We start from the raw sequence: 131,119 nt of genomic DNA, 5'->3' as shown, positions 1-131,119 counted from the left end.
GAGAGAAAATAGCACTGGGGTCCCGAGCAAGGACTTCAAGCAAAGACACATGCATTTCAACAAAGAGGAAATATAATCAACGAGCCCACACTAGCACTCTTCTGTGTTTAGATTTAGTTCACCGACTCAGTGCAAGAGATCATTTTTTGTACAAAAGCTCCTCCAAGACTGCACTTACAGATTCCCGGGACCGCGCCATGTTTATGAGGTCCTGCTGCCTGTCTTCGAGTCCAGGGGCGAATGCTGCTGGGTCAATGGCCACAAAGCACTGGCCCTGTGGGAGACGTAGACAAGACACAAGATCCAAGCTGAAGCAGAATATACATGCACGGCGGAGGAATTGCTAAATAAGAGAAAGGAAATGAAGGCCGAACAGTGAATAACGCAATTTAATGATGTGCATCGAGGAAGGCAACACGAAGAAAAGGAAGTGGGTACCGAGAAGCCACCCGGATAATCCGGTGTGATCGCTACCGTATAGAACACTAGTAAGGATGAGGGAGCTGACATGATCTGCCGGCTCCGTTGCGTGTTGCCACGACTGTATGTTGCTGCCACAGCGGGCCCCGCTCAGAACTCCGCAAAACAGTTCCACCATTATTGCGAGTCCAAAGCCTTTGTAGCCGCCTGCTATAAGAGAGGTTTACAAATCAGGAGACATATTCAGAATATATGTTTTCTGTTCTTTTACACCTGTTTGAGATTGCTAGTGGCCACAAATGACCTTCATACGCTACTTTGGTATCATTCATGCAAGTATAAAGCAAAAGATTGTGCTTGAGAAAAGATAAGAAAAATGGCAGTGGCTTAGCTCGGCTATGCCAGGATATACGTAGCGAAAGCTAAGGCATAGCTTGGTTAGCCTTGGTTAATCTTGACTGCAAGTTCAGGTTAGACTGGTTCTCTAGCTATGTTGTTGTTGCATTAAAGACGACACATAACGTGCCCGTCTCGCGGTGGCATATTCGCGGCCTTTAGCCCGTCGTTCGGTGCGCTGTTCTTCTGTTTCTAGGGCGATTCGTTTCCTCTTCATCTCGTTCCGATGTCGATTCCAGGCCTCCTTCTGCTTAGCAGACTTGCCGCCGTCCATTCTGCCGCCTCAACTGTGGTTGCGGCGCACGCGAGCTCTCATTTTCAATCCTCAGACGTGCTATCAGGCATGCGACGCAGCTGGCGAAGCGAGCGGAGGCGAGTGCAACGACGATGGATGGATGGAGAAAACTTTATTTGCGACAAATTTAAAGTGTTCTTGACTCTTACGAGTCACTGGGCTCCGTGGTCGATCCTCGGTCCAAGATGCCGCACTTGACAGCTGCCAGCGTGGCTCGGCGTACGAGAAATCATTGCGCTTCGGCGTACTGGCTGGCCAGAAAGTGCTCCCACTGCGTCACACTCGGGTGGCCTATTTTAGGCTCTAAGTCTGCTTTAGTGCTGGTCCATGTGACATGCTCTAGTGTAGGTTTACTCTGGCACCACGGACATTCGTCTGCATATTGTGTAGGGGAAATATTGTGTGGTTTGTGCTGGTGCGGGTAGGTACCAGTTTGTAGTCTGCGCCAGTCTACCGCCTCCTCTTTGGATAGCCTTTTGTGTGGGGCTGGGTAGCGTTTCCGCTGACTCCTGTAATGATCGAATATGTCTGAGTACGTGGGGGTAACATGGTCAAAGGTGCCCGTGGTGCAAAGTGTTGAGTCTGCTCGGTTGGCGTACCCTCGTGCTAACTCGTCTGCTGCCATGTTGCCCCTCATCCCCTCATGTCCCGGAACCCATACTATATTATGCTTAGTGTTTATGTGTCTTCTCGTCGTGTGTCGAATATGGCTAGCGATGCTGTCGATCCTGCCTCTCGTGTAGTTTCTGCATGCTTGTTTTAGAGTCCGTCACTATGGTGAGGTTTTTGTCCTGTTGCGTTGCGGTGCGATATTGCCAGAGCAATGGCGGCCTCTTCAGCTGCCTCTATGCTTGGGTTGTTTATCGTTGCGCTGGTTATTTCTTTCCCTCCTTCGTCTGTTACAACGGCGATCGTTTTGCGTTGGTATCGGTACTTTGCTGCATCTGTGTAGACTACGCTGGTATTGTCGCCGAATTCCCTGCTGAGTGCTCGGACTCTGGCTTGTCGTCCTTCATGGTGTATATAGGGTTCCACGTGTCTCGTACAGCTCTGTTAAAGAAGACACAGGTGACAGTCTGGTGGCCTGTAGTGGATGTTCGATACCAGAGGAAATTAGCGTCATGCACACGCACAAACACGTACGCAAACATGAAACAACATATCACACACAGCACACAATCGACACACTCAAAATCCGCACGCACAGCGCACACGCAACGCAGGCCACGACATACACAATTCGCATGCACACGCTATACATGAAATACCTTTTTGTGTGCGTGTTCTAATTGCAATGCGGCTGGTCCTATGACTATCAAGGACTTGTCTACATCTTAGTGCCAATAAAAAAATGAATTTGAAAGCTTTGATGATTTTCTGAGAATCTGACGAGATTCGAAAATACGAATGTACGAAGCCTCTGCAGGTAAAGCATGCCAAGCATATATGCTCTAGCATATAAAATACTGACATATTTGCCGATTTATGCCGGGCGATATTCAGAATTTTTCTCACTGCGTCTTATAAGTGCGGATTGATTGATTGAACCAACTTTTTTTTTTCCATCAGAAAAAGGCGCCTCCCTCCCCGCCCCCAGCACGCAGGCCTGGGAAGACGGGGAGTCGTGCGCCCATCGATTAGAGGCTGGCAGACAGCCCTTGGCTTGTTGCGGCCTCTTCCGCCAGATGGATGGTGTTACGTTTCGCCTACGACGCGCGGTATAGCCGGCGCGGATGCAACGGACGCCGGGGCTTCGTTCAAAGTGGCGGTCATTTTGGGCCCGTTCAGTGCTGCCGTAACGCCTCCCGCCAAGCGCGTCCAGGCAGGTTTCAATGCCACGTGTCGTCGTGTGTGTGTGTGTGTGTGTGTGTGTGTGTGTGTGTGTGTGTGCATGTTGGTGCCCACGCTTGTCAAAGCGCGGCAGCCGGGGAGAGGAGCTCCCCAACTGGGAGGCGAGGAGGTCTGACCGGCGCCGGCCCGGCGGACGCGTCACTTCACGTCTTAACATGTCCGTGCGTCGCCGTCTCGTGCGACTCATCCCAAGCCGTTCCTTCTTGCCCTCGACTCCGTGGGTATAAAAGCAGCTGCCCCGGACGCCAAAGAGAGACTTCGATTTCTTCCTTCGAGTAACGTGGTCGCCCTGACTGGCTGCTCTTTTGCGATGCCAGAATAAACAAGTTGTTCTGTTGCCAGTCGACTCATCCTTTGCCGGGACCTTCCGATGTTTCCAGCTGTGCCCCAGGCCGCTAGGCCAACGCTACCCTTGGGGCTTGCAACCCATTTGCAACAATGGTGCGTCGCTGGAATGTAGGGTCCGCGCTTCGCAGCAGGGTCTCCCAGGCTTCTCTACTTGCTATATTTTGTCCCACCCCTGGGGATTGTGGGCACGCCCAAATTATGTGGTCGAGGGTCCCTCTCGCCCCACAGAGTTTGCAGTGATCGTTCTCCCTAAGCATAGACTCCTTAAGACGTAGACTGGTACCCCCGCCAGATGTTCGCCTAAATAATAGAGAAGCTGTCGCGTGGAGGCGGCTCCAAACCAATACCTTCATGAACCCGGTATGGGCGTTTCACCTGCTACCAGAGCTTAGGATAAGTGCAGATAAGTTAATAATGACGTCCCTACTGCCGAGATTTCAGATTTCTGCCGCTGCCTTCGTCCACATCGCGGTCCACATCCTGCCCCGCGTCGTCCGATACCGCCACACAACGCTTCATGGGATTTGCCATAGGTGGCGTTGGTTGTCTAGCTTCAAGCAACAGTTTCTTGATTGGATATCAGGGGCGTAGCCAGAAGGGGTGGCTTATGGGGCTTCAACCCCCTTCGAAATTTTTTCGTACTGTCACGCACCGCCGACCAAAACGACCACCGGCGCTGGAAATCATGCTGGATTTTGTCTACAATGTCTTTTCCGCGCCCGAAAAGACATTTCGGCGCGAACATTGCGAACTTGGGCTGGATTTCGTGGCAATTAACGCCCATGCACCTCGAGTCACATAAAGCAAGGAGCCCCATCCGAGCACGAAGTTTCAATGGCGTTTCGATGACGAGCAGGCTCGTCGCGGCATCTCGCGGCGGCCGCGGAATCTGCGGAGCGCATGGGTTTCAATTCCGAAACTTTATGAAGACCCGCCGTGGTGGCTCAGTGGTTAGGGCGCTCGACTACTGATCCGGAGTTCCCGGGTTCGATCCCGACCGCGGCGGCTGCGTTTTTATGGAGGAAAAACGCTAAGGCGCCCGTGTGCTGTGCGATGTCAGTGCACGTTAATGATCCCCAGGTGGTCGAAATTATTCCGGAGCCCTCCACTACGGCACCTATTGTTCCTTTCTTTCACTCCCTCCTTTATCCCTTCCCTTACGGCGCGGTTCAGGTGTCCAAAGATATATGAGACAGATACTGCGCCATTTCCTTTCCCCCAAAACCAATTATTATTAAACTTTATGAATATAAATTTCACATAAACTCTGTCCTTTACATAGCGAAGCAGCATAACCAATGCAAGTAAAAAGCTCTGTTCCTTCAGGTACATAAGCGCGTAATTAGGAAAACGTATGACTATTCATTAGCTTTTAAAAGCAGAAAATTTTGCCTTTATTGTAACAGTTAGCATCGCGATCAGAGTTATCGTGCGAATACGAAAGTTTCGAGGACATCAATAATCAACTTGACCGACCTTGCTCATTGAAAGCGCGGCTCGCATGACGTTTCTCAACAAACACTCTCGGATAATGGGTAGTTCAACTTGCCGCATCATGTGTGGCTTTCATTTGTTTTTCTCTTTCCTTTTTTAGCTAGCTGCTCTTACTCCATTTTTTGATCCAGACCAATACCCTTTCTTTAATTTGGGGTGCAGTATAATTGTTGCCACTTTGCAGGCAGCTAAGATACACATTTTCGTATTGATTTCTGCCATTCTTCCTCTATTGTTGTATCCATATGGTGCTGTCGCGACCACAGCGTGGCCCAAATACAGATCACGATTTCTGCGATTATAGTTTTATTCTTGCAGGATAGTCTGTCTTTCTGTGCGTACTAGGTTACTATCTGCGATTGCGCAACATGTTTATTTGGCTTGTTTGACATATTATATGGAGCAACTTTAACTTAGGTATGTAGATTTATCAGAGAATATACGCACATTTAAATACCTTCTTGCCATGTTTTGTGTATACATGCATTGAACTTTGCTTCCAGCGACGCTTTTTTGCCGTTTATCAAGCTGTATCTTAGCATTTGTGATATTCTATTGTATCTTCGCATTTCTAATGTATATTTTGCAGAACTGCTTTTTATATGTGCTCTCTGTCGCGACTATAATTTCGGTGCAATTACTTTCAATATTCGACCGGTGACAGCTGCGCCCGTGCAATACATTGGAACTATGGACGGCGTCACTGAGATTTTTTCCTGGCCATTGCATACGTACAAAATTGTAAACAAGGTTCTTGAATGACAAAGATTTGTTAAAATATTTGTCCTCAACTTGATCATTCGTATCAGGGTCATGCACTACTTTGCCGGTTTTCAACTGATATAGTTCTAAAATGCATGAGACATTTTCTTTACTAACTAAATAGACAAAAAAGGTACAAGCGTTGATATCAGTTATTTCTGCTACAGTTGTTGGGGCATACGGATATATAATTTTATGAAAAATACATATTTTAATTGCCTTGACAGTGCGTAGCGTTCAAGATTTTGTTTGCATCTAATACGCAATAGCATTGGCAATGACAATGAAAATATGAATAGTGGATTTGATCCGTCTACAAAATCTATAAGGAGGAGGCCGCGCTGCAACACGGGTCCCCCTCGAACAAAATTTCTGGATACGCCACTGTTGGATACGCAGGGCCATCATGTATGACGCCATTAATGCGGCCCCTGTCGGGCACTGTGCGGAGAGGCCTGAACGTCGTCGAGGCTTTATTCGGCGATTATGTCACCATTTCCAAAGCTAGCCCAGAAAGACTTTGCATGCTTTACCAGCAAGTTTCACAAATTCGATCCCTTTAAGCTCGTCGAATTCTGAAACGTACTCAGTTGCCCTTTAAGACTTTATTTCTATAATTGCCGCGTGCGCGAGTTCCTTAGCGCAGTTCCGTACGCAGTAAAGTATCCGAGATGTTCATGTGACGTCACGAGTGCCATTTTTTGGTGCAACGCACAGCTTCGGCAGTGTAAACCGGAGGAAGTGGCGATAAGCCAATTGGATAAGTTTGCAGCCTTCCGCCGTGCTGCATGCGCCACAAAATGGCCGCCACTGTGACGTCAGTGCATACTTCCTATAAGAAATATAGCTTGGATCTATTCAGACATCTCTGACAATACAACACATTCATATTACCTGCGACCAAAATAAAAGAAAGAGCTTGGTGTTGGAGTGCAGGTGTCGCTATCTCGGCCGCTAAGTGTCTTGCTTTTACGGGTGCAAGTTTGCCCAAGTAGCAGGTTTTTGCGCGCAACCGCATGCATTCTTGCATAATCACTGGTACGTGATGTCAATTCATTTGCATAATCAAACAACGTAACCAACTCATTACTGCATCGTGCTGAGTCGAGGCCTCCCATGTACACTGAATTTTGCAAGTAATGACGCAAGTGAACACGGAAAGGCAGCGGAAGGACCTCCTCACGCACATGATCCATTCCATATAACTGTGCTCTCCCCAGTAGTCGGCGGTAACGAGAACGTCGGCCAGTGCCTTCGCGTGCGAAGGATCGGTTCCGACTTAGCGCATGCAGCGGATGATGAACGCCTCTTCCTCTTCCACGGTGACCACGGTTCCTTGTGGAGGCGCTGTCAGCGCCATTTTGTGTCTCAGTCGCTCTACGCGCGCACAAAACGGCAGGACACGTACACGGGCGAGCTTTAGATTTCAGCTGATCGTCGACTGAACAGCGAAGCGAACCGGAGCGAATAATATGCGACAGGCCACGGCATCTGCTTTCGCAGTCGCGGTGTTTTCAGTATAAAGTCACGTCGAGTGCCGGATAGAAAGCATGCGCGTTCGAAGGCCAATGTCAAGGGAAACCAGGTGTTTGAGATCTGGAGCAAGCAAACACAACACGTGCTTTTGTTTTTTGTTTCGCCTTTTTTATCCTCGGTTTAGCTAGTACATTGTGCGCTTCATGAGCTACACCCTACTGCAGTAGGATGTAGCACATGAAGCGCAAAATGGGCTTCATGAAGCCCATTTTCAGTACTATGAGCGATTGCGCTCTTAATAACAACGACTTACCCTTTGTTCCTGACAACGACTGGGATGCAAGTAGTTAAGAAGTGGTGATAATGATCTATAGAATGTGCTCTCCAATAGCAAAAGAAATTGAGAAAATATGGAGTTGTTTTTAATTGTTGGTGTCCTGTTTTCTCACGGGAATGCAGAGCGTTGTACTTGAACTTTTCAGACATACAGACATGGAACGAGTGAATGTAGCCATTATGGAATACGTTACATTAGAGCGTTTTCTGCAAAATTAATAAAAAAAAGAAACGGCCGCCAGCAACTTTGTTTCACTGCGACTAAGGTGCCAGTGCACGGCGACTACATGGTGGGATGGTGAGCTTTAAGTTCAGTGTCACCTTGCCAGTGGTTAGACATAAGAGAAAACAGACATACGCCCACTACGAATATTTTAAAAACATCCGCGTGTAAAAGACAACGCAAATTATTATCTTTCTCTGGTGGAGCTCCGATTGTTACGTACGCAATCCACTTGCAGCTTTTTCATACTTCAATAGCGTTAGCTCTTGGGGCAGTTGGGGCATGTTGAACTTGAAAAAACGGCGTACAAGCGAGTACACAAGGACGCATATACGCATGCACCACGTTTTCTTTGTGTATTCGTCCTTGTGTTTTCACTGGCACGCCGTTTTTTATCACACTGAAAATTTTTCCTGACGTGCGCATTATATGTGAGCCAGTCGACCTAGGTGTGCAGTAAGAACGTATCCGGTTGCATCAACGTTGTAACCACTCTAAACGCCTAAGCTATATCTTCTCACCACTGAAGTACAAGTTTGATTCAGTTTTCATTCCAACTGCAGTTCTTTTACAAAAACAAAAAAAACACGAAAAAAGAGCGAACAGTGACTTCTTTCATATCATTGAATATCGTTGCCGGTGCCCTCATGTGTTTCAGCGCAGCTCTCGTAACCACGTTGCGTTACGAACTAATGATGTTATTGGCTGCAATGCATAATAATTTCATATAGTGTCGCTCAATTTCAGAGTGTAACTCGTATCACGTAGGCCCTTTTCTCCAGCCTAAGCTCTAGCGCACGCCATTAGATTGAATGCTCAATCGACTAGGCCACCGCTGCGGTACTCACATATCATCGACATTGTCGACCTGTTTTAATCGGTAGCTGCAATCGTAACAGCGTGGGAATGGAGATGGCAGCGATATGTGGGGCATAACGTCCCGAAGTGACACATGGCCTAGGAGTGATGCCGTAGTGGAGGGCTCCGCATTAATTAGACCATCTGGGTCTCTTTAACGTGCACTCACATCGCATTGTAGACGATTGTCTTGGCATTTCGCCGGCATCAAAATTCGGCCGGCGCGGTATGGATTCGATCCCGTGAATCTTGGGATAAGCAGTCAAACGCGAAAGTATTTTTTTTTTTGTGTGTGTGAGAAACTTTATTGCGATAAACCAAGAATTATATACAAGCACCGATTAGACCGATAGCTGCAAAAGCTGTAATGGACAGACCGTCAAAAAAGTTTAATCGAAGGTTCAGCCGCATAGGGTGGCGGGTTGAACAAATAATGATGACGTAAACAACAGCACTGGTGCATCAGTACACGCTTACCGATGCGCACAATAAAATGCAAGTAAATTACAGGAGGTTCACAGGATATAGATATGTTGTATCAAAGAAAAATTATTTAAATTCATAGAATGGCACTGTAAAAAAAGATAAACACTAGACGTCAAAGGATAATTCACGAAGCAAAAGTTTCAGACAGAATTTGTTTAAACTTGTGCTACAATTAACAGTTCAATCTAAAACTTCTGGCTTTTTACTTCGATCGGTAATTAATTCTATATTGTGGCTCCACTGAACACTATCAGGCGTTCACTAAATACATTGCTATATTTGGCAAGGTTGAAATTACAATTTAAGTGCTTGCCTAGCGTACACGAATGTAGGGCAAAAGGCTTAATGGAAGGAGAGAATTAGTATTTATTATATAGTTTTATCAAAAAACAAAATTTTGTAGTTCCGCAAGGATAGGAAAGATTATTGCACATGATTAGCACAAAAAATATTGCTGATAGAATGATAAAAATGGAAAGTTATCGCGGTCAATGCCCGTTTTTGGTTGCGAAGTATAGGCGATAAGTAGGTTTTATATGTTTGTCCCCCAGATTGAGAAGAGATAGAGGCAGTAAATTTTAATAAATATTTGCAGGGGAGCCTCGTAAATTTAAGCAACTAGAGTCATACATATCGCGACCTTTGATGTGTAGGCGCTTGCTGCGGTTGCATGGCGGCGTTGTAACTCCTTCTCATTTCTTTTTGCACCACACTGAGCGCACACTTACGATAATACCAGTAGCTCTATAATGCGAGAAGTATGCCAGTGCATCGGTCATAACGGTTTTTCATTTCACATATTGCACAAAAACCTGGAATTCCATACGTTCCTTCTTAATTCTGGTTAATCGTTTGTATTTCCTCAATGCATCCTGATAGTTACGTTCCAACACTGATGGCGAAAATAACACCAGCATAAAGTTTTCTCCCGTCTGTGGTCGGAATCCAACTACTTAAGCGAGCATAGAAACCAAATTTTTCCTTGCGTGCTTGGGACCAAGTGTTTCTGCATTGCGGCTACGATGTCGTCGTAGTGCCTTACATGTGCGCACCTGTTTCTTTGCCCTTTTCCATCTGCGCGCTGTTGAAGTTTCAAGAATGTCTTCACAGGCCTAGCACTTCACTTGCATACGGTACTATCTAATCCTACTAGCAAGTTAAAGACAATACTAGTAGTCTACGGATTTTACGAAGAAAGGGCTAGAACTTCTCACCCATCAAGTCCAGTATTTTTGGACAATAAGTTTGAATATTCTAATATTGTAAGGTACTGTTACGAAAATATTGAAGGTAATAGTCCATTCTTCCGACGAGTACCAAAATCTTTCTTTTAAAGTTTTTCTAACCCTCGCAACGAGTAGTTAAGACTGCCATAGAAAGCCAGTGGGGAATGTTTTTGACGATTGCAAAAACGTTAACAGCAGCAAAATTCAAGCCTGCCGAGGGGAGATCTGCATATATATTGATTGTTATAGTGGAATCTTACGGGATAGGAAAAAAATTGTGCTAAGTATTTCCTGCCGAAAAATGCTTTTTTTTTTCAGAATTTCTGGGTATGAGGATGACAAGCCAGACTGCTTAGCGCCTGTGAGAGGTGCTAAAAGAGTTGGCGATCACCACCGCGAAGCCTTCCGACTTCGAGCGAAATAACTGGCAGGCTGGTCAGAGGTCTGCCGTGAACCTTTACCGACAGCACAATGTGGCGTGCTCTACGAGCATCATTCTGGCAGTGGAAATATTCACGTAGGCCTGTGCAGGGACGTTCCAGATCCCGGCGCCAGATGTCTGCGTGAATGTGCCTCCCAGCTGAGCTGTTTGCCGAGGCGCAGCGCCCCGACCACCAGGACGTCGAGCATTTGGAAGAGCACGAAGAAAGACAGTCCCAGGTACATGCCGCTGATGCCGCCAAGGTTGCTCAACACGCGGATCTCCTGGGAAAATGTGCGCCATGCGCACGAGAGAGAGTAAATTGTGGTGAGGTGTCTTGCGGTACACCTAATGGCGACGCCGTTGTCTTAGCAATCGAAAACTTTGTGAAGTCACTTGATCATCTTATCAAGGGGAGTCACGTGACTAACCACCAGGAAGTGATTTCGCAGAGCGGGCGCTTTACGTTCACAATATCGCGAGAAGACCTGCGAACCAATGGCAAGTGATGTGCTTGGGCCAGCCAGTCAACGTGCGCGAAGGCGTTGGCGTATAACACCCGTATGAAAAATGAATGAATGGGCGCTCCGTCCCGCCGCATAGCCCGCTCTTCGTTTCTACGTAGCAGCTTTCGCACTCATTCCAACATAGTAAACATACTCTAGTTTTTTTCCGTTTCCTTTTTCAAGTTAAGGCTAATTCTAGACGTTGCCATTCTAAGTTCACTAAATCTGAGTTTTCCGAGCACCTCCGCATTCTGCGCGATGCCAAGATGCGCGCACAGTATGAAGCCTATTAATCTCCCAATTACGGCTCTTCCTCGTCCAGTTCCGGTTATCCCGTTAGTGAAGTAAGGTATTCATGATCCGGAAATTCTTTCATTACGGATCATAATACTCGCACCCTCTACTAATAACTCCCCTCTGCTTGTCCAAGAGCCTATGCCATAGTCACCCGCTGCCTGGTCTTCGGCCTGCTGCGTGCCTACTTTGGCACTGAAGTCATACATCAGTACAGTGTACTGTGTGTTTGCTTTGCTCATTGCTGATTCAATGTTTTCAGAGAAGCTTTCAAGAGACTGGTCATCATGACTGGATGTGGGCGTTTAGGCTTGTGCCACATTATGTAGGTACTTCTTGTCAACATTAATTACTACAACTGCCGCCCTCTAGTTAATTTGATAGAATTCCCTAATGTAACCCGCTATACGGTTATTGATCAGGAATTCCACACGTCGTCTGTCGGCTAAACCACGATAGCATAGTACATGCCCGCCCTTTAACACTGTATGTGCTTCAGTTGTCCTCCTAACCTAATTAGGTCCTATAACGTCCAATTTAATACCCTTTAGTTCTTCGGACAGCACTAATAGGCTAGCTTCACTGGATGACGTTCTAGTGTTAAACTTTGCCAGGTTCAGCTTTCAATGGCAGCTTGTCCAGATACAGAGATTGTTAGCGCCCTCCACTGCGACACAGGTCTGACTGCTGCCTTTGTCAGTTGCTCTGCACCCACCCGGGATTCACTACCGGGGGATATTACGGCCTGCAGCGGTTATTACGGACCAGCAAAAACGCTGCGGTGCAACTTATGTCTCATCAGACGGAATTAAAAATTTTGCCAAATTATAAATTTTGTAATATCTGTAATTTTTGTCAGGTCATTAATATATGAAATAAAGAAAAAAGACTCAGTATACTTACCTAATGTAAATCACACTTAATATACTGAAAGAAGGAACAGAAGCCATTAAATCTAACACCTTTTTGGCGTTTACCAAGATGTGATGTCATAAGCTGCAACGTATTTCCTCTGACTCCATACTTATGCAATTTGTCTTGTAGAATGCTATGATGAATGTAGTCAAGGGCTTTACTGAAATCGATAAATATGCCTAAAACTAGTGGTTTAAATTTTCTTCTATATTTTGTAAAACGAGTTCTTTTTGTGACAGTAGAGCAGATTCAGCTGATAGGGTCGGTCGGAAATCAAACGGAGAATCATCTATAAGGAAGTGTTGATTAGAGAAACGTTCTGAGCGCCTAAGCAAAATCTTTTCCAGTGGCTTTGAAAACATTTGCAAATTCGACAATGGGCGGCAGTTGCTCGTGTCATGCTTTGAACTACCTTCGTGCAGAATAATAACTCTCGCCTGCTACATTTCGTTTCGGAATATACTGGACGAAATGGATAAGTTCAAAATGTGCGATAGACATGGCGCAAGAAGGTCGGCAACGAACTTAATTGGTTTAATAATGCCGGAGCTAGAGCTGTTGTGCCATAAAATTAGAAAATTCTTCAGGGGGAAGAAAAAAATTGGCGGTGGTTTAGTTTTGGTTAAACCTGGATTGACGCGATAGCTACAGCTGGCTGAGTGGAACTTGGCCACGTGACCAACCACGTGATCAGCCACGACGCCGCGCCATCGGCAGCTGTTCCGCACCACGTGACCAACCACGTGACAGCGTGGCGGCGCCGCCACGCTGACGGCTCGAAATGCTACCGTAATGTAGCTATCGCTACAAAAGTCCGAAGAAATATGGAATTTTTTTACCTGCTTCAAAATAGAGCAAGCCGCATCTTTATTAAAAGCAGTGTTTGGCAGGTTAATGAAGTACTCATTGAAGCGGTCCGGTGACGCAGTAACCGTTACTGGCGACCCATCAATTAAAGGTTCACCGATGCTCTCATTGGTGCTTGGGCTATTGATTACTTCGTTCACGGCCCACCACATTAGTTTCGGATTGTCGAGTCCATTTTTTGGAACAGTTAATTCCTGCTTCCTGCCCTACATAGTTCTCTATTCAGAGTTCTTAAACTCTTAAAAACTAAATAAATCATTTTTGTTCTAGCCTATTGCAAATATTCGATACAGTTTGTCCTTTGTTTTAATCTGCTGCTAAAGTTCAAGGGTGATCGAAGGTTTCCTTAATGTTTTGTGTTTTCGCTTTGTCATGCAAGGAAAATGATAACCGTTGAGTTAAACTTTAAAATCATTAAATTGTAAGCATCATTAAAGCAAGCGCAATTATAGATGTCTGACAAATCTATGCTCTGTATTGCTTGCTTGTAGGCGATTAAGTTTTCATTACTGAGTGAGTTGAACTTTATAAAAGGATCTGCATTACTCGCACAGCAGCGCTTCTTAACGGATAAAAAACTGGACAATGGTCGCAACATCACATGACACAGTGCCAGCACAGTGAACAGTTCTGTCAACATTAACTATGAAAATATCAATGGAGCTCAAGCTGGACGGCGTAATTCTTGTTCGAGAAGACATCACATGAGTAAATCCATTCGATTCGATTATGCTAGGGCATGTTAATGGTTTTGGGTTCTACTTTGGGTTCTAGCATTGAAATAACCACCAATAAATAAGCTATATCGGTTTAAAGAACGGAACCCTAGAAGTTGGTTCTGATTGTTGTAAAAAGATCGTAGTTTCCGTTTGGAGGTAGGTAGACAATTGACATATTTATTATGGCGTAATGTTAGAATTTCGTGGCTGTCTGTCGAAGGTGAAAATTCCTCAATTATCTCACACATATAGGAAGATTTTACATATACGGCCACGCCCCCCTCCTCCTCCTCCTTCTCCTCCTCCTCCTCCTTGTGACAGCCTGTTTGAGCAGTAAAGTAAGAAAAGTCCGAATGGATAAGGTCTCTTTCTTGACGACACTGCGTTTGACTGACCGTATAGCAATCATAACATTCCGGGAGGTTATTCAGGAGGATATCAATCATTTCATGTCTGGGCTTCATTGAACGAATGTTCAGGTGTAACACTGTGAAAGAATCCTTTTCGACTACACAGGTTCCTAACTTATTAAAAATGTGACTTTCTACCTCTGGGCGCCTCAAGTACGCAGCAGGACTCGGCTTAACGTTTTTAGGACGTTCAGTACAATTCTCCGTACTCACATCGTATTTCGGTACTGATGTTATCTGCTCGTAGGTGAGAGAGTTGAAATACAGGACCAGGCGAGCCGGTGGCCTATGTTAGAAAAAGAAGAAACCGAGAATGAGAGGGAGTTAGGAAAATCCAAAGCACTTCATCTGCTGAACAATCAGATTCTTGCCACCTACATTCTAACACGCACAATACTGTATTTGTTTATTCACAATAATTTGTTTATAAAGAAAATAAATAATATTGACTTCTGTTATGTCCTTACACAAGAAAAGCTCTGCGGCAAAATTTTGCGAATAAATTTTCTTTCGCTGGTAATAAAGACAAAAAATCGAAGGCGTAGTGTCGCTTCATGTTTTCTGTTCCGTACAGACTGCAACATTTTAGCAGAGATGTCCGAGCACGCGGTGTAAGCTCGTCCAGAGTGTGCTTAAGGTTCCGTGGGATGCTCTGTACTCTTACGTGTAAGCGAACCTTACACGCAACACATAAATACCCACGAAAGCAGCAGATTGGACAGCCGTCGCCGTAGCTCAGTTTGAGAGCACCGGACGCGATATTCGGAGGTCGTGGGTTCGGTTCCCACCGGCGGCATGGTTGTTTTTCTGCTGCTTTATACGTAATTTTATTTAAACCGATTGATTGGAACAATAAATTAAAAAAAATAGAAACGTTCCCCTATGTGAACGAGCCCCTCATTTTCATATGCCTTGTCTGCTAATATATATATATATATATATATATATATATATATATATATATATATATATATATATATATATATATATATATATATATATATATATATATATATATATATATATATATATATATATATATATATATATATATATAGATATATATATATATCCTTTCGTACCTAAGTTTTCCTTTCGTACCTTATATATATATATATATATATATATATATATATATATATATATATATTAGGTACGAAAGGAAAACTTCCTCTGAAGCTTTCTGTTCTACTTCTGGTTGAAAGGGGGAAGCGAGAGCTTACAAAGGGTAGAACAAGAACTTGGCGAGGGTCTCACCCGTGCTCCTTGGGCTGTCCCGAGATGCCCTGCAATGAGAATTGAAATCGGTAAGGCTGTCTGATGCACCTACCGCGCTGTGTATACTCCCGAAAGAAGCCGAGCTGCACAAGGATTCTTTCTTAACAGTTATATCTCTTTACTCCCATCTCAACCTAGCGATGTTCACGCGCCGCAGACACGCTTGGGTGCTGAGCTTTTACGCCCACTGAGATTTTTTAACATATCACGACGCTTGTGCGGTATGTTGTGTGGCTGATTGAGGGGTCAACGGTCATCCTAGCGACCTTAACGGCGCCTTGTTTTTCGGCACTTCCTTTCATCCACCTCCAATCTACAGGCTGACGACGTCTTTTTTAATGTGCTGCTGCTAAACGCTGTAAACAACTGTCCTTTATTTTAATGATTACCGGCCTGTTTACTTTGCTCACTCACGAACCTCTTATTCATCCCATCAATTATTGGTCGGCGGTAAAATGTTTATGAACGCAATTTCTTGATATATTGTAAGATTTCACTCTAACGATTAATATATCGGCAGATCTCCCCTGAGGAGGCTTGCAGTTTTTTTTTGCAGTTTTTGCCACCCTCAAAACCGTTCCCCATTAGTTTATTATGGCAGTCTTAACTGCTCGATGCGAGGGAGGGAAAAAACTTTAAAAGAAAGATTTTGCTAGGAATCGGAAGAATGTACCGTTACCTTCAGTATTTCTATAACAGTACCTTACTATATTCCAATACTCAAAATTTTTGCCCAGGAATGTTGGACATGGACTCAGTTCCCCTTAGTCCACTGACTGCGCAAACAGGGAGTCCGATGGCTCCTTTATGCATTACAACCTTTAGTAGAATGCTAAGGATACTTTGTTTTTTTTCTTTTTTTTCTCAGTAACGCAGCACAGGTAGACAATTTTTATGGCCCTCCTTATCGGCAAGACATGTGCGCTTCACTTTGTGGACGCTATTTTTTAAGGACAAGGGGATGACACGCAATGTTTCGTCTCTCTGGCAAATAACAAGTGATGTCGAAACTAAATATTTTGGAGAACAGGCGAGATGCGTCAAAAAGATACAAAATAATGAGTAAATATAAGAAAGTTCTGGATCTTTTACCTAGTGCACTGCGATGGAAGGTTCTAGTTAAATTTGGCGGAGAATTGATGTAGCCGTTTAATGCCATAAATATGTTTGCGTGTCTTAAATGAATTTGAACTTGCTTTGGAATCCAGTTTTAAGTTTGTTCGCTACCTTCAGTATTTCTTGTTGACAGCGCGTTTAAAGCACAGGGACAGAAGAAACACAGAGGACGACGTCACAGGCGCTTGTGACGTCGTCCTCTGTGTTTCTTCTGTCCCTGTGCTTTAAACGCGCTGTCAACAAGAATGGATCATTACCAACTAGCCCGGCAATTTGTCCTTTTCAGTATTTGCCCGTCTTGCTCTACTTGTCTATTCGGCGCTGGTGCTTACCTCTCTCAGTGCAGTAATTGTCACATCGCGCTTGTATGAGATGTCCCTGCAAGAAAGGATGACACTGTGCATGCGCTGTATTGACTTCAGAGCCAAGTCACTCTTGGCACTGTCTTGGCAGGAGGAAATAAAATGCGGAACAAAATTGAAAAATCAAAAGATATAAACATACGACGCTCTAGATCCCAGTTCTTACCGGCAGGAGCGATGGCAGCCACATTCTTTCTCAAGTTTCACGTTGGTCTCAATTGCGGAAACTTCGGACGCGCACTCAAGCTCTGCACGAGAATGGAGTATTGTTAAAATCACACAGAAAATATTTATGATGCCATTCGTGAGCTGAACGGAGAAGTGATGCCATGAGCGCCATTGTGCTGTATATCGTGCACTGCCAGAATAATAATAATAATAATAATAATAATAATAATAATAATAATAATAATAATAATAATGATAATAATAATAATAATAATAATAATAATAATAATAATAATAATAATAATAATAATAATAATAATAATAATTGGTTTTTGGGTGGGAAAGGAAATGGCGCAGTATCTGTCTCATATATCGTTGGACACCTGAACCGCGCCGTAAGGGAAGGGTAAAGGAGGGAGTGAAAGAAGAAAGGAAGAGAGAGGTGCCGTAGTGGAGGGCTCCGGAATAATTTCGACCACCCGGGGATCTTTAACGTGCACTGACATCGCACAGCACACGGGCGCCTTAGCGTTTTTCCTCCATAAAGACGCAGCCGCCGCGGTCGGGTTCGAGCCCGGGAACTCCGGATCAGTAGTCGAGCGCCCTAACCACTGAGCCACCGCGGCGGGGCCCAGAATGCTGACAAGAGAAATTTCGAGACAAGCTAGAACTCTCTGTTCCCGACCTCCAAAATGTCGCCACGACTAGTCTTTATAGATGTCACTCTTGAGCATGAACCTCAGCTCTCTTTAGGGGCTGATAGCCAGGTAGGTCATGTAGACCTAACAGCGAACTTTGGATCAGTTTTGGTTTCCACGTTTCGAGAATTTTTCAAACTTGTCGCATGCGGACTGTTATATTTTAAGATGACTATAATTACTAATTATACTAATTATTAATTTTACTTTAGTTATTCTAGAAAGCAATTTCTTAAGACAGCTCCTTCACAGAAGCGCCTGCAATTGTGTCACGGTGTCTGCAAAAACCGCTGCGCACAATGCACAGGAACATGGTTAAGGGTGGCGAGCAATAGCTTTAATCAACGCGAGTGGTAAGTTACCAACGCGATTAGCAATTCTTGGTTCTCGGCGCGGTGTGGTTCACTACGCATCCTCAATGTTGGGAACATATTCATCGCAAATAATACAAATAAAACGAGGGCATTGGTGCTCATTTCCCTCAGAGTAGATACTGAAGCCCATTGGTACTGATTCTGATGTCCTTTGATGGTCCTGTACGTTCCCATTCGGCTTGTCCAAAATGACGCCCCTTTAACATCGCGTCATGCCTAAACATGGCTGGAGGACGAGTGGTTACGGGCCATTGGTAAAGAGCCAAGAATGCGCGACATTGTGAAGAGTGTCTATCCTCCGGAGCGGGTGTCCATCATAACCAAGACTCTCCTGAACGATATCCTCTTCGACTAACTGGATAACATCGGGTGATACGACGACTTACTACGACGTCGACAGCTATGCCAACGGAGAAAGCGCCTCGAACAGGCGTCACTCTAATATGATTAACTGGAGAATGTGGGAAATCTAGACGACGATATACTACAACGTCAACGGCTATGACAATGGAGAAAGCGCCTTGAAAAGATATCGCTCTAATATACAGGCATATGCAAAAAGATGAAACCCTCTGCCTTTTAGACTTTTGTTCCAGATGCGTTCAAAATGCTTAGCGTGTTTAATTCTCCGGCAACTGCGCTTGTGAGGAAGAATTTGCGATGGTTATAAGTTGTACTGCAGGAGTGTTTTGCGCCTGCATCAGCCTGACGTCGGTCGTGCATTGAACAAGAGACAGTGACCTGAAATGCCTCAACTGGGGAGGAACAGCGATGCGCACACATTATTTTACCTCCTCGCCCACGACTCTCTTCCCCTTTCCCGAGATCAGCATTCTCTGCTCTTCATGTGCTCCTGCGCTTTCACTATATCGCCTCACACCCCTACCCGAATGGTCGCCTCCTCTCGTGTCTACTATTAGCTTCACCCTTGCGCCTCCCTTCTCCATCGAGAAGGATCGCTCTTCCACCCCCTTACAAGAATGGTCTGTAGACAGTCTATATTCTTCTTATCAAGTGCTTTCCTTTAGATATTTATTTTTGTCTATTCATAGTCTATAGACTATCTATAGACGAAATCTACTAAAAATGTATGGCCATAAATCTATAGGTTCTCTATAGGTATAGGATTTGTATTGCCTATCGACTGTTATCTAGAGATTGTCTATAGAGAGTATATAGACTTTATAGACATAAGTCTATGGACAGTCTATAGACTGTCTAAAGAAATTTTTGTGAGGAAGGTCTCTTCGCTGCTGATGCTACAGTGGACGTAAGTTAGGGAAGTGCCGAGGGTGAAGCCTATAAACCCTTAGCATTTGAAACACCTCAAGGAACTTCTCATGCCCTTCGTTTCACATGTGTGAGCACGTCTGCGTAACTTTCGCATCGTCAAGGTGATGTGGGGCACTCGGAGTGACTCACTCTGGCTGGTGCAGGTCCCATGCTTCTTCGTCAGAATACGGATGTGCGGCAGTTGAGCCGAGAGACATTTGCATTTGTCCACAATTTTCACCTGAAGGCACATGTTCAGGCAGTCCTGCTCGCGCCCAGAGTATGGGAGGAAATGAGGCGAACAGGTTATGTTCAGTAGCATTTTACGGAGACGTAACGAGACAGGTAGTCTCTCGTTACTTCCGAATGTTCATGCTGGCCCCATAAATGGAATCGCACCAACTAGCCCGGAAGAATGCCATTTTGCAGGTTATGTTCATGGGCTTGGAAAATAAATGCAAATGAAGCCAGCTGTACAGCAGCGAAGGCATGTTATTCGTGCGTACAGGAGACAAGGATTGGGTCTCCGAGCAGTGCTGCACAGTCATGTCGCGCCCAGTGTGCATGAAAAAAGGTTTTAGTCTTATGTATAACATCCGTTTGGAAATTGAGCTTGTCAAACCATATTATAACTACGACGTCTACGGAGTTGAAGTAAAATTCTCCCCTCGAGTTTCACGATATAGTTTGCTTGTCTTCCCAGTCATGACAGATATGTGTCGCAAACTCTTTGTCATGTCATGTAACTAACATAAGAAGCGCATCGCAGAAAATACGAGTACATAGCAATTTCTGTACTAAATACGCATATAAATAAATAAAAATAGAGAGAAAGAAAATAAACGAGCCAACTAACAGCATGGCGTCACTGATTCGTTTACGCTGCTAACGTCTTGTGCTTTCAATTTCACGTAATCGTCAAGAGTCAGGTGGTCGAAGATTTATATGCGTGTTGCTAATTTTGTGGTTTAAATTTTTTATGGGCTATTACTCGTCGAACTTCACCTGACATTTGTGATTGGAATAACTTTCGTGTCGCATGAAATGGTACTTTTATTTATTTGTCTCTTTAATTTATATTTGTTTATTTATCAATTTATTCATTTGTTGTAATACACAACAAAGATCTTTCGTGCAGGATATAAATGTGGGTTTGCGTTAATGCTTAAGGAAGTCATTTTTTTGTGGCTATTTGGAAATTTTGCACAGAGGAGGAAGAATTCAATCAGTAGACCTGCCTTTGTTTTCTCGGAAATTAGTTAAATTCGCGAGTAGGCGAACGTCCCAATCTCATACAAGTATGTTATAGAAATTGGTCTTTTTCTTGAATCTTCCTTGAGACCTCTATCCAAGCATTCTTGCCTCAGGATGGTGAAGAAAATTTTATTATCAGCATTTTATAGGACCAGCAATAAAATTTTCTTCGGGAATAGAATTTTGCTTTCATCAAAGCTACTTTTTAACTTTTTGCCAGTTTCTCATGCTGCATACGTAAAAATTTAATTGTCTCGACAGTAGTGCGCAGCCCACATATGACTTTTTCGTTTTGGTGATAAAACCATTCCGATTAAACCTGAAGACACAGTCACTGTTATCAACGAACCTTACTGTCCTTTTGGGGGTTGGCATACGCTATTGGACGTCAAGGATAAGGAAAACAGGTATAAGTAGAGAAAGTAGCAAAACAATGTCACAATGATTGCAGTCCTGAATGCAGAGTTTTTTGCTCATGAACAAATGAATGCTTGTCCACACCGTTTAGGTTCTTGAAATGTGTAGGAACAAGATGGAACAGTAACGTCTCGAGATCTTTATAAATGTGTTCGTAACGTTAGAGGCTATTTGAGCCCAGTTCCCCAAGAAAGTAGTCAACTTCAGCCAATTTCGAACCAGTCCACGATTGCACGATGGGCATTGTATAATTTGTGAATGGCACTTTCAGTGTAGTTCATATTTAGATATCTGCTTAGTTCGGCGGGAAAAAAATTGGAGGACGCTCAAGCCTCGCCTTTAAGAGTGGAACGCGTCAGCGCGTTGCCGCACTGCCAGGGAGTCCACGGAACGCCATCGCCCGTTCGGCGCGACGCGTTGCCCGTTAGACAAATCGGTCCGCTACGTACGGTGAAACGGACGCGCGGAGCGGCAAACCACGTAGAAGCGCTGCCAGGCGTCTTGCCGAAACGCCCGGGACTCAAGTTGAAGTCGTAGTTCGTCGGCACATCGTTCTCGACAAGCCCGATGCGAAGAACGCCAGCATAGATTCCACGCCAAACGAACGGGCAGCAAGCCGCAAGCTTCGTAGTGAACGCGCTTTGGATGTGCGCTGCGTAGTTCGCCGCTCACCGCGTGATTCCTGCGTGTCCGCACGGCCCCACTGCGCCCGAACGAGACGAGCGGGAGGCGCTGCCGTCGCGCGCCATCTGTTGGGGCAGTGGCGTACGTTGCGAAGAGGAGGAGGAGGGATTTTTCGCTCACGGCCGACGCCGACGACACCGGCTTTTCTGCGACACGAGCTCCTTCACGCTGTCGCGTTAAAAAGCAGTTCAGCTGGGCATCGTCAGACAAAGTCTCTGTTTGCTAAGAAAGCAATAATCATGCCAAGTAACACAAGTGCACTCTGCTGTCTTACTTGGTTCTGACGTTTATTACTACAATGCTGCTGAACACCTGACTTCGCGTACCTACCAATGGGAGAGGGTAAACACAAGATCACCTCTCTGGTGTAAGCGCCGTACATGTTGTCCATGTAGCCGAGCAGAGGAGGAGGCCACGAGTTCCGACACGGGTTCGCGTACGGCGCCGGCAGCCCCGTCTGCGCCAACTGCATCAAAGATTCAGATAAGATACTGCTTATAACACAGGCAGTACACGTAACATGTTTCCATGTATCGACACCGACGAGACAGCGGGGAATATTTGTCGTGTACGACTATCAACAACAGAAACAATGCTCTTCCGCCACGTCTGCATCGATGGGGTTTCTTTTAATAAGCCCAGGATCGAATAACTTCTTGGTCGATCTGCATTAAAGAGAGGTCATCAATCAAAACATACCGAATTGTCGTTGTCGTCAGCAATCCGCATACATAAAGTCTGGATGTCAAAATAAAAATAAAAATTTGTTACGGAAACCGAAAGAACCTGCACTAGCTATTTCTCGAGGTTTAAATGTAGCACATACCTGCGTTGTCAGACATCGGGAAACATGCGTTATGTAATAATACCTGCGTTGGCAGACATCAGGAAACATGTAAATAATGTTAACTACTTAGCCGCCTAACTAATTCGTTATAATTAACTTTTTAACTGTAAGAGTTAGGCTACTGGTCGCAATTAGAGACTTGTAGCCGGTCGCTAGTAATAGGCCTATCAGTTTTTAGAATTTTGAAAACGCGATTACCCTCGCCGCTGTGGCTCGACAAAATTTCGCTATGTCATGCGAAATTACATGCGCTTTCGAACTCACGCAGGCAAAGCAACCCCCCCCCCCCCCCCCCCCCCCCAGTGCACGTAACTTGTCGAAAAAGCCAAATTTGGTAGAGCTGCAGCGGCGAGGGTAATCGCGTTTTCGAAATTCTAAAAACTGATATGGCTATTACTAGCGATCGGCTACAAGTCTCTAATTGCGACGAGTAGCCTAACTCTTATACTTAAAAGGTTAATTTTAACAAATTAGTTAAGCGCCTAAGTAAACATTATTCACATGTTTTCTGATGTCTGCCAACGCAGGCAGTATTGTGCCGCAGAAGCCGCCTTCATACCTGAAAAAGCCTATTTTAAAAACCTTTGGCTCACTTAAGATGAAACACCCGGTATATGCCTGCCTTGATGCGAAGTGACCAACATACGCGGCGCGCCATATAAGGGGCATTTAGAGTCGGCGGCTAGGCAGTCCAATAGTTAGTTTTCAAAGAACCGGTGCGCTACAGTGCGAGTTCTGGCAGTCAACATTACTGGCGTTCAATAAGCCAACCCGCGAGAAAACGCACGCCAATCTCCGGGACGGCCGCATCATGATCTTACGGTAATCAGACTGTCTCAGTGCCCAATGAATTAGTGTTGTTTTGTTTGCCTCTGTCGTGCATTAGTGCACTATTGTTGTAAGATTTCTACCTCCATCTTAGTTTTATCAGTATGTTTTATCAGTTACTTGTAATTCTTGTGTATCGTCTTTATGGTGCACAAAAGTTTGTTGTTTAGTGAACCTTTGACTCTTACCCAACCTCTCGCTTGCGACCATCAAGCTGGGCACCAAACGACCGCCCCTATTTATCACTTGGTAGTTGGATTCCGGCTATGCTTGTCACGCTAAGTAGAGAGCATATCCTGAGAGACAGGAACTGCCCCACATGCTCTAAGGGTGTCTGGGTAAGTACACCACCGGTGTGAATGCCAGAAATTGTCACATATATACACGCTGGTGGTGTGTGTACCCAGACTCCCAACATTCACCCATTAGTTTTACCTTACCACATCGAGGCCGACGTAGGTTGTGTAGCCCGGTGTAAGGTAGACGCCATCACTGCACACAGAAAACCTGCGCGAAAAAAAGCGAAGTGTATGCATTTTTTTCGAGTTCAGTTGCCTTTAAAAAAAAGAAAGCCAGATTGTCATTATGGTTAGTATTATGCATGCACACGAACTAGAAGATTCACTTCCTTCTTTTCAGCTTCAATTCGAGTGTCATTGCCATGGTACTTTTGAGATATATGGCAATTCACCTTACAAATTTTAACTGCTTGTATACTTTCAGGCCTGGATATGGTCATTCCTTTCCTGATCGTTCTTTAGGAAACGTGCTAAAGGAAACACTAACGTTAGCAGGAGGTTTTTGTTTTGCTTAATCTAAGGGCGAATTTGCGGTGGGCGGTGCGGATGCCTTTCTCTCTATGCCTATGCTGGGCCCCATATTTAGGCGAAAGAGGTCCAAGAAATAAATGGATCAAATGGGACCCTCCCCTATATGAACCATGTGTGACAAAAAAATATGCTTCTGGCTCAATCAATGAATCCGTAGGATTGGTTAATGACCCTTTCTCAGCTAGTTGAAGAAGACGACTGGCATTTATCGCGAAAAAAAAAGGAAAAAATACAGAGAGGGGTAGAAAGCTGGGTTATATTTGATCCCGTCCTGCTTCTTACTGTGCATAACCTCATTCCCGTAGCTTCTTGTCTGGATCCCACGATGAGCCATGGCACATTATTAAGAGCGCCGCTTTCCTGTGTACGTGTTTCTTAGGCTTAGGCCCACCTGGGCAGCAGTGTTTTCGAGCCGGAAGTTAACGCAGGATCTTCCTCTCACGACACTCTACGACGACAGTGGCGAAACTGAAAACTGGTGCCATAAACCTCGCGCGAAGGACCTCGTGCGGATATCGCTTTAAAACTCCTAGACCTCCACTTACTTCGACAGTGTGGGCTAGGATCATCTCACAGACTGCATTCTCAGTAAACACCCGGAAAGCTATCGTTGTCGCACCAGAGGTACAGCCTTTGCCAAAAGTAACCAGGCTGCATGGTTTGCTGCTCATTCGAATAGTAGAGCCCTAACGGCTTCACTGAAGACCAATAAGAATTAATGTGGATTAGCCCAGCTAATCCAGGATATACCAAGCGAAAGCGAGATTGAGGTCTCCAGTGGCCCACGGTGCCGGTTGTGCGCCTTTCCTTTCCTGAAAATGAACGGTCTTTGAAAACTTGTCAACGCCAATGAACTCTATGAACGCCGATGGCTCACTTGTTTTGTTTGGCTTTCGAGGAAAGGAAATGACACAGTAACCGTCTCACATATCTCGGTGGATATCCGAACCGCACCGTAAAGGAAGGGATAAAGGAGGGAAAGAGGAAAGATTAATAATTGGTTTTTTGGGGGAAAGGAAATGGCGCAGTATCTGTCTCATATATCGTTGGACACCTGAACCGCGCCGCAAGGGAAGGGATAAAGGAGGGAGTGAAAGAAGAAAGGAAGAAGAGGTGCCGTAGTGGAGGGCTCCGGAATACTTTCGACCACCTGGGGATCTTTAACGTGCACTGACATCGCACAGCACACGGGCGCCTTAAAAGAGGAAAGAGAGAACTGAAAATCGAAAGTTGGATTTTGAGGAAAGGCGCGGCGCTGCGCAGTGGCGGAACACCTGTGGCTCGGTGCTACTAGTGGCGCATGCGCACTAGTGACTAGGGAGCGCGAGAGAGAAACTGCGCCATGTGTGATGTCACTCGTGCTCCGACATACGCCGGCTCGCGCGAAGCGCGGTGTTGAATAGCGCAGTGAAGCTTTTCGCTTCAAAAGTTCCCGGAAGGTGAGGACAAGGGTTCTCCTTACCATACAGAGGTTTAGAGCTTGATGGTTGACACAGTAGCTTCAATATATGACTGAGAAGCAAACAGTCTAGCCTGGTTGCTTTTTGGCAAAGACTGTACAGCCCGGTCCATTGTGTTCTGAGTGGCTTAGTGGCGATATTGGCTCACCGAGTACCATGTGCGTGGATCATGACGATGAAGCCCGCCTGGTAGGACGTGGGCAAGTACTCGTGTAACTCCAGGTTCAGCGTCATCACCAGGCCTGTCGTGCAAGGAAGGAAGTTCGGCACGAGAAACGCGGAACTAGCGACCCTCTCCTACTGGACTGTAAGCACGTTCGCGAACAAGGCGATCAGGGGCAACTCAACACCAAGGGAGCTGTCTCACACTGACTTCTACGTTATGTTCGTACTGTTCACTGTCTCGTGGTCAAGTTTCAATAAGGAGTCAAGACTCAGCCTCAAGGCTTCACTAGCTATTTAGGCTTCTCAGTGTGTGCCCTGTGTACCCTGCAAGTAATGGCCAACGGACATGTGGAAAAGTGATCATCTCCCTTTCTTCTCTCTCCTTTCTATCTCTCCCTCCGTTCCCCTTCCCACGTGTAGGGTAGCATACCGGGCGCTGCCTAGTTAACCTCCCTGCCTTTCCGTTTGTCTCTCTCTCTCTCTCTCTAGGCTTCTCCAGGGAAGAAATGTTCTTCGATCACATATTCCTTGCAACAAATGCCCCACGAATGAGCACTTAGTCTGCTGCAAAGGAGCTAGAAATGTTTTGCTTTGGCAATTTCGCGCTGCCTTCCACAGTATACCCCTCTGTTCTCTGTTGTACGTATATACCAGTACGGCTAGCACACACTATAAGACCTCAATCAATGAGCTGTAAAAACTTTAATATAGAGAAAAAAGCGCCTCTAGATTCTAAATTTCATACTTAGCGCAATTGCTGCGTATTGGGAAGATTTTACCGTCGTAAGGAGAGGACAGGGCGTTGTACTCGAACCGCTCTTTTTTATCACAGTGGAAGCAGAAGCAGTTGCCGAACAAGGCGCTGGCGATCCAGCGATACTGCCTGCAAATGAACAGAAGTACACTTTAGTGCTACAATAGGGTAATGCAGCGCGGGAAGACTTGTCGCGTTTACCGCATCAATGTGAACAACGGTAACCTATCGCCTCTCAGCGCCTACAACCTTCAACAAAACGGCGGAATCAGCGAGTGGGTGCACACTATACGATCAAGCGCAAGCGGCACTGCATAGGAACTATAGGTGACCTCTAGACAATGAAGCGTGGCTTAAGAAGATAATTACCAGTATATATGGTTCCAAGAACTAATGAGACTCTACTGACGTGATTTCGCACATTTTCTCAAGAGCAAGCTTACTATGCAAATGACGTACTCGCGCCGGTTTCGCGCGTTGACGGAGCAGCTGTGCAAGGCCTCCGCCACCGGCTCTCTGTCAAAGGTCAAAGGTTGAGGCTTCGCACTTAGCTGAGGTTTTTCAGCTTTGCTAGCAAATTAGTGCTCTCACACTTAGTGGATTATTTGGTCTCATGTGGCTATATGTTCATGCGTGTTTCAATAACCTTCAGTTGCTAGTCTAGAAGTCGTCTGCCCTTTTTGTCTCTCTTGTGGCTTGAGCTAACTGTTCATGTTTGATTCACCAATTGCTGCAGGGAACAAGCTGGCTGTGACAGCGTGCATACACAGATTGTGTACAGGATTGAATCGCCAGCGTAAGCACGAAGGCCTTGCATCGTCATGCATTTTAGCCATGGCTGGAGAAAGGTAAAAAGACAGAAAAGGGTCTGACGTTCCTTTTTTTTTTAAGCCAGAAGAGAAACCATCCTACCACTGCAACCGCGACGCTGTTTCTTTGCTAAGGGCTCCAGACAAGGTAGCCGCCAGAAGCACGGCCCTACAAGCCAATTCTCGTCCGGGCAAGTTCTCTATTTTTTAGTGCGGAAGCACTACTTCATGAGGTCTAACCGCCTTACTGAGTTTGTGTGCAGCTCAACCTTGAGGGAGACACTGGCCAAAGCATAAAAAAATATAACAAATATTTCCGTGTCTGGAATTCGGACCGACGGCGGCGCGAACAGATCAGCTTCGCTGACCACTACTCGAGAGCGCTATGCTATGGGCGCAGCCGATCACGCCTCGTGTTACATGATGATGATGATGGCCTCTGGTTGAATCGTCGTCTTCACCAAATAATACTACTACCGAACTAATATCGTCGCCAAACGTGCCGACGATCCAGCAAAGGAAAACCATGAGCCAACTAGGCTAAACACGTGCTCTCGCACGTCCACTCGGTTAACTACGTTAAAACCCTATCGATTTTTTACATGCCCTTTGTTATTTACCTCCCACCGGATCTTCCACTGGAAGGTGCTACAGCCGCTCCTGCCGTAGCAATCACAACGCAGTAGGGTAGCATACGTAAGTTCGTTATGTCCGTGGTTAAGACAAGAACGTTGGTTATATCCAAGGTGGAATACTTATAGTTTCACTATATCCGAGGTTAACACACTAAAGTTCGTTATATCCGAGGTGGCAAACTAAGGTTCGTTGTATCCGAGGTAGCATACAAAGTTCCTATAAACAGCCTAATAAGTTTGGTCGCAGCTCGGTCGGCAGGTTGCCACCTGCCCACCGTGGCAGGTGCACCACCTGCCACTGGCTACTGACAAACGGCGGTCGCCTTTTCCGCTCGCATAGATTCCTATAATGCTAACGCATTAAAATATCCTTACTGCAAAGCACTAAATAATGCAAGCTTGCAAATGCCGCAGCAGTACTGCCAATCATGATTGTAGGTTCTTCCAGAGACTGACCCTCTGCTCGTATATCGCGCTCAACCACCTTTAAATGTCACTCTTCTTTGACCTTCGGTGATAAGAAATTATTATGTAAAGCTCTGAGCGACCTCTGTGAGGAATCCCGTGCACAGGTTCTGCATTTCCTGTCAGGAAAATGGGTAAGGTAATCAGGATGCTGTCGTGTGAGCACTGAATTTGCGTGGGTGTGTTCTCTGGCCTGATGCAAATAGTCTCTCACGCCTCGTCACTGCAGTTCCGTTCATTGTAGGCGCAGTCGAGGACAAGGTCGTTGAACTGATGGCCAAGCGTCTTGAGCCAATCCCTATTGCTCGCCTTCCGCTGGGCGATCCAGTCCGAGAGACGCTGCTGAAGCTTCAGGTCGTCCGTGTTGGCCTGCGCACAACGTTTGCTTTGTAAGACGGGACGGTTGAGATTCTTTGTGCAAAGGGAGTAGTACCCTTGTCACACGGGCATTTGTAAAGCCTTAGGAATTAAGGTCCTTTGCCCCAAAGGCGCATGGCGCGCACCTACACAGCAAAGCGTCGAGACCTTTGCGAAAAATGTCTGCAGCCGGAAAGGCGGCCGTCAGCGGCCTTAAAGTTGCTTAAAAGAGCACCCCAGACGGCAGCGCCAGCTAGCGAGCTCAAAGAATAAAAAATTGACGCAATTTTAGTTTTGAAAACATAAAAGAATATATAATTTATTTTATTTAAAGGTTAATTTTGCGTTACAGTGCACTTAACCGTAGAGGAGGCTATGACTTAAGACATATACTATACTGCTAAGAAAGGACTTGAACGTTTTTCAGCAGCCGCATCGACACACACGTGCTTGCACTTCTCGCTTTGCTGTTTTTTCTTCGTTTGCTCGTCATGGCAATTACACACTTCGTTCTAACGTCTTGCGATTCGTCGCTCATGATTATGGCAGCACGCTAAGCAGGCACAACCTAATTTCTTTGAAATACGCACAAGGGCATAAGAAACAAAGCACGCTTCTCACACACAACGAGGAGCTGAACGGAAAAGTGCGCCTACCGTGGTCGGACCGGGAACGATGAAAAAAAAAAAGAAACTTTTGTTTCAAAATATCCGTTTCTCACCGTCAGAACGCTCGTTTATTATCGTGATAGCTACTTTTTCAAACATATACGAAAGCACTTTTATCCACTTAGCTGAAGTGCTACCGTCTGCTTTAATCTCATAATGTTACTAGCGCCGCTTCACACACAGCGGTGACTTTTGGTATTCACGGAGGCCGCATTATAGCTCCTTTGGATTTGCCGTGTAGCAGCGCCGCTGCTCCTTTTCGGTTTTCTTCCTTTAGTGAAATAAGTCAACTTTACGGCAAATGCCGTGAAGAAGTCCCGTGTGGCAGGGGTATTAGGCTGTTTGCTCGAATCATCGGGTGCACAGGGTTGTCCAGACTAGTGCATGGTTTTTAATTGCACTTGGGAGCGGAACTTCGGCGTTTTGGAATGCCATCTTGGTGCAGTGTTGCTTGGAAACCATTGAAATATACAGATGAAACCAGCGCATTTAAACGAAGGCGTGGAAAACGCGCAAAAGACAGGACAGCGCCCTTCATGTCTTATCTGTGTCTTCTATGTCCTGGTTAGTTGCGCTGGTTTCATCACCTGTGCCTTGCAGTGAACCAACTAGCTCCACCTTCACCATTAGTCTTGGATCCAAACAAGCCCAACATTTCACTTTAGGGAGTGCGAATTGGTGCGCCTGCGACCATGAGCAGTAGCCTTACAAACATGTGTTTTAGATCTCTTTTATCCGGCTGTTTGCCACCTGTTGAATTGACAGAATTACGATGGATATTCAGTACCAGCTGAGCTGAATCAACAGGGGGCCAATAGAATTGTCATTTTTTTCTACTCAACTTAGCTGCAGCTACCTTGTTTCATTTACTTTGTTGTTGTAAATTTTCAATGGTTACGAGGAAATTGGTTGTGAGCGAAAAACCATGAGGATTACTCTAGCAGGCGGTGCTCTAGGAGGCAGGTCGGTCGCCTAGGTGGCGTGACCTTCATCAAAAACTGCCCACCGTTGCAGGTGCCAGTTAGATTAATGATTGGTCTCTCGGGAGGAGCAATCTGGGCCGCACAAGACCAACCGCCAGGAGCACCTGCCATCGCAGGGAATGTGGAGCATCGCTTAACTGCTGCACCACTGCGCCATGAGGTGTGTATGAGGAATCCCAGGGATATATGAATGTAAAGTAGAGACATGACCTTCCGCATATGAGCGAATTAACCCAGTACGTACGCTACTGCGTCATAACCTTAAGGCGGAGCTTAGGTGTCCCTTCTAATTTTTTTATGCTCTTGCATCTCATTTGTTATTTCGCCTGATATTCATAACGGTCACGCTCGGAATTCCATTCAATACGCGAAAACAGTTTCTCCTGATATTCATTTTTGATTCCATTAAACATTTCCCTTTTCTCGCCTCCGACAATTCTTTTTGCTTCTTGTTACTGCGTCGACACGCCAAAACGAGGCCCCGTCTATATATAGAGCCCAGAGTCTGTCTCTCTGTTTCGTCATCTTGCTTTCTGCTAGGGATATATATTCGAGCGCATATACCTACTTCTCTGAATGTCTGCTCCTTGCCGCAGAGTCGCTCCTCCAGCTCCGGGTCCATGGCCCTCTCTGTCGGATCGAGGGCGCACAGTGCGGACCTTCGCAGCGAGTTCACGTTGCACACGGTGAGGTCGGGCAGCTCGAAGGACTCGTTGGTGTTGTACTCGAAGGCGACGGTCACGCTGTACGTGAGGTACTCGCTCAAGATGGCGGCCGTCTCGCTGATGCTGTAGTAGACCAGTGTGACCATCGCAGCACCCCAGAGGAGGCGGCGAACCTTGCCGCCCTCGACCAGGACGTCGGCGCCCGGAAGGCCGGAGTCCCGCGCCAGCTGGCCGTAGACTCGGCCGCACGCGCTCCAAAAGCTGTCTTCACTGCTCGAATCGCCTGTCATTGCTGGCTCAAGGAGCTGAAAAGTTACCGTTGTAGTAATCCGGTAAGCTTGCTTTACTGTACCTCCTTGCAATGCTGTAATCTGTATTCCTCAGTGCTTTTGGAGCGAAAGCTCTACTTCACGGCGAAAGCTGCTAAAGCTGGGCCATGGCTGAAGCCTTGACCTAGCCCTTCAATAAATAAATTAATATAATAAATATTGCCGCGACTGGGACTTGTAACCGCGATTGTGCGAACAGATCAGCTTTGATGGCCACTGCGCGAGAGCTTTATGCTATCGCCGCTGCCGGTCACGCCTCGTGTTGTTGTTGTTGTTGTTGCCTTGGTCACATGGCACATACCCACGACGGGGGATTGGCCAGGGTTCAGTGGGGAGACCCCATAGAATAGGAAAAACTGGAGTCAAGCTAAAGATTGTGCCTTGGGTGAAATTTCAGAGTAATTTAAAAGAAAAAGAAGAAACAAAATATCGGGAGAGAATATCTGAGGATTAGATAACTAAAGATATGAAAATACCCAAACGCTGTTTTGAATGCGAAAATTTTTGAAACAGTTAGCAAGGGAATCTGCCGGTAGCTGTTATATTATTGTGGAGGTATTCGCAAACTTGATGCAATGCAGTACCCCTGGCGCTCGCGCCACACACATACTCTTTCGGTGCGCGCTGGACATCGACGTCTTCATCAATTTCCGCCTGCGGCGCGAATAGATAAGACCAGCTTAACTTGGATCACAGCTTAACCTGCGCCTAATATCGTCGCCAGACGGGTCGACGATCCAGCAGAGCAAAACCATGAGCCACTGGAGGAACCCATGCTTTTGCATGTCTACTCGGTTTAATGACGTTAAAACCCTACCGTTTTTTTTCAACATTATGTCGTTACTTGACTATCTTACGAGACTTTTTGTTCTGTTATTAATATTATGATTTTTCCTTCCATATGTATGTAAGACTGTTGAACATACTCGATATCCCACACCCCTTATGTAATGTTCCTAGCCGGACCCTTAAGCGTTAATAAATGCTGATTATAATGATGACTCATCACCGCGGTGTGTTTATATGGGCTAGTCAGATTTTTATTTATTTATTTATTTAGAGATACTGTCAATCCGTTGAGAATTTTAACAGGAAGGGCGCTTGGAACAAAGCGTATCGTAGTAAAAACCACAACAACGTTAATGAATTATTGACACAAAAAGTGATCAAGAAAAAGGATAACATGGTCCAATGAATAAACTACAGGAAATATTGTCGTTTTATTTTTGTATTCGCAATCGTGTTCCAGCGTCAAGGAGCGGATGTGTACTGTCACGAGTCACAAACGGTCACAATTGTGACAGATGAGCCATTCCGGACTGCCGCATAGTCTCGTAGTATTTCGCTACTAGATGTAGTTGCTAAGTTGGAAAGATTTTTTTTGCGACTTCCTTCACCCATGCTCAAAGTGCCTGGCTTCATACATCGGCGAAACAAAAACCTCCACCAAAGAATAAGGCAAGACAAAAATGACATCCGGGTAATGAACTCAGAATCCAACCCCCTCGCCGAACACTGGGAGCGCGCCGACCACTACATAGCCTTCGAGGAAGTGAGCGTCTTGTGCGTGGAGCCAAACCTGTTCAAGAGGCGACATGTGGAGTCATGGCACATCCGGCTCACAAAGGAGGTGATGGATAGGACACCAGGAACGTTCCCCTCCGCGTACGTTAGCGGACTGCGCCACGTGCTAACAACGGGAGAGCGAAGGCAGCAAACCGCTGCTGGCACACTTCGGTCACCCCTGAAGAAAGGACCGAGTTGGTCCCGAAACGTTGGGTAAATTAAAAATACTGGTTGGCGTCAGTTTTCTCTCAACTGTCTCGAGAACCCAACCAGACGGATTCCGTCGGAGATGTTTTCATTCAAATCTACATTCGCGTTGCACTGAACTTTTTGTGTGCCCATCTGCAAGACAATGAAATTCTCAATTTATGCAGGTTCACTCGAATTCATTTACCGCTTATTTTTATTATTTTACTTTATTCTTTCCTGCGACTTTCTCTTTCTGCCTTTCCTTCCAAAAACCACTCCCCCATGCAGAGTAGCATGTCGGTGGTTTCAACACTGGCTAAAATCTCCGTCTTTCAGTAAAACTTTTTCTCTCTCTAGCATCTGCTAACATGTAATTTTTTAGACTATCCGTGTATGATTATATTAGCAGCCAATTGACACATCTAACTGAACGGGAGAGAACGTTTAAAGCTACTAGAGACCAATAAAAGGACGGTTTCTGCGTTTCCTTCCATTTACACCTACTGCAAGCGAGCAGAAGTTGCGTCTAGGATTGCCTCGGAAAAGTGTGAGGTTGAGGTTGTTGCAGGTTGAAGTTGTTGAGGTGGGGTTAGCCTTGCGTACTTTGCCGGAAATTGCTCCACCGTAGAGATAATAAATGTTAAATGAGGTCCACAAATCAGGCACATACGTGACATCTGACTGATCTACATCGCTATACACACGATCACTCATAATAATCAGCAGTCAGCTCCGGCTGTAACCATATAGAGTCTAGATCCGAGTCCTGGAGGAACTTTAAAAGAAGCTTCCTTTCTACACGACTGTTTTCCGCGCGGGTATGCAATGTTATAATGGGAACTGTGAGCTGCTCCTGTCTTCATGAGGGAAGCGAACAACACACACCTTTCCGCGTTGTACACCGGACAGCACATAAGACAATGTTCTATATCACCACACACATCACATGTGAAACGCAGCAGAGACGATGCTAAGCCCATCTTAGAAGTGTGATCGGCCTCGGCAGAATTCTTTTCTTAAAATACGGAAGAAGAATAAATTACGATGCTTACCTGCCCCCATCAGCAGGAGACGGCAGAAGAAGAAGCACCAGTGGGGGCTTAAGTTTCACTAGCAGAAGCACATTGGTTGCGGGCGCACCATAACGAGTGGACAAAAATATTACAGCGCGCGAGTAACGGCGTACTTTAGCGACGGACTCCGCAGCGTGCGAAGGCAGTTAAGTGAGCTTCACAGAGAGTGAAGCTCACTTCGGACTGTATCGGCTTTTAAGCTAAACCATGCGCACGCTTTTATATTTTTTTCATCATTACTGTCACGTTAAGTTATACTGAAAGGAACCATTACTAATTGTTGGTTCCTGTTAACCACCGCAGTCGTGGCCATGTATATTCACACCACAACATCGATTTCATCTCTTTTTTATAGATAAACAACGCTTGAGTAACGGTACTGACCTAGCACCCTCTACAGTGGTTGGCACACCCACGTAGCTGAATTCATAAAGTGGCCGGTTTTCCCGCCGGAAGTCTCGAGCGGGCGTGGACCGGAAGCGGTTCAAAGGCCTGCGTGCGATAATGAACCACGAATCTGTTGGCGGTTTTCGCTGAAAGATTTCTTTGCAGGGTGCAAGGCTTGCTCCAGGCACTCTTTTCTATACTCGCAGACGCCTGCTTTTCGTGCTCTTTGAATGTACCTCATCGATCACAAAAGAAACTGGCATTAGTGTTGCGCCAGTAAGTGATTCGGCGAAGCCCACGCGCCCGTCACGCCGGCAGTATACCGGCTGGAACAACTCTGAGATTGATGGAAGGGATCGTGGCTCTAATACTAGCTGTGAGCACTGCCTGCTCTGTCAACGCTTTTAGCGACCTGGGTGCAGGGTATTCCGAAGGAAATTTGTTTTGTTTGCTAAATAGTTAGGAAGCGTCGATCAAGGTTGGTAAAGAAAGCAGACGGACACTGAAGCTTTCTTTGCGGGACAGTTTTTATGTTTTCGCCTTTCTTTTGTTGCGCGCATTGTCTTGTAGCAGTACGGCAAAAAAAAAATGCCTATTAGCCCAGGCAAGGCTAAACCACGGGCTTTCAAATATACCACGCTAAACTGCTTTTTATCTCGCAGAAACTGCCCTGCATTTTTTTTGCATCACAAAATGCGTCGTATCGTTGCAAAGTCAAACCAAATCGCCGTAATTAAGCGAGCATACAGCCTATACCCCAATCCCACATCCGACATGTCCAGTCACGTCACTCTGATGATGGGTGGTAGAATTCTAGGAGACTTTATTCCAGCCGTGACCTTAGCGCGTGATGAGGGCGGTGATCACATGTAGCGTGTTTGAAGCTAATCGAATGGTGCAGTGCCCGGGTCGTGCAACGTGTTGCCAAACCGTATCCCGTAGGCGCACTCGAGCAGACGAGCGTTAGAAGAGCGATCACGTGACCTGACGTGACTTCTAGCTCTATACTAGCTGCGCGAAGAGGGTAGACATGCGCGGGCGCAGTTTTGAGAGACCGTTGTCAGCGTGTGACTTCAAGGATCAGTGCAAGCACGCACGGAAATTGCGTAGAAAAATTTCAGCAGCGTCATCTACAGGAAGATAGGATTTCTCTAAGAACGGGGAAACACAGTCAAAGGCGCTCGTTTCCACCTTGTTCGCCACTAGCTGGCTAGAGCGGAAAGATAGGTGAGCTGGTTTAGGTGCTTGGGGGGAAAAGATCTATTTATGAAGCCCTAGTGACAATACAAATAGCCTCTGTATATAGCCTGTTCTTGCACATAAACCCCTGAAATGAATCCCTTGTTAAAGAAAAAGAAGTCCAAACAGCGTAAAGCAGCAGTTAGAGTCGCCGTTCTTGAAGTTATTTTTTCTTCTCTTGTTTATTTTAAAACCAAGAATTAACAGTAAGAAATTCATTTATAAATTGTTCTGGACATGTGTTGCCTTCTAGTGTGCATTCTCCGACGCCTTGGAGCGAAAATATGCGTTTAAACGTCTCGCTATAAATTTATTTCTCTCTTTAAAGAAAAAAATACTGCATTCTGAGATTATTTTCAGCCAAAATCATGGCGTAGTCTGCTCGAGTGCTCCTATAGATATGGAATCGCAATCCGCGCTCGTGGGAGGTAGAAATCAGTTTTTTACTATTAAAACGAGGGTAAAAGCGGGCGGTGCTGCACCTCAGCCACCATGGGCGCTCAAAACATCATGGGGTGATGAGCTACTTGGTGCGGGACAGTCGGTTTTTTTTTAGGGAACACAGAGTGGCGTTACTGAGATGTCCCATTCCGTCCACGGCGCGCCCCGCGCGCTGTCGACTTCGGCGTAAAAGTAGTGTGCAAAAGCCATAGTAGCGAAAATGCAACAGCACACGACGCAAATTAAAGGTTTTTGGTTTCCGAAGTGCCATTAAAAAAACCTCTTAAAGTGTTCAAACAACAAAATTTTGTAAACATATTTCTTTTTAAAAAGACATATTTTTTTGTGGTGTGCAATAATTGGCCAATAGGAGAGCAAGCCATTGCTTATTTTGGGTAAACTTTACATTTAAATGGTTTTCTCTTCGTTTGTTACGATTTATAGACAGGATATTGAATGTTAGGACATTCTTGATTATCGAACAACGTTTGTTTTTTAATTATTTTTGGCCAAAAGTTGTAGTTCTGCAGTCGGTAGCTCTCCGCCCCATGATGCTTAGAGCGCCCATGGTGGTACAGATGGCCTCGAGGAAGCTCCATGAAAACTCCCATAGGCGGGGCGCCAGCTTTCCCTCCAGGTAATAGTAAGAAACTCTGTGGTAGAAATGGTGCCGCTTCCCACTGTTGCCAGTGGACACATGGCGGCGCTGAGACAAAGGATGTTTTGCACTGCCGACGGTCGCTCAGGTTTGGCGCAAGGCGAGGTGACAGGGCTGGGAAAATACCAGAAGGGCCAGCTGCTGCCTGCTAACTTAGATTAAAAGGACGTACGGAGTAGAGAGATGCGAATAGCGTAGAGTGAAAAGAGCTCAACAAACGATTATTAGAAGAACAGAAAGGAAAGCACTTAATGGGAGGCCAGAACATCTGGACGGGGATTTGCAGCCGACGAGAACAACGTTACACCACCACTGCCCACAGACTCTTAACAAACGCTCTCGTCCTTGAATACTACAGACACCAGATCAGCACACTTCATCCCACACCAAAATCCGTCACCAGCGCGGGCGCCATAGCCTGGCGCCAGCTTCAGACGCACACTTTCCCAAACCTCTATACCACGAACCCCTCTTCTTCCCTACCCAGTATCCTGGATGTGTCTAACATGTAGCACCCTACATCCACACTCTTCCACTCCTTATGGAAATGCTCTGACACATCGGGGCGTCAACCACCAATCCTACACCCAGCTTTTTCATCTTGGGAGGCTGCTTTGTCAAGCACACACCCACAAGTCCAGCAACGGCTGATCGTGCGGGAGCGCAGAATAGCGACAGCCAACGGAGTCCTGGACTAAGGTCACCGCCCGAAGAGGATGGCAGTTCATGTTTTACGGAACAGCGTAGAAATTGATACAGACGCAGAAAAGAACGCGACGACACGAGCGATTCCGTCGTGTTTTCTGCGTCCGTGTCAATTTCCGCGCTGTTCCGTAAAGAAAATGAATTACCGACAAGCCTGGTCTTCAGCGTTATTAAAGTTTTAGCCGCACAGTACGGTAAACACGCTAATTACGGCAACTGCTATCCGTACGGCAAATGTGGCTAGGCAATCCTGGCAGCGGTAGTGACGGCAAAGCGTTGCCGTATTTGCCGTACGGCAGTCGGACTACGCTAAAACTGTCTACTGACTCTCAAGCCGCTCTCCGTACGTCTCTGAAGCGAAACCTACCCGCGGATATACAAATCAAGATATGGTGCTTCTAGATCTGAAGCCTCGTACGTCATACTAAGGTGGATCCCTTGGTATTCGGAAATCGCTGGAAATGAGTGTGTAATCAACTTGCCTGCAAGACTTGACCGGGCTCCAACGATGTACTGGACCAGCCCGCCATCGTGTGACGAGGGCTTTCTAACCAGCAAAGATATCTTCCAGTCCTACATCCAATTCAGGCAGAAGCTCGCCACTCTTCCTACCCCATACCCACGTCTTTCTTATTTCTTAGGCCCACACCCTTCGTCCAATTTAAGACAAACACAGTCAATCAGCACACCAACAAGACTGTCACTTCCGCTCTGACACCTCCTGCCTTGAACCCAACTTCTCTTTTCTGCCCGTCTTCCTTATCCTCAATCCTCTTCTAGCACACCTGACTGGCTTTTTCTCGTGAAGAGGATCAGCTCCACGTTGTCTGGCGGGGGAAGCGCATTTTGAACACTTGATTTGTGTTCTAAAATGAAATGTTTTAATACTACTACTGCTATCCTGTGCAAAGGTAGTCGCAGAAGATTCACCCGCAGGCGGGCGCACACCTACGTATCACACGCAGGAGGAGCAGTTGGGTCCCTGCTTCAGCAATCAGATCGCGAATCGCGCTTCTAAAATTTTCTAGTGACTGCACAGCGAATCGACGAATTCTAAGCAGTTGAAATCTTGACGCGGAGGGGAATGCGCCTGGGCATAGTCACACGACTACGGAGGGAAGCTATACGGGCTTACAAAATATTCGTAGCTAAAAAAAGCTTTGTTGTCAGTCAGTCAGTTTTTATTTGCAGAATAATCACATCATGCTGCGGGTGGCAGAGACTAAAGGCATGGTTGCCTGACGGGGTCTCTGCCCCCGTAACAAAAGGAGCAGCCTACAGCAGTACAGCAGAGAGCTGGTACAAAAAAGTGAAGCTGCATTTCAGATAGTACACGCATACATCCTATACAACATGGCTCTACATAAGCACTATGGACAGTTTTTTTTTTTAAAATCACGTTGCAGATTCGCTCAAACATCACAAAAACACGTAAAAAGAAGTCAACAATTGAAAAGAAAATTTACATTTATAGTTGTTACTTAATTAACAATCTCAACGGAAAACAAAATTGCCCGCAGGTCACGTTTGAACGTTTTTCTGGGTAGGCAGAAATCTAAAATAGAAGCAGAGTTATTTAACATATCTGTTACCTGGTATTCCAGATATTTGTATATGTGAAGGCCTGTTTTTAACGTACACGTTAGCAGTTTAGCGACCGTCCTGTTTAGCTCTAGTCTTGGGTTGTAAACCTGAGTCAGGCAGAACTTTTTTTTTTCATGAAATATGACAATGCGAAAAATTTTCTAGCTTCCAGTGTAGCTCATATAGCATCGCTCAGTCGGCATTCTAATGTGCCATAAACGACCATTAACTGCACTCCGTTTAAAAACAGTGCGAAGGGTCTGCGTGATTAAAGAGATAATTGTACCGAAGGCATCAATTTTCGTGAGGACATTGCGTTTCACACAACACGCATATGCTTAGTACGTACTGTGACATACATGACACATACAAACGTGTAACAACAGCTACGTGTTACAGACCGCAGTATATTTCCCCCTTGTTGTTTTATGCAACATCAGCGCCAACTCAAAACGTGAACAAGAATTTTACCGCCAGTACAAGATTAGCTGCAGGAAAATAAATACATGCAGGGCCTTCCGTGCAGTGGTCTTTGCGCCATCAGACTGAAAACCAAAACCATTAGTAGTCAGTTTGCTAGTAGTAAAATATTCCTGTACTGCTGTTCTCTTTTTTAAGTGCCTTGTTCGCGTGCCATACGACACCGATAGTGGCACAAATGCGGCTCATAAGGAGCACAAAATAAGAAGACGTACAAGTTGCTCAGGACCATAAATGTACGCAACATTTTAGTTATTAGGCATAATATAGGTCCGATATGGCGCCTATAGAGGAATCGATGGTTGTGCACGTGACAATGATGTCCCGAAGAGCATTCTTCTCTTCACACTCGGAAATTCAGAGCCATGGAGGGATTCGTCGTCAAATTTTTCCAAGATTTTCTGGAAGAAATAGAAAAAAGAATGGCGTGTTTTCTCTTTTTGCATGACATGGTAGAAGTAAACTAACCCACGGGAGAGCGTATTTAAACAAGGAAGCTGCAGTGAACTAGCGCGTCGTCTGGCAAAATACGCAACGTGCTTCAAGCGCTCCATCCACATTGAAAATCCCGCCTTCTGATCTAGTAAACCACTACGTTTCCATATCACAACAAACTATATATATATATATATATATATATATATATATATATATATATATATATATATATATATATATATATATATATATATATATATAGATATATATATATATATATAATCTGTATCTCCCGGCCCGTATTAATTATCAGTACTCTTGTTCACTGAAATCAGCACTGAATTACTTCGGGTTACACGGCCGTTATCACGTTCCGAAAATGCTTTAGGGGCAGAAATTTTTTTTTCCCGTTTTGTTTTTAGAGTGTTGCGTATGAATCACTCGATCGTCGCGAACTGTACAGTGCTTATTCTCCGAGTCGGGAAGCATTTATAATAAGATTCTTTTGCAACGTGAACTCAGGTTCTAAACTTGTTGAATCTAGCTCTACCAAAAGTAGCGTTAAGAGATGACAGTGCAGAACAATAGAGGCAGCGCCCATGAGCATGGAAATTTAAACCTGCCGAGCATAACCACGCCCTTAACAGCGCTCAGCAGTACACATGAACGCAACGAGTCGCGTGAAAGTGTCCTAGCCTAGCTCCGTGTTCGCCGCAGCGGTGGCCTTGGGGGCTTCAACGACCGCCTCGCATGTGGGAGTTACGGGGTTCGATCCCCAGTGCTGTCGGGTGTACAGCTTCACCCAGTCCGGTGCTCGCTTTCCCTGGGGTGAAATACTTGGTAAAATTGGAGTTTGACCTTACACTGTCCAGATCAAACAAGTTAGCCGCAGCTCTTTGGGCGAGCTACCTTTTGCCCATTACAATTACGTCATCATCATCAACAACAACTCTTAGTTTTGGGGCTATAAGAAGGTGGGGTTTTCTCATCTGGAAGTTTCGCCTCTGGAATGGCAAATGACCCTGCGCGCGCAAAAAAGAGAACCCCCTTGGAAGATGTCACTCTTAGCAATTATAAGACAAATGCTTTCCTTTCTGCCAGAGCACCTCAGCATCTTGCTTAATGGCTTGATATGGTTGTTGAACTTCTCTCTTCGAATGATTACACGCGGTGTCAGAGGAGCAGATAAGGGAAATGCACTTGCCATTCTTGATCTTTCCCAGGATGGGGTAGAGCACCATGGAGAGGACGACGCAGGAGAATATGCACACCACCACGACCGCGCAGGCGACGGACGTGAACGTCTTGTTGGCCCCCACGCCATTCAGCCTGCGCCGCGCGTCAGTTTACTCTATGGCAGAAATAAGTAGGTGCTGTTCAACCAGCTCACTGCATTAGCAGAAAAGCTTCTAGAATGAAACTCTCTGTGCGCCAGGCGTTAAGGGTATAGCTTGATCCGCGCGGTACCAGCGGCGCAACAGCGCTTGTGGCATCTGAAAGTTCTTCACGATCCGGGAAGCTTCCACTTTTCATGCGTAGTGGACCGAAGTTTGATCAGGCACATCAAACCGATCTGCCCGAAGGATCAAATTTTCTGTGTGTAGCTGAAAACGGAACTAAATAGTTCTCATGGAATTGGAGCGCCAACTGGAGTGAAAGGAATTTTATGCTGGTCACTATAAGATTAGTAAAAAAGCGCTACGTGATGACCCATCCGGTGCAAAACGTTTAAGTAAAACGGTTATAATGAAAAATTGTCAGCGCTGCCCAAACCGTCTTTTTAACTGTCGTTTGGTCTTCTGCGTACAGCAGACATACTTTTTTTTTCTCACCATAGGTGTGTATAGGCACCTGTAATGCACAAATCTACTGTTTTAGGAAAATCAGAAAGTGCCAGTAATTACATTGCCATTCACTCAGTGTGCTGCGCCACATCTAGCTGTGCACTTCAATGCAATGGTGCAAAACAGTTCAGGCGTCTGCCGAGAACCGACGAACCATGTCACGGCGAACCACGCATGGTTCACATAGAGCTTATCTGGCGACACTCACTCACCCACCTCACTTACTCACCTGAATCACTCACTCACCCACCTCACTTACTCACCTGAAACACTCACTCACCCACCTAACTCACTCATTTCAATCACTCATTCATTCACAAGCCCACCTCACTCACTTCACTCACTAAGCCACCTCACTCACTAATTCACACACCTGACTTACTCACTAATTAACTCACCCACCCCACTAATTCATTGATTCACTCACCTGACTCATTCACTCGTTCACTTACTCATTCATTCACTCATTCACTCACCCATGCATTCACTCACTCACCTCATTCATTCATTCACTCACTCACCCACCTCACTCACTCGCTCACTCACTCACTCACTCACTCACTTCACTGACCCACCTCACTCATCTGACATACACACGCGCACGCACGCACACACCTAAAAAGGGTCTACCAGACTTTTCAACCCCTCCTTCCGATAACGGCGCTGCGCCCACCTGCCCACCACCCAAGAGCGAAAAGCGCCCTCTCTAGGTTCATTAAGGCGACACCTACCCAGATATACCGAATACCCAGACCGGGCCCACTCTCGTTAGCGTCCGAATCCTTGGTCCTGTCTGGAAAAAGATTGTCATTACCTAGCAGGATAGGGCGGGAGTTCGAGGTTCCGACATACCACTCCGATTGCCTTTAGGTAACCATTATCCGGGGCCAGTCACCAGTCAGTGCGTCCTACATGACTTTCTAATTCCCCGGTGCACGACGCCTCAGTGACGGGTGAAACACGCCGGACGTTAGAAAAAATCTCGGGCGATTCGTACTGAGAGATTCTTATAATAAACTGCAATCTCCAACCAAAAATTTTAACTTTAACCCATCCCAACGTTTCTGAACGTCTGTTAAATACTGACAACAGTCGCCGACGCGGCCCTGGCGTAGCCCTGGCGTAGCTCAATGATCCGCTTGTTGATGATGAACCATAAAAAGAGCTATCGATTTTCATTTCGAAAATAACTTTATCATGATTGTCTCTCCTTGATACTATCTTCTGCGTGTCCGAAGAGAATTCAGTGCTTCGAATTGATTCCGGGAGTTTTTGTTTTATAAAGTTGATTTGTATGGAAGCACATTGAATATCTGATTATATCCTAGTATATTGCTGATTGGTTTCTGCAAAAGACGAATGATTCCAGTAACACGGAAATTTGAGCTAGTTGGTTAATGTTCGAAACTTGTATACCAGCGCTGCGACATGGGACAGGGGACAACAGGGACAGGGAACAACCGAGACAGGGTCCTTCCGCCTCTTCTTGTTCTCTGTCCCCTGTCGCAGCGCTGGTACAAGTCTCTAATTACACAATGATTCATTTTCATTAGTAACCTGAAATTTTAGAAGTCTTTTCTGTCAGCTGATGAAAAGAACATGAACCAATGAATTACCCATACGCGTGTTCTGCAATCCGGAAGAGTTAGTTTCCATATGTTTACAAGCTTCGTCGCTTTTACTATTCGACAATATTTCTTCGGGGAACCACCTAACAGTTTTGTTGTCATAGTTTACATGGAACACTCGGAAAACGAAAAGCGCGGTAACTGTCTACAGCTGTACAGTTGAGCCTCAGTGACTGTGCTGAACCGTGCCAGGAAGAACGGATGAAGGCGATGGAAGAAGACAAGGAGAAAGAGCAGGCAAAGACGACACATGATTTACGGCTTGCGCGGGTGTATCCAACCCCTGCATGCTCGCGTCACTTGTTTCAACCTACAGGTGCGGGCAACATAACGAAGGCAGGACAGGTGCGCACGCAGTCTGCCAAAAACCACAGTAGTAACTTGCGAGTATGTTTTTGCAGGCTAGTTGGGGCCTAAGCATTCTGGGTTTTTTGCGCAAAAGACACGACACAAAAGAAACGAGGTAGACAGGACAAGCGCTTGTCCTGTCTACCTCGTTTCTTTTGTGTCGTGTCTTTTGCGCAAAAAACCCAGAATGCGTAGTAACTTGGGTCAGTCCATTGATTGAACGGCTATTCTACCCTCATTAGTCTTAAGATTGTTCTTGCGGATATGCTGGAACCATGTATGGTGTGTTCACCGTATACACCAACAAAAAGTTCACAACGAGTTTGTGAACATTTTTGGTACACGCGGGCATGTGGGCTAATGCACACCGGCCGATTTTCCGACTACGCGCCGGACCAGTACAATAAAGTTCCCACCTGTGGTCACAGCACAAGCGCCTTATGATTCATGCAGTGGCTCACCTCGGGTCGAACTCCGGGTCGAAAGGCACGGGAGGCTCCACGTCGTCAATGCGCTCCGTCCATACAGGACCCTCCTCCATTGTGGCACGCTTCTTCTTCGTCTTCCCCTCCGCAGCGAGGTGTTGCCAGTTCTTGGCGGATCCCCCAGTGTGGGTATGCGCATTAGTTGCTTGGACTACAACAACAACAACTGTCCCCCAGTGACACCTCTAGGACTAGTTGGTTCAATGCTGCGCGAAGTCGAAACTGCGCGAGAACGAACGAGGATCAAGGAAAAAAAATAAAAATAGACGCTATAGACAGGCCAATGCATCGATGTTGGCCCACTCAAAAGAGTATGTAGTACAACAAATATATTTCTCTGTGTGAACCAACAAGACCAGATGAAGCAGTCAGCCTCGATTTTCGCCGATTTTTGTGTGCGTGTTGTCACCTTGGTCATCGTTCCTTTTCGTGCAGTTTGAACTCTTTGCCTGTTGTACCCCACCTGTCCTTGTTAAAGGTGTTTCAAACGGTGCAACACGCGCGACAAAATACGGCCCAGTCGCACTGTCGTTGCGACGCCAACTGCAGCCGCTATTTAAACTGCTAACGACATCAGTCGGTGCGGCGACAGCACCTGACATTTGCCAAAGCGCGACCTTGCTTTCTGGGCGTGCGCAACGGAGCAGTGCAACAATTTCCGGTTTCGCCTTCTGGCTGATGTGGAAGCTTTTGAAACAACAACTTTTTATTCAAAACAAATAAAAATGGAACCTAAAAGGCAACGCGCTTTCGCAGAGGATTAATTGGTTTGCGCGCAAATAACTCTAGGGGGCTAAAAAAAGAAAGGTGGAAAATTTATTTTGAGAGATTAGATTAAAGCTGAGTTCGATTCAAAAGCACCTCAGTATGCTACCTAAAAGTTAACTTATCCACATGTGTAAATGGCGAATAATTTTCATGCTGTGAACTCATGGTAAAAAGAAACAGTGTTGGGCAAAAAACCAGACTCAAACCACTGTCCTACGCGCTCGAAAACGGGGTACAAATCCATCGCGCCTCATGAACAACGGGAATGGCAGTTTTTAACAGTTGTCTTACCCGTATATTCGCGCATGCGAAGAACAGCAGATAACGGGTTGGTAAATGTCTGTGACGTCATCGGCTTTTCACTGCCAAGAGGTGCTGTGGTGTGGACGGAGTGGATTCCAAGAGAAGGCAAGCGTAGCAGCGGTTGGCAGAAAACTAGGTGGGCGGATGAGATTAAGAAGTTTGCGGGGATACGCTGAGGAGCTGACGCAGCAAATTCTTGCATTGCTATCCGCCCGCGAAACATAGCAAGGGTAATAAAAATTAAGGGGGGAAATCGTTCACCTAAAGTGCGGTGTTGCTGCTTGTGTCGCTGATGTGTGGATGAAGATCTTGATTAAAGACTACACAATTGTTTGTACCTTCAAAATTCTTTATTCGACATGTACATTATGTGGTGATTTAGCCACTTATGATCACCTATTGTGGAATTGTAAAGAGGAGCCGCCCCCGAAATCTCTAATACAGGTTCCTACTCTCGAGCAGTGGGAGGCCGTGTTGGTCAGCTCAGACTTGGGAGTTCAAACCCGAGTCATTGAATGGGCTACCCAGGTCGCTGTCAGCCGTGGACTGATAGCCACCTAGCACGGATCGTCTGCATTCTGCCTTTTCTGACGAATTAAATGTTTTCCAATCCAATCGATCGAAATCAGCTGGGTCAAGGTCAGATTTTTATTTTCTATTTTTTCTTCTACTTCTCTTTTTTGTTTTCAATTTCTAAATTATTTTATTGTTTAATGTTTAATTTAATTTTGTTTATTTTATTTTTGTTTTTGTTCATATTAAATGTTACTTATTCGATGACGTCATCAGTTTGATTGGCAGCTATAGTGTGACACTTTTCTGCGAACATCCCCGCTGTCGAGTCATGAGCCTGTAAAGCCTTTCGCCTTAATATATGCGCAGGTTGGTAGGATAGAAACGGAAGGGCGGTTGCGCTCCGGTGCGAAGCTCTGCATCGCGAACCAGACGCCGTTTAAATGGACGCACGGGCGTTGTTGTTGTTGGCCCCGTTGTAATGGAATAGCGTCACAACGTGGCTGCAGCCGTCGACCTCTTTCTCGCCGGTGGCGGCTAAAGAGAGAAGAAAGCAGCCTTGGCCAACAGCTCGAGGCAGTTATCATCATCAATGAACGGGCTAAATGCAAACAACAACAACTGGCCAAACCTGGCAGCCGCATATCTGCGTGGTCGCAACCTTGGCAACCGCGTCGAACGCGTCTGCATTTGTGCGTTGTTGAAAGGCGCTGCCTCCTTGTCGGCCCCGCCTCCTAGCTCCCTCGCCACACGGCCTTGTCCATGCGGGCGCTGGCGGGGATCAAGCAGACGCTTCGGCGGTTGCAGCTGCGACGTGGAAGCCGCTGCTGCGCAGGCTGCTTCCTCACTTTCGGCGTTGCTCGATCGCGACTGTGGACCATGGAGCCGAGCGCAGGCAGCACCAGTAGCAGCGACCCCAACCGCAGTCTTCCGGGCTCCTGGCATCCGATGCCCAACAGCGGCCACTACGTCAAGACGGATCACCTGGCGCCAGGAGTCGCCGAATATGCGGCCAGTCACAGCGCTCCGCTGCACCCGGTGCTCGCTAAGCTTTGCACGGTGAGTTTGGCGGGTTTTTAACAGAACATGCGGCAAACCTGAGCTAGTTGCTCTGTTACTCTGTCGTGTCGCGCGGGGTGTAAATACTCTGAACTTCTCGCTGGGCGACTTGTTTGCGTTAGTGGCGACGTCTGCAATGTATACTGCCGCGCTCTAGATGTTCATGGCGTTTAAACATTCATACGATGAACGTAAAGGAAAACCGACTAGTAGGTTTAATATATGCGCAACATGTGTTTTGACCTGCTGCTGATGGTCATATGCTGCAGTTCCTCACGCTAATCAACGGGCGTGCCGTGTGTATTGGCACGTATTCGCTTGAACTATACATTGTTTCTGACGGGTGCGTTATTGAAAAAAAAAACGAAAACGTATCATTGCAGTTAATGTGCCTGTGCGTAAAACGGTCCCTTGAAACATGATCATGCACTGCACTCGAGCAATGGCCGTGGACGTTCAGTAGCGCATGTTTCTGCACTGCGCACGCTAATGCTTATCGTAAGCTTAACATCGTAAACAAAAGAGTGGAATCGAGCAGCAGCTTTCGGTCGGCCTTATCCAGCACCGTATGTGCCTGAACAAATATAGTAGACCTGCCTTTACACAGCTTTCCGATACAAGTACCCAAGCAGTCTAATCTTAAAAGGTAAAAGTGCTTCAGAAGGCTCTTGTTTTGGCACGAGACCCCATGTGTTTACAGAGATTGTTATTGCTGCCGAGATAAGACGGTCAGTGGTCGAAGCGCTTACCACATTCACCGGTGATAAAGACGATGCTATCTTCTACGCCACAGTCATAATCGCACTCTATATTAGTCGAAAAGAGCTTAGGCCACCAATAGCCTTTGTGGGTCAGAGGCTCGATATCTCGACGCCTGGTGCCTGCCCATAAAATCTTGCTTAACCTACGCATCTAAAGTATGTCCCACGAAGAGTTACCTTTAAAATAAAATCGCTTAGTTTTGTGGGGAGGAGAACTTTTCAGGCAGCGAAACTTTCTCCTAATCACAAAGCAAAAAATGAAGGCCGTCTTTGGAAAACAAAATTGGATTACTTTGTTCGTTCATGTATTGAAACACGCGCTTCAAGCTGAACAGCTATTTTTCGTACTACACAAAGCATACGCAGCCACTTCGTAGTTGCTGTTTCTGTTTCCGTCAAAAGCAAGAAATACATGCGTGCTTCTCTTCAAGAAAAAAACGTGACGGTGCACAACCCGCACAAGGTAGTGCGTTTTTCTGCGGGTGAAGATTCATGTCGGCGATGACATATGAAAGCACAGAAACGTTTGGAGATAGTTGACGTTAAATCTACTATTCTAAAAGATAAAGTTCCGGCTTGAAATTATTCAGTGTTTTATACTCATCATTTTTGCACAAATCATTCAGACCACGAACAAACAAAGGCTGTGTCAGTGCAGGTTACGGTACAAGGAACGAACATTACTCTGAAATTCTGGGTCATGAATTTCCGGTCAATGCACACCAGCCACTATCAACGGGTCCAACATTGTAACGTTAACACGAGTCGCTGTGCTCAAATGTCAGTCGCTAAAAGAAACAGCCGTTCTGTTTAATTAACGAGACGTGCTCGAGCATCTAATCATTACTGGCGAACAGGTCGACATCTCGCCCAACAACAAGCAAAAAGAAAAGAATCCAATTGAGCCAGTTTTGAGTTGATCTTAGTTAAGTTGTTGCAACAGCGAGGTTTCCGCGCTAGGCTACGCGAAAAAACTTCACCTTACTATAGCATGTATATTTCAGTGACGATGACCGTACCACAAAACTCAGTCATTCGGGCATAGTAAACGCCACGAAAGCCCGAGCACCGTGTCTCGAACCATAATATGCTTTCCACATAACATGCTGACACCCTCTTTGCATCAAAAATAGGGTCGTCTGCACAAATTTCTGGTAACAGTTCATATTTTCCTACGCATTGTCACTGAGTGGTTATTTGTTGCCGTCAACACTTCCGGCTGCATTTTATTCACTGGTGCTTTGCGCAGTTTTTGGACTCACATCGTCTGGACCACCATCTTTTTTGTTTTCCTTAACTGTGCGGCTGTGCTTCATCCATGCCATTCAAACACACACAACACACATAATACACTTGCTATACCGTTTTAATTACATAGAAATATCATTAATAACAATACATAACCCTGATAAACAATGCTAAACAATGGCCACACAGTGCTAGTGCACCAAATTCTCATTTAGCGTAGCTGCGCAAATCGGCCGTCATTCTTTCATTCTGTATTCACCTCTTTCTCATCGTAGTTGAAATGCTGGTGGCTAAAACAGTGCTCCAGCTATTGCTCAAATGGACATTTTCTTGCCCCATAATGTCCATTCTAAACAGACTATGCATGGTCTGCCACCGTGATGACGCAGTGGTTATGGCGCTCAGCTGCTGGCCCGAGTACCATCCCGGCCGCGGCGGTCGAACTTCGATGGAGGCGAAATTCTAGAGGCCCGTGTACTGTGCGATGTCAGTGCACGTTAAAGAACCCCAGGTGGTCGAAATTCCCGGAGCCCTTCACTACGGCGTCTCTCATAGCCTGAGTCGCTCTGGGATGGTAAACCGCCATAAACTAAACTAAACTAAACTAAATACATGGTCCAATGATTCCTTTTCTTAGCCGCATGGCTGTGCTTTCCTTCTTAGTGTGATGGGCTTGGGTGGATGATAAAGAGCAATTACTCCTTTATTATAGAGACAATTTTCGCTTATTAGCACTCGCAGTGACATCCGTTTACAGTGTACGGAGTCAGAATGAAACTATTACGGTTTTCAGGCCACGGAACATGCTTGCGGCTCAGAATAATTTTCAGCAATGGTATGCAATCGTTTGTGTGGTTTAATCTCCCGAAGCTGCATATGGGCTGTGATAGACGCCATAGCGGAGGGCTCGAGAATAAATTTCCACAACCTGAGATTCTTTAACGTACGTGCACTGACGTACACAACACAATGCCGCGTTTCGCATTTCACCTGCACTGCATTTTGCCTTCACTGCAGGGATTCGATCCAGCTACCATAGGCTCTGGAACCGAACGTCATAGGTGCAATGCCATCGTGGCGGGCCAATTTTAAACAAAAACGAAGCTTTAACAGTGAAATAGTTACTCTGAAAAAACTAGGCTTTCTATATATGCCGTCACTGAAATCCCAGTTAAGTTGTCGAATATAGAAACAAAGAAAGCCTACTCTGTTCAGCATGGTTACTCCATGTACTTTACTTATGTTGGTCTGGAACGCTTTTATTTAAGCTATGATATGTCGTGAAGTTGTGACTGATCTTGTGTTTTTTTGTTTTCTACTCCCCCCCCCCCCCCTCTGTGCAATCCTAAATAAAAGGCAACAAATAAGCATCGCCTCGCCGGCTTGATGTGCGACACGCTCGAGCTTCGGCAATTCCAGGTGCTCCTCAGGGCCACGGGAGCCAGGAACTACCTGGAAATCGGCGAGTCCTTTGACACCCTCTCCTTTATTATGAAGTGGGGAGGGGGAGTGGACTTGGCAGGTGCTCCTCTGAGGTGATGAACAGAGCCTTGCCGATATATCGCAAGAGGAAAGTATGTAGTGGTCGTACGTTGCCAGCAGACACCTATGGGCGGAACTTGGAGGATGAGGAAAAGGTTTGGAATTAAATGAAGGAAAATGGTGGGGATGACTTCAAGAGATAGGAAGAGAGCAGAGTGGTTTTTGGAAATTATGGCAAGTTGATGATGCCCTAGCTGAAATTAAAGAACGAGAAAATTGGCATGGGCAGGGCATATAATGCGAATGCAAGATAACCGATGGTCCTTAAGGGTAGCCAGCGGATTCTAAAAGAAGGTAAGCGTAGCAGGGGTGGCAGAAAATCAGGTGGGCGGATGAGATTAGGAATTTTGCAGGGATATACTACATTTAAAATGTTGTATTCATTACTCATCGACTTTTATTATGATATCGAGTGTCTTCATTTTACGGGTTACCTCCACGTGCTTTGTAGACTGTCCACTTCTTTGCGCCAGCACGATGCTAACGGCCCGTTATTTCCAGAAAACATACAATAAAAATTAAAAGATGGCGGTTTAGCATTGCTGAGCACGTAATATTTTGTGAAAGCAGTTTTCTGCATGTGGCCGCCACGTACCAGAAATCGCGAGTGAGGTGTCCACTTACTCCGGTAGCCAGCTATGCGTATTTCCTTTCCTCATAATCAGCGGAACATACAACGTTGCCAGCACCAACGTCAATAAACCCATAGAACGCACGGCGACCTATTGCTCTATTGCCTTGTTTCTCTCAAACGCCATCAGCGCGAATCTCTGTCACTAACGCCACGTAGCTCAAAGCACAGATGAAAGTTGATGGCGACGAAGACGACGTGAAATGCACGGCGCGATAGTGTGTTGCAGTTTAACGCGAGGCGTGATTGGCTGCGGCGATAGCATGGTGCCCTCTCGCGGTGGCCAACGAAGCTGATCTGTTCGCGCCGCCGCGGGTTAGAGACCCATTTGCGGTAATATTTGTTTTATTTTTCGCGCGCCTCAGAGAGGCTTCGGACAGACATCGCCTTTTTCGGGATTTCCAGTGAAGTAGTGCTTTCGCACTAAAAGCCATGACCCAGTGCATGGTGCGTAGCCGCCAGCAAGCCAACCCTCACAGAAGAATGTTTGAAACATTTTCCATATCTACAGGCTCACAACCACGCATGTACTCGGCTAGGAACATCAAACATACCATAGACAAGGTTTGGTTTATGAGGGTTTAACGTCCCAAAGCGACTCAGGCTATGAGGGACGCCGTAGTGAAGGGCTCCGGAAATTTCGACCACCTGGGGTTCTTTAACGTGCACTGACATTGCAAAGTACACGGGCCTCTAGAATTTCGCCTCCATCGAAATTCGACCGCCGCGGCCGGGATCGAACCCACGTCTTCCGGGCTAGCAGCCGAGCGCCATAACCACTAAGCCACCGCGGCGGCCCCATAGACAAGGACTCGAAAGGAGAAACGCTCTGCACATATTCGTGGATCACTGTTTTTGCGTTTGAGGTTCGAGCAAAAAAAAAAGTCGCAAAAATGTTCATGCAGTTACTTGTTCCAAGAAGGGCGCATTTCTGGGCGACGATAGGACAAAATGGAGCAAGAACTGCGGGTAAAAAACTTTTGTTAAGTATTCATCTCTCCTTTCTACAACCGGCAGGCAAAAATTCGTGCTTCTAGACAGTTAACTTTTTTTTAGCGGCGTGTTCAAAATTCCTTACAGTCAAAAATTGCTTGAAAGGTAAACTTTGTATCAGATTTTAAAAAATACCATCGCTGATTTTCTTTTAAATGTGCGTGAAATACATTTAGCACTTGGTTATTCTTGAGCAACCATGAAGTTGCTCTAGAACTGATTACAAAAAACGCAGTATCTGAAAGAAGATTCAGATTCTAAATGAATATTTGTTTCATTCTCCGAGGATCCACACTTGCGATTTGGAGAAATCACAAAATCGACTTTTTCCACCTATTGTGATGTACGATTATTTTTTCCCACGAAAACTACAGCATTTCTTACCAAACAAAGTTTCATTCCTTTGTTTCGACACAGCTTCCCGTCACATGTTAAGATTTCATGGAACTCCGATTGCCGTAAATATCTGAAACCGCCCATAACGCAAGCAGAAAAAACAAGTCACAGACGATCAATGCGATTTACGGCGCGTAGTATGGATTGGCATTAGGGTTCCTCCTGACGGTTACAGGTAGTGTGATTCAGTCCTTCAACCAGCGTGTGAGACGTACCACCTCGCCACTCTATACCCATCTGTAGATTCTTTCGACGCAGGCGAAATTCTAGAGGCCTGTGTACTGTGCGATGTCAGTGCACATTAAAGAACGCCAGGTGGTCGAAATTTCCGGAGCCCTTCACTGCGTCGTCCCTCATAGCTTGAGTCGCTTTAGGACGTTAAATCCCCATAAACCAAATCAAACCAAACCATCCGTAGATTCTCTCTGGCGACCAGGGTTTCCCTCTGGCTCCCACCAGCCCACCCTCTCTCCTTCTCTCCACTTCTCCCTGCCATCTCTCTCTCATTATTTCTCTTTACACTTTTCCTCCTCTGTGCCGAGAGTTCACACGCCGGTGCCAACGTCGGACACTTGTTACGCTAATGGAGGTTCTAATGCCAACGCATAAAAAATAATCTGCTTTCTTTTGAAATAAATCACATTCGTTTCAAGGTAACAATTAGCTACATTTTTGATCCACCTAAGATACGCAAGCTGACGTCCCTTTTTGAATGACACTGTGTATGGTGCATGCGCACTTGGCAGCAGTGTTTCCGGGGTGCGAGCATGCGGGGAAAAATATCTCGGCGAAATCATGCAAGTCAATTGCTTGAAATACCAGCAGGTTCGAGGGGACTTGCATGCTTCATCCGCTCGTATCGATGCCACGCGATTTGGTCTCGATGCAGTGCCACAGTAAATTATTTTCCGAGAACAGGCGCCTCGTGAACTTCTGCAAGAAACTGTATGGAGGCCTTCTACGCATTTCGGTGGTGATTGCGATTGTGCGATCCACTGTCCTATATCTGTACGCGTGTTGTGTGGTAGGCTAATATTTCTCACGTCCATTTCTCGCGAAGGTGTGTTCACTGGCGTCAGCGCATTGGCAGCCGCGCTGGCCCTTCCATCGGATGGTCACGTCGTCGGCTTGGAAATCAACGAAGAAAACGTCAACCTTGGGAGGCCATTCTGGAAGGAGGTGCTTATTAATTTATTTGTTTTCTGTTTATACCTCAAATGCACTACATGAGCGGTTTGTCGTTAGAGTGCATGGCCGATTATAGATCCTCCCCCCCCTGATGTGGCTTCCTCGTATGTATATTTCTTACATGCCACCAGAAAAATTTACAAAACGCTCTTTGTGTAGACTGTGAAAGGTTAATTCCTTCCGGCCGCAAAACACTGTTTTCTTCTTCAACAGGCTATGCCAATAACTTAGACGCACCTGAGAATAAGTCGACGTGCGTGCTATAGCAGATCATCTGTTTTCGAAGGCCAGCTAGCCTGTTACGTTACATGGGGGCTGTCACAACGTGCGATTGATATATATCGGCGGAGTTTCGCTTAGAAGAGGAATGCTGCTCATGTCTTGCTTGCGACCCGTCAGCCAAGGAAATTCGGCACGCTCATACTGTACTGTACCACCCATCGACGTCTGACTTGGAAAGTCTCACTAAACTACATAATGGCCAAATGGGCGAGTTGGTGAAACATTTCATAAGGGCTAACAGCATGTCCTGTGCTTCCTCTGCCTTCCGTCTACGTATTTCGCGCTGTTTACTCTTAGTAAATCTCTCACTATAGAAGGGAAAATGTATTCATTCGTCTGTCCACTTCATTTGCAGCGTGGCAGCATTGAAATTTTAGCTTAATACCGTCACCACCTCCGCAAACGAGAACGATACTGCGTAGAGCACAGGGAGGCTTAGTATTAATTTCCAAGCATTTTATTCGCATGCTTTTTGCAAGAGTCAAAATTCGTCTGTTCGGATTCATTTGTTTTTTGTAGCGATAGCTACATTACGGTAGCATTTCGAGCCTTCAGCGTGGCGGCGCTACCACCCTGTGGCGGCGCCGCCACGCTGTCACGTGGTTGGTCACGTGGTGCGGAGCAGCTGCCGGTGGCGCCGCGCCGCGGCTTATCACGTGGTTCGTCACGTGGTTGGTCACGTGACCAAGTTCTACTCGGCCAGCTGTAGCTATCGCCTGACTCCAGGTTTAACCAGAGCTAACCCCCGCCAATTTTTTGTTGTTGCTGTAGTACACCTGGATGCACACCCAGCTTCACTATGAACTGGTCTGCTCAAATTTCTGACGGGGAAAGAGACCATAGTAGTAAAGAAAAAAAAAAAGGCGCGGGTGGCAAAAGACTTGGCAAAAGCTGGCGCCGAAAACCGGTCGCCGAGCGCCTCTGCTTTGAACGTTAGTCTGTCACAGACGGCTGTCGATCGCGATAGAGGCCCTCTTATTACAACGCAGGCTTCCGCGTCCGTTCCTTATAGCTGATCTCCGTGGACGTAAATCTGCTGAAAGCCTCTTGTATCTCAACCTTCAATCACTTGTGCGTGTAATGACGCGCCAGCACGCGTCTACGCGCTGTTGCGCCTGCTGCAAGCGGGGCCGACATTTCAGGTATCAGTACATGTCCCTGATAGCGCTTCCTGGCACTGGCCAATCATAGCTCCCGAACCGACTGCTCGCGCACATGTTCCCGCACCTCACTGCGCTGCCACGGAGAAAGTAGCATTTGTACCCACTTGTCCCCATGATTGGTGTGTGAGTGGTGTGAGGCGGGGCAAAAACTGAGCATTTCATTAATGCGAAAGCGTTATATGCCGTCACCGCAAGTTGTACTCAAAATGTGTCCACAGGAAGTAGTACCTCTCACGTTTCATCATTCGAAAAAACAAATTCGCCGGCATTGGGCTTCGAACCCAGGCCCTCTGTGTGCACGGTAAACACGCAACGCATGTGCCATGAAGGGTGTTTTTTTTCTTTATTGCATGGAAGTACACCCACCCTGACAGGCTTCAAGCCCGAATTAACAAGGTTGCATCCAGCAACCCATCATACACAATCACACCAGCATCCAGCTCTCACTTTGCCCGCACATGAAAATTTCGGGAGACACACGCATGCATCAAGGAAAGGGAGCCAGGCAGGAGGTCGATCCTGCGCAGCATATACCTCCCGCACCATAGCACTCTGCTGTCTGAACACAGACTTCGATGAATGTGGCTGTTCTGCGTGGCGATCTGTCATGCGGCTCTTCCAAAGGCTAAACAGTCCCATGAGCAGTAAAAGCTCGCACGGAACCTAAGAAACTTCTACTGTAGGTAAACATAATATAGGGCGTAATCTCAATGTCCTTATTGACAGCCCGTTGAAGAATGTCCTAAAAAAACACGGCATCATGATAAAACACAAAGCAATGATCAGTAGTCTCTGGCTGCTAACACAAGCGACAGTTCACGAACCATGGCACAAAAGTCACTTTTTCACGAAGCCACGTTTTGGCAGGTAAGGTTGACGTGTGAAGTTTAAAAAAGAAAGTCCTTGCGGCCGCTTGAACACAATCCGTTGCACATGCTTCAATACACTGTTGTCTAGAATGCAGAGGTAAGGCGGGTACAGGAAACAAAGTCTCAGTCAGAACCTTTTTCATCTGTCTTCTGCATAGACTGCATAGGAATTCTTAGGAAAGCCATAAGGGTCGTTGGTTCAAGCGTGTTAGAGGGGCACGAAGTGAACGCGTTGTGCTTTGTATGACGGTAAACTGTGTTGGGGATGTGTACTGATGTTAGACAATGATGACGTTTAAGCGCAAATGCTTTCGCATTTCTTCAATGCAGCAGACTGCAGTGCACTCCAGGTTTTCTTTCGATTAAAATACATTCTAAGTGCGTTCCTCTTCATGACGGCATTTTAACTGGTCGATTTCAGTCTGCGGGGCTGATATGTTTGAGTGCCAACCAAAAGATTTGAACTGCTGTCGACTGAGATAAATTATGAGCTCTACATTCGAACAGTTTTGGAAGCGGTGGTTTTTGTACACATGCGCGTCACTCGTATGCGCCTTGCAGCGCGTGCCTGATGAAGTTGAATGTGATGCTTTTTCACCAACCGCGGCATTTCTTAGAGGCGCGGAGGCACATGCTTGCATGAAGATACAGCTTTACCGACGCATCGCAAATATAAAAAAAATCTTAGTCAACCTCCGTCCATATTGAAACCGCTAAACTAGCACTGTCAATATTTTCCCGCAAGAATTCTCTCCGGGGGCTGATTAGCAAGGCACTTTATATAGGTTAGCTTGCTTCGCGCTGCTAATGGCGACAGTTCACCAAGCGTTGTGTCCGAAAACCATTGTTAATTTCTCACTGATTATTTTGTTTTGTTTCTTTTCAGCCTTAGGACAATGAAAAAAATTTCTTCTTGCAGTTCGGAAGCTCTCCGCTTGCGTTTTGTAGAAGCGTTGGTTTGGAGTTGATTCGGGGGGCACATGCATGAAGAGAAATATTTATCGAGATATAACACAAAGGTTGATTATATAAAAAGAGCTCTGCCACTCAACCACCAAGTCGTAATTTGTGATTATCTCGTCAGGAAAAAAAAAACGTGTGTTTGAGCTGCTACGTGAGTAAGAAAGCTGTGACCAGCTTGGTTGCGCCCACGCTGTAACATCGTACTGAATCCTCGCTGTTTAGCGAAACGTTGGAAACGAACGTCATGCTTTATTGCTGTTGATAAGAGCTCAGTGCCGTCATCAGCTCACATTCAACTCGCTTTCTTGAAAAAACTGTTTGCAGGCTGGCGTTGAGGGAAAGATTGAAATCGTGTTTGGTGACGCCAAAAAATCTTTAGGTAAGTGGCGGCGTACCTTTCTTTTGATCTGTGTTTTTTTTTTGTGCCATAAGAGAGGCGGTCCTATTTGCACAATGCACTTCTTGAGCTCTCTTAGTAAAAAAAAATGGCGCCCCATACGGGTTTTTCTTAAAACTATCGCGCTTCACAGTCACCTTTAGCTTCATCAGGATCAATGCTTGTGAGCCTCTTATTACCCGCGTGAGCGCAAGCTTCAACCGTGGCTGCTCGGTCTTGCAAGTACTGGCGACACTGCTGGTACGGAGCGATGTCAGCGGAAAGCAGTGTAGAACACCTCCGTGTGCTTGTTTATTCGGGCCCATCTTTTCATCCGGTCCACGATATTAAAATAACTAGGAGAATAAAAATTGCAGTTGAGTGTATTTGGCACGTCATGGATTACAACTCATCCCTCAGGAGCAGTGATAGAACAGTTGTGTCTTTCTAGTATTCACGTATAAAGCAAAAACTTGGATTGGAGGCTACAGAAAAGGCTTGCAAGTATGTTGATGACAGCACGGCGCCTATCTTAAAGAAAGTGATAGTTGTAGCAATAAATGACAGATAGAGGGTAGCATGGGTCAGGGACACCGGCAACCGAATTCTAGGACTGTGTGGATCAGGGCTTTGTATGTAACTTGGTGTCCAGTGAAACAACACGCAAGCAGCAGCGTAATTATCCGAGCCTTCGGAGAGCTTTGTTAGAAATCAGATCCGTGTGTTAGGCTATGGCATACCCTGCGCGAACGTTAAAGCTGGGGTATGCGTATCCCATAACTTTTTTTGCGTTATTTTTTGAACGAATATGTGAACAAGGAATTAGATCAGCGCTTGGAGAGCAGCATGAAATGTTTTGGAGAAATCGGTGTTTGTTTGCCATGAAGCGCATAACTTAGACTAGTTTTAGACGTCAGTGGAATGTTTAAGAAAAACTCTGCGTGGCTGTTCGTGGGGATATGCAAAGATATAATTACTCCTTTATTAGACATTTCAGAAATATTTATCAAGAATATCCAGATCAAGGGGCCATTTAATTTTATAAAACCAACAATAATCAGTGTACAGCGTGTATAACGAAGATGGGGGCCCCAGAAGGGAACTCTGTGGGATGCCTGATGAAACATCAGCGACCGATGATATATAGTGAAACTGAAATGTGCAGCCTTTGCCAGAAGTTTAGAGCCCAGGAGGGTTTCCTTCTAAGCCATCTAGTGGGGTCTTGTCCATGGCTGTACAGACCTTTAGAGCGAGGAGGAACACAGTTCCTCTTACCTCCAAGAGATTTGAACGCTGGGCATACAAGCCACACAGACTGGTCAAGGAGCAAACCCCACTTGGCTCTAATCCCATATCATGAGAACAAGAGATGTCATGACATAATCCACCTAACGGTGTGATGGGCTGAATCCACGGCGTAAGCCACGCTGGAGGTAACTCATGACAAAGTTGTACCCGAGAGAAACTCGGATAAGCTTGAAAATGACATGTTCTGGTAAGTTACATGAGCTGGTTGTCAGGAAAAAAAGTCTCTACTTGGACAGTATGAGCATGCTAGCGGATTTGTACACAGGAAGAATTTTCGCTAGCTTCCATGAAAAGGGACTGTTGCGGTTGAGATTGATGTCAAAAAAAAAGCGGTGAGGTATTTATTACTCCTAATACCACATAGTGCTAGAAATGAGTTTGGTATCTCATTGTGCTCACGGCTTTTTTCATTGTCCAAATCGAAGGCCTAATAAAGAGCACATTCATTAGAAAAGTAAACAGCTTCAATTGAAGAATATGAATTACAAGTGAATAGGGAGTTTTAGGTTGTCTGTAAAAACTGCTGATTGAAAGTAGGCATCGAATGTACATACATGCAATAGACATAGCGTCACAGTTGGGCAAATAGGAGAAGTATCTTTTACAACTACATCAGCCTCTTCACTATTTTTGGCTCTTCGCGCCACATCTTCGTGGACACCTGTCGCCTTTCTCGACCTCGCAGGCGATCTTATATCTCGCGGAAGTTGCGGTCATTTCGACTTCATTTTCATCGACGCCGACAAGGAGTCCATCGACGACTACTACGAGAGAAGCCTGCAGCTCGTCAGACGCAACGGTGTCATCGCTGTCGACAATGTGAGTTTTCAACTGCCCTTATCTGAACCGCGATCAACCTGCATTCAGTGAGCAATGATTCTGTGTCTGTGGTGGTTTCGGCTTCTGTGTCCTTCAGTAGTCTCGCAGACCTTCACTCTGCAGTCTTCTTCGGTTTTCTCTTGCCTGCATTCCTCGCTCCCATCCCATCTCCCTTCCCGTGAACAACTTATCCCTTCACTACTGAGGCTACGAAGTTATTTCGGTGTTTTTTTTTGTGAGTCTACTTTAAAAACTTAGCGATTCATTAAACAAGCGAACTTCTCTGCTTCACAGTTTGTCGCCTCTATAGAGTGGTGGTGGTGGTGAAAAGCCTTTATTTAATGAAAGAGGTGAGGCTCTTTAAAGAGCCCCGCAATGGGTGGAGTCCTTATTCCGGGACCCCATTGGTCGAAGCCGCCAGCTTAGCCCTCTTGACCAAAGCCTTTTGGGACTGAAGGTCCGAACAGCCAAGCAGGGCCAAGCAGGGCAGAGTGGAAGCAACCGCTGCCTCCAGTCAATCATGAGTGCTACCATGACAACGCTCTACATAGATGGCTTGCATAACTTCCACAGGTGCACACCGAAGCAGGTAGCGGTAGGCTGATTAGAGAAGCACGCGGACATTTGGCACGCGTCTGGTGTCCAGCATGGCGGCCACCATGACGAAAGTGGAAGTCGGCCTACGTGCAGTGTCCCTGTACGACTGCGTGCTATCGGTGTAAGAAATTTGAGCAGCTTGGTTTATAGACGGTAGCAATATTAAATGCGTTTGAATTAGTGGCTGAAGAATAGAAGAACACGAAAGAGCGTTCATAATCTGCTCTGCTTTTCGCATGAGCCAGACCCTGACCCTGACAGAGTGCGCCTTGGAGCTCCCACTCTAGTACCAACAAGTTGTAGGACAGGGTGCGGTGGCTAGCGTTTGTTTACACGCTTGCGCTGCTATCGCGTTGACACAAATACGCAGGTGTTGTGGCATACGAGGACGTACGACCCCGCCGTCAACGACCCCGACACGGAGGCCATTCGCCGCCTTAACCGCAAGCTGGCCGCGGATGACCGGGTCGAGATGTGCATGCTCACCATGGGTGACGGTGTCACTCTCGCCGTCAAGAAATGAGAGCGGGAAGCTCCTTTCTCTCTCGCTCACGTGACCTTCCGACGACAATCGATATCATCCGACTATATGCGTGACATCTGCCTCAGAACTACGTTAAAACATGCACCTGGTGGTCTTACAGGCACATCAGGTGGGGACTGTTGTGGAAGCCACGCTGTTGACTGTTTCAAGAGGATTTGTTGGTGTTTATTCGAAATAAATATAACTTTTCGGTCGTTTTGCTTGTTTTCTTGTTCACTTTTGTTGTAAATAAATGACGTTGCCTTGGTTTCTGGAGAGTGCAGGCCTTTCCAATAAGCGCTCAAGGGGCGTAGACACATTGCTCGCTGGGCTGTTGTGCACATATGACGTCACCACCGTAGAAGCGGCAGCGGAACCGGTTTGCAACAGCCCGGCAAGGAGGTGGTTCAGCATCCAACTCTCCCGATGGAGAGATCTATACTAACTTTCCCTGGCGCTTACGTGCTGTCGCCGTCATGACTGAGCAGATGTCCAGTAGGGTGTGGTTTGCCTCAGCGCTTATGACTTTGAAATGAAAAACGTTGAAAAATAAATGCCGTAAGATGTGGTCCTTTTTCTTTCACGGCCACTAAATACAGGGTTTCTTTCAACCAATAAGTCTATGCTTTGAGTCGGAGTTGCTAGATTCCTCACTTTTAAGCGAAATTCTTAACTTAAAGTAGGTTACTATGTTCTTCACTGAAAATGGCCAGTGAGGTAAAACACGACGGGAAGCATTGATCACAATGGCGACAAAACGAAGTTCGGTGAATAATAGCGCAGTAAACTTATTGAAATATTCCTTCCTGACCATAAACCGCTGCGGGGGCCACGTGTTGACTTTTTCAGAAAAAAAAAACATTTGTTAACAGGGAAAAAACTCACAAGATGGTTACGAGTCTGCAGCGCGAATGTTTAAGCGTAAGCTTTGATTATGAAAGCGAAAAATTCTCCAGAAACATGTCGTGCCACTATTGGGGCCACAGCGTACTGGTACACTGCAAAGTCCGCCGTCGGGCAATCCCGGCAGGCGCGCTCAGCAAAAAAATAAATGCGCACATGTAGCCTGTTGTAACAGGCTGTTGTAGCAGCTAAACGCTGCAGTAACACCTGCAATCATTCCATTTTATCTGCGTGTCTCTCAAACTTGGCGGATGTGCGGTTGTTGGGTAGCCGTCACTGTGCGCTCTTAATAGAATGCAATTTGGTACAGTCTCATTTTATAGCTATTTTGCATCAAACCCAACGCTGTCACGACAGTTTTGAAAATAGTCATATTAACAGGCTAAAGCAGTCTCAGTAATTCAAAAAAGCGACCCATTCTTGATATATCGGTCGGGAATGTTTTGCCTGCACTACCTCTATCATCACCGCTGCTTTTACCACTCAAAACAAAAAACCTAACCGCGTTGTCTGGGTACCACACGCTGACAAAAGAGATGAAGGTTCATCGTCCAATCTTGACTTCTCGCTCAACGTTGCAAAAGGACCAGTATTTAGAAAGTTCAAAAGTTATTGACAGAGAATCGGGACCAGTGTCCCGGATGCGAGACAAGCCAACAACTGGCCAACGGTAGACCACGAAGTCTGAAGAATCACTTAAGAAATTGGCAAAAGCTCAGGAGGTTTGATGCATCGAACTGCGTAAAGAAATTGCCCGTTTAGGGTTTTTCATTTGTTGCTTTTCCTCTTTGCAGCATTCCATTGCCTTAAAGTTGCGTCAATTAATTTTGCTGTGAGCAGTGTCACAGCACAAGTCGAACGTTTGTATAGCGCAGATTACACTCCAGACCTGGTGCGTAGCGTTTCGGAAACTCGGTTTCAGAAGGTCAAGGCCAAAGGCAAGAAGGGCGACAGGCAAGAGGTAACAAGGAGGACGCCGTTGGCTGCTATTCCGTACCTTCCTGAGCTTTCACACAACTTAAATAAGGTAGCGAAGCGTAGCGGCGATAAACTTGTCTTTACAGGCCCTTGCAAACTTGTTAAGGCCTGTACATTGCTGGCCAAACCAAAGAATAAGGCATGTGCAAAAAGACTCGTCGATTCTTTCACGGAATATACCACGGGTGTTATCTATGTGATACCTTTGATGAAAGGTTGTGTGTACATCGGCAAAATCGGCAGGTGTCTAAATTAAAGGTTACTAGAACACCGCCGCCTTGTAAGAAACAAGACCGGTGGCCATCTGGATCACCACTGCAAGACGTGCAATAAGTGTGAGCCACTGCACACACGTACGCGAATCAAAGCATGTGCTCAGACAGGAATGGAAAAAAAAGATCACTGAAGCGCTGCTGATTGCCAAAGCCGGGTACCAGTGTGTAAACCCTTTCAGTTTTACTGACTGACAAGGAATATGGTTTCCTAGAACGATGCTAATTTTGACACAACTTTTGCGTTTATGTGATGATTTTGCATAGGCGTTATTCCTTTTTGCTCGTTCTGGTTGAAACTCTCCTGTGTTCGTTGTTTCAATTTAAAAGAACTTGGAGACGGGCTAGATGATTTCCAGATTCATACGGCATTTTGAGCGCTAGCAAAACACGTACACGAAAGAAAATGTAGGACACGGGTTGTTTTAACTGTGCAGTTCTGACTCAGCTTTCGCTCCGTTCTGCTATCCCTGTAAGAAATGTTTTTGCTTGTGTTATTTTTACCTCTGGTTTTATGGTACATTTGACTTTACGCTTTGTTTTTGACACTGCTCTCGATTGCGCTTTTAATTTTTCCCGTTTTCAGTTTTCTGTTTTCTACTGGTCTTAGTTACGACTCACCGGTCCTGCTATGTGTTGAATTCTTCCTGTGCATGCATGTGCCAAACGTTAGATAAGGCTATTGAGGGATGGTGTCTTTATATGAAGATTTCTTCGCTTCGGTTGCTTTTTCTAGTGTTACGTGGGTCCTGGCTGGCATTTAAACAGCGGCTCGTTTCTCTCAATAAATTGTAGGTATAGTTCGGCGCCTGTCCTGTCAGCCTCTGTGTTCGTCCTCTATTTTCGCGCTGCTTCCCCTAGTCTAGATAAGACAGCGAGAATGCGGGCTTCAAGGTACAGCGCATTTAGCAAGTTGGAAGTCCAGAGGTGTATCATCCTGCACACCATAAGGGTAAATAAACATCCACTAACGAAAAAAGAGAGCACCCAGGAAGAACAAAGTCAGATGCCAATATCTCAAAGTCTGAAATCGTTAGCTGAAAAGATACGTTAGCCCTGTGGCAAAACTTGGAAGAAACTAAACTTAGCAAACCCTCTCATCTTGACTGGCGGTCTAGACGAAATAAACGATAATTTTTTTTAATGATAACGCTTGTTTGCTGAAAACTACGTTTCTTGTTTAAGTATGACAACCGGATTAGATTTACAAGATACCCCTTCGACTTTTTCATCAGGTAGCATTTTTTTTTGCAACTGATTTTGCAGTGGTGTGCTTGCGTTCGCGAGCACTGTCTGTCAACGCCATTTCACTTGAAAATTTGCTACCTCCCGTCTTGCAAATTTCAGCAGTTTTAGTCGTTTCGTGAAATGCATGCTTCAATTACCCGCTGAGGCGTTGCGAGATCGTGTGGTGCGCTCAGGGCGCGTGCACAGCCCAAGAAGACGCAGAAGCAGCAGGGGCGCACTGCGAGGACACCGCGATCGCTCCGTCGAAGCCGCGACTCCGGGGCTCCTGCCGCCGCCGGCGCGCCGCCTTCGGTGCTTAGGGCAGCCGCCGTCAGACACTGCTAAAGGGAGCCCCAGCGCGGACACGCGAATTCCAACGCAGGCGGGTTGGTAGAAGCGGGGGCCCGAGGCACCCAGCACGAGGATGGCTTCTTCGTCGAACGAATCCACTGAAAAGGAGGAGGACCCGAGCCCTCCGGCCAAGAGAGCCCGCACCGGTGATGCAGGCTCCGAGAACACGGATGTGAGTATCACTACTGATGCGACTTCTTTGCACCAGCGAAGGAACACCGAGTACTCAAAAACGGGCCGTGATCTGGTTGTTAAAGTTCTATTATACGCCTACCGGCATAATAAGTAATGGACATATGGCTGCACCTCAGCCATGCTGATCTTATTCCTGGACTCAGCGTTCTAGTGTTATGAGTCAGCAATAGCAGCAAACACGCATGGAAGCGGCTCTATCCCATGCAGCCGACAGAATCGCCCGAAAAAAAGAGAAATCCCGGCTGGGTAGTCTTACTGGCTCGTTGCAACCACGTGACGTGCACAGCCCCCCTTAAGAAGGAATTTTTGTTTTTGTTTGTATAAATAGAAAAAGGAATCAGGACAAATTATTTCTGTCGCCTTTTAGTGTCTCGCATTAGGGTAGCACTGTGAGATTCTAGGTTAAATTTCATTGCCGGCTGCCGACAGCTTTTTGTGCAGGGTATTCGGAAAGGTGCGTTGTAGAGACCAAAGGACAATAAGATCTCGAATTATATAGCCTGGACTTGGATAGGGAACGGAAGAAACTGGTGAAGCGGAATCCCATTAACGATTCAGCGGTTAGGGGGAAAGAAGAATTCTGGATATCGTTGCAGTACGGATATTCGAATTTAACTGAGGACAACGACCTTTTCAAGCAATTAACAATATTCTCACAGCTATGATTACGGAACGTGCCATAGAAGTAGGCGGTAGGCTGGTTCGACAGGATACCGGCAGGCTATCTTACGAGACGAAAGATCTGATTAAGAAACGCCAAAGCATAAAGGCGCCTAACACCACAGGCAGAATAGAACTGGCAGAGCAATCTAAGTTAATCTACAAGCGCAAGGTAGGCGACATAAGGAAGTCTAATAAGAGAGAATCGAGCATGCTCTAAAGAACGGAGGTAGACTTAAAGCTGTGAAGAGGAAACTAAGCATAGGATAAAACAAGATGTACTCGTTAAGAGACACAGGGCAATGTCCTTAGCAATATGATCAGATAGTTAAAATAGTTGAAGAGTTCTAAACGAATCTATACAATAGTCAATGTAATCAAGAGATTAATGAGACGCAATAGTGGACAGCACTATAACATCCAGCTATTGGCGATAAAGTAAAGTAAGCTTTAGGAGCAATGCAAAGGGGGGAAGCAGCTGGTGAGGATTAGGTATCCGCAGATCTGTTGAAGGACGGAGGGGAGGTTTTGCTTGAAAACTAGCCATCCTGTATACGCAGTGCCTTATGACCTCGAGCGTACCAGAAGCTGGAAATAACGCTAACATAATCTTAATCCACAAGAAAGGAGACGTCAAGGACTTGAAAAACTAGAGCTGTCAGCTTACTGTTCGTCGGCTATAAGGTATATATACAAGGTAATCTATAATAGAGTCCGGACAACCTCACACTTCAATGAACCAAATGATCAGGCAGGCTTCTGTGAGTAGACTCGACAGTAGACTATATCGCACTATAAATCTGGTTATAGAGAAATGTGCAGAGTATAATCAACCCCTATTTATAGGCTTTATATATTACGAGAAGGCGTTTCAATTATGCAGGCATTGCGGTATCACCGTGTATTAGAGCCTTATGAAAAAAAAATACTGTAAGATATATATAGCGCATAGGTACCTACCATAGTCATCCATAAAGTCAGCAATGTGATTACAATAAGAAAAGGTGTCAGGCAGGGAGATACGATCTCGCCAATACCATTCACCGTCTGTTTACAGTAGGTATTCAGGGGCCTGGATTGTGAACGGTTGGAAATAAGAGTTAATGGAAAATACCTTCATAATCTGCGATTCACCGATGACATTACCTTGCTAAGCCACTCAGAAGGTAAACTGCAAAACATGATTAATGAATTAGACAGGCAGAGCAGAAAGCTGGATCTGAAATTAAAATGCAGGAAACCAAAGTAATGTTTATTAGACACAGAACAGCAGTTCACAATTGGCAGCGAGATGCTGCAAGTTGAAAGAGAATGCGTCTAATTAGGTCAAGCAGTGACCGCTGATCAGGATCACGAGAGTGAAATAACTAGAAGAAAAAGATTGAGGTGGAGCACATTTGGAAGGTTCCCTCAAATCATGAATGGCAGTTTACCCGTACCCCTTAAGATAAAAATATAACAGCTGTATCTTACCGGTACTCACCTATGGCGCAGAAACGTGGAAGGTAAACGAAATGGTTCAGCTTCAAAATTTTTGCTCCAGAAAGCTGGACATGGTCGCCGTATACGACATGAGCTACGCAGAGTCGTGTTGCAATATTAGAGCGGCAAAAAAGTGAGTTGGATCAAGGGAAGCCGAAAGAGCACGTGGATATTCGTTTCAGCGTGGGCGATTCACATTTCGGATGTGCAGGGTGTGATTACCAGTGCTGGCTGATACTGGCCGAATTTCTAATGGGTATACAAGCTTTCTTCCGGCCTGTTGATCGGCTTCTTTGGGGTGATATCCTTGGGAAAAGTTGGCCTTCGACCCTGCTTCGAGCATGACAAACTACTTTAGACATGTAGCCAATTGGCCCAGTTGCGCTTACACTGTTATTGTCCATTCATCACGATCGTTTCAGCACCGAAATGTCTGACTGGAAAACTCCCAAACTTATAGCCTTGCCTTCGGGCGAAGTATTTAGCACAGTTAAAACCACCCCATCAAGCTCGTGGCACAGGCTCAGGGGTATTGAGCAATACACGCCTCAGGTCCACTCAGGCAGCATTGCCAAGACAGCAGTTGTCCGCTGAAGTTTTCGCTTAAAACAAGACGGCAACGTTAACAGAGCTAGACGCCGATCTCGGTGGTTGTGCCTGGTGAATCTGTACAATACATGTTCCCCCGCGAGTTAACTGCACAGCGAAGAGACATGAGTGGTTTTCAATACGCTCCGTCGTTCGTGCGCCAGGATGACACAATATCAGATTGACCTTGTGTCCCATTTGTGCGCAGGGACCAAAGATCCAGACTGGATCTTTAACGCGTGGCCAGCCGGAGATCGACGAGAGCCTTTACTCCAGGCAGCTGTAAGTTATTTGAAGCTGCTGAAGTGCTCTCATCAGATTTTTGTTGCGGCGTTCTTGGCTACTTTCGACAATGACTCAGTGGAAGAAACCAAGTTTTTAAAACTTGGCACTGCATCTCAGAATTCTTGTAAAGCGACTTTATTAATTATTTAGACAGTAGATAATTTGAGTGAAAGTAGAGCGGATTACACGCCTCAGGCGGTCACCGGACCCGAGATTTCAGCACGTTTTATGGGGTGTTTTTACCAATTGAGCTCGGGCGGCGACTGTCCTGTCCTCTGTATTTAGCGCGCTTTATATGCATATATACAACCTTGCCATGATTGTGTTCACCGGTGTCAACGCAGTCGTTTAAGGAGCCATGCAATTTTTCAGAAGCCATCTTATTCCTCGCTAATGACATCAAGACTGCCGAAATCTGGCCGCTCTAATGACCTCACAGGAAGGGAGGAAAGAGGGTTAGACAAAGTAATACACTAGGGGACTTGAGAAATGCTTACGTGGCAGCTAGTTTCTCGTCTACAGCTCTCGAAAAGCTCCAAACGGAGGACAAAACGACTGGACATGCAAACAGAAGAGCAGACGAGCTCATTGTCTGCTCGTTTCTTTTGCTGCGTGCAATTGTTCAGTCCTCCAACACAGCACTTTTCGTACTTGACATAATCGAATATAGCGAAGCAGACAACAGTCCGCGACCAAGAGAAGAAGACCAGAGTTTTCTTAATTATATCAGGAAAGTTATTTACGTGGTTCAATGTTCCTCCTCTATTCTGAGCGCGAAACCTGAGCTGCGCTATGTTTGTCAGCGGCCACTGATCAAGGGAGCGCATGTTATATACAGCACGTTGCGCGATCAGTTTGGACTGCCAATCACCACTGAACAGCCGTAAGAAAACTGGATGCCTGTAATCGTGGTAAAACGGCCCCGGAAAAGACAGAGATTGTGCTCGCGGACATGCCAGACAATCAATTGGACGAGTTAACTAAGCCTCGCCTCCCCGTTCACGATGTACAGGAGGGTGCCGACTGCACAAGAAACAAACCGCGTGCTGCACTTCCGTGGCCATGAAACACGCCATCGAGGTTAGACCGTGGCGGGCTGTGCAGTTCCTGAAAGTCTGAGAATCGTGGATGCACGTTTAACGTATGAGTTTAGCCTGCAGAATTTTAATCGGTGTATTGAACGCGACTAAAAAAAATATGGGACTCCCGATATGATGCATAGGATACTGTAGAGCGATAGTTGTGGCAACTGCTTTTTGAAACAAAGCGAACGAGACGGTACAAGGACAGAAGAAACTGGCACGGACACAGCACCGTGTCAGTTTCTTCAGTCCTTATACCGCTTCGTGCGTTTTGTTTGACGAATTCATGTACCAACTCGCCAGCGTGTCGATTCTTTATTCCGGTGAAGTGCTTTCACGGCCCGCTTTTCTGCTAAGGGCTCGTGTCATACGTATACCCTCACCGTAATGTTGGCCACCAACTGCTTCGTTTCAGTCCCGGGATTTTAACGCGGAGGTGAATGTTACGAAAGAACGAAAGGCGCGTATAGTAACGCATGAAGCTCAAACAAGGCACTCGGGTACTAGCTCTTCTAGTATGTGGAGGTTACCAGGAAAGGAAAAGGTGACATTACTGTGACGCGATGTCACCCGCCTCTTCTGACCCACTTGTTCGTGAGCGTGAGCGACCACTAGATGCATTGCGTTCGCCTCTTCTCGCTGCTGCATCGGGGTCCGGTCCCCGCCTCCTCTCCGTAAACCCATGCAGGGTTGCCGTTTGGCACACTTCAATAGGAGCCAGAACTCTAGCTGAAAGTAGCCAAAGTAGGCATTTGGTTCAATCTTAGCGCCGGATTTGTAGCCAAATCGAACAGAAGCGATATTATGAATGCAGCTGCCATTAAAGAACAATAAATAGTACCATTTTTTAATCAAGGCAAGAAACAATAAAAAACAAAAAATGTTGGTCCTTTTCGTTGATATTCAAGCCACAGGTACACTGCGAATAAATAAATGGTTAATTGAAAGTCTGTGCACGTCGATGCTGATACTGCGAGAGTAATTTTGCCATATTCTAGCCAACAACCCAGCAGGATGTTAAAGTGGTTCTGCCTTGAAGCCGTAGACATAACTTAATTCGTCGAATAGCCATTAGGCTGTCCAGCTTCATTTTATTGTACATCTGTTTTCTGACAAATTAACACAGGAGAACCCGCGCACGGCATCAGCGTCAGAAACTGGAAATGACAAAACTTTCAATGTGCCTTGCGCCAGGTGTGCAAAGCACATACGATCCAGCTGCGTACCTTAAACTGAAACATATGCGACCAAGGTCACGTACGCCAATTGTTTGCAGTTGCCGTATTTATGACTACAGTTCGGTACGTCTAAAAGAATGCAGCGCCAGCTTCAGTATGCCTTGACTGCTCTTCGCGCTTTCTATCATCAGGATTAATGGCATGCAGCCTCCGAAGTGCAGACTACGCATTTGCAATCCGCTGCAGCAGTTGTATCGCCATTTGCCTCAAGAACAAGTAAGAGCGCCCTCTCAGAGAACTTTGATGAGCCTTTGTGCATTCCTCGAACACACGGGCTTGACGTCCCGTCTGTTCTCAGTCAGGTAGTTACACGCAGTAACCGAACGCTCCGCGAGTTCTACCTTGAACGATTAATAACTGGAAACCCCACTCCAGTTGTAGCCAACACAGTGCTGTGCGCATGTGTTTTAATTCCTCCAACATGAACTAATCACGCGCACAACCTGGACACATTTCTTATTGTGTAAATAGTTTGTACATATTACTTCTCCCCCTGTCCTCTATTCCTGTCCCCTCACCTCTTTCATTTCATTTCTCCATTCTGCCTGCTGTCCTTTATTTCCGCTGCCCCAGCTCAGGTGCTTCAGTATCGATGGCAGATGACGGGGCTAGCAAAAATATTTTCCTTCCTTTTTACTATTATTTTTTTAATAAAACCACTGCCACCACCACCTCTCAAAACCTCTTTATTGTCATGTCGCGCTGCGCGCATGCGGGCTCTAGAGGTACCCTAACCGCGCGTAATGGTGCCACGATGTGAATCCCCCCCCCCCCGGCTGGTGTGGTGCGATTAAAAAAATTGCCGAGTAAATGCGCCACAGTGGATAATCAAAGAATTCAGAAAGTAGGTGGGGCGCCAACCTAAAATTTTCACCGGCACACATGGTCGTAAAGTAGCCAGTTTGGCAAAAACTATTCACCAAAGGCAGCCCTGCACCCATGGTGCCTTTTTCCGCAGCTACGTTCTCGGCCGTGACGCCATGGTCCGGATGGCTCAGTCCGACGTGCTCGTCTGTGGCATGGGGGGACTGGGAGTCGAGATCGCCAAGAACATCATTCTGGGCGGCGTCAAGTCCGTCACCCTCTACGACCAGGCCTCGTGCACTCTGGACGACCTCTCTTCTCAGGTGCAGCCTTTTTCTCATTGTTGTCCGCCTGAACACTTCATGCAGATGTTTACAGCACAGTGATATACAAGAGGTTACGATGTACAAAAGCAGCCGACGAAAACTATTAGAAAAGGAAACCAAAGCGCTTTATCTGTGTCGTTCTTTCGTCCCTTTCTACGTAACCATGGCAGCGCGATAAGTACATTGAGCAAAAAAAAAAAAAAAGAACCAGGTCCATTTGCGGGTTTATCTATCATTTCAACTCGCAATAATATTACGCATAACGCTTGAGAGACTTACGTGCTTTGAAGGCGAAACGTTAATATTTAATGTATATTTTTTCCTTCCTTTCTAATGATGCACCCCTACCCACTAGCATACAGTGGTAAGGCAACTCATATACTAGATTCACATTTATTCGTCAAGAAGTGGAGTGGTTTTGTGGCCCCTGGGTTGCGTGCTCGCCTCCCTCGCAATATGAAGCATCTTGGCTCAACTGCTGCACTTTCGGAATGAATTATTTCTTTTGCGGATGACGTCATGGGGAGGGGGGGGTTGTCGACCACTTTTCCTGGACGCCGACGACGACGCCGGATTTCATTGCTAACAAAAATGAAAATGAAAGTTGGCTTTGAGGAAAGGAAATGACGCAGCATCTGCTTCACTTATCTCGGTGGACGCCTGAACCGCGCCGTAAGGGAAGGGACAAAGGTGGGAGTGAAAGAAGAAAGGAAGAGAGAGGTGCCGTAGTGGAGGGCTCCGGAATAATTTCGACCACCTGGGGATCTTTAACGTGCACTGACATCGCACAGCACACGGGCGCCTTTTTGCGTTTCGCCTGTGCACGTTAAAGATCCCCAGGTGGTCGAAATTATTCCGGAGCCCTCCCACTACGGCACGTCTTTCTTCCTTTCTTCTTTCACTCCCTCCTTTATTCCTTCCCTTACGGCGCGGTTCACGTGTCCTACGATACATGAGACAGATACTGCGCCATTTACTTTCCCCCAAAACCAATTATTATTATTATTATTATTATTATTATTATTATTATTATTATTATTATTATTATTATTATTATTATTATTATTATTATTATTATTATTATTATTATTATTATTATTATTATTATTATTATTATTTCGCCTCCATCGAAACGTGGCCGCCGCGGTTGGCTTGGAACCCAGGGTACTCCATCTCAGTAGGCAAGCGCACTAACCACTGAGACACCGCGGTGGGTTTGCTAACAGGCCATACAGTGTTTTCACCTTAAAAAAAAAACGCTCTACGAAGCATCAGTGCACATCGATGAGTAAATAAAAAAAAATTCGCAGAAAAAACGGGTGAGAGCAAATGCGTATGAAAGAGCCCTCTTGAACACAAACCAGGAAAGAAAGGACGCTAAAGAGAAATTACTGCAAGTTATGGCTGTGACACAAAGACGGCTTCGCCAAAATTGTTTTGATTCTTCTGCATGCCATTTCTCGAATTAGTGATCCTTTAAGCTGGTCTGTTCAATTCAGTGAAGTATCCAGTTTAAATGCATTAGAAAAGCTTGCGTTCTTAGATTATGGGCCGCGCTATTCGCTATATAGATGCTGAACTTATGAAACCAACCATGCATATTGAATTACGCATCATGGACATGCGGTATTTCTTTTCGCTGACGTGTACTAGCAGTTGCTTTTTATTTAACGATTTTAATCAAGGGTGGAGTGCCATGATCCGGTACTTTCGCTACACTATATTGTGGTGAGCGCGAGCCAAGCATAAGCCTTTTGCTTGTCTAAAACATTCAAACTTATTCCTTGTCGAAACGTCTGCTTCCTGATACGATTAAATTAAGGCAGACAACGTAGTGCACCCAGATGATGACAAAGTTGCGCGTTAATACCGACTCCTTTGCCTTGAGTTCTCCGGCAGCATCGCGCACTTGGACCCTCATCGGTGGGAAATGCCATCGTGTTCATGTTGCTCAATTTATTATTCTTTTTCAGTACTACCTGGACGAAGAATCCGTGGGCGACAACAGAGCAGAGGCTTCAGTGGCGCCCCTGGCGGAGCTCAACGAATACGTGAGAGTGTCGGCGTACACGGAGCCGCTGACGGAGGAATTCGTCAAGCAGTTCAGTGTGAGCGAATATCCTTTTTTCACTCACACCTGAAAGAGCTCCTTCAGCACGAATACGCCTCAGATAATTGAACTTTAGCAGTCAGATCAATATCAAGACCTGACGCTGCGTGTGGGCTTCGCCCTTTGGCGCTGGAGCTCACATTTTCAGCGTGGAACACGGGAGAGTTTTGTAACCTCCGCCTCAAGGCACTGGACCATGGACTGCGCCTTCGTCTCCCACGTAACTTAGCACGTCGCGACGCAACATTGTTATGCCGTTTATGGATCGGCGTTGCTTTTACCAACCACTATGCTTTCCGGATGGGGATGGCCGACAGTCCTGCCTGTGAAAGCTGCGGTTGTGAGGAGGCCATCGCTCATCTTCTCTGTGAGTGCCCTGCATTTGCGAGTGCAAGACGTGCACTGTGTTGTGCCCTGGACCGCCTCGATCCTCGCCCATTAACAGAGCAAAAGATACTCGGTCCGTGGCGACAGCAGTCGACTGCCCTCAAGGCATACAAGGCACTCTTTGCCTACTTGAGAGCGACTGGATTGAGTGACAGATTGTGACAGCGTTGTGCGTGTGTGTGTGTGTTATGCCATTTTCCCGTTCTCTCTTCCTCCTTTTAGTCCCCTAATTCCTCTTCCCCAGTGCAGGGTAGCCAACCGGAACCCCTTTCTGGTTAACATCCCTACCTTCTCCTCTTTATCTATCTATCTGTCTAGCAATCGGATCTTTGCTTTTAGGGTTTGAAGATAATATCCCATCAACTGTATATACCGGGCGCACCACCTGGTACAAGCAGACACCGCCTGACCGCTGCCCCCTTGGTAAAACATCCCCAAGTAGGCGATTACACTCAGACGCATTTTCGTAAGAAAATAACCCCACAGAAACGCATCAGAAAACAACATCTTGCGCCGGAAGAAAAAAGAGAAAAACACGGCATTTTGCACAGATAGCTTAGAAACAACACTCCATGTCCGAAGGGTCGTTATTGAACACGAAAACTGGAATAAAATATTACGACTGTACCGCAGAGCGCGTCAATTTTTACATCCAAATGCTACCCACCGAGAGTGAAAATGGTAAAATTTTTGCACGAGGACACTAAAAACAGTACGACATATCGTTTCTCGCTAAGCGTATACAGAAAGCGCTACACTTCAGAGGCGCAGTGCAGCCATTAATAGGAGGCATCATATACAACATAACAGCAGCAACAATATCAAGGCAAATAGTAAGATTAGGTTGGATTCCGAGCCACGTCGGCGTAAGCAGTAATAAAGAGCTGATGCGCTACATGAGGTTCACAAAGCGAAGCTACATATATACCGAAAGTAAATATTCCGTCCATGAATGAGGCAGGTAGAGAGTAAACTGAGAAGTAAATGGCTCACGATGTTGGATAATGAGATACCAAACTTACCTTCTATAGAGCCGATTTCTCTGTTAGATTTACCGATTGGCCTTGCACAGCCGCCCATTGCGGGCGAATGGAAGTATGCAAACATCAAGACAGTTTTGTTTAAGGGGCTTTATGCATCCTACACATTGGACATACACGCATTACACACAAATTCATACTCGTGAAATAAAGAAATCGTCTGAGAGAAGTGGTCAGAATAAACGGTGGTTTATTTTACGCGTACAATTAAAAGCATTTCGTAGCATTTTATGAAGAGCACAGTCCTTTCCGTGCCAGATTGCATTTATTAAAACATATATATACAGATTTCTCTCTGCTCCTTAGATTCCTAAAAAATTAAGTGTTATGAACTGCCTCACTTCTTAAGTGCTTTCAGTCCCTGAGCACAAAAGCCACATTTTCTAACTATGTATTTAGCGCGTGGTAGCGTTGGTCCCTTATGCGTCATGAAATTGAAAACAATAAAACTATTGAGCTCTAGAAATTACCCGTTATCTGTCACACAGGCCGACGCAGTAGCATCAGGAACTGGTAAAAATAACGTTAAGTTTAGAATTCTGTACAGGTCGACCAACGAAAGCTATAGAGCAGCCAACTTGTACCGATGACCGGCACAGCGAACGACATATCGCTGATACAGCGGTGCTGTGCGAAGCGGGCGATCTTTATCTCTTGCCAACAATATCCTCGACCACATCATTTGTATTCTGAGTCTTTATATTTCCTCAAAACTCGTAAAGATTCTCTTGTCTCTTTACGCTCAATTTTAGGGCGAAAATTCTCTGGAAAAAGAAGCATTCTCCAGTAGGGGACATCACCGGCCCACATCATACATATAATATACCATACCATGAGCGCCGCCACCATAAACAGTTGAGACTGAAGCATATATCAGTGTTGTCCTCAAGAGCACGGCAGCCAGTCTGTGGAACGAAGTTCACGGGAAGTGTTTGCCCAACCAAATGCAGTAACAAGAAAAATCTCTGTTCGAATATCAGTTGCACATAAAACACCGCTCTTGGCCCGCCCCTGAGTTCCTTCCAATCGCTCGCTGTCCTTATAAGCCACGCACGACAGCAATGAGGGCGCTGCGTCCTTTATGGAATCACTGAAGCAAAACGCCTGTTATTGAGAAAGGTGGGGGGTGGGGAGTGCTGCCGAAGTGGAGAATTCTCGATAAATTTTGAACATTTGGTTTTCTCTAACATGCTCTGACATAGCATAGCACACTGGCCTTTCTGCATTTCACCTCAGTCGACATGCGGTCAACACGCCGCGGCGGCTCAGTGGTTAGGGCGGTCGGCTACTGATCCGGAGTTCCCGGATTCGAACCCAACCGCGGCGGCTGCGTTTTTATGGAGGAAAAACGCTAAGGCGCCCGTGTGCTGTGCGATGTCAGTGCACGTTAAAGATCCCCAGGTGGTCGAAATTATTCCGGAGCCTTCCACTACGGCACCTCTTTCTTCCTTTATTCTTTCACTCTCTCCTTTATCCCTTCCCTTACGGCGCGGTTCAGGTGTCTGCCGATATATGAGACAGATACTGCGCCATTTCCTTTCCCCAAAAACCAACTATTATTATTACATGCGGTCAACGCAGTAGGGATTCAATCCCACGACCTTGTTTTCACTAGCCGAACACCATATCAAGTGAGGCATTGTTGCGGATGGTGGAATGGTTGGGGAGGAAAACAGATTCCTGAGCGTGTCTTTGAAAAACACAGAAGACACACAGCTGGATCTCTATGGCTAGAGGAGTGTCCATCGGCCCACAAACTAACAGTCCACAGCGTGTGCTGAGCAACACACGGGGTCTGCTCCTTTTCCTTGCAGGTGCTGGTGCTGACGGAGACTCCGCTCGAATTCCAAGAGGACCTCGCGGAATTTGCCCACAACAACAACATTGCCGTCGTCGTGGCCGACACTCGAGGTCTTGCCGGGTGCGTCAGGCAGACTTCGTTCTACCGACATTTGGGGCAAATCGAACGCGGCCTTGACTGATTAATTGCCGTTTTCAAATATCATAGACGCTGCTTTGAGAAAATTTTAGTTTTCAAAAACTAGAAAAGAGCGCAAAATGAAAGGCTTGTGTCGTCCCTTGCAGTCGTTCTTACAATAACGCCGTGGTGACGTTATGTGTTTTTTCTTAATGAAAAAGAAAATCGGGTATTAAGCGCAGGAGAGTTTGCACAGCACTCCAACCTCCTAACACAAGCGCCCTTGTTTCCCGATAAAAAGATAAAAATAACAGTTTGACATGGAAAAATAAACTTACACGCATTATATCCGGCACCGTTACGTCGGACGTCACAGTTGCTCGCAACAAGAACCGAATGCAGTTGTCCTCAGTGATACCTTCAAGCGTCACTTTGTGGTGTGGGCTCTGCACACGATTGCGACTACCACGTGGTCATTACATTCCTTGCACTGCAGGCAGATATTCTGCGACTTCGGGGACAACTTCCGGGTGCTGGACACGAACGGAGAGCCGCCGCAGTCTGCCATGATCGCCTCCATCACCAAGGTCTGTTCCAGTCGACCACATCTCTTGCTGCGCAACTCTTATTCTCGCTCCTCTTCACTACGGAGGAATAGAAACATTTTTTTTTATTCTACGCGATAGCACAAGGATCTCGTTCTGATGAAATTCCGGCGTCGTTTTCCGTCGTCCTGCGTTAGTTTAGAAGTATATAATAATTGATTTTTGGGGAAAGGAAATGGCGCAGTATCTGTCTCATATATCTTTGGACACCTAAACCACGCCCTAAGGGAAGGGATAAATATATAATTATACTTGATTTTGGGGGGAAAGGAAATGGCGCAGTATCTGTCTCATATACCGTTGGACACCTGAACCGCGCCGTAAGGGAAGGGATAAATATATAATTATAATTGGTTTTGGGGGAAAGGAAATGGCGCAGTATCTGTCTCATATACCGTTGGACACCTGAACCGCGCCGTAAGGGAAGGGATAAAGGAGGGAGTGAAAGAAGAAAGGAAGAAAGAGGTGCCGTAGTGGAGGGCTCCGGAATAATTTCGACCACCTGGTGATCTTTAACGTGCACTGACATCGCATAGCACACGGGCGCCTTAGCGTTTTTCCTCCATAAAAACGCAGCCGCCGCGGTCGGCTTCGAACCCGGGAACTCCGGATCAGTAGCCGAGCGCTCTAACCACTGAGCCACCGCGGCGGGGCAGAGAAGTATTCTGGAATAAGTTTGAAACGAAGCTAACGAATTGGGAGAGGCTCCAAAGGAAGCCAAAATTGGCGAGGAGGTTTCTGTAATGGGGGCATTTCAGAATATAGAAATAATTCATTAAAAGAAATCAGCTGGCACTGGAGGTCGAACCGAGGCCCTCTGAGTTCCAGGCAGGCACGCAACATGTAGTCCACAAAGGGTCGTTGTATCAAGTGTGTTAGAGGGGCACATAGTGAATGCGTTGGGGTATGTATGACTTAATAACGTGTGTCCGGGATGTGTACTGGTGTTATAGGATTTAAAACCGAATGTTGTTATGCTTATTAGGCATCATAAATTGCGAGGAAAGAAAAGGCGCTTTTGTTTCATTGTACTGAAACGAATTGCGTGTATATGTATGAGTAAAAATGAGAGAAAATAAATAAATGAGAAAAGAGAGGAGAAGGCACTATCGTGTCCACTCATGAGGCGAAGCTTAAACGTGCTCCCAACTTTTTTCTTACTGATTTATTCAGCCTATAAAAAATCTTCTCTCCGAGTCTACGAAGAGAAATAGCTTATACCGCTCTGATCGAAATATACTGATGCTCAGATTGTACTAGTCTTATTGTCAGCCAACGTACGCTGCGTATAATATCATTCCCTAAATACAGAACGGCTCCGTAACAAGTAGCGTTGTAGCCATCTCCTTAAATTATGGTCATGTGAACAGTAAATGTTCGAAGCAAATCCAACACGCTCCAAGCACAGCATAGCCTAATACAACTGCAGTTAGCCAATATTAATTGCGCGATAATAGGGGAATGGCACTGCGGTTTTGAGCACTGTGATATAACGAAAGGCTTGTAAAATGCATAGATAATAAATCTTGATTTATTGTGCGCTGTTGAAGTAAGAAAACTTGCTGTTTCCGAGTGACAGAGGAAGCTAGTTGGAACTCCGCAAAGCTGACATACCACCTTGATTACGCATGCAGACATGGAGAGTTCCTTCAATACAAAATAACTGTACTTCTGGAGTAAGATTTGAACTTCGCTGAAGCATTTGGATAGTGCCGAATGTTGTGATGTATCGAATATTTCGCCGTGTAATAGAGTACGAGTCAAATATGGTGAAAACATCAATCGCTATCTATGTAATAAACATTCGCACATTTCCATTGGAAGCTCGAGGTCCAGCTTCTATCTTGAATACGCTTTTTGAGAGTCACTGACCTCTTAGAATTCTTGCAGAATAACGAATGCACCTATTTTTGTGACGTCGTATTTTTCACGCAGGATGCTGTGTTACGGCACACCAGAAAATTTTATATTTACCTCCAGCTGATAATTCTCCACAATTGGTGATCCTTTTGCGATGTGTCTTCTTTTTCCCCCCAAAAAATTATTTTTTCATTATGTTATTCATCGCTCAAATTACTGCCAGAAAATGTTCTTCCTTGACAAAATTATTATTCTTTCAATCTCTACCTGACCGCTTTCGCTGCGGGCACTCTGGGTTCGGGCTTTGCATGTTTGTTATCTGCATGTAGTTTATTCCTGCTTGTTGCCATTAATTCATTTTTTTTTTGCGCACTACACGAGTTGTGCGATTTCCCTTTGTGCTTACGAAAAGTTGTTGCTTGACGAAACTGCCCAAAAGGCAAAGTTCTGTGTCTCCCAACAGCCCTTCAAGGATATAAGAAATGAAGATAATACTGATCTCTGCCATTTCTGCAGGAAGAAAGAGGCATAGTGACCTGCCTTGACGAGATGATGCACGATTTCGAAGACGGCGACCTCGTGACCTTTTCTGAGGTCAAAGGCATGAAGGAAATCAACGAGAGCCCGCCTATGAAGATCAAGGTGTTGAGTGAGTGTCTGTACCGTTGGCTCCGGTACTTTATCATTGAGTCAAGAGGGCCACTTCTCGGTGCCGGATATCACTGACACTAATGAATTTCACACGAAAGTCCTGTTGTGCTGATTTAGTCTTGTACGGTTTTCTTTTCTGTTCACTAATCAGGTCCGCACTCATTCTCCGTGGGAGACACGACTCAGTTCAGCGACTATGCGATGGGCGGCGTGGCGACGCAAGTTAAGGTGCCAAAGGAGATATCTTTCGTGAGTACCTTGTTCGCTTCTGACAAGGCAGCTAAAGATAAGCAGAGATAAACGAGGAATTGTGGGTGCCCTGCAACAATTTTTCTACCTGATCAAATCCTCTTTTTCTTATCATTGCTTCAGAAGCTGCCGTGATGCCGACAGGTACTAATCCAATCTTTGCTCGTCATTTGAAACAAATGGCACCAGTGAGAGCTTTTCTTTCGCTATAGAAGACGAAGGAAGAAATATGAGCGTATCACTGAATAAGCATAGAAAGCGGATGCAGCCGTGAAACTCCAGTATTCTTGCAGCTGCAGAGCAGAGTTGCCACCAGTTCGTCTTTTCCACGAGGCTTTTTTGCGCATGTGCGCCTTTCCTCTGCCCTCTCCCGCGATCCGCTGACTCAAATGAAACTGCTAACCTGCACCGCGCATGCGCAGCTCGTTTTGGCAACAGGTGCAAGCAAGCGCACAGCTGCCAGTGCGCACGTATAGATGGCGCCTTGCGGCAGCGGATCCCACTTGCGAGGGCTGAGCTACAGTGCGTTTTCAATCAGTATTCAGTAGAGCAGACGAAATTTCGTGAACTCGTGGGCTTCCCAGACGACGCCACATCTTGTGAAAAAGGCGAAAAACCCTCTACTTACCGGAGCTCCCACAGGGGCCCATGTATTTTATTGAGGCTATCTTTTTCTCCATCCACTACTTCTGCTGCCTTAACCGTGGATTATCGGGATAACCTATACCCTACTTCTCATACGTAGCCATGTGCACAAAGTACGCTATAGTATACGTGCGACCCTGCAGTGTAGGCTTATAAGCAGATGGCGGCTATTTATCGCTATCCGGCCTCCTTGGACCTGGATTGTTACCTAGGTGAGCTTTAATTTCAGCCGTGTGAAATTGGTGCCGTGAAAAACTTGTTGAATTACGCATTGTTCGTCGGCTCTCTCTGCGTGCGCAGAAGTGGTGCCGCGATAATGTTTTTTTAAAATTCAATCGGAAAATGACCTTGGCGCAAAAAAATTCACATACAGAAAAGAGACGAGGAGATGACGAACAGGCGCAATGGCACCAGTCCGTGTTTTTCAAAGTATCAAGATGCTGAACCAACTAGCCCGGAAACATGCTTTACTAAGCTAAAATGCATTTGCATTCAACAGTGATGCGTAGCTGCCTAAGGAAGAGCTGCGTGAATTGCCAGCTGTCCATCTCGCCCGGGCTTAGTTTCTTTTTTTTTTTCGGAGCGCTAATAAGATGATGAAAACATGAAACTCCCGCAGCCACAGCAACCACATCACCAACTGAGGTTGTTGCAGGGCTTCTTTAGCATGGTCGGGATGAAACGACATTTTGGGGGACAAAATTCACAAAACATGGAGGGAATGGAGTCCCTGTTGCGCGGACAACATACCACAGTCCATTGTTGCTCTTTGAATTTCGTCATAGAATCCCGCGACAATGATGCTCTTTCGCTGGTACCATTCATCCTTGCGGTACGAGCGTGAGCCACGTGGCACAACCTTTAAGACCGGTGGTTTTCTTTCGCTTTTCAGAAACCTTTGAAGAAATCAATTACGCAACCCGAGTTTGTCATCTCTGACTTCGCTAAGATTGATCGACCAGCGCAGCTGCATTTGGGCTTCCTGGCTCTGCACGCTTTCCACCAGTGCCATTCCAGGCCGCCGTATCCTTGGAACAAGGTATGACGTTGCAATACCGCCATGAACAGAACATGATAGCTCAAATGCGAAGCGAAACTAAGCGTCGTATCCCTCTTTGCTCTCTTCCAAAGCGTCTGCGGAGCAAATGAGGGTCGGGTCGCTTCTGTATAGGGGGAATTCAGCAGAATGCGATGAACAACTACTCATCTCTGCATGGTGTGTCCCTATATTAGCAATCACCGTGCTCTTAGGATTTTGTTCCATCGATAAACATTTAATTTAAATATTCACTCGCTGCCTACCCTGACTGGTCACACTACGGGGATATGACGCTGGCTAGGAAATATCCTTTTCCCTAGTTTCTCGCTGCCGTCACTCAAAGGCTAGTTTTTGGAAGACATGTATCACTCGGGCTTTCACAATTGGCAGCCGCCGTCACGGGCCGCCTCAAGTCCTCGGATGCCTCAGGCAGGAAAAGGAATAGGTCCGACTGATTTATTGTCCTCAGGTGTCATTTTGAGAGAAAGCACACAATGCGCCTCGTTCATTGGAGCGGCTGGCGCCAGGGGAGTCGGAGTTGGCACAGTTGTTCCTCGGGTCTGCTGGTGGCTCGGTGACCAGCCGTACACAATGCTAGACAATGCTGGCTTACACAAGACATTGACCCTCCGAGTCGTGACAGTGCACCTGTACACCCTAAACTCGAATACGCCTACATGAGTGAGTAAGCAGTTATATGGCGCACACGTTGGGCGCTAGAGGGCAGTTTACACCCTTCTTACACCTTTCTGTTTAGAGTGTAGAGAGATGGCGTATTCCGGTGATGGCTGCTTTGGGGCGGCGGTGTCCCTTTTGCATGGTATACCCTACTTGAACTGTTCTGAGATGAAACCCCTTGCGATCAGTCCAAACGTAATGGCATGTGCATAAGGAGATAGGCCTAGGCACTCTTAGCGGCGTCCTCTCTCCCCCAGGCCCCCCCAGTAAATTGGCTGAATAGGACTGAGGACAGAATGTGCGCCCCTAGCCTTCCCTGTGTGTTACGTTTCTGGCGTTCGCGAAGACAGAGTTTCCAGAAAATATGTCATCCAGTCGAACCGCCTCTCTTACACAGCTACCCCCGAGTGCTCTTCCTCAATCGGTCTCCCATTTAACTGCGGATGAAACCGAAGCCTATCCGTTATTGTGCATGAAGCTGACGCTACGGGTGCTCTGGGTGTATCGCAGGACGACGCGGCAGAGGTCATTGTCCTGGCCAAGCAGAAGAACGCGACCATGGCGACACCCGTGCAGGAGGTGGACGAGAAGCTGATCAGACTGCTGTCGTACGTGTCCGCCGGCTCCTTGTGTCCCATGCAGGCGGTGATCGGAAGCATTGCCGCCCAGGAGGTCATGAAGGTGGGTCTTCAAAACTATAGCAACATTACATAGCGTGCATTCTTCGAGCCGTATTGGTCAACTGCCCACAGTGAACTTTATTGAAACGAACGCAGAAAAGCTCGCCACAAAAATGCCTAGTCCTCCAACTATATTTTTCACTGTCTCTCGTGTGTCTGCGACATCTTATCTAGCACGAATTAGCCCTGACTCTTCAAATGTTGGCGAAAGTCATTGTGTGCAAATCTATATATAGTTTGCTTTTCTGGGAGAAAACGCCGCCATCCGCGTTATCGTAGTATATTTTAGCCTAGAACTCCCGCCTTCGGCTTGTTATCAGTGGAAGTGTTGGCCCATTGAGTCCTGTGATTATCCTGGAATGTGCAGTCGATAACTTTCGGCCTGGCATATATGCCCACATCACCCAGCTTAGCCTAACACGTCACTTTCATACCATCATTAGTGTGGAAAGTCTGGGACGTAAGTGCAGCACGACACTGAAAACTCTAACCGTCCGCCGAACCTGTGCTGTAAAGGAAACTTGCTGATTGTGCGCGAATTGGCTTTTGTCACTATGCAGGTGATTAGAAACGTGTAGTTAGCGAATTGTTTTTCAGAGTGTTTTCATGCAGCCCACGTCCTGGCGCTGTCCGTTCAGATGTTATGAAAATAAGAAAAATATACACTTCAAATCTTCAAAAAAAAGCTTAGAATTTTGATTACACGACTTGAGGAAGTCCTGAGAATCTTGCAATCCTCGCATGCAATTTCAAACTCCTCTTCTGATCGGCTTCAGTACGCTTTCTATTTTGGCTTATTGAACAGATGTTTGAAATTTCCGGGAGCTTTATTTTTAACTGACCATCGAATCGACATCGCCCAATATAGCTGTGAGCATTGGTGGCGCACATATTTGTTGACCATTTAACTCCATTCTGGACCAATCTGAACCATGGTAATTTATGACTGCAGCACTGGGTGGAACCAATAACTACTGCTGGTGGCGCCTGCGGATCGCGCTTTAAGTCGCCTGTAGAAAATGTACGCCTTGGGTAAAAATATTCGGGGCCATAGGCTTTTCTGAGTATCCGTTCAGTGGGAAATCTACGGCGCCGCCGGAAGCTCCAACGCGCAAGAGAAGCAATGTTATATTCTTAAGATACTATCTGTAGGTTCAGTAGTTCCCTAAATGCCTTAATACGCATCTCAAAAGCAAGCTCTGACTACCGAGGATTTTTGCCCGAGGCTGCACGTCATAATCTGTGGAGTAAACGCACTCCTAGAACAAACCACTTTATGTGCTGCTATGCACTTTTTCTTCGGTGGCGCAGTGCTCCATACGGTTGTCTACATTGCCCGAACCACGCAGTAGGGAAAGCGCTGACTTCATCTTTGTAGAGCTGTAAAAGTTTACAGAAACTTTAAATTCCTGAAAAAAAGATAAAAAAACATTTTTCTCTTGAGTATTGGAAATACTAGGAAGGGACTCAAAACAAGAATATGGAGATAATTTAAATCTAGGTACGCCCGAAGTCTGACACCGAAAAGACATTTCATGATATCTGTGCCACTTCCTGGCGAGTGGTATGGATGAAGGATACTTTTCTCTGCACTCAGACTAGCGGTTTAACCTTTTCAATCCCGTAATTCCTTTTCCCCAGTGCAGGGTAGCCATCCGGAACGCTCCCCTGGTTAACATCCCTGCCATCCCTCTGCTTCCTTATCTTACCTTACCTTATCTTCAGGGCTGTGGTGAGGGAAAGGAGGCCGGTGCGGAGAAACAGCGGAAGGCGGAAGTACAGGGACAATCGGAGGGTCACCGGTTTTTCCTGTATACGACGGTGTTTCAGGGGTCCTGTCCGTGGTTAGTCTTTCCAGAAGCCAATCTAAAGCAGTTGTGAGATCCCTGAAGTTTTCAGCCAAATACTGACTCACCACAGAAAAGAAGGAAGCTGATAGACAATCTAATCAGTGCACTTTTTAACAAATTGCACAAAAGCGTCAGATAATACTAATGAGGCACTGACACAACCGATATGCGCCTGTGGAACAGCTTTACTGCTAAGAACCATACTGGATTGAAGCCTTGTGGTTTCGAAGCCTCGCATTCGAGCTGCCATCAATTGCGCTCGCTAAGCGAGCGACTCTTGGCGGCTGCATATGACAGTGATGAAGCCAAACAGAAGAAAAACTTCGCAGAAAATACAAACTCTGACGTAGTGTCTGCGCACGCTGCAATGCATGAGAGCATTGTGATGCTATCGCAGTTTTTTCTCAATCATCACCACGCTTGGCTGACATGAATCTTTTTTTTTCATAAATGAAAAATTACAAGTTCTGTAATGTTGCCTAGGCAACAAAGGGCTGCAACGTCTTGTTTTTCCTCGAGAAAGCAGATTTTTTTTAGGCGTAGATAAGTAGTAGCGAGGAAATAGCAGCTGTTTTAAGACTCCTGTTTAAAGATTTTCATCACAGGTACCGCATTATTAGGTTGAAGAGAACCCCACATATTGGTCGTTTAGGCCAATATGTGAGGGAAACATGATGTAATGGCTTAACCCAAAACTTTTACGAACTGAAACATAATAATAAATAAAGATTACTTTCTCCTGTTTCTGTTTCTTTAGGCGGCCGTCACGCAGTTTAAACGTTCAATAAAATAATAGCTCAGTACTTCATATTAAAGCTGGGCCATGTCAGTTGTTTTTTTTCCTGTTTTTCCACCCTTCAGGAACAAAACAAATGTTTTTTTCCTGTCAATTTTCGGTGTTTATTTTTTTTTTTGCACCTCCCGTCAATACATCGCTGAAAATGAAAGGCCCGGGATGCGGAACAATATCCTGGACACTGTACAAGAGCAACCTCGCGGCCTTCGATCTGCTACCTGAACGTGCTTCCTCTCTGGAACTTTTGATTTTATATCGTCAGCTATACAAGGCTTGCTGCGCGCCGTTCTCACAAAGGGACGTCATCGCACATCGGTCATGTTACCCACCATAATCGCTCACAACTCTTTATGCGACCCAAAGCGGCCGTTATTTTGTTGGTCACTTTAATGGGTGATGTGGCTTTCATGCGATCCATTAGAACCCTTTCACACGAACATGACTACCCCGACCACCTCACGCAGCATTACCTCTGAGCCATTGACAATGAAATTCATTTAAGCTACGTGAATAATAATAATTGGTTTTTTTGGGTAAAGGAAATGGCGCAGTATCTGTCTCATATATCGTTGGACACCTGAACCGCGCCGTAAGGGAAGGAATAAAGGAGGGAGTGAAAGAAGAAAGGAAGAGATAGGTGCCGTAGTGGAGGGCTCCGGAATAATTTCGACCACCTGGGGATTTTTAACGTGCACTGACATCGTACAGCACACGGGCGCCTTAGCGTTTTTCCTTCATAAAAACGCAGCCGCCGCGGCCGGGTTCGAGCCCGGGAACTCCGGATCTGTAGTCGAGGATTCTTCAATTCTGAGTCCCTTCTCCCTCCGCAGGCATGCAGCGGAAAGTTCACCCCGATCCAGCAGTGGTTCTACTTCGACGCCTTCGAGTGCCTTCCGCAATCGGGGGAGGTCTCGCAAGCTGCCGCCACGGATATGGTGAGCACCTCTAGGCCGCAGCATCTTCGAAAGAAACGTGTGCATGCTCCACGTACGTGTGATTTTCAACTTTACCCTTCTTTTTTTTCCTCCAGACGCAAGTACTTTGTAACGCCGGAGCTTTCTTTTGTTTAATTTTTCTTTGCACCTGCAGGATCGAACCAGGTATGCTGCCCAGGCCCGCGTCTTCGGTTCTGGAGTGCAGGAGAAGCTGGGGTCGCAGAAATATTTTGTTGTAAGATATATTACGTTGCTGAGACTTTTATGTCGACAGGTCGGAGAAGTCATTGACAGCTAACCTATAAAGTAGCTTTGACAGGATACTTTAGTCTCTGTCACATCTTGTGAGGCCTCCGGGGCTCACTTTGAGGCGCCACTGCCATTGAACGTCAACCATTTAGAGTAACGTGAAATATATTTCTCCTAGTATCTCCACATGCTGCGTAGTGTCAACAAACTAAATTGCCGAATAACTTCACGTGCCTGATTATATAACACAAGGTTTCAGTGCTTACTTAACTTTCACTGACGTAAACAGCGAACTAAAGAATTTCGTAGTAAGCGCACCTGTATTGAAAAGCTGTCGAACAAGTCATTCCACGTCCTGCATTTCGATATAAGTGGGTTTCAATGTATGTAACCCAGTAAACAGGTTCTCGTTAATGATAAAGCAGAAGCAACGAGAAACATCAATATTGCGGTCTGTCATCATCGTCACCATCATCATCACGTCTGATTACGCCCTCTGCTGGAAAAAGGTCTCCTATTAACCCCCAACTACCATTTTCATGCGCCATCCATTCCCATCCTATTCCAGAAAATCTGGAAAATTTTAATCTTCTTACCTGGCTTTCTGCCCCTCCCCCTCCTCCACCACCAAAATTTAATTTCAGTAGCCTTGTTTACATGAGCCCGACAGCGGCGGGTCGAGTAGGGACGCGCCAGATGTCGGGCTGACCAGCCCGACGCGACCGCGTTTATATGAACCGGTTTTCTGTCGGGCAGTGATCGCCGCTACCCCTAGCGTCGAGCAAGCAAACCACGCGCGGATGCTAGAAGAGTAGGAGGAGCGCCCAGGCTTGCGCAGCGCCGCCGAGTCAACCCACCCCCTGCAGTCGGGCTGGCCCAGCTCGACTCGACGGTCACTTAGCTCGACCTCCTAGCGTTTACATGAGCCCGAAAACCGGTTTTCTGCCCGACAGCCTACTTAACCCGACTTTTGTCGGGCTCATGTAAACCTCCGGGGTAAGACGATGTTGTGCTAGTCGGTTCATAGATTCAGCGATCATAAAACTGCGCGAAGACAAAGCGAGAAGAGACAAGAGGCGTCTGCGCTTTGTGTGTGCGTCTTTGTGTCTCTTCTAGTTATGTCTTCTTACTGCAGTTTTATAATGGCTGTATTTAATTTAACTTGATAATGATTTGATACCCCAGCACAGCACCGGTTTTCGGTTTTCTGCATTGCGTCTTTAGGCGACGGTAATTAGATAAGACTTTTCGGTAATACACTCGGCTGAGTCATGCCGGAAGTAGTTGAAAAAGGCTGTGGGGGTCTTCCTCCTGCCGTCATACCTTCTCAAACTTAGCTGGAGGGAAAAAAGGCCCCACCATGTATGCGAATTTCCCGTATATACCCGCGTAAGGGGCGGAATTTTTTTTAAATTCGGGTGTGAATTTTGAAGGTGCGGAATATGCCTAAGGGTAGACGCTTGGGCTTGTTGCTTCATTTCAAGGGTAAAAAATGTAGCGCGAGAAAACACACACACAGCGCTAATTTCTAACAAAGATTTATTTCGCAAACGAAGGGTGGTTTATATACCGACTTATCATACGCCATCAAACCATGCGCTAGCAAAGCGTATCAGCCAGCTATGCGAGGTTCTTTGACAATAGAGATACGAAACGGCTACTCACAAGTCATGTTACAACAGGGAAATCCATTCAGCTACAATGATTTCTCGTGTTAAATGTTTTTTTTTTGCACTTTTAAGAGCACAAATTTTTTGAGGAGCGGTATGCAATGACACACATTGTTACGACTGAATCCACGTTTTCTCCCCAAATAATAATAATAATTGGTTTTGGGTGGAAAGGAAATGGCGCAGTATCTGTCTCATATATCGTTGGACACCTGAACAGCGCCGTAAGGGAAGGGATAAAGGAGGGAGTGAAAGAAGAGAGGAACAAATAGGTCCGTAGTGGAGGGCTCCGGGATAATTTCGACCACCTGGGGATCTTTAACGTGCACTGACATCGCAGAGCACACGGGCGCCTTCGCGTTTTTCCTCCATAAAAACGCAGCCGCCGCGGTCGGGTTCGAACCCGGGAACTCCGGATCAGTAGTCGAGCGCCCTAACCACTGAGCCACCGCGGCGGGGCTTCTCCCCAAACGCGAAGCCAAAAACGTAACCACATATTCCCGGCGTTCCTGCTTCCCTCCAAGGGGACTGAACGATCGCAGTGCCACCTTTCCTTCTAAGAAATTTTGAGGAACTCTATGCCTGTCATTTACATGATGATGATGAAGATGGTGGCGGCGCTGGTGGATTTTCACCTCACTGCGAATATTCTGGATCGCTCAGGTGGGTGCTGGCGCAATAGGCTGCGAACTTCTCAAGAACTTCGCCATGATGGGCGTGGGTACGGACAATGGCTGTGTCCACGTCACGGACATGGACGTCATCGAGAGATCCAATCTCAACAGGCAGTTCCTGTTCCGACCTAGAGACGTTGGCGTGAGTAACTTCTCTCTGCCAGGACCTTTCGGTTGTCGGCTAGTTGATGCGCGATTGTTTTCGAAGACAAGGCACGTTCAATTTGCATCCCGTTCCCAGACCACGTCCTCTCACTACACTATTTCTCGCCATGTACCAAAACAGAAACGTCGGCGTTTATATAAAACAATGCACCATTGTATTCTGTGCTTGCTGTAATTACAAATCCATGTTATTGTGTGAAGTGAAGGTGTGCCGAGCTAATCTTCTGATGCGGGATCAAAGCAAAATAAAACCGACTTCCAAACTACTGGAGACGAGAAAGTTTTTAATTTGAAATCAGGACTCTAAAGGAACTAAAAAAATATGAAAGGTTGGTCTCGTAATCTGTTCTATTCATTCTTTTCACTCTGAGTGGCACTTCCGCTATCCACAGGCACGAAATTATGTAACAGCACACGCATAGTTACGATTACCGAAACTCCCACCAGACTCGCGCGCTATGGGAACAGCCAGTAAGCGCTCGCTGCCAGGCGCAGGATCTTAAAAAGAAAGTTTGGGCACAAAGCACACAAAGCAATGTACTGACTTTATCTGTATATAGTGAAATTAACTTAATGCGGTTACGTATATGTATTAAAACTTTTCGTTAAAGATGCAAAACATGTAACCAGTTACTCTCAATTCAATGTCTAGTTTGTCGTCCCTACAACGCACGGCGTTCCGCAAGAACAAGAGAAAAGAGAGACGATGGCTGTTGTTGGTGGTGGTAGTGGTTTTATAAAAAAATAATAGTAAAAAGGAAGGAAAATATTTTTGCTAGCCCCGGCATCTGCCATCGATACTGAAGCACCTGAGCTGGGGCAGCGGAAATAAAGGATAGCAGGCAGAATGGAGAAATGAAATGAAAGAGGTGAGGGTACAGGAAGAGAGGATATGGGGAGAGTGACAGAGTTCCGCCGATTCAGAACTGCGGACAGAGCCCGATGGCTGTTGAAGAGGCATGCTCCCGGATGTCATGCATCATGCACACAACACCCATTAAAGATTGTGAATGTTGGCCCTGTTTTTATGGTCTGTGTGAGAGAGGAATAGGCAACCATTTAACGGGCAGACTTCGCTGAAGACACCGCTACAGAATGTTTTTAGCGCCTGGTTTTTAGATTAGTTGGTCGTGTTGTGAGTAGTTAACTTGGTTTGCCCACAATTATTTGTCAGTAGACGCGCATGTGCGCGAACACAAGGGCTATATTTAGTTCGAAACCTATTTTAGAATTCCAAGTATGCTATGCACTCGCTTATTCGCACATCTTGCTCGCGCACTAGAGTACGAGCCATTTACCGCTTGTCGCTCGCTCGACATTGACGATGTCCGGCTCAATCTCACGTCGACACGCACGCACTTTGAAGAGTGTCACACAAACACAGAAAACACACGGACTCGCATGGAAACCCGCACAAGTGCTGGAACTTTTCCAGGGCTCTTCAGGAAAGATGGGTCCCGGGACGCCTTGACTAGTCCACTGGAATCGGACACTTAGCTGCAAGGGCAAACGCGCCCTCCACCGAAAAGTAGCCCTCCCGAGTTCCGAATGAAAGGCGCCTGCTACTTTCGGCCGTTAAAAATTCCTCAGGCCAATGAAAACGAACGAATGATAACAAAGCTCGCGCTTACTCAAGGGGCAAGAAGAGAATGGTGGTGCTCAGCCGGCGCCCAGATTTCACCCGGGGCGAAGAATGAGACAGAGTCGCAAGTTTAACAGAATAAAAATTTATCCAGCGTGAAAATGGCCATTCACATAATTACTCTTCCTTCCTAAATACGCATGCAGGGAGTTGAAGATGGAAGTACTATCACAAGGTAGAGATCTTCAACGCTGTAAGCTATATAATATAATAGAGGTTTCAGCCGTCGCTAACGTTTTCCTCCTGCGTGTTGTTCGAAAGGGCGTCCTGGAGACCTCTTTTATGCATTAGGATTGCGCCCTTTCTTGTGATTTTGTTTTCTTCGTACTTGATACCAGCTACCTTAATAGTGCTGCTACGGCAACTGGAAGCATAATGGCCTATAGCTCGTAGCGCAGGTAGCATTCCAGGAGCGTCACAGCTTCCTGTGTCGCGAATATTGGGGACACCCAGATCATACGGACTCGCCAACATACCCAGCAATTCTTGACAAAACCATTTTTCCGCGGGAAGCATTTTATGACCGCAATTTCACTAAACAATTTTATCTACAGATCACCCTACGGCAGTCTTGAATTTTTTTCTATTGACGTTTTTGCTATCGTTCAAAAACGTTCATCATTCGTTTTCTATGGAAGTCGCAACTGTTAGATGTGACCGATGGATTTTGGTGCATATCAGAAAAATGGACCATTACCTTCAATATTACCGTAAATGTACCTTAAAAGTTTGCAATTTTCAATATTTTTGTCCGAAATTGCTGGACGTGAGCTTGTTCCTTCATGAACCTCCAGAGTCGAGTGAGGGAATGCCATCAATTCATTTGTGGTCATGTGTGGCAGAGTGAATGGCAATACGCAGTACCACCTCAGAGAAAATACACATACAGCAAGCTACTTGTAGAAAAGCAGCTTACAACAGCAGTAGGCTTACAAAGTACAGATGTGCACAGGAAATATTCGCTGATCACTGTGGCAGACCGTCTACGGGTTGCCACTGCAGTGTTCCTCCAGGAGACAGTGGCTTTCAGATGAGGGCGCGCTTCCCGCTGGTTCGACAATCTGAACGGAAGGCTTGGCCAATGTGTGGCGCGGCTGTTGTACGTTCCCTAGAGTCACTGAAAAATTTTCTAGTGACTCTAACGCTCCCGATCACGACGGTGCGCCGAACGTGGATCACCTTTTTGTTGCGATCATTCGTCCAGACATGCCGCAGCAGCCGCTCCCAGAGTAGACTCGCCCCATAAATCTGTGCGCCTCACTCGAGCTGCGTAGTGTTTGAGCACGGACCAGCTACAATACAGTTCAGGACATCGTCTACCCGAGTGGAAACCAGACATGCAGAAGGGAGGCGGCACGTCTTCTTTTAACATTCCTGCAGGACACTGATCTTGTTTCTAAAGGGTGACAACAGGAACGGACTATGGCCTACTGTGATTGAATGAGTGCGTAGTGTGTCTTCTGGAGTGGACTACGTTACACTGTGAGTGAATGTGCGTATGGATTGTAGCACTGCAATGGCCTATGTTCTACTGTGACTGAATATGTGCATATATGGTGACTTCTGGAGTGAACTGTGATGTGGACTGTGTGGATTGATTGTGTGCACAGATGGTGACTGCGGGAGAGAATGTGTGCTATTATAAGAGACTGTGCGCATAGCGGGGTATATGCGACAGGCTTTAGGACATTATTAATGTAGAAGGGACGCTACGGTGGAGCAATTGACGGCAGATAAAGCAAGGCTGACCCCACCTGTAGCATTCAACACCTCAACTCAACTCAACAACTCAACTCACGGACCAGCTAGCGGCGACGTAACGACCAATGAACGGCAAGAGAACAAAGCTGCTTTTTAACTGCTGTGTCGACTACGCAGAGCTACGCATTCTTGTCGGTAAATCGGAACAGCTCGCGAGACACACCCAGGACGTTCAATAGCACCGGCAGCACGCTTCCATTTCAAGGCCCCCTGTCGCTTTCACGTGCTCGGATTTGTCGATTCTACGCATTGCCATACTTGTTTTGGTTTTCTTTCATCCAGGGTGTCCAACTCTTTCCTTTCAACACAGCAGCAGTCTACATAATCCTGAGTGCTTCACCACCCGTCTGGTTCTTCTGGTAGTCCAAGAAACACACTCTCTCTGCGGGCCTTTCGGTTCTCGCGCAATTTGCTCAGACCGTAGAAGAAAATACTTCCGCGATAGAGATGCCGTAACTACTACTTCGCCAATAAAGCTATCTCTCTGTCCCAGTAAATTTTGAATAAATTATTTACTGAATAAGTTACAGCTCAATGTTTGTCCTGAACACCATTGGAAGTTATATTGATCGATTGGTCTCCTCTGCAGCTCATGAAGTCCTTCACAGCTGCCAACGCAGTGGTGGAAATGAACTCCCAAATAAACATCGAGGCGTACGAAGACCGAGTAGGGCCCGAAACAGAGAGCGTATACACGGACGACTTCTTCGAGTCGCTGGATGGGGTGGCCAACGGTCTGGACAACGTCGATTCACGTGAGTGCAGTTTACTGCAACTATAGCTTGAAAGCCTCGAAACGTCGCACGAAGTCCACTAGATAACGGCGCGTACGATTAGCCTAGGTTTTGTTCATATCATCACTGCTGTCAACGTGCGTTTTTCCATGAAATGTCCTTGCACTCTTATTAGTATATACTTCGTTGTGTTGTCATGTTATATTCCTACGTATTCAAGTTTGTGGTCAGCAAGTTAGCATTCTATGTAATATGTTTTTATTTACTTACACGTAATCTGTATTGGTTAACGTGCTGCGCTTTAGTTTACTGTTTCTCCCGTTACATGTTGCGCAAGAAACAGATATATGCAAGATCAAGTTTCCCGCTCTATCAAAGGAGCAGTGAAGACAACTCCATTCAAACTTTTTTTAGAGCGGACGCTGTTATGAGGAGCCCTCCCCGTCCAATATTGGCGGTCTACGCGCCAACGTCTGGTCTCGCGCCTAACGAGTGACCGGACACGTATTCAAGGTCATGTGCCGTCACATGACTGTCGGAGTTTTCTGGACGTATGACGGGTCCCCTCCCTCTAACGGCTGCGAACAAAAAGCCCGCAAGATGGTCTGTAAGGCGAATTTCAGCGGCAGCTTCACTGGCACACACTCAAACTTAGCGCCTAAGTCGCGTTACCTCGATGTTGGCGGCCTTTACCGTCGTTCGCAATGCTCTAGCGCCTGGCATGGTTTGGCGTTAACGGCACGGAGCGTTGGTCTCTAGCTCCGGGACCATGTTAGTGGGGCTGCTGGTTAATCTTCAGCCGCCGCAATCACACGGCGCATCATGGTCTTGGACCGTTAACGTCATTCTAACCCACGGGTTAAACCATTCGTGCAAGTTCGAGAGAGGCGGTACATCTGAATCTTGTGTTCGCACTCTTTTGCTTGCAGCCTCGGATGCAAGTACTGCTGGATGTTAGCGGGATCGGCGCTTCCGCTCACGGTGTCGTGCCAGTCGCAAAGCTTCAGCGTCAGCAGTGTGCGGTATATCCATAGCATCTGAGGCACTGAGCGTCACTCTCTGGGATTAGTATTGCTCAAAGGGCTTAATCTTTCTACTCACACTGAAAGACTTGCCGGAGACCAACCGCTTGCTTCAAAGTGAAACACAGAGAAGATCTCGTGCTCGCAGGCGGCGACCAATGGCCAGCGCCTTTCCTCCGCAGAGCAGTGTCGAAAACGTTCGCGCTTGCAGGCTTCCCGCTGCTATCAATGAACAGTGGCTTCCTCGCTTCACTTCTCGCTCTCTCTCCCTTCTCCTTCCCTCTTCTTACCCGCGTGCTGTGCGATGACAGTGCACGTTAAAGATCCCCAGGTGGTTGAAAAATGGTGAAGCGGAGTGAAATAAACGTTATTGAGGAGGAAGGGCGGGGGGTACTTCGGGGACCGCTGGCTGTTGCTCAGATGCCATGTAGACTTCTGGCTCGGCCGGCCCACTCGATGACCTTGACTTGCGTGCCCCAGTCCTTGGTGGACCTTAGCAGATACCAGGCTTCCTGTGAGGGATTTCAAAGGATGTCCTCGGGAGGTTATGGTGTCTACAGGCTCGTATTATATGGCTTAAGTTCTTTACCTCCCCCCCCCCCCCCGAAAAGCGGCAGAGAAGATTTATTCCGTCAATAAATTCAACAAAATAGTTCGGATTAGGGTAAGTGTCTGTATTTGCCTCCAGGGTATACCTGTTGGTACTTGTCTCCAGGGTATACCGTTCAGTAATTTATGTGATGGTAAAGCCCTCCACTATGGCACCTTCTCCTGTCTTAGTTCTTTCATTCCCGCCTTGGTCTCTTCCTTCACGACGGCGTTGAGGTGCGCACCAAGAATTGAGACAGTTCCTGCCCCTTTCACTTCCTAAAAAAATCAATTTTAATGTCAGTGTGCTTTGCAGTAGCGCAGGTGGATAAAATTATTTCGGATATCTCCACAACGTCGCCTCTTTGTCTCCTTTCTTTCACTTCCTCCTTCACCTTTTCCTTCACGGCGTGGTTGAAGTGTCCACACACAAGTGAGATTTGCTGCGCCCTTTCCTTTTCCTCATAATCAGTTTTTTAAGTGAGCTGAGTCATATATGCAGACTAATGACGTGGCGTAGATAGACAATATGTTAATCCCCCTCTCTTTAAACGATTTCAGTTCAGCAATTTACGGGATTAGCATGTCCTGTTTCTTCGCGGAGCTAGGGAGTCTTAAACTGGTTCAAAAGCTTGAGCAAAAACCCCGATTTGCGGGTAATCAGTGGCGAAATTGTAAAATTAAAGTGCGTGAATCAAAAGCATGTTTCCAATGGTACCTAAGTTCGAACGTATTTCTTTAAACTCCAAGGAATATACTGAAATCTATGCAGCGATTTCCTAACTGAAGGAGTAGTAATAAATGCATATGTAAATGTCCAGCTTCAATCACCTGAGTGTAAAGATAGCTGTTGGAGAATCTTCCCTCAGCGCTCGTACGGCGAGTACCGCTGCCGCCTGAAGCATGCGGCGCCGCCACGTGCGCAGGTCAGTACGTCGACCGCAAGTGTGTGTACTTCCGCAAGCCGCTCCTGGAGTGCGGCACGACGGGCACCAAGGGAAACGTGCAGGTTGTGGTGCCGCACTTGACCGAGTCGTACTCTTCATCCCAGGACCCACCCGAGAAGTCCATACCCGTGTGCACCATCAGGCACTTCCCCAACAGGATCGAGCACACCCTCGAGGTGAGTGGGCGCGCAGCTGCGACGCTCGTGGCTTACCATCGCGAAGTGCAAGGTCAAGGAGACGATGACGAGGATGGATTTTTATGGCGCAAGGGCATCTGTGGCCAAAGAGCTCCATGACACAAGGTTTTTTCTTCTACTCAAGGTGGGGTCAAAGACCCATTTCCAAAGCATTTCACCATAAATAAGCCGAGCACCAGACCAGGGACAGCTTGTACCCATTGTATCACCGGTGGGTACCCGGCGGCACTGGGGATCGAACCCCGCTCCTCGCGCGCATGCGAAAGTTCAAGAAGAAACGAGATTGGGCTTTGACCCTGCAAACCTTCCTCTTGCACTTCTCATGCGCCTCTAGCCACCCATCTTGAGCTCGCCGTGCGATCACAAGTACTAGTTCACAAGCCAGGAATTGCGGGCAAGCTAATCGGCTGAGGTCAGTGATGTTCTTGAGGTTACAAAGTTTTAGGACAGCGTTGCGCAAACATTGCATCCTCTAGACCAAGACGACATTTTGGCGTTCCTAGCGATGTAGGACACCGCTTTCTTGCGTAGTAGCTCTAAAAGTTTAATGTGCAAAAGCTTGCGCCCTCTAGTGTAGATTCAAGAGGTCGCAAACTTTTCCTGTGCAAGGAATGTTTTGTGTACGCTGACTTTCGTGCGTTGTGCGTTGTGCGTTGTGTGCATTCAGAATAACCCGCAAGTTTTGTCTGGACGGCATTTTTCAGATTGGACCCCATCGACTACATTGCGATCGATTCTGTGCGAAAAACACATCTTTGCGCATAATTTCGACCACCTGGGGATCTTTAACGTGCACTGACATCGCACAGCACACGGGCGCCTTAGCGTTTTTCCCGACCGCGGCGGCTGCGTTTTTATGAAGGAAAAACGCTAAGGCGCCCGTGTGCTGTGCGATGTCAGTGCACGTTAAAGATCCCCAGGTGGTCGAAATTATTCCGGAGCCCTCCACTACGGCACCTCTTCTTCCTTTCTTCTTTCACTCCCTTTTTATCCCTTCTCTTACGGCGCGGTTCAGGTGTCCAACGATATATGAGACAGATACTGCGCCATTTCCTTTCCCCAAGAACCAATTATATTATTATATATTGTCTAAAAACACTGCGCATGATGAGATGTCATTTTGAAGTTGATGTCAAATGTTTTTGAAGCTTTAGCGACGCCTATCAGGTAGAGAATTTCCCGAGTATACTACGTTGTAAGACAGCTCAAAAGTATATCTGTAGAAAAAATATTTCTACCAATAAAAGTATGACTCTGAATCCTGAAGTAAAGTAAACATTACACATCAAAAATATTTCAATGTTGTTTTAGTCAGAGTTCTGAAGTTTCGGCATATATGCGTTAAGGAAAGAAGCGGCGCTAAAAATGAGGACGTGACAAGGCTACCCAGCCCCATGTAATCTTGCCATGTTCGTTTTAAGCGCTGTCTCTCTCCCTTGACAGCCCCCCCCCCCCCGACTGCACGGTGACGGTCACCTGCCCTTGGTGTATACCGAACGGGTCAAGGCGCTCCTTTTAGCACACTGGTTGCATGCAGTTTGCCTACGCGTAACGTTGCAAAAACTTCATCAGTCTATTACTTTAGTTTTTCAGGTCCATTAAAAAAAATGTTTTCGCGAATTTTAACAGGATATAATAACGTACGCCAATGTATATTGTAAGGCTAGCACTTTCTCGCAATATCACAACAAAGTGGCACGCGAAGTATACATATTGTCACGAGGTGGTGACGGGAACTCCGCCGGGGTCACGTAGCACCGACTGGGGTCCGGTCATGAGGAAGGCACAGAGCAGGTCGTAAGAGAATACTTCAATAGGCTGGCTTACGCCCACTAAGAACAGCTCTGAAAACTCAGCGGCGGCGACAGCAGCGAACGTGCTCGGCGGTCGTCGACTAACAGAATGCCCGCCGCTCTTAGCCGTGCTCGATTTTAAAGGCGGCAAGGAAAGTTCCAGAACATAGTAGGCACACTTGCGCGAGGCTAGGAAAAATCGAGATAACTCTGGTCGCGTCTCGCGTCCCAGAAAATTGATAATGCGGCGTGCCTGCCGCGATAAGAAGATCAGATAAAAAGCAAGCTTCGCGGCAATATAAAAAAGGCTTCTATTTTTCCCTGCACAGGGTGTGGTTAACACGAAATAAATTCACCACGAAAGATGGGGTTCCTCCGTTACGTGCACGGGACGTCAGAGTCGAAATATAACACGTGGTACAGAGTAGCGGTTTATGCGAGAGATAACGGTGATGATGAATTTTAATGGTGCAAGGGCAGCTTTGGCCAAAGTACTCCATGGCACAAGGTGTTTTTCGATTACACCCCCCACCCCAAGGTGGGATCAAATATTTACTTTCAAAAATTTCACATCAGAGAAGCCCAGCACCAGGAGAGGGGAAAGCTTGCGTCTATTAAAGGCCTACGGGTACCCGGCGGCATTGGGGATCAAACTCGGCACTTTTCACATATCAGGCGGAGGCTCAAATCACTAGGCCAACTCTGCGTCATGATGGAAGAGATTACGAGACGTAACCGTTAGCATTCGTAACGTAACCGTAACGCAACTGCTCTAGCAACAAAACCATAGTTTAATTTCAACAAAAATTAATCTTTTTTTGTTGGCTGGTGAGAAAATATTCTATGCAGCTGGGATCTTATCAAAGCTGAATTTCTGGCGCCCTAAGCACTGTATCATCGGTCAAAAAGAAAAAAAAAGCATACAGTACCAGGCTTTGGGAATAAAGAGGGAGTGGTACGTGTGATCCCGAACTACCCCGCAGTTTTTTCACGGGAGCGTTTGCCTTGCGGGAAAGCTAACAGAGACGCTTCTAGACAAAAAACCGGCCGCCTGTGGCAGATAGAGCATTCTCACGAATTCTCATGAAGTGAATCTCTTTACAGTGGGCCCGCGACGAGTTTGAAGGTCTGTTCAAGCAAAGTGCCGAGAACTCTGTCCACTATCTCACGTGAGTACACTGCTGTTGGTCTTCAGCCCTACCACAGCGGCCCTTTCCTGATAAAAAAACTTAAATAAATACAACCCCCTTGATCCAGCTTCATGGTGTACATGGTAATAACTGCTCTTATAGTCGCACACAAGCGGTATTGTAAGCCTAGATTTGTATTTGCAGGTGTTTTCCGCGAATACCTTAAGGAGCGCGCTCTTTCTCGTGATATAGAAAGGACCTTCTCTTCGTGTAGCTCTACAGAGTTTTTACTAAAGCCGCCGCGATGGCTCAGTGGTTATGGCGCTCAGCTGCTGACCCGAAAGACCGGGTGCGATCCTGGCCGCGGCGGTCGAATTTCGATGGAGGCGAAAGTCTAGGGGCCCGTCTACCGTGCGATGTCAGTGCGCGTTGAAGAACCCCAGGCGGTCGAAATTTCCGGAGCTCTCCACTACGGTGTCCCTCACAGCCTGAGTCGCTTTGGGACGTTAAACGCCCATCAATCAAACCAAACTTGCTTTTACTTGCGTGTTTGTGTTGTGTTAGTCTGTATGTGTTCTCCTTTCTGCAGTGAGTAAATACCCCCTTCGCTTCTCTTCTCTAACCTCTCTCCTCTTTCTCCGTCTTTTCCTTCTCACTGCTTACTCTGCGTAGTATTTTTCTGCGTTATATTTCCGCATTTCCGTATATTGAGTTCTTTTACCCGCCCAATGCTGTCTCGTGTATGAAGGGGCCACTCTGCAGCGCTCCTGAGGTCAATGACCTTTCATGGTTGCTCCCACAGAGCTGCGGGCCATAGAGTGACTCAATAGAGAAGTGATGGTGGCGTGACACGTTTATTAAGACAGCCTTTATGTTAGGCACAGGTCCTGGGCCATTGGGACGAGGGCGGGTTGCAGGGACAAGTCCCAGGAGGCGAGCCAGATGAGAGTGCGTGGAAAGAACTATGTAAGGCAGTGTTCTAATCTGCGTATGTTTGTGAATATTTCCAGCACTAGGGTGTGGAAGTGTACCTGCAAAATAAAATTTTGATGGTGCAAGAGAGAAGAGGCAGTAAAAAATTGAACGCACATTATAAACCGCAACAATATAAATTTAGTTTTGTATCAACACTGTTAAACGCAGTAAAGTTTAACATAAATTTAAAACCTACCATTATGAAGAAAAAAAATTCACCACATGCACAAAGTGGAGTGAAAAAGGCCGGTTTTAACGGCTGTTTTAAATGGCGGCCTTTAAGACAGCGGAAAATGGATTTAATTTCTGTGATAAAACTTCATAGCTCTTTTCATCGGCTTGTGAATCACGTGATGTGAGGAATGTCGAATGAACGGGGGCACTGTCTGTGTAATTGTAAACCAGGCGCTTAACGAACTGGCGCCCTCTATCGCTGGCCTTTCGCAGAGATCCCAAATACCGCGACGTGATGCTCTCACAGCCAAAGAACCAAGCAGTAAGCACGCTTGCATTTCTTTACTCATGCTCATTCACTGACCGTTTAAGTTACTTTATTGAGCTCCAATAATGGCCAAGTGCGGTACCGCTGCAAAAGCGGAAAGTTTTGTGCTTACCGTAACTGACTGCCATATCTGCCGTGCCTTCCGTTCCGCACTGAGAAAACATAGTGTTGTGAATGCAACATAGAAGAAGCAAGAAGCAAGCATAACGTCACGAATACTAGGCGATAGAAGCGATCAGATTTCTTGCGGCGCACGATGACCCAATATTTAAAATAGCCGGCACCTCACATCCTACTACACATTCGTACAATGTCATGAAAATTTGTGAGCATCGAATCCTAGAATTACACCCGCAAGATTGCGATGCTGTGTGCAGCATCTATATATTCACGTTGTACGAGCGAAGTAGAAAACAGCAAATAAGGCCGCGTATTGACGGCGATAAAGAAAGACCGCGCAGAAACCACTGAGTTCCAGCATGCGTCCTAAAGCAAACACTGACGAGTACAAGTCTTTAAAATAAATGAGCGCACCGAGGAACCTATTGCACTTACTCGGTGACTTCTTTGATAAGACTCCAAGTAGCTCAGGAACTTGAAAATAGTGTCGCGCGTTGTATGCATGTCGCAATTGCTAAATTGGAAAAACGTAAAGCAAGCGTAAGCGAGGAGCTATTTGTTGCACTCGCGTTCGACAAGAAAACCTCGGCGCATTCCTAGCACGTGTGAGGCCGTTGAACCGGCGTGGCTGCCATGCTCAATTCTGGACAAAAGCATTTTTGAGCGGGAAGCCGCTTATGAACACAATTTTTTTCATATAATGTAAGCTTTCACTATAACAACCAACATATCCGCAGATCAACTGGCAGCAGCCTTGCAGTTTTTTTTATATTAACGTTCTCACTATCGTAAAAAGCGTTTCCTATTGGTTTTCCACGGAAGTCTTAACGGTTTGATGCGATCGATGGAAACACTTTTAAAAGAAAGATTTTGCTAAATACCAGAAGAACGGACTATTACTTTCAATATTTGCATAACACTGTCTTACAATTTTCAAATTTGTAAAATTTTCGTCCCAGAATGTTGGACATGAAGGGTTTGTTGTGCGGAGATTGTCACTCTCGCGAAATGACACCATCGCGTGATATGTCACATGAACACATCACGTGATGACAAAACCAAGTATTTAAACCATATTACCTACCAAAATTAACAGTTCACATGTGACCGATTATTTGTCACTGCATCCAACAACCTACTAATCCCTTTACACATGATGTGCTCTTTCTTACACACATATGACCTTACTGAAACTAAAATTACGCAAACTGACCTCCACAACTTAGATAGCCGCGCGGTCTTCAGGCTCGGCTCTCGGCACCTCTCGCAGGTTGTCGCACTGGAAGAGGTGCGAAAGATTCTGGTAACGGAAAGGTGCATCGTGTTCGACGATTGCGTCGATTGGGCTCGTCTGCGCTTCGAAGATCAATTCAACACCCAGATACAGCAGTTGCTCCGCACCTATCCCGAGAACCACGTGAGTCACTTTTCGAGGTCACTGACCTGTCACCGCTTAATGCGAAAATCTAGGCACTGCAAAAAGAACCGCTGAAAGCAAGCATTCCGGCTAAAAAAAAAAGTGCACAAAACCTAGAAATGTGCATCGCGAATCATGCTATTTTACAGTTTAGACGAAGTGAAGATATTGTCAACCAAGAACTCAATAAAGGTGATATCTTGATATTGCTAGTATAGAAGGCGTGCTTTGTCAGATTCATTTTAGCGTGATTTTAGCACCTGCCACTGCAGGGCAGTGACGCATCACTTAAGCGCTGCACCACTGCGCCAGCAGTCGTATGAGTACTACCAGGAATCAATGAAAGTAAAGTTGAGAATGACCAATTCCGCATATATGCGCATTAACCCGTTAACGCTGTGGCGTCATACCTTTAGGCGGAGCTTCGGCGTCTCCTCCAGTTTTCTCCTCTCCTCGGGAGGATATTGTGATATGGCCATATACTGTACTATGCTGTACTATACTATACTATACTATACTATACTATACTATACTATACTATACTATACTATACTATACTATACTATACTGCACTGTACTGTACTATGTATATACTATACTGTACTGTACTATACTATACTGCACTATATTATACTATACTGTGCTATACTATACTATACTGTGCTATGCTATACTGCACTGTACTGTACTGTACTGTACTATACTACACTACACTATATTATACTATGCTACACTATATTGTACTGTACTATACTATACTATACTATACTATTCTACACTATACTATACTATATATAATATACTATACACTATACTGTACTGTACTATACTATACTATACTACACTATACTATACTATACTATACTATACTGTACTGTACTATACTATACTGTACTGTACTATACTATACTATACTACGCTATACTATACTGTACTATAAGCCACCGCGGTGGCTCAGCGGTATGGTGCTCGGCTGCTGACCCCGTAAGAGGCGGGTTCGATCCCGGCCGTAGATCGAATCGAATCGCAAATATATTTTATTCTTATTCACAATTCCAAATATTCGCACTCAGTTCAGTAGATCGTAAAATGATTGTCGATTGACAATTACTGCTGTTTAGCATTAAAATGTTTGTCGCATGCTAGCAGTCTTTTGATTAAACCTCAATTGCTTAGTAGAACAGATTCGTTTAGCAGCTATTTGGGTTTGTTCGACACGATGACAAATTTCACATACTCGACTCATATTCGCTTGCATTACGGGGCAATTCGGAAAAAAAACTCCCTTACTTTCAACTGCCTTGTTTGCAGGTCACCTCTTCTGGCGCCCCATTTTGGTCTGGCCACAAGCGGTGCCCACACCCTATCCTGTTTGACCCGAATAGCGTAAGAAATCTACCCAGTGTGAAAGAGTTCTTGCACATCCGAGAAGCCACAGGTTTCCAGGGCCTGTGGCTTGGCGGACAGCTGGCTTGTGTGAGATTTGCCATGACCGGTGTTTTATATCTGAAACTTGGCTTCATGCCGACATTCCTGATAGCTGCGCCGTACCGCCTTCATACAAATGCTACAGGAGCATGCGTTTGATAGGTTTCTTCACTCTAAATTAATAACCAAAATGAAAGAAATAGGTATCCCTTCCCATATCGTCGATTGGGTTATGTCATATTTGCAAAATAGAAAACTATGTGGAAATTGATGGCAACTGCTCCCTTTTCCAAGATGTTCTTGGGGCCTGTTTTCTTTAATATTTATATTAACGACCTGTTAGGTGTTCTCGAACTAAGCACGTCGGCCAGGTTATTCGCCGACGACTGCATTATTTTCATAAGCATTCATTATGTATCCGATCAACTTGTCCTAAATTCGAACTTGCAGCTTCTTGCAGACTGGTGTCACAAGTGGGATATGACAATTAATTATGACAAAACCGTTTATTTTTGTGCTTCGAATAAGATCAACAAAATGAAATTTACATATGACATTGAGGACAACATAATTAGTGAAGTGGAAAATTACAGATACCTGGGAGTGATTTAACATCTGATCTTAAATGATCATCCCATATCTCCAACATCTGCTCCTCTGCAAGGAAAAAGCTAGGCTTCTTAAAACATAAATTAGGCAATTCTTCAAGCGTACTTAGGCTTCAAGCGTGCAAATCAATTGTTAGACCTACTCTTGAATACGCCAGCATAGTATGGGACCCACACGCCACAATCAACGTAGAAAAATTATAAAAAAAAAACATATATCAGCAGTAAGGTTCATATATAATCGGTATAAGCGAAGGGACTCTCCGTCCGCCATTCTACATCAGGCAGCCATTTAACCACCGGCTGGTTGTAGAAAGGCTGCCCGGCTGCGTTTTTTTCCCGCCTTGTAGTTTCAAAAACTAGCCACTCAGCCACAGGAGTACTTGGAAAGGGACACAACCAGACCTTCACGACATAAACATAGTAATATTGGCATCAAGCCAATATTTGCTTGCACGAATTTCTACAAATATTCATTTTTCCCGAAAACAATATCCGGCTAGAATTCCTTGCTTCATGATTCACCTCTCCTTTCTTCAACCTTTTGAGAACCTATATATCTGACTGTATGGATAGAAATGATGATTATCTATTAACAGTGCATAGTGCGCTTCTTTGTCTTTACGTGCCTGTGTTTGGGGTATGTACTCTCACAAAGTGTATTTCCATTGTAACCTTGTTTATTTTTGTTATTATATTTTCTTGTTGTAAATTGTAACTTCACCATTGTTGCTGATCCCAAGGCATAGTGCTTACTAACAAATCTATGTACGCTCTCCTGCTTGGACAGGTTTCGTCTGCAGTATTCTGTAAATAAATAAATAAATAAATAAATAAATAAATAAATAAATAATTTTTTTCACCATTTTTTTATTATTCGCTGCTGTCTCGGCCTAGCCGCTGCACATGGACTACATAGTGGCGGCGGCGAACCTCAGGGCCACCATGTACGCCATTCCGCCTTGCGTCGACCGTGCTGCCATTGCCACCATGTTGGAAGAGGTCCATGTTCCGTCGCCTGACCTGCAACCCAATGCTACAGAACCAACAGACGGTGCTGAAACCGCTTCACTTTCAAACTGCTTCTTTTCGGGCACTGGATCGCGCTTGCCGAGTCGGTATTGACAGCGTGCCTCCAGCAACGCATTTTAAAAGTACATAAGCTCGTGGCTAATTGGATTGTATATTTTATGTAAACACGTGGCGTTACATATACAGGTAAAAAAAAAAAACCTTGAACCCAGCAGCACGTAGATGTTTTGATGCAATGAGTTTAGAGGAAAATAGTGTCTGCTGTCTGCTGTCCGAGACAAGTATATATAATACTGGCATATCCTTGTAGATACTTCCCAATAATGATTGCAACGAGGGCAGGATTCGCAGTTTTGGCAGAAATTCTAATTTTCAATTGGCAAAGAAAATTCAGCCAGAAGCAACTATGGCCTTGTGTTCTGTTCAGACTTCGTTGCTTTGTATGCAGTCTGGCTACACAGCCTTGAATGGGCATACTAGTTATGAAAAGGACTGTGTGATATAGCTAATTATTTTTTTCGATAAGGGACTGCAGACGGTTAATTTTTTTACATAGTACTGTTTAACTCACCCGTCGGCAAAAAATAAATGACTGCAGGTATCCGTGACAGTTATCGCCAGTGTTATCTAGCCGAGAATTTAGTGTCCTAATTTACAGTTTCAGTAAAACCTATGCAACTCAGCTATTGCTACACTCGTTACTGACACTTCCCGCCGTCTAGGCTGTACTTAAGCGGCAGGCAATAGTCGCGTCTGTAATGACAGGGTTTGCTGACCCCTACCACAACCGGAAAACGACATTCCAATTTTGAAAAAACTGCATTTTAAATTCTTGTGCCGTCTTCCTCAGCCCCGCATCCAGTTAATGTGTTTATTTTCGACTTCCGCAAAAAAAAATATAGTACACTGTCCTTTTAGCGTGTAACACGTACGATTTGTCATCAGAACTAATGACTTGCGATGTGAGTCACCGCAGCCAGTTAATGTGTTCATTCAAGCAAAGAAATTTTCGACTTCCGCAAAGAAGATATAGTAGACTGGGCCTTTAGCGTGTAACACGTACGCTTTGTCATCATAACTAATGACTTGCGATGTGAGTCATGAGAGCTTTATTCAAGTTGGAGCCACTGCAGCAGCGCCACAAAGCTTTCTGCAAGTACTAGCAAACTATAAGCAGGTGCTGAATTTTGAGCATCTCTTTGAAGGGGCGGTCGTGTGTGCTGCCTCAAGGGCCTTGACAGCCTGCGCGTACCATCTTAACAAGTGCTTCACGCGTGTCTCGTTTCGCAGATGCAAGGCGGCTGAGCGAGCTGCTGGAGGAACTGCCGAGAGCTGAGAATCTGCAGGACGTGGAGCTGAGGACCCTCGAGTTTGACAAAGACGACGACAACAACTTCCACATGGATTTCATCACGGCGGCTTCCAACCTGCGAGCAGCTAACTACGAAATCGCCCCGGCAGACAGGCTGAAGAGTAAGCTCATAGCGGGAAAGATCATCCCTGCAATCGCCACAACCACATCACTCGTCGCCGGCCTGGCCTGCCTCGAGCTGTACAAGGTGCGTTGCTTTCAGTTCTACACCTTCTGACACCGAGCGAGGGAACTACGACTAAATATTGAAATTTTTATACGTCTCGCGTGATCCGAAACCTACTTCTAACGTCAAAGGCATTGATCACTTGCTAAAACGCGAGAAAGGTGCCTAAATTGCAAATTATTTACCTCGCCTGAGTGGAGCCCTGGACTAGGGTTGGTTGGTTTTTTTTTGTGGGGGGGGGGGGGGAGGAAATGGCGCAGTATCTGTCTCATACATCGTTGGACACCTGAACCGCGCCGTAAGGGAAGTGATATAGGAGGGAGTGAAAGAAGAAAGGAAGAAGAGGTGCCGTAGTGGGGGGCTCCGGAATAATTTCGACCACCTGGGGATCTTTAACGTGCACTGACATCGCACAGCACACGGGCGCCTTAGCGTTTTGGCTCCATAAAAACGCAGCCGCCGCGGTCGGGTTCGAACCCGGGAACTCCGGATCAGTTGCCGAGCGCCCTAACCACTGAGCCACCGCGGCGGGGCAGGACTAGGGGCCCAACCCTGCTTTGAAGGTCGAGTCAACAGCGATGAACACGAAGACCGAACGCTAAACCCTTAATGGACCAAATTGTTTTTCTCTCTCTCTCTCTCTACCTCGCCTACGCGAGCTGCACGTGGTATTCAGGTTCACTATTATACGAATCATTCCGATGGAAAGAGAACACACCGCAGAAAATTTGGTCTATTGACGTCTTTAAATGACGCCGCGACTTGCCATGAGGCGTACGTCACCGGTTGCGATAGCAACACAAAAAAGGACTGCGTCTGTGAAGGCAGGGGCAGACCGCCTTTATTACCCCAAGAGAAAAATCTGTAGAGAACCATTCTGACCCTCACGTTTTACTGAAATTAAAAGCCTCTCCCAAGAGCTGTCTACAAAGGCGCCTCAGCATAAAAGCCCGTTTTTTCTATAAAGGGTAGTCAGAGTAACCCACAGCTACACCAGTACCTGAGGTTGCACGTGATCGCCGTTTTGTCTCGTGATGAGTGACTACATCGATGTGCGTCTGTACTTCCGACAATACGTGCGGCACTTTGCAATGTTGACTGCCTTAAATTATGCGCGCAGCTGGTTCAAGGCCACGACAAAGCGGAGCTGTTCAAGAACGGCTTCGTCAACCTCGCGTTGCCATTCTTCGGCTTCTCGGAACCCATTGCGCCTGTCAAGAAAAAGGTGAGGGGCCACATTACTCGTGTGACGACGCATTTGTTTTCTCCGCTATCGTGTTCGCTGCATGCGCTGTCATCTTCCTGGCCATTGAGGTTCTCGTATGTGTAGATGTGTCCCTTCGCGCTCTAGGCATGCAGCAGATTTGTTCTGTTCTTCTACGCATGGTGACAATGGAACAAAGCTAACTGCAGACGGCTGCGTGGATGCGATATAATACTTGATCTTACGCTGTTTTTTTTTCTTCTTTGTGCTACAGTACCGCGGCGCTGCGTTCACCTTGTGGGATTACATTGAAGTTCAAGGGGAGATGACCCTTAGAGAGTTTCTCGACCACTTCAAGGTGAGTGCTCTTTTAGAGAGCTAGCTTCACGGCCCATGCTTTTAGGCGGGGCTGTCTACGTAAAGTTTTGGAAAGCGAAAACTGGTTTTAGAGCGAGAGACTCGCCGTGGGGGCTGTGGTTATGGCGCTCGGCTGCTCACAGTTCATATTGTCTCACATTCTAGTTGTCTCATATCTCGGCGGACACCCGAACCGCACTGTAAGGGAAGGGAGGAAAGTGAAGTGAAACAAGAAAGAGAGAAAGAGGTGCCGTAGTGGAGGGCTCCGGAATAATTTCGACCACCTGGGGATCTTTAACGCGCACTGACATCGCACAGCACACTGGAACCTTTTGCGTCTCGCCTCCATCGAAACGCGGCCGCCGCGGCCGGGTTCAAACCCGGGAACTCCGGCTCAGTACCGAGCGCCCTAACCACTGAGCCACCGCGGTGCGTTTTCAGTTTTAAATTTCACCGCTTTAGGCGATCGGAGGCAGCCTTAGGGCGCTCGTGCCACGAGCTGTGCGCGGTGGCAGCGCAACACCCCTCTGTGGCCGCCTCAGAGTTGCTTCCTTCGGTCGCTAGGCTATGTGTTAGGGCGCTGCCGTCGGCTGCGGTAGTTCATTGCAGGTTGTCTATTAAGGGGTAGAGTTCCAGAGCTGCTACGCGCGTATAAAGCTCGCGTCGGTCGCATGAAGGAGCAACGTCGTGCAGCCTCGGGAGAAGGGCTCGGTGAACAGGGATTGCAAGCGGAGGCCATAGGGACGTAGCGTACACCTACGCTCTCACGACGCGAACAGTGTCGCCGATATCGCCGCTGTTTGGAGTCGAAATGGTCTGCTTGCAACGCCAGTGGGTGATGCTATCCACGGGAACATGCTGCACGTTAGACTCCTGCGCGGTGACATTGCAGACTGGAATGAACATCCTCTGCCTATAGAGTCAACAATGGTGGCGTCAGCGTCAATTGAAACCATAAAATCATAACTGTAACGTGAAAATATAGAAGAATAATAGCTGCCGGAAATAAAACAGTCTGCATCCATTAACATTTTCGCGTGCTGTCTAAGCTTCGCAACATAGAAGTGAATAAAGTTTCCTCTTTTTTCTTCCCATCGTTACTGCCTTGCTGGCGTTTCATTTGACGCTGTCGGTACACCTCGCCAAACGTTTCCCGAACTAGTATCTTAAGGCTCCCCACGCAAACGTCCCGAAGTGCTAAACGAAGGTTGCGAAACTTGTTCGTCGGTGGCTTCAATGCGGACGTTAAGGAGCGCCTTACATCCCGGCCGCGGCGGTCGAAGATGATCGAATTTATTCGGAACCCTCCAATACAGCGTCTTGTCGAGCGAGTCGTCGATACGGGGCAGCGGGTAGACGTCTTTTTTTAGTGATGTTGTTAAATTTCCTATAATCAACGCCGAAGCGGAGGGTCCCATCTTTTTTTTTTTTTGCCGACACGACAGGTGACGACCACGGGCTGTTGTAAGGTTGAATGATTCCATCAGAAAGCATCTCCTTCTCCTGCGTTTGGATCGCCTCACGTTTCGTCGATGAGGTTCGGTATACGGCTGCTGGCGGATAGGGCGGGAGTCGTCGGGCGTAATGATGCGGTGCTCCAGAAGAGCTGTTTGCCGTAGTTACGGCGAATATGCGAAACAGGTAGTGTATTCGAGTTGAAGGGCACGGAGTTCTCGCTGTTGAATCACTGTGAGGTCCAGACTGATATCAAGACCGTCAAGAGGTGGGCGTAGAGGTACAACAACTTCGAACGCGAAACATTCAGAAATCTCCGCTATAAGAGGTCGGCGAATGCGATGGCAGTAGCACGACAAAGGTGCCGGTGTTCGTTAGTGAAGTTAGTCACCAGGAGCTCAGACCAGCCGTCGCGGAGATGGATGAGGCTTCGCGCTGAGAAGATGTCGTGGGTGAGCAAAAGGGACAGGTTGCCTTCTGCGACAGCTGTGCCGTCACGTTGTCCGTCGCAGTGAACACTCACAAAAACACTGGCGCGTGGCGGATTCCAAATCGGCAGAAATTCGAAATTCGGCGCGGTGTTGACGGTCCTCCGTGTAAACATCAGCTTTGTCGGCCGAGAATGTGACAGTGCGCATTCGGAGGTCGATAATAGTTCCATACTCCCGGAGAAAATCAACGCCAAGGATACAGTCTCGGGAGCAGTCAGGTAGAACAAGGCAGCTGACAAGAAATGTGGAGCTGCGAATTCGGACCCTTGCCGTGCACAGGCCAAGCGGAATTACGACATGTCCGCCAGCCGTGCGAATATGCGTGCCAGACCACGGCGTCATTACCTTCTTAAGAAGCGCCGCTAGCTTTCCGCTTAAAATCGAGAAATCAGCGCCCGTGTCCACCAAAGCGCTAATCTAATAGCCATCGAGGAGCACGGATATATCCAGCGAGATCTTCGAGTTCAGGAACTGCCGTCGGTGCCTTTGTCACGGTCGGCCGCTGTTCGAGTTGTCGGGGGGTCTTGTTCGCATCGACTGCCAGCGGCCTCTCCCCCGAAGGTCGCTGTCTTTAGTTTTCCCGGTGGGGGCTTGGCGACCGTCGCTACGCCATCCAGGAGGAGCTTTGGGGCTGTCCGTCCCTCAAAGCCTGAGTCGCTTTGGGACGTTCAATCCCCATAAAACATTTGGGGCTGCGACGAAGGTCGGCGTGGAGACGGAGATTGTGACTGCCGCTGGGAAATTGTCGCCGTGCGCTGCTGGGCCACGTAGTCCTCAATCTCCCGGGGTCGTTGACCTAATGGAGGGCGGACATGACGCATAATCTTAACGCATGGCTTCTATCATAAGTCCTTCATTGTGAATATCGACAACCGATGGCCTTGTGACCTATAATAAAGAAAAATAAAAACAGCGTGTCCTTGTTCTTGTTATTGTTGTGACTGACGGAAGAATGAAAAGGAAATTGCAAGGGCCTGCCCCCTCCTATAACACATACTCTACAACCAACTTCCCGTTCCTCAAAACCGATCCTTATCCGTTACGTCCGAGCGGAAATCAGGAGAGTCTCTAAGGGCCAGCTCTCCTGGATGTAGGCCGCTGTAGTTCATCCCTACTGATTTCTTTCCACTTCAGAGTGGCACAATGCAAACTGCCTTCGGGCCTCATCTTTTATGTTACAACTGGGAATAAACCCGCGATGCATCAGGGATGCAGGCGAAGCTCCTTCTTCTTATTCATTTAAAATGCCTCAAATACACTTTGGTATACCAAACAATTGCCTCTTCCTTCCCGCAGGAGAACCACGGGGTTGAAATTTTCATGTTGTCCGAAGGAGTCTGTCTGCTGTACGCTGGTTACATGCCTCCGTCCTACTACCAGGACCGCTTCAAAATGCCGTGAGTGTCCTCCGTCCCGCTTTGGTTCCCATAGTTGCCTCAGTCTTAGGTGTGATTGGGTGAGCACCGCGCTGCAGCATTAGCGAGTACACATTCCCAATACTGCAGTTGTGGGTGGCTCCAAGTATTCTCCTTTTTTTTTTATTCCGAGAGCGGTTATTGGGAAGCCAGCCCGAACCGTCGATGAAGCCGAATTCGTAACACGGAGGGGCGCTTTCGCTATTTGCTTTGTCGAATTTAAAGAATTTAAATTGGATTAAAATATCAATATTGATTGTCTCGGAAATACTAAATTTAGAACTTAAAAAAGGCGTTATCTTCTCCTTATTGTAAGAAAATTCAATGGATGATAATGTCATATCTCTCGTCGAGCTGACCCCTTTTGTGGGCAAAGCAAGGAGTGCAAACGAGACTGTGAACGATATAGTAGGAAGAAAAATCTAAGCCTAATCTTGACAGAATTTTGCAAGTTGTCAGTTATTTTTGATGTGTTAACGCAGCTAATTGTTTTGTGTCTGCTGTATGAAAGGTCAGAACTCTAAAGCCTCACATCTCCAATCACCAGAGTGGGAAGGTAACTACACTCTGAACACGAATACGCCTATATGGGAGCAGAAAGGGAGTAAGAGTGCGATAGAAGACAGCTTACTTTACTCCCTTCTGTTTAGAGTGTAAGGTCGCCTGGGAAAAGATCTTTTCCTACACGGACGACACCGGCTTGCTCACAAGCAGGAAATGCAGAAATCCTCCACCGCACACTAACAAGGTTTATCATCACTGTCAGCAGTCACTGTTACAAAACTCATCATTGTACTGTTCGCGTCTCGCATTGCGTTGAGGACGCACTGCCACCCAAGCGATGAAACCTGTAGGATTATTGTTTGATACTGAGGGCTTAAAAACATAGCAACGCCAAACTTTTTGCCCGCCTTTTCTTTGTTTAAAATGCCGCGCATTGCTCCTGAATGTCTGATACACGCTTTGGGAGTCATGTATGCGCAGTAAATTATTTATTGCTTTCTTTTTTGTACCGAGCGATTCAGGTTTGGGTTTTTGAACGCCGGGATAGGCTTTGACGTCATAACCATGAATGATCAACAACCACACTCACATGATCCCAGAAGGCTGTGGCGCAGAGCTGCTGCACACGTTGTCTGCTCTCGTATACATGCTGTACGTATCAGTGGCTTTCGAAATTGCGGGAAAGCTGATCGGCAAAGCGATATTGTAAGAGCCAATCGAGCGAGGGACGGAACCAAGCTCTCAACTCAAGCCGCTCTGTTGGGCTGATCTCTGTCTGCAAACCGCGAATCCAATTCGGTTTTTGCTTTGTATTTAGTCAGGCTGCAGTCGGCCTGCCGCTTTCTCACATTACAACAGCGTGATGCCCCATTGTCCGTACAGATCGGTCGCCATCTTCACTTCAGGACACCCCACCACAAGTTCTGCTCCGGTTACCGTGTCTGCTGATTTCGATATCTGCTGCTCGCGTTTTTCTGCTGCTTGTTTAACAAACAGTCCATGTATTAGCTAAATGAATGCTTCAAGATAATACTACACGTTTTGGCATCTACCGCACGTTCTCCAAATTCCCCAGGAATGCGGCGACGGTGATGACCGCACCTCAGCACTAATTTTGTTTACATAGCTATATAGACCGATACAACTCAAGAACGAAGCGGCTTTTCCCCATCAAAGGACCCCCTTCCAGCCAGTGGCGTCGGCAGATGCTCATGAGCCTGCTTGCGTGACAATGCGGGGAGGGGACTACTGACGGGGAAAATCCTCTTTGTGCTTGAGCTTATCCGACTATAGTTGCATGTGTTTACAGGCAGCAACTGCCTGTTCGTTCGGAAATGAAAACGCGATCCGCGTTCTACTTATGTTAAATAATCTCTTCCCTTTTGCACGAGATGTATGTTTACTAGTTTACAGAGAGCGATAGCTGCTTAAAATGAATGCGACCGCCAGACTGCGAAACGCTTGATATCCGCGTTGTCGACTACGCTTACGATCGGTGTTTGTCGCTCATTGCATCTACTTTCTCTGATGTAATCAATACCTGATTTTAAATTTATTTACCTAGAAGTATGTTCGGCACCCATTTGCAATAATGAAATGGAATAATTAGTTGCCCACAAGCGCGGCAGTTGCAGAGTGTTGTAAAATGTGAGACTACAATCGTGCGACGGTGAATATTGAAGAAACAGTGAAGACACAGAGACGCATTCTTTAACAAACAATCAAGGAGAACTTTATGGATAAACAAAGAGTGGTCTGGCGTAACACACGACACAATCGTCTCTCTTTGCCATCGAAGAGGTCACTGTCTTGCCAAGGGGGCCCGGCCGTTTCTTTTTTTTTATGCTGCACCCGGCCGTTTCGCTGCCCAACTCGACTCCCGGGAGCCGACGACCAAACCCGATCCCGGGTGAGCCACCAGCACTCCAAAAACAGGACTGTCCCCCCGCACTGTTCCGGTCCCCTTTGGCACCCCGTCGTGGGCACGAACGTAAGACACACACACATACACACTCAGAGGAGGGTACACGGGCGATTACTCGAAACACAGGCACGAGCAAACGATCCTGTTCGTCGAAGACGCACTTTCCCTACCGCAATGCACGACACAGGGCATGCAGTAGCACGACCTGAACGCCCCTCATATTTCCGGCGCATCGCTACACCGCTCCATCATATCCTCACATGGGCACTGCGGGAAAGTGAGCACGAACCAGATTTCCAGCTCAAAAGCATACCCCTCGCATTTTGTAAAAAGAGAAAAATCCGAAAAACGAAGGATCCTATACGTATGCTGTGTGCGTCGGGAATAACGTGTGTGTATACAGGGGACGGTGAAGACTTCCTTCCTCAACTTTTTATTCTTGGTGAAGAAAAGATTCCCTGGCTCTCGCTCTAGCTACGTTGATGTTTTCCGGCCGCAAAAAAAGCGTTTATTACCAGGAAAATTTGATCTAATAATTTTCATACTGTCGCGTGACGTCAACACCGCGAAGGACTCCGTGACTGCCGCTTGGAAGTGAATGGCGGTGCAGTCTAGTCTCATGGATTGGCGTCTTGAAAGCTGCCTGAACGTCAAGTCAAGTCAATTTTATTTACATCATTATGATGTTGGAAGGCTCAGGCAAAAAGCGAACGATTTTCGCTTGAGGGAGCCCGAGCCCCCGTATACATGGCGTACAGCAAAGACGAAAGTTTAAAAAGTAAGTAATCCACAGACTACATAACAGAATATAATACAAGAAATTCAGAACAAGCGATATAAACTCTTGGTACATGCTCAATAATACGCAATACATAGGTGTTAACAGAGATGCAAAAGTCATTGTTGTCTCACTTTTAACGCAACAGAATACATAACATTACAGAGATTGATAACAGGGATGCAAAAGTCATTCATGTCACATTTTTAATGCAAAGAGAATACAGCGGCTTACAAAAAATGATTTCTTAGTGTTTGTGTACTAGATATCTCAAGAGAAAAACGTTCAAATATTAATTTATTTAGCAACCTTGGAACTGCATGACGCATCATCTGTAGACCATGTTCTGTAGGGCAAAAGGGAATGATCCAACGTTCGTGTTCTCGAAACGAGTATTGCGTTGAGTTTGATTCGAGGGATGACAATTGTATCAAGAAGTTGTCACTGTGTGAAATAGATTTTTTTATATCTTGTGGCTAAGAAAATTTCGTATAGCTTGTGAACGGGCATGATTTTGAATCGCTTGAACAGTTCTTCGGTATGTGCGAGGTAGTCAACATTTGTTATGTAACGTACTGCTTTCTTTTGCAGCATGTGTACCTTGTGCAGGTTAGTTTGAGTAGTAGTGCCCCAGACAAGGAAACAGTAGTTAACATACGACTTGAATAATGTGTTGTATATTATTAATTTAATCGATGCCGGTAGATAGGAGCGAAATTTCGCGAGCATTCGTCAGTGCAGTTTTCTTGTGGAAACGACAGGATATGGCGACATCAGTATGTGATTTTTTTATATATATTTTCTAGCTCACAAATAATAATAATAATAATAATAATAATAATAATAATAATAATAATAATAATAATAATAATAATAATAATAATAATAATAATTGGTTTTAGGGGAAAACCACTTGGCGCCCAGTAAGGACGCATGTGTGCTGTGCTCCCGTCCGTTTTTTGGTAAGCAGCAGTTTTTTCGTTGTGCCGACTGCAACAAACGTGTACACGCGAAGTGTGTCACTTGGAGTGACGACGAGCTGCAGCTTTTGAAGTCCGGCTCGCGACCATTCATGTGCAATCTGTGTTTGTCGTCTTGTGGCGGTGCTAAGCCTAGCGACGGTGGCGAGTCAGCGGCTGCATTCCTTTCTTCCACGGCCCACCAGCCCCATCACCCGACCGACCCGACCGGTTCCCTCGCTTCCTCCCCGACGGGCGAACCTGACGGTGCGCTTGCCTCGCTTCGGGCTCTCCTCCTCGACGCACTTGAGGGAATCTCGTTTCTGAGCGACGAGGTCACCCAGCTGCGGGAGGAGAATGAGCGCCTTCGTGGTGACAACTCGCGGGCGCTCGCTCTCCAGGCCGAGGTCGTTGCCTCTCTGCGGGCTGACGTTCGCAGCCTACGCGAGGAGCTTGCGAGGCGCCCTGCTTCATCGCAGCGTGATCCGCCTTTCGTCGAGCCCCTGTCCGCGAGCAGTCCTTCCCGTATGCTCCAGCCATCCAAGAGCTACTCTGCTGCCCTTCACAGTGGGATGGCACCCGTTGATTTGGCCACCTTCCCGACATCTGTATCTGTTCCCCCACTTATAGTTAATTCGCCTGAGGCGCAGAAGAAGCACCGAAGCCCAGCCATCACTGGCTCGTCGAGCTCATCCAGTCTGAACGTCGCCAGACCTCAGAAGCGCCCGAAGGCTATTTTCGTCTCCAAGCTGTGCCCTGAGACGACGTCGGCTGATCTGACGAATCATCTGAAGTCCGTGAACGTCACCCCCCTTTCCTGCCGGCAGCTGAAAACGAAATATGACTCTTACTCGTCCTTCTACCTCACAGTCGGCGCGGAATTTTACGATCAGCTTGTCGACCCTTCTATGTGGCCTACGGGCTGCATCTTCAAGGCTTTTCGTGGAAAGCTCCTGGATGGTATGTTGCATCCTTCCGAGCTGACGGTAGATCGCAGTCAACCCTAACTTGGATATATATTACCAAAATGCCCGAAGTCTTCGGACTAAGGGACCTGTATTTTTTTCTAATGTATTAGCCTCTTGTTATTCGGCTGTGGTAATTACTGAGACTTGGCTGTCTAGCGAAGTTAGCTCAGGTGACTTCTTTCCTAATAACTATTCTGTTTTTCGAAGTGACCGCCCTGAATCAGCTTCTAAACAAAAGGGAGGGGGGGTGCTCATTGCTATTGACAGTTCCGTGCAGTGCGTTCGGCGTTCCGACCTGGAAACCATCCAGGAATCCGTCTGGTTAGAGCTCACTTTAACTCGACATCAAAAACTTTTATTGGCAGCTTTCTACATTTCCCCTAATCTGCCTCCTCCTGCCTACGACGATGTACTACATTCTATCGAATATGTTATCACTTCTCATAGCAAGCACAAACTGCTCATTTTAGGGGATTTTAATACTCCAGGTATTAACTGGAATACCTTTACATATTCTCACAACAATCATTATGTAGTTAGTAAGTGCAACCGGCTTCTAGATTTCACAGCTTTTAACACCTTGCAGCAACACAATTTAATTGAAAACTGTTGTGGTAATGTTCTTGACATTTGTTTATCTAATTTTGAAAATGTTCGTGTCTCGACATCTGACATCTCCCTTACTCGCTGTGACAAATTTCATCCTCCAATTCTAATAACGGCTTCGGTTTCTGTCCCACCTTCTGCTAATTCAAATCGTGCGGGGAATTCCCCCCGTTTCGCTTACGCACTTGGCGACTATGTTGGTCTCTTCGCTTTTTTCTCTTCTGTCGACTGGTCCATTTTAAACGAAATCAGCGATGTTGACGAGCAAGTCAGCCGCTTCACTGAAATAGTTCTCAATGGTATGCGCCAGTACATACCTCTGCATACTCATGCTCGCAGCAAGTTTCCGTTCTGGTTTTCCAAGGAACTTAGAGCAGCGCTGAAACTTAAGGAGCGGGCCCACCATAAAGCGAAATGCCCTGGGCTGGATACATGGGCAGAAGAATTTCGCCGCTTGCGTTCCCTTTGCAAACGCCTGTACAAGCGGGATCATGAGTCCTATCTTGAATATTTAGAGAATAGTGCCTTTAACCGTCCTATTGAATTCTGGCGATACGTTCGCAAGCGTTCGAATAAATCTGATAGTCATATTCACTTAGTTGACTCTCATGGAAATGAAATTCGGAATGTCGCTGACGGCTTTGCTCAACACTTTTCCTCCGTGTACAAATCTCCACGTTGCGATTCTGTATGCCTTCCAGCTGGCGCACCTAATTCCGTTCTTCTTGACGAGAAGTTAGTGAGTGAGAGTCTTAAGTGTTTGAAACCATCTTTGTCCCCTGGACCTGATGGCATTCCAGCCGCCATAATAAAAGCCTTCAGTAGTACCTTCGTCCCTGTTTTAACCGCGATATTTAATAACTGTTTGAAAAATTCTGCCTTTCCCCGCGTGTGGAAAACGACGCGTGTTTTCCCTGTGTTCAAATCAGGAAACAAATCTGATGTTTCGAACTACCGCCCCATTTCTCTTCTTTGTGCAACCTCTAAGCTTTTTGAACTAGCTTTGCACAAAGTACTTTCCTTCCACCTCAAACATTTAATCATACGTAATCAGCATGGTTTCATAAAAGGTCGTTCTACTACAACTAACCTTGTGACTTTTATGACGTATACATCAGCTGAAGTCCTTCAGAGGAGTCAGGTAGACGCTGTGTACTGTGATTTGAGCAAAGCTTTCGACGTTGTTACTCACTCATTACTTCTTCAAAAGCTTCTGCTGTTTGAGATCGACGTTTCAATTGTAGCCCTCCTACGCAACTATCTTCTTGATCGGTCCTGCTTTGTCAGTGTAAATGGACAGACCTCATTTGTTTACACTCCAACCAGCGGAGTTCCTCAGGGCTCGGTATTAGGCCCGCTTCTGTTCTTTGTTTTTATCAATGACGTTTCCTCCGTTGTCAAAAACTCCTCGTTTCTCCTTTATGCGGACGATATAAAAATGTTCAAGGCAATACATACTCTTCATGATTGCTTGTCATTGCAATCGGACATATCCGCCTTCTCTGATTGGTGCTTGAAGAATGGGCTCACTCTCAATTCATCTAAAACCAAGGTTGTCTCATTTACGCGTAAAACGCGCAGTCTTCTCTACTCTTATTCTGTGAATGGTAGGCCGCTGCCCAGGGTTGATGAAATTAATGACCTCGGCGTACTTTTCGACCGTAGCCTCAGCTTCTCCTCTCATACAAAACGCATTGCTCTACGGGCTATGCGTACACTCGGCTTCATCTGCAGGCTTTCGAGAGAGTTTCGATCCCCACTTCCTTTCTTAAAGCTCTACCTCTCCATATGCTTGCCGCTTTTGGAATATGCGTCTGTTGTTTGGAACGGCACTTGCCAGTCGAACTGTGAAAAAATCGACAGAGTTCAGCTAAAGTTTTTACGCATATTTCAACATCGGTTTTCTTGCAAAACTTCCAGCTCTCGTCCCAGGCGGAGTAACTCACTGCAGCTTCCTTCTCTTAGCTGCCGTCGCGTGAGGGCAGATATAATTTTCTTGTATAAACTTCTTCATGGTCACATTCTATGCCCTCAGCTCCTAGCGCGTATCCTTTTGCGTGTACCGCGAAAGAGCATAAGGGAATTCAGACCATTCCAAGTTTCTGCGCTCCTGCACTACCTCTCCCCTCTGGACAGAATGCAAAAGTTGTTTAATTCTCTTTGTCCTCACCTTGATATATTCGAAAATTCTCTCCCTTCTTTTATATTGGATGTCCGTGACGTTCCACTTTGAGCACTCTTTTTCTCATACATAACTTCCCCTTTCATGCATTTTGACTTTACTACACTTGTGCATTTGCACTGGTATTATATTGTTTTTTTTCTCCGTAATTGTTCATCACGTCTACTTGTTTTCATTAATGTTATTTCTTTAATACTGTGTACTCACGCCTGATTGTCTGTAACGCGTTCACTAATTACATTTCTTATTGTGTATGATTGTATTTCTAGCTTGTATTTCAGAGGTTTCTTATTCGTTCATATTAGTATTGGCTTTATTCTTGTTTGTGTTTTGCTATATGCTGTACTTGGCTGTTATCGGTCGTTCTTGTGTTCATTCTCTTTGTTTTTTGTTTCATTAGTTGTTTATATGTCTGTTGCCTGTTCTAGCTGTTTTCATTTACCGCTGTTCTCGCTGTTTTCTTGTTTTCACTTTTTTGCTTCATGCTTGCTGTCGCGCCTAGTTTATGTGTATTTTTTTTCTATCGCCTTGACTGCTGCATTACCTCCCCTGAGTGTCTTCCTTTGTAGTGAAATAAATTTACATTTTGTGCGTGTGAATGGTGTACCAGCACCAAGACCTTTGGGTTGTTCCTGGGCACCGAAAAAATAAAGATTGATTGATTGATTATTATTATTATTATTATTATTATTATTATTATTATTATTATTATTATTATTATTATTATTATTATTATTATTATTTGTGAACTAGAAAATATAAAAAGAGTCACATACTTCGCTTTCGATTAACGTAGCCTCTTAATTTGCCGTTAGAATGCGACAGCTTATCGATACCGACGAGCTTTAGTTAGTCCTCTGTGCCCACTTAAAATACATATAGGGTTTGTCTGTTGTTGCCGAAGCGAGCTGGGAGCTGATTTGTTGCCCAGGTCAGCTCTTCATTGCGGACGCGTCAGTATTTCCCTGGGGAGACCTTGCATGGAAGCCTTAAAATGCATTCCTGCGTGAAATAAAAGTGGAGAGCCATACAAGTGATGCCCCCTTTCCCTTTTTCAGGATGAGTCAAGTGGTGGAAACGGTATCCAAGAAGACCATCCCCCCGCACAAGCGAGCCCTAACGTTTCAGCTGATGTGCTACGACTCGAACGGCCGTGATGTGTGGCTACCCGACGTGCGCTACGTGCTGCCAACGTTATGACCGCGGCCTCACTCAACAACACGGTACGCCTTTCACGACGAGCGTTGCAGCATCCTTCGCGTGACCTTACGGGTGGCATTTCGTTGTCCAGCAGGCCGCAGCAGGTGGCGATCGGCTCATAAGCCTAACAAAGAAGGCTTATGAGCCTTCTTTGTTATAAGCCTCACGCACGCGGCTTTCCACCGTGCTCCGTGCACAGCAAATTGGCGGCCCCCTTTTACGTCGCGGAATACAACCTTATAGCGGCTTGCGGTGCCGCTTGCCGCCACGACCACTTGCTGACACCGCGCATGCGCAGGTAGTCCCGAGGCGTGAAGTGCAGCCGTAATTAGCCTGGATCAGGCCTGCACCTGGTCTGTTGCTGCCGGCGCATGCGCAATAGCCTTTGCCAGTCGCGTTAGCTCTAAAGGTAGTATGCTATGCTAAATACCTATAGTGAAGCGTTTTATAACATAGGGTTCTGTACATCGCCACCGCGAGCGCCAACTGCGTTCGTGCTGTTGGAGGAGGAGGAGGAGGAGGAAAGGCAGGGAGGTTCACCTGAAGAAAAATCGGTTTGCTACACTACTCGGGGGGGGGGGGGGGGGGGGGATAAAAATGAAAGAGAAAGGAGAGTCACCATAAAAAGTCAGCGTTCGTAAAAGTCACAGCCTATCCGTGCAGGCCAGGAGTTCGCAAGAAGTGGAGCAGGGCTTTGGAGGCCTTCACCGCCGACGATCGCCGCGGCCGGTGGCCAAGAGTCTTCATTTTCGTCAGGGGCCGTGGATCTAGACGCTTCAGCGCACGGCAGAGCGACTGCCTTTCGACGCTGTAGGCGGGGCAGTCACAAAGAATGTAGGATACATAACGTGCTGTTGGAAGCTGGCTAAAGCGGTGGTGGTGGTCAAAATGCTTTATTAACACTTTGAAGAGGTCTTCACGGGCGGGGTTGCTACCCTGGCTCTTGCGACGAGGCTGTTATGGTCCTACCGCCGGAGCTGGGCATAGCTGCCTTCCATCCCTCCCGTGATGGCTTTTCTATGATGCCTATGCACCTGCTTTCCTGACAGGCTCCTACCATGCGATATAAGTGTGCCTTCTCCCCCGCAGAACCTACATTTCGAGTCGAATTGCTCCGGGTCTATGGCGTGTATCCTATCATCATCATCATCATCATCAGCCTGACTACACCCACTGCAGGGCAAAGGCATCTCCTACGTCTCTTCAATTAATCCTGTCCTTTTCCAGCTGCGCCCACCCTATGCCTGCAAACTTCTTAATCTCATCCGCCCACCTAACCTTCTTCCGCCCCCTGCTACGCTTGCCTTCTTTTGAAATCCACTCCGTTACCCTTAAGGACCAGCGGTTATCTTGCCTTCGCATTACATGCCCTGCCCAAGCCCATTTCTTACTCTTGATTTCGACTAGGATGTCGTTCACACGCGTTTGTTCCCTCCCCCACTGTGCCCGTTTACGGTCTCTTAACGTTACACCTATCATTTTTCTTTCCATGGGTGACTGTGTTGCCCTTAACTTAAGCTGAACCCTTTTCGTTAGCCTGCACGTTTCTGCCCCGTAGGTGAGTACCGGTAAGATACAGCTGTCGTACACTTTTCTCTTGAGGGATATTGGTAATCTGTCATTCATGATCTGAGAGAACCTGTCATATGCGCTCCACCCCATTCCTATCCTTTTAGTTACTTCCTCCTCATGATCCAGATCAGCTTTCACTACCTGCCCTAAGTAGATTGATTGAAAGTTGATTTTGATTGAAAGTTTATTCGGCCATATTACAATATGCCCCCGGGGAGAGGCAAAAGGAGGCAGACAGAGCGTGCCTCCTGACGAGGCCTACACCCCGGCTTACACATCTGGACACTGGTGACTAGACGGCAAATCATGTTTACAAAAAAACAATCATTTTCAAGAAAAGAACAGCACACTTAAGGGTATCAAACCTGATCACGAGACAAGAGAGAAAGACATTACTATAATGTTAAGATGTATTCCTTTACCGGTCCCAGCACCTCGCTGCCAATTGTGAACTGATGTTCCCTTACTACATTGTTGAACATTACTTTGGTTTTCTGCATGTTAAATTTTAGACCAATCGTTCTGCTCTGTCTGTCTAAATCATCGATCATGATTTGCAGTTCATCTCCTGAGTGACTCCGCAAGGCAATGCTATCAGCGAATTGCAGATTATTTAGGTATTATCTGTGAATTCCTATCCCCAACAGTCCCCAAGTCAGGCCGCGGAATACCTCCTGTAAACAGGCGGTGAAAAGCATTGGCGAGGTCGTGTCTCCTTGTCTGACGCCGTTCCTTATTGGAATTTTATTGCTGACTTAATGGAGTACTATGGTAGCTGTGCAGTTCCTATGTATATCCTATATGAAGTGTTAAAGGCGTTTGTCTATATTTTACGAAGTGATGTGTGTGATCTCTTAGACTTTATGTAACGTTTTGTCCGGCGGGGGGTTAGCCTGCGGGACAGCCTGGTGAGAAATGCCCGGAGAGAAATGCTCGGGCTGAGGCGTGTGCTCTCTCGTTCCCTGTGATGCCCTGGTGGCCTGGGGTGGCTGGTAGCCTCTATCGTGGCTCTTATTTAGGATACTAGACGCGAGCGGCGTTATCCTGCCTTTCATGTAGCTACGATACGTGGTTCGCGAGTCTGTTAGGATAGATTGTGATGCGAGGTTCGTAGCCGCTAACGCTATTGCCATTTCCGCCGCTGCTGTCGCATCCTGACTAACGAACGTCAGTTCATCTACGACCTGATTTTGATGCAGAAAGGTGACCGCAGCTTTGTCCCGCTCAGGTCCCGCATTACCGGCATAAAATGCGCCTTCATCGGCTCCATAGAGCTTTGCCATATCTTTAGGGTCTAGCTCGTCTTCTATCCTGCTGAAAACTCTGGATGTATGTTTCTTGGCATCGGCGCGGTCTTGAATCGTCCCCACCGCGGGGCTGGCATAAGCGGTACACTGTGGTCATGCACGATGAAATTAAGATAAAACACTCTGTCGTGGATTATTCTGAGCTTAATGTTCATCCATTCTCGTGCTGCCGGGCCTCTAAATAACTTCCTACCGTAACTGATACTGACAGCAGTTTGCGCCGTGCCAAACCTTTTGTATTATCGCTATCCGATCAACTCCCATCAGTGAACACGGGACACCGAAACCGAAGAAGAAACCGAACTGCTAGCGCACATAATTCGCAATAGGCCGAACTACACGAATCGACCATCAATCATTTTTTTATCATTTTGTTCGGTGCTGTTTTTGCGGAAACAGTCAGCGGCCAAACTCGTTTTTCGTGATTGCTTGCTATGCTTGTCGCGTTTGAAGCAGCTAATTTTTGGTGATCCACTACTAACGGTTGCAATATATTCGAGGGTTCTTATACGGCTACGTATGCGCCGTTCATTTTTTTTATTATTTTTTTCAGGAGCACCAGATGGTGATGCCCCTCGTGCGACGCCTCAGAGGATCTGGTCTTACATCCTGGATACCGAAGCTAGTCACTCGCCCCCACAGCCTCCAACTTACGCGCCCCTGAAATTGGCACATTTCCTCCCCGTATTCGAGCGGATACAAATTAAAAGCAGTGAAACCACGGCCCGAAGGCTTTTATTAAACCCAATAGTATTCTCTGCCATTGAGATGCACACCATGGATTGGGCAGCAGCGATGCACGCAGGCGACTTGGGCAGTTTAGTGACAGACGCACTATTTATCGCAGCTTCAAAGAAGCCAGGAAAAACACATAGAACGGTAAGGCAACTGAAATTACCCCGATAGCATAGTGTTTAGCCCAAGGGGATTTTTTTAACACACTCATAAGTACGTGCACAACTACCCAGTTTTTTATGGGTTTTATGGGGTTTAACGTCCCAAAGCGACTCAGTCTATGAGGGATGCCGTAGTGAAGGGCTCCGGAAATTTCGACCACCTGGGGCTCTTTAACGTGCACCCAGTTATCACAGAACGAAAATTTACTGGCCGTTCAAGCCAAGGACCGAGTACGGATTTTTCTTCAAGGTCGAAGTCCAGAGGTAATTAATCTGCATTGTTTGGCGTTTCTCTTTTCAGCCTCGAATGAAATCGTACTATTTCACATCCTGCCGTTCATCTCTTGGATAGTCGCCGTTAGCATCGCGTTCCACATATCCTTATAGCCTCCATTCCCACCGGTAAATACTAGTCTGCTTTGAGTCGCCAAAATGTATGCAGCCAATCCCCCTGTAACGCGGCAAAGACTAAAGCACGGCGCTGTGTTCATAATAATAATGATAATAATGATAATAATAATAATAATAATAATAATAATAATAATAATAATAATAATAATAATAAATTGGTTTTGGGGGAAAGGAAATGGCACAGTATTTGTCTCATATATCGTTGAACACCTGAACCGCGCCGTAAGGGACGGGATAAGGGAGGGAGTGAAAGAAGAAAGGAAGAAAGGGGTGCCGTAGTGGAGGGCTCCGGAATAATTTCGACCACCTGGGGATCTTTAACGTGCACTGACATCGCACAGCACACGAACGCCTTAGCGTTTTTTCCTCCATAAAAACGCAACCGCCGCGGTCAGGTTCGAGCCCGGGAACTCCGGATCAGTAGCCGAGCGCCCTAATCACTGAGCCACCGCGGCCCGCTAGCGGCCATCGGTCTGCAGCTTTAGCCCCCGACGCATCTGCGTGCACTTGGCATCACCAGGGCTCCTGCTTTGTATCGCGTTCCATTAGACGCTGCATGAACCTCGTGAGAGCTACAGAAGGAGAGCTATACAGCTTTCAAAAATCTCCACAGTTGAAAAATTCTCGGTTCTCGCAACCAACTGAGCTAACCAAGAAGGATAGGAGGTGACAAGGCGAGGCCGAATTAATTCGAATTCGAAGCGGTGTTATGGTTTACGGTATATGGGGGTTTAACGTGTCGCAAAACGACTCGGGCTCTGGGGGACGCCGTAGTGGAGGGCTCCGGAAATTTTAGGCCACCTGGAGTCCTTTAACGTGCACTGACATCGCACAGTACTCAACTATGGGCCATCCAGCAGGCCCGGGGTGCACTCGAAAAGCACAAGCCTCACGACCCACCACAAAAGGGCCGAACTGGGGCAGTGCAGAGTAGGGCATAACCCTGGGTCGACGCTTGGCCAACGTTGGTTTCCGGAATTTTAATGAAATTATTCCTATCCTATCCTACACAAGTTCTTCCTATCCTATATCCTACATGGGACCCTAGAATTTCGCCTCCATCGAAGTTCGACCGCCGCTGCCGGGATTGAACCCGAGTCTTTCGGGTCAGCAGCCGAGTGCCATAAGCCAGAAGTGGTGCCAGTTCAATACGTTTCAGTAGAAACCCCCAAAGTGAAGTAAATTTGTAGTGAGGAGTCAATTACTCATTAGCATCCATCACCCACTGGGCATGACTGGGCCGCTAAACGTGGCCTAATGCAAGCCAACTTTCAAAACACCTTTTACACACTTAAAACAATGTTTGAACATCCGCTGAAATTTTTTAGAACACTAACGATAAATGACATGCAAACCGGACCTCGTTGGCACGCCACTGGAGTCTGTACCTTACCGGGCTTTAAGGAACCAAATAACCAGCTCCGTAACCCCTGCAGCCGAGTGAAAAGCATACAAAGAGCGTGGAATTCAACCGGTGCTCTCCCTTAATGTCACGATCAAATGGGCCAGCATTATTCAGGTGGGTCATCGCTGAATTTCTGCGAGTGCTTAGGGCATCCGGAGCTCACAGGCACTTCAATTCCTAATGTATGTTGGATGAATTAAATGCATGCATCACTTCGTGTCAGCGACTATGCAGCACTGCAGCGTCTCGATCGACCGCGAAGAGTCTCAGCTGAACGGTGGAGGTTGCTCTCGGGGTGAGCAACCTCAGCAGTGTCAACCTCAGCGACAACCTCCGCAGAGGCAACCTCCGTGAGTGTCATGAGGGCCGTGACTCTTGCAATACAGAACATAGCCCGCCTACTATGCATGAGGGTGAAAAGGTCACAACAGAATGAAGGTCACATCTGGTACGATTATCTAAATTTATTTACCAACGGTTTCGGACGGTGTACCGTCCTTCATCGTTAGCCCTGATGAGTGGGTCATCGATGGCCAAACATTAAGCCCCACCGGTGGGAGCACCTGCAGTGACTCATCGCTTGACCGCTGCACCACTGTGCAACGAGTGGCATGAGAACTCGTTGGGATCCAGAGAGTAAAGTCGAGAATGACAAATTCAGCGCATAAGAGCACTAATCCATTAGCACTAAAGCGCCAAACCCTTAAGGCAGAGCTTAACGTGTCTCCTCCAATTTTCAGGCAAGGTTTCCTTCTCCGAGTTGAAGCGACGTTGTCATGCCTATAGTTGTATCTACGACTTTCGTCGAGCGTGCGTACTCGTAGATGTCCGCGACCACATCAGCACCTCCTGCGAATGCCTCGCCCTACCTTCGTCGTCTTCTCCGGCAGGTGCACGCTCAGCCGTGATCACGTGACCACCTCCTCCTGCACGCACCCTGATCCTCGTGCTTCGGCCAACTACTGCAGCCATCGGGAGGAACGCAAACATGCAGCGGGTTGAGCACACGGAGCACGCGCCGACGACGCGGTGCTGCTGCAGCAGCTGACGTCGTCGGTTCGGCGGACGTGGGTTCTGCGACGCGCGTGTGTTCCTTCGGCGTTTCCTTTCCTTTTTCTTTCCCTCACCTTTAGGATGTATTCAAGTGGTAGGTATAGGGGTTCAGTCGGAAGGAGGCCGCAGTCCCGTGAACTTTCCTGTTATTTCTTCATTCGGCCAGAGCAGTAAACGAAGAAAGGCACGTCCAGTGCATGCGCAGTCACAAGAGAGCATGCAGGACAAAGCAGGTTAGGTCAACGCGAAGCGCACGCAGAGGGTGACGAGACAAAAAGTGCAAGGCACTTAAGACTACTTACCTAATGTGAACGCGAAAGCTTTTCTGTGTCATCGTGGGCTACTAGGTCAAAGGCCTTAGAGTGAAGACCGTTAGAAAAGACCATACGGCATACAAGTACGTAAAAACGTCGCTTTAACACAGTCACCACGACACTTCCAGTCTGATGACGTCATTTTCCGGCTTCACTTACGGTAAGATGACGTCACTTTCGCTTCCTGAACCATGGTGATGTCACAGTGAGCGGTCGCAGCCTGGCTCGAAAACAGTTCGGAAGAAATTTTATTTTTCTTTCATTGCTGAATATGTAGGCACTGCGGATGACGTTGCAAAGTCACGACAGTTGTGTTGCCCTTTCTCGTGGACGGTCGGCCAACGCCAGATTTTTACTGATGAGCCATAAAGGGCTATCGCCTTAAAAGGTGAACAAAAATAATCGGCTAATTTAGGCTGCGGCTCAGTTCAAATATTCGGCGAAAGCCGTCATTAGTTGCACATCTCACGCGAATTCGGCCGCTGCTTAGCAGCGGATCGAAGCGGATAGGGGCAACTACCGGGCACTCTCTGTGCACAGGTGATGCCATCTGCGGACACCTGCTATATTATACGGACCACAGTTACACGAAGGGCCAGGATATAGGGGCTCCGTAAAGATCGCCAAAAGTTGCGCGAGGTGGAAGCCAAAAATGCATATCTGCAATTAAAGAGAAGCGTCGCATGTTGTGTTTCCGGGCTTCGTTATGGTACGTAGCGCGAAGTCCATGCCCTGGCCCATTGGCTCCATCAGCGGGCCGCATTCAGTGCGGGTTTTCCAAACTAGCAGTCCCGAGCGCAGGCCACTTTGAGGGGGCGAGTGGTTCCCTCTGCCGGGACCGAGCAGTCGTGACACCGAAGAGTGGAGGTGACTGATGGCAGCACCCTCGACGATTTCTTGCCAGAATGGGCGGCAAAGCCACCTACCTCTTCCCGTCCCAGGCTGGGGTGAACCACTCCGACCTGCCGTGTACTGCGGCATGTCTCGTATGTACCCTGTGCCACGCGACTAGTGTGGATCGCCAAATGTCGCCTCTCCCACATGGAGAGGGCGGTGATTATGGCCTGATTCATGTCTATCAATTGCAGGTATAAACATGAACACGAATACTGAACACAATCAAAGTAATAGTAGTGGTTAGTAGTAGTTTTGATCTTTATTGTGCTCGAGCAGCCCGCACTAAATGACTGGACCAACTTGGGCTGCAACGCTTCCGGCGGCGATCCCAACCCGCCACCTCCCACACAATGACCTCCACAGCTTCGCCATTGTCTGGTGTTCCAAGAGGGCCTGACTGGGACATATATTATTTAGGCGATCGCTGTACGAAGAGTGAAGGCAAAGTCGAAGGCGAAGAGTGAGTGCGGCAGGGTCGGGTGGGCGGTGAATGAGATTAGGAAGTATTAGGGACAGGGTGCGCCCGGCTGGAGTGTGACTGAATATCAGTGGGAGGGTAATTGGTCCATAAACATGCATGATGATGATGATGATGATGATAATGGTGAGCTGTATGAATAGCCTTGCTGGAGATTAACACCGTCGTACTACATTGAAACCGAGAACTCCTGCGCTCACCAGAAGGGAATTGCCGCCAGCAGGGCATGCGCCTTAGACGACCGATATCTTTAAAAGCATGTGTTGTATTATATACGGCCACGTGTGTCATCCAGTGCATAAGCAACCGCGTTCGAAGAAAAATAAATTAAGCACGCTATATAGATGTCGCTTTGGAAGATTACGATAATGCAAGAAGCAGTAGACGACGAAGAAAGTAGCCTTGATAGTATGCAGGGACTCCTGAGGGCATTCGCTATGAATGCATCTCTGTAGCAGATGTGTCTCATCGTTTCGCGTCTGTATCTGCATTTCTGCAGTGACAACTTTCAAGGGCACTTTTTCCGATCCTGCGGCATCGGCGTAATACCGTATGTACTACTGATTGGTCAGCGTGCAGTAACGTCAAATATAAGGTTACGGCAACAAGTCATGCTGATTTGTCCACATGTAGTAACGTCATGTGGGATAGATATGACTGCATGAAGTTGCCATGGCAACACTCCATGGCAAAGCAGGACGCTGGGTGGTCCGAACAAAGTGACGTCACGAGTGATAGCATAGGGTCGTCACACGCACTCTGTCAAAGAAGATATGAGAAGAAGCCGGTTTTTTGGCAGGCTGCCGACGTCTTTTACACTGGCAACATTCCTTCGGGTACCTCCCCTCCGCCCCGTTTTCCCCTTTTTTTTCTTTTTTACGTTTTTTTTTCGCGCATAGTCCAGCCTCAGCGGTGGTCGGCTACCTGCCCACAATGTCAGGCGGCAGCTCATTTAATCATAAGGCTGCTCGGGACGAGCAACCTGGGTCCCAGCCCAACGCAAGCAACACAAGTGCCACCGATGACAACACCTGCCATAGCACCTGCCTTGCGCCATTGCGCCACTGCTCACCTGTCCACCGATTGGCTTATTTATTTATTTATTTATTTATTTATTCAAATACCCTCTGGGCCCTAAGGCATTAAAGAGGGGAGTGTGAAAAATGAACAAAACGAAACACAAAAAAAGGCAAAAGAAGGCAAAGGGGAAAAATAACAAATCCCAAAAAAAGAGAAACATTTCCGGCAGACAGCAATAAGGCAGCGGAAACGAACGCAAAATAAAACTGACTAAAATCTGCAAATAGAGGTTACATATAGGGCAGTCTTAAAAGAACCTGGGTTAGTAGTATCGACAATGTGCCTGGGAAGGTGGTTCCAACTGTCAGAAGTGTTGGGGACAAAGGAAAAAAAAGCGTGTTTAGTATGGCATGACGGAACATCTACTTTGCGCAGATGATCAATGCGGCCTGAAACATATGTAGGGGTAGTTAGTAGCCGGCTCTTAAGGACAGGATTGTAGTAATAGATCTTATGAAATAGGCATAAGCGAGAAATTTTTCTCCGGAGTGAAAGCGGTGGCAACGATAAGGTAGTTTTCATAACGGTAACACTGGAGGTACGGTGATA

At 46.5% G+C, this 131,119-nt stretch overlaps 4 protein-coding genes and 1 long non-coding RNA gene across 5 annotated transcripts; 2 read left to right on the top strand and 3 right to left on the bottom strand.

Moving 5' to 3' along the window:
* Nucleotides 1–10,130: 10,130 nt before the first annotated feature.
* Nucleotides 10,131–24,188, bottom strand: LOC144129853 (acid-sensing ion channel 4-B-like). Its single transcript, XM_077663918.1, has 8 exons — nt 24,042–24,188; nt 22,285–22,392; nt 19,722–19,836; nt 17,226–17,307; nt 17,030–17,075; nt 15,561–15,589; nt 14,517–14,589; nt 10,131–10,876 (listed from the first exon to the last, which is right to left on the bottom strand). Exons 1-8 carry the CDS (start codon nt 24,135–24,137, stop codon nt 10,685–10,687), a joined length of 741 nt encoding a protein of 246 aa, XP_077520044.1. The 5' UTR covers nt 24,138–24,188; the 3' UTR covers nt 10,131–10,684.
* Nucleotides 24,189–26,035: 1,847 nt separating this feature from the next.
* On the bottom strand, nt 26,036–31,753 carry LOC144129852 (acid-sensing ion channel 4-like). The gene is made up of 4 exons (XM_077663917.1): nt 31,296–31,753; nt 28,934–29,088; nt 26,836–26,939; nt 26,036–26,133 (listed from the first exon to the last, which is right to left on the bottom strand). The coding sequence occupies exons 1-4, from the start codon at nt 31,680–31,682 to the stop codon at nt 26,036–26,038; spliced, it is 744 nt and encodes a 247-aa protein (XP_077520043.1). The 5' UTR covers nt 31,683–31,753.
* Nucleotides 31,754–38,744: 6,991 nt separating this feature from the next.
* LOC144129851 (uncharacterized) lies at nt 38,745–44,882 on the bottom strand. Its single transcript, XR_013313927.1, has 3 exons — nt 44,763–44,882; nt 41,686–41,810; nt 38,745–38,806 (listed from the first exon to the last, which is right to left on the bottom strand). It is a non-coding gene; the product is annotated as an uncharacterized LOC144129851 (long non-coding RNA).
* A 2,235-nt stretch (nt 44,883–47,117) lies between these two features.
* LOC144128379 (O-methyltransferase MdmC-like) lies at nt 47,118–61,305 on the top strand. The gene is made up of 6 exons (XM_077661742.1): nt 47,118–47,429; nt 50,795–50,900; nt 54,061–54,179; nt 57,790–57,844; nt 59,835–59,968; nt 60,936–61,305. Exons 1-6 carry the CDS (start codon nt 47,133–47,135, stop codon nt 61,086–61,088), a joined length of 864 nt encoding a protein of 287 aa, XP_077517868.1. The 5' UTR covers nt 47,118–47,132; the 3' UTR covers nt 61,089–61,305.
* Nucleotides 61,306–64,683: 3,378 nt separating this feature from the next.
* LOC144128378 (ubiquitin-like modifier-activating enzyme 1) lies at nt 64,684–124,760 on the top strand. The gene is made up of 26 exons (XM_077661741.1): nt 64,684–64,991; nt 67,953–68,026; nt 71,308–71,476; nt 73,453–73,587; nt 76,831–76,937; nt 77,431–77,521; nt 79,916–80,048; nt 80,202–80,299; nt 81,837–81,983; nt 83,172–83,342; nt 86,818–86,922; nt 87,077–87,157; nt 89,505–89,657; nt 93,673–93,838; nt 96,354–96,550; nt 99,469–99,533; nt 100,917–100,965; nt 102,362–102,508; nt 103,820–103,894; nt 105,442–105,598; nt 106,867–107,135; nt 108,235–108,339; nt 108,593–108,676; nt 111,918–112,018; nt 121,016–121,180; nt 124,590–124,760. The coding sequence occupies exons 1-25, from the start codon at nt 64,893–64,895 to the stop codon at nt 121,155–121,157; spliced, it is 3,120 nt and encodes a 1,039-aa protein (XP_077517867.1). The 5' UTR covers nt 64,684–64,892; the 3' UTR covers nt 121,158–121,180; nt 124,590–124,760.
* Nucleotides 124,761–131,119: the final 6,359 nt, after the last annotated feature.

This window comes from Amblyomma americanum, chromosome 4 (genome assembly GCF_052857255.1).
Source record: "Amblyomma americanum isolate KBUSLIRL-KWMA chromosome 4, ASM5285725v1, whole genome shotgun sequence".
In the NCBI taxonomy this organism is placed as follows: Eukaryota; Metazoa; Arthropoda; class Arachnida; order Ixodida; family Ixodidae; genus Amblyomma; species Amblyomma americanum.
This window is presented reverse-complemented; position numbering and strand designations above follow the sequence as displayed.

Bases quoted from the DNA above. Each gene is read 5' to 3' on its own strand.
- LOC144128378 (XM_077661741.1), top strand. From the start codon at position 64,893: ATGGCTTCTTCGTCGAACGAATCCACTGAAAAGGAGGAGGACCCGAGC. The intron at 71,477-73,452 runs GTGCAGCCTTTT...ATTCTTTTTCAG, and splicing joins TGGACGACCTCTCTTCTCAG to TACTACCTGGACGAAGAATC. The intron at 100,966-102,361 runs GTAAGCACGCTT...CACCTCTCGCAG, and splicing joins CACAGCCAAAGAACCAAGCA to GTTGTCGCACTGGAAGAGGT.
- LOC144129853 (XM_077663918.1), bottom strand. From the start codon at position 24,137: ATGCATACACTTCGCTTTTTTTCGCGCAGGTTTTCTGTGTGCAGTGAT. The intron at 19,837-22,284 runs GTGATCTTGTGT...GGGCGCGAGCAG, and splicing joins ACGGCGCTTACACCAGAGAG to GACTGCCTGAACATGTGCCT. The intron at 17,308-19,721 runs GTGAGTCACTCC...ATTCTCGTGCAG, and splicing joins TGGGACCTGCACCAGCCAGA to AGCTTGAGTGCGCGTCCGAA.
- LOC144128379 (XM_077661742.1), top strand. From the start codon at position 47,133: ATGCGGGCGCTGGCGGGGATCAAGCAGACGCTTCGGCGGTTGCAGCTG. The intron at 50,901-54,060 runs GCGAGTCCTTTG...TTTCTCGCGAAG, and splicing joins CAGGAACTACCTGGAAATCG to GTGTGTTCACTGGCGTCAGC. The intron at 54,180-57,789 runs GTGCTTATTAAT...AACTGTTTGCAG, and splicing joins GGAGGCCATTCTGGAAGGAG to GCTGGCGTTGAGGGAAAGAT.
- LOC144129852 (XM_077663917.1), bottom strand. From the start codon at position 31,682: ATGACAGGCGATTCGAGCAGTGAAGACAGCTTTTGGAGCGCGTGCGGC. The intron at 26,940-28,933 runs GTGAGAGACTAT...GTTCATTTGCAG, and splicing joins CGGAACTGCAGTGACGAGGC to GCAGTATCGCTGGATCGCCA. The intron at 26,134-26,835 runs GTAAAATCTTCC...CTTGCACGACAG, and splicing joins CCTGTCCTCTCCTTACGACG to GCCTGGTGATGACGCTGAAC.